Source organism: Rattus norvegicus, chromosome X (assembly GCF_021556685.1).
Source record: "Rattus norvegicus strain SHRSP/BbbUtx chromosome X, alternate assembly SHRSP_T2T, whole genome shotgun sequence".
Classification (NCBI taxonomy): Eukaryota; Metazoa; Chordata; class Mammalia; order Rodentia; family Muridae; genus Rattus; species Rattus norvegicus.
This window is the reverse complement of record NC_141554.1, coordinates 120,839,655-120,983,833: the sequence shown is the minus strand read 5'-3', so window position 1 is coordinate 120,983,833 and position 144,179 is coordinate 120,839,655. Positions and strand designations below refer to the sequence as shown.

General features: G+C 38.1%; 1 protein-coding gene and 1 long non-coding RNA gene across 3 annotated transcripts; one reads left to right on the top strand and one right to left on the bottom strand.

Moving 5' to 3' along the window:
• The first annotated feature begins 62,076 nt into the window (after nt 1-62,076).
• LOC147998338 (uncharacterized) lies at nt 62,077-67,133 on the top strand. The gene is made up of 2 exons (XR_015646702.1): nt 62,077-62,300; nt 66,764-67,133. It is a non-coding gene; the product is annotated as an uncharacterized LOC147998338 (long non-coding RNA).
• A 1,208-nt stretch (nt 67,134-68,341) lies between these two features.
• Slc6a14 (solute carrier family 6 member 14) lies at nt 68,342-128,699 on the bottom strand. Of its 2 annotated transcripts, none has more exons than XM_087599329.1 (14): nt 128,562-128,699; nt 91,570-91,735; nt 89,054-89,185; nt 87,159-87,323; nt 86,167-86,305; nt 83,735-83,867; nt 82,052-82,192; nt 78,243-78,471; nt 75,649-75,774; nt 73,371-73,489; nt 72,698-72,797; nt 72,306-72,415; nt 71,107-71,274; nt 68,342-69,738 (listed from the first exon to the last, which is right to left on the bottom strand). In XM_087599329.1, the coding sequence occupies exons 1-14, from the start codon at nt 128,625-128,627 to the stop codon at nt 69,592-69,594; spliced, it is 1,941 nt and encodes a 646-aa protein (XP_087455455.1). In that variant the 5' UTR covers nt 128,628-128,699; the 3' UTR covers nt 68,342-69,591.
• Between the last annotated feature and the right edge of the window lie 15,480 nt (nt 128,700-144,179).

Genomic DNA, 144,179 nt, shown 5'->3' with positions numbered 1-144,179 from the left:
GCAGAATGTGGGGAGTTTGACTGTGCTTTTCCCACAAAGCTCCAGGTGGATGCTGGTCGGTCTGTAGGGAAGCACCAAGGTACTGCTCTGGGTGTGAATGCAAGGTCTGAGGTGCAGAGCAGAACAACCAGAGCTGATTCCAGCGTCTGCCAGGCTACAATGAGGCCAGGGCTGTCTAGGTCTCAGGCTCTCAGACATCCAGGTGCTGCTGAGAACTGCAGAAGAGCTGAGAACACAGTGAGGACCCACAGGCTGGATCTAGCCAAGGGCGGGCGGGGAAACTCCAGTTGGTCCCATGGTGATTTTCCTTGGCTTTTTGTGGGCTTGGCTTGGCAGTGGTTGTCACTGGGAAAGGTAGAGGCCTTCTCCAGGAGACTAGACAACAAAGGCCTCCATGGCTCCCCAAGGCAGATCCCCATGAGAAGAAACAGTCTGTGGTTCTGAACCATTAACTGCCATGATGGGAAGTGGATATGTAAAACCATAACCCTCTTCTCAGGGTAGACCTAAGACCTTTTGCAGGGAGGAATGTCTGGGAAGAAAAGCTTATTGGCAATGTCCTCCAGACCTCTAGGCACCTCATTAGCATGGAGATCTCTGTCTTGAGCCTATGTAACCACAGGTCATGTCTCTTTTCCTAATGTCTTGGTCTGAGATGTTAGGGATGCCTCATTTACATGTGGAAGGGCTAGGGGCATTGCCTTTATGTTACTGATGGCCACAAATCTACACGGAGCTGCCGCTAGTGACAGGGGCCTGGTGCCCAGTAGCAGGTAAAGCTCCTATGGTCCATTCAGGATCTCTGAGGCTTTAAAGCCTTTAGCTCAACTGAGGACCAGGCTTCCTCTCAAGTTCCACTGCCCCACAGGCCCCCTATACATTTGGAGCAGATGTATACCTTGGTCTTCATGTGGGTCCCCTAAAAACTGGAATGTAACCTGTCTCTGATTCTGTTTCCTGGCATTGGATACCCTTCTCCTAATTGAACTGCCTGATTAGGTCTCAGTGGGAGAGAATGCACTTAGTCCTAATGCATTTGTATATCCCAGGGTAGGGTGGTACCAAGGTGGTGGGGGCTCCCCATCTCTGAGGAGAAGAAGAAGGGATAAGAGGAGAAAGATTTGTAAGGGTGGGACTAGGAGGAGAGGATGAGAACACAGTTGGGTTATAAAGTGAATAAATAAATTAGTTAATAAAATATGACATGGCATATGATATGTAACATGTAGCATGTAACATGCAACATATAACATTATATAGTAATTGTGTAATAATTATGTAATTATATATTAATACATCAAAATATAGAAATATATGATCTATTACAATATATCAATCATATAATAATCATATGAATATATAATCTCAATTGATTATATAATAATATATAACAGGCAATATATGTGATGTATAATATGCAATATATGATACATAACATATGATATAATGTACAATATATAACATATGGTATAACGTGTGTATATTCCAGAACCATGTAAATATACATTCATGAATATATATTCATATGTACTTACATTCATGTGTACATTCACACAAGTACATATTTGTTTCTCAAAAACTCCCGAGACATGTGATTTAAAAGAGACAGTATCAATCCTTTCCCTTAGTCATAACCAATGAAAACTAAATTTTGAAATTATACACCAAAGGAATTACACAGATTGTCATCCCTCCATAGTAGGTTGGCAAAAGACTCTGATTAGGGATTCTTCACCATAGTTTTCTAAGCCCACTTCCTTAGCCCCAGGTTGAAATCACTTAGCACTAACACACTGTTCCCTCTGGGCCATAAGAAACATGTAAATTTTAGAGGCATATCTATGTCCTGAATATCTATACATAATTTCATGGCTAAGCATTAAGTCAGTTTTAGTTATTAAAGTGCATCACACTTCAATTCACTGTTTTATACTTGCTTGTTTATAAAAGTAGGGCTGGAGAGATGGCTCAGTGGTTAAGAGCACTGACTGTTCTTCCAGAGGTCCTGAATTCAATTCCCAGCAAACACATGGAGACTCACAACCATCTGTAATGAGATCTGATGCTCTCTTCTGGTGTGTCTGAGGACAGCTACAGTGTACTCACATATAATAAATAAAAAAAAAATCTTTAAAAAATAAAAAAGTGGAATATAGTACAGTTTTGCTTTAATTTTTGCATCATAATTGCCTATTCTTTTTGTAATGTTGCCCTTAGAAACTATAGGGTTTTTATCCTGCACTGAATATTGCCTTCTGCTACTATCTTCTCAGCCTATTGTTTTCTTGGCCATATGACTTCCTGAAGTCTATTTCTGGTCTCATGTAATATCGGTTCTTCCTAAGTATGCACTTCTTTGCTTCATATGTCTTGATTTGATTGATTCATCTACTCTCACATGTGTAATATCTTTCTGCCACTGTTAAGCATGCACCATACAACAACAGTTATGGGATAAACATGATTGCTGCAATTCTAGAAGTTGCCAACAGGTGGGAGGCTGTAGAAATGCTATGGAGTGAAAGTGGCTCAGATCCCAGGATTTTGTCAAGTGGGAAGTGGAAAAAAAAAATTAGTTCACTTGAACCAGAGTTTAGTGTTTTCAAATACATGATCTGTGTTAACATAAATTTTAGTGTACAATTTTCATTGTCTAATTATCACAATTCACTGAAGGAAGGAAGCTGAGTATAAGTGCTTTATTGGGTTGGAAAACCAGAAGATTAATCTCGAAGTCATAGACTAGACAAAAGTAGAATACATGATTTCTACAATACACTGTATTGTAGAAAAGTGCACCCATACGGAAAGTAATCAATCAAAACCACTGCTTCAAGATTGTAAAATAATGACATTACAATTCCAATATTGATCTGTATAGTTCTTTCATAGAAGTCTGTATTTAAAATGACTGAACAATATGACTATAGAATATAACTTGTAAAGGAGATTGTAGGAGTGACTGAAAGGTTTAAAGTTTTTCGGTAAGTTAGAGTGTTCGTAAAAAGTGTTGAGCCCTAATAGTCCTACGTAAGCAACACAGTATTGCAGTGTGTTGCAGTCTGTTAAAACTGCTGCTGTCTAATGACAATCTTGTTCAGCCCCACATTTTCTTATTCATACTTGCTTTTAGTATTATGTATCCTATTATTTCTTTATAAGAATTCCATTTTAAATAATTAATATTATTTAAAAATGAACATAGATGAAAACAAAGAAATGATAAAGTGTGCCACATCTTCCTGGTATGAGTCCGACACCACACAGACACACAGACACACAGACACACAGACACACACACACACACACACACACACACACACACACATGCACACTATGCATCTCACATATAGTATATGCAGTACATACTTTGGGTCTATTGAGGGTGCCTACATCAATTTATATACTAAACTTTGATAAACTTCGAAAGGCATTGCTTTTTACGCAAAGAAATAATTTTTTTTCTTTAAATGCATTTCACCCAAGTAAATAATCTGGTGTCCATTATTTAAGATGGTGAATTTAGAGCAGAGATTTTTTTTTAACAACCTTGGTTTCAACCTGTGTTCTATTATTCTAACTATATAACGTTAGGGAAGATATAACCTTTCTAGGATGCCATTTTCTTATCTATAATTTGGAGGTAATAACATGCTTATAACTTGATATCAGAGAAATAAATTAGAAAATGCATGTGTGTCTGAAAGGATAGCTCGTCATAGTGTATATGCCTGGCATGTGTTAAGGCATTGGTTTAATCTCAAACACTGAAAAATAGTATAATAGTATAAATATTGTTATTATTAATATTTAAATTAACAATAGTGTGTGCAAGACTATCACATAAATAACAGAGTATTTTTGTCTATTTTTAGGTGACTTATTTTCCTACCACTAACTAGTCTCTCCAAAAATCCAGGGTGAAATTTAAAACTGTTTGAAAATGGAGAAGTGGGGGCTGGACGGATAGATGGCAGCTCACGACTTTCTGTATCTCCAGTAGCTCGGCATGTGTCACCCCCTTCTGGCCTCGGCAGGCACTGCACATCCTGTACATAAAAAAGAGAGTGGGAGGAAAAAAGAAAATAGTGTGTGATAGATTCATCCTCAGAAGCTAGTCAGTTGGGAAGATTCCCTGGGATTCATTCCCAAACTAGCTCTGTGTAAGGAATAAATGAGCTCATAGTGAATAAATTCATTGGTCTTAGAGAGAGTATCTTCTTCACAGTTTGATTTTCTAGCCTATGTACCTCGCTCATTTGAATATTGCCTGCCTGATTTGTACATCTCAGAGAAGTTAATTCGCCCTTCCATACTTAATCTTCTTCTTTATCTATACTTTTTATGCTTCATAGCAAAAAGTTGTTGAAAACAGGATGAGAATCATAAAATTAAGTAAATTTTGCATAGTTTTCTAGAATAATTGATTACTCATCTTTTCTTTGTAAGCTTTTGCATCATACTGTTTCATAGCATGTCATATTAAAGAAACTCATGTTGCCTTTGAAATTTTAGTTTTTAATGATTTGTGCTTATATTGCCTATCCATCCAGTACTTTACCTCATGGATTCTAGCAAGGGTAATGCGCATGGAAGAATCACAAAGCATGGAATTTCCTCATTAAACATTCTTCCAGAAACTGATCACTGACAAAACTTGCTCTCTCATAATTTGATTGAATTTAAGTAAAAGAATGAACAACTTTCTCACATTGTGAATTGGACCGTCAGTTCATGAGTTAGTTCTTTTACCTGGAAATATGACCCTACAAATTAGGGTTGTTTTTTCTCTCTGCCTCATCGCTGCTAACAATGATGTCACCACCAATGCAGCCTTGAGAGTGCTCATCCTCAGCTCCATTTTTTATTAATTGGGTTAGATATGTTCTTATACATTAACAAAACAAAACCTGTTGATTAGTGATATTTTTGTATTAATGGGTTTAAATATTTTACCATCTATGCTAACAGTTCAGGATGGTTGACACTTGTTCATAAGATACTCGTAAACCACAATGTTTTCTCCGGAACCCTAGGATAGAAAATGATTTGTCTGAAAAGAAAACATGACAATTATATTGGAGAGATATGGAACAAATCAATTTGGACCCTCTAGTACTCTAAATTGGTCATTCTTGGTTAGAATGCCATAGTGGTAGGGAGAGGGGAATGCTGGAGATCTTCCATGACAGTTTCTGTAGCTTTGACAAAGGTCCCGTTATAGGCCTCCAATTAAAGCCCTGTCTTTCCTGTACTGTAAATCTAGTTGACTAATGGCTGCTGAGGCCATGGACCCTAGAGGAAAACCTGCCACTTTCCTAAACCAGGATTATATAAAATTGCACTCTTTTTATTTATTTTTTTTAACTTGAGTATTTCTTATATACATTTCAAGTGTTATTCCCTTTCCCGGTTTCCGGGCAAACATCCCCCTCCCCCCTCCCCTTCCTTATGGGTGTACCCCTCCCAACCCTCCCAACATTGCCGCCCTCCCCCCATAGTCTAGTTCACTGGGGGTTCAGTCTTAGCAGGACCCAGGGCTTCCCCTTCCACTGGTGCTCTTACTAGGATATTCATTGCTACCTATGGGGTCAGAGTCCAGGGTCAGTCCATGTATAGTATTTAGGTAGTGGCTTAGTCCCTGGAAGCTCTGGTTGCTTGACATTGTTGTACTTTTGGGGTCTCGAGCCCCTTCAAGCTCTTCCAGTTCTTTCTCTGATTCCTTCAACCGGGGTCCTATTCTCAGTTCAGTGGTTTGCTGCTGGCATTCGCCTCTGTATTTGCTGTATTCTGGCTGTGTCTCTCAGGAGCAATCTACATCCGGCTCCTGTCGGTCTGCAATTTTGCTTCATCCATCTTGTCCAATTGGGTGGCTGTATATGTATGGGCCACCTGTGGGGCAGGCTCTGAATGGGTGTTCCTTCAGTCTCTGTTTTAATCTTTGCCTCTCCCTTCACAGCCAAGGGTATTCTTTTTCCTCATTTAAAGAAGGAGTGAAGCATTCACATTTTGATCATCCGTCTTGAGTTTCGTTTGTTCTAGGGATCTAGGGTAATTCAAGCATTAGGGCTAATAGCCACTTATCAATGAGTGCATACCATGTATGTCTTTCTGTGATTGGGTTAGCTCACTCAGGATGATATTTTCCAGTTCCAACCATTTGCCTACGAATTTCATAAACTCGTTGTTTTTGATAGCTGAGTAATATTCCATTGTGTAGATGTACCACATTTTCTGTATCCATTCCTCTGTTGAAGGGCATCTGGGTTCTTTCCATTTTCTGGCTATTATAAATAAGGCTGCGATGAACATAGTGGAGCACGTGTCTCTTTTATATGTTGAGGCATCTTTTGGGTATATGCCCAAGAGAGGTATAGCTGGATCCTCAGGCAGTTCAATGTCCAGTTTTCTGAGGAACCTCCAGACTGATTTCCAGAATGGTTGTACCAGTCTGCAATCCCACCAACAATGGAGGAGTGTTCCTCTTTCTCCACATCCTCGCCAGCATCTGCTGCCACCTGAGTTTTTGATCTTAGCCATTCTCACTGGTGTGAGGTGAAATCTCAGGGTTGTTTTGATTTGCATTTCCCTTATGACTAAAGATGTTGAACATTTCTTTAGGTGTTTCTCAGCCATTCGGCATTCCTCAGCTGTGAATTCTTTGTTTAGCTCTGAACCCCATTTTTTAATAGGGTTATTTGTTTCTCTGCGGTCTAACTTCTTGAGTTCTTTGTATATTTTGGATATCAGGCCTCTTTCTGTTGTAGGATTGGTAAAGATCTTTTCCCAATCTGTTGGTTGCCGTTTTGTCCTAACCACAGTGTCCTTTGCCTTACAGAAGCTTTGCAGTTTTATGAGATCCCATTTGTCGATTCTTGATCTTAGAGCATAAGCCATTGGTGTTTTGTTCAGGAAATTTTTTCCAGTGCCCATGTGTTCCAGATGCTTCCCTAGTTTTTCTTCTATTAGTTTGAGTGTGTCTGGTTTGATGTGGAGGTCCTTGATCCACTTGGACTTAAGCTTTGTACAGGGTGATAAGCATGGATCGATCTGCATTCTTCTACATGTTGCCCTCCAGTTGAACCAGCACCATTTGCTGAAAATGCTATCTTTTTTCCATTGGATGGTTTTGGCTCCTTTGTCAAAAATCAAGTGACCATAGGTGTGTGGGTTCATTTCTGGGTCTTCAATTCTATTCCATTGGTCTATCTGTCTGTCTCTGTACCAATACCATGCAGTTTATATCACTATTGCTCTGTAATACTGCTTGAGTTCAGGGATAGTGATTCCCCCTGAAGTCCTTTTATTGTTGAGGATAGCTTTAGCTATCCTGGGTTTTTTGTTATTCCAGATGAATTTGCAAATTGTTCTGTCTAACTCTTTGAAGAATTGGATTGGTATTTTGATGGGGATTGCATTGAATCTGTAGATTGCTTTTGGTAAAATGGCCATTTTTACTAAATTAATCCTGCCAATCCATGAGCATGGGAGATCTTTCCATCTTCTGAGGTCTTCGTCAATTTCTTTCCTCAGTGTCTTGAAGTTCTTATTGTACAGATCTTTTACTTGCTTGGTTAAAGTCACACCGAGGTACTTTATATTATTTGGGTCTATTATGAAGGGTGTCGTTTCCCTAATTTCTTTCTCGGCTTGTTTCTCTTTTGTATAGAGGAAGGCAACTGATTTATTTGAGTTAATTTTATACCCAGCCACTTTGCTGAAGTTGTTTATCAGCTTTAGTAGTTCTCTGGTGGAACTTTTGGGATCCCTTAAATATACTATCATGTCATCTGCAAATAGTGATATTTTGACCTCTTCTTTTCCGATCTGTATCCCCTTGATCTCCTTTTGTTGTCTGATTGCTCTGGCTAGAACTTCAAGAACTATATTGAATAAGTAGGGAGAGAGTGGGCAGCCTTGTCTAGTCCCTGATTTTAGTGGGATTGCTTCAAGTTTCTCTCCATTTAGTTTAATGTTAGCAACTGGTTTGCTGTATATGGCTTTTACTATGTTTAGGTATGGGCCTTGAATTCCTATTCTTTCCAGGACTTTTATCATGAAGGGGTGTTGAATTTTGTCAAATGCTTTCTCAGCATCTAATGAAATGATCATGTGGTTCTGTTCTTTCAGTTTGTTTATATAATGGATCACGTTGATGGTTTTCCTTATATTAGACCATCCCTGCATGCCTGGGATGAAGCCTACTTGATCATGGTGGATGATTGTTTTGATGTGCTCTTGAATTCGGTTTACCAGAATTTTATTGAGTATTTTTGCGTCGATATTCATAAGGGAAATTGGTCTGAAGTTCTCTTTTGTGTTGTGTCTTTGTGTGGTTTAGGTATAAGAGTAATTGTGGCTTCGTAGAAGGAATTCGGTAGTGCTCCATCTGTTCCAATTTTGTGGAATAGTTTGGATAATATTGGTATGAGGTCTTCTATGAAGGTTTGATAGAATTCTGCACTAAACCCGTCTGGACCTGGGCTCTTTTTGGTTGGGAGACCTTTAATGACTGCTTCTATTTCCTTAGGAGTTATGGGGTTGTTTAACTGGTTTATCTGTTCCTGATTTAACTTCGATACCTGGTATCTGTCTAGGAAATTGTCCATTTCCTGAAGATTTTCAATTTTTGTTGAATATAGGTTTTTATAGTAAGATCTGATGATTTTTTAAATTTCCTCTGAATCTGTAGTTATGTCTCCCTTTTCATTTCTGATTTTGTTAATTTGGACGCACTCTCTGTGTCCTCTCGTTAGTCTGCCTAAGGGTTTATCTATCTTGTTGATTTTCTCAAAGAACCAACTTTTGGTTCTGTTGATTCTTTCTATGGTCCTTTTTGTTTCTACTTGGTTGATTTCAGCTCTGAGTTTGATTATTTCCTGCCTTCTACTCCTCCTGGGTGTATTTGCTTCTTTTGTGCTAGAGCTTTTAGGTGTGCTGTCAAGCTGCTGACATATGCTCTTTCCTGTTTCTTTCTGCAGGCACTCAGCGCTATGAGTTTTCCTCTTAGCACAGCTTTCATTGTGTCCCATAAGTTTGGGTATGTTGTATCTTCATTTTCATTAAATTCTAAAAAGTTTTTAATTTCTTTCTTTATTTCTTCCTTGACCAGGTTATCATTGAGTAGAGCATTGTTCAATTTCCACGTATATGTGGGCATTCTTCCCTTATTGTTATTGAAGACCAGTTTTAGGCCGTGGTGGTCCGATAGCACGCATGGGATTATTTCTATCTTTCTGTACCTGTTGAGGCCCGTTTTTTGACCAATTATATGGTCAATTTTGGAGAAAGTACCATGAGGAGCTGAGAAGAAGGTATATCCTTTTGCTTTAGGATAGAATGTTCTATAAATATCCGTTAAGTCCATTTGGCTCATGACTTCTCTTAGTCTGTCGTCATCACTGTTTAATTTCTGTTTCCATGATCTGTCCATTGATGAGAGTGGGGTGTTGAAATCTCCCACTATTATTGTGTGAGGTGCAATGTGTGCTTTGATCTTTAGTAAGGTTTCTTTTACGTATGTAGGTGCCCTTGTATTTGGGGCATAGATATTTAGGATTGAGAGTTCATCTTGGTGGATTTTTCCTTTGATGAATATGAAGTGTCCTTCCTTATCTTTTTTGATGACTTTTAGTTGGAAATTGATTTTATTTGATATTAGAATGGCTACTCCAGCTTGCTTCTTCTGACCATTTGCTTGGAAAGTTGTTTTCCAGCCTTTCACTCTGAGGTAGTGTCTGTCTTTGTCTCTGAGGTGTGTTTCCTGTAGGCAGCAGAATGCAGGGTCCTCGTTGCGTATCCAGTTTGTTAATCTATGTCTTTTTATTGGGGAGTTGAGGCCATTGATATTGAGAGATATTAAGGAATAGTGATTATTGCTTCCCGTTATATTCATATTTGGATGTGAGGTTATGTTTGTGTGCTTTCATTCTCTTTGTTTTGTTGCCAAGATGATTAGTTTCTTGCTTCTTCTAGGGTATAGCTTGCCTCCTTATGTTGGGCTTTACCCTTTATTATCCTTTGTAGTGCTGGATTTGTAGAAAGATATTGTGTAAATTTGGTTTTGTCATGGAATATCTTGGTTTCTCCATCAATGTTAATTGAGAGTTTTGCTGGATACAGTAACCTGGGCTGGCATTTGTGTTCTCTTAGGGTCTGTATGACATCAGTCCAGGATCTTCTGGCCTTCATAGTTTCTGGCGAGAAGTCTGGTGTGATTCTGATAGGTCTCCCTTTATATGTTACTTGACCTTTTTCCCTTACTGCTTTTAATATTCTTTCTTTATTTTGTGCGTTTGGTGTTTTGACAATTATGTGACGGGAGGTGTTTCTTTTCTGGTCCAATCTATTTGGAGTTCTGTAGGCTTCTTGTATGTCTATGGGTATCTCTTTTTTTAGGTTAGGGAAGTTTTCTTCTATGATTTTGTTGAAGATATTTACTGGTCCTTTGAGCTGGGAGTCTTCACTCTCTTCTATACCTATTATCCTTAGGTTTGATCTTCTCATTGAGTCCTGGATTTCCTGTATGTTTTGGACCAGTAGCTTTTTCCGCTTTACATTATCTTTGACAGTTGAGTCAATGATTTCTATGGAATCTTCTGCTCCTGAGATTCTCTCTTCCATCTCTTGTATTCTGTTGGTGAAGCTTGTATCTACAGCTCCTTGTCTCTTCTTTTGGTTTTCTATATCCAGAGTTGTCTCCATGTGTTCTTTCTTGATTGCTTCTATTTCCATTTTTAATTCCTTCAACTGTTTGATTGTGTTTTCCTGGAATTCTTTCAGGGATTTTTGTGTCTCCTCTCTATGGGCTTCTACTTGTTTATATATGTTTTCCTGGAATTCTTTCAGGGATTTTTGTGTCTCCTCTCTATGGGCTTCTACTTGTTTATTTATGTTTTCCTGGAATTCTTTCAGGGATTTTTGCGATTCTTTCAGGCATTTTTGCGATTCCTCTCTGTAGGCTTCTACTTGTTCTCTAAGGGAGTTCTTCACGTCTTTCTTGAAGTCCTCCAGCATCATGATCAAAAATGATTTTGGAACTAGATCTTGCTTTTCTGGTGTGTTTGGATATTCCATGTTTGTTTTGATGGGAGAATGGGGCTCCGATGGTGCCATGTAGTCTTGGTTTCTGTTGCTTGGGTTCCTGCGCTTGCCTCTCGCCATCAGATTATCTCTAGTGTTACTTTGTTCTGCTATTTCTGACAGTGGCTAGACTGTCCTATAAGCCTGTGTGTCAGGAGTGCTGTAGACCTGTTTTCCTCTCTTTCAGTCAGTTATGGGGACAGAGTGTTCTGCTTTCGGGCGTGTGGTTTTTCCTCTCTACAGGTCTTCAGCTGTTCCTGTGGGCCTGTGTCTTGAGTTCACCAGGCAGCTTTCTTGCAGCAGAAAATTTGGTCTTACCTGTGGTCCTGAGGCTCAAGTTCGCTCGTGGGGTGCTGCCCAGGGGCTCTCTGCAGCGGCAGCAACCAGGAAGACCTGTGCCGCCCCTTCCGGGAGCTTCAGTGCACCAGGGTTCCAGATGGTCTTTGGCTTTTTCCTCTGGCGTCCGAGATGTGTGTGCAGGGAGCAGTCTCTTCTGGTTTCCCAGGCTTGTCTGCCTCTCTGAAGGTTTAGCTCCCCCTCCCATGGGATTTGGGTGCAGAGAACTGTTTATCCGGTCTGTTTCTTTCAGGTTCCGGTGGTGTCTCAGGCAGGTGTCTTGCCGCTCCTGGGCCCTCCCCCACGGGACCCCAGAGGCCTTATACAGTTTCCTCTTGGGCCAGGGATGTGGGCAGGGGTGAGCAGTGTTGGTGGTCTCTTCCGCTCTGCAGCCTCAGGAGTGCCCACCTGACCAGGCGGTTGGGTCTCTCTCTCACAGGGTCTGGGAGCAGAGAGCTGCTGCGGGCCGGGATCCGCGGGTGTGGGACTTCTGGTAAACACAGTACGTGCCCGGTTCTACAGGAATTCTGCTTCCGTGTTTCCCAAGCTCACCAGGCAGCTTTCTTGCAGCAGAAAAGATGGTCTTACCTGTGGTCCCGGGGCTCAAGTTCGCTCGTGGGGTGCTGCCCACGGGCTCTCTGCAGCGGCAGCAACCAGGAAGACCTGTGTCGCCGTTTTCGGGAGCTTCAGTGCACCAGGGTTCCAGATGGTCTTTGGCTTTTTCCTCTGGCGTCAGAGATGTGTGTGCAGAGAGCAGTCTCTTCTGGTTTCCCAGGCTTGTCTGCCTCTCTGAAGGTTCAGCTCTCCCTCCCACGGGATTTGGGTGCAGAGAACTGTTTATCCGGTCTGTTTCCTTCTGGTTCTGGTGGTGTCTCAGGCACAGGGGTATAAAATTGCACTCTTAAAAACTCATCCACAGATACATTCAGGTTCATCCCTCATCAAAGAAGGTTCTCTTTGCAACAGATGGAGGATATTCCAGGTATGCACAACTAGTTGAACTATAAAGAACAATGGACTGTAGGCTGCCTGTCCTCAGTTAATAAATCTACCAGGCAATTCCTACAACTAAGGCTCAGGAAATATCACAAAAGAAGGAAAGGGAAGGTTGTGAGCCAAAGGAAGAGGAGGTCTACTGTGACATAGTGTCTTCTAGAAAAGCAAACCGATGAAATTTCAACAATATGGTTGCCTAAACCAGATCTGTCAAACGACAACTCCAGTTGACATGCCAAAGTGAATGAGTGAAGTCTCATAGTGCTCCCACCCTAGAGAAAGAGTTACTGAAAATTAATGTCTTCTGAGAGGAAACTCAGTCTTCTCTGGGGGTGCGCTTCCCATTAGATAACCTAAATCCAAGTGATCGGCCCCAAATACATGTGCATATGAGTAACACTAAAGAGGCAGAGAGAGAGAGAGAGATACATACATACATACATACATACATACATACATACATACATACTCATGAATTTAAAAGGTTGTTGGTGGGTAACATGACAGGAATTGAACGAAAGAGAAAGAGGTAAATTTATCTAAACACAATCTCATATATGAAATACTGAAAAATATAAAAATTTTATCCTGCCCCATATAGAGGAGTTTTTATTTCCCTACTCTTTTGCTTTATAATCCTAAAACCAAGGATCCAGGCTGTTTGGCATTGTTTTCTTGCCTTACACATTAACCCATGCCCTTACTTTGAAAATACACTACAAATTCTCATTAATTCAATTACAAAGAAAGACTGGAGCACCTATGCCTTCTCAGATTAAAGTTCACATCGGTAACTATATCCTGATTTCTTCTGAGAAAGCATAAGCATATCTGTCATTGCCATCATGGAGGTGAATATTTAGGGTTGCTTTATCTATAAAAATGGGAGAAAGCCACATTACAGTAAAATGGTTCTAGTTTCTGCCTATTGAACTGTCCAAGCAGTTTGTGTGGACCAGTGGGATAATCTCTTTAAATATCTGGTCCTCTTGCTTTAAAGCCTTGGTCTTGTTCCTTTACTAATGAATTATAACTTGACCAGGACGTGGAATCTGACCTTAATTCCCGGGGCAACAAGCTAAGAAAGTTTTGCTGAGAGCTTTGGTTCTGTGTATAATTTTGATGTTTGAGGTAAAATAGCAAAATAAATTGGTTCCCAAAAGAGCAATATCAAGTGCATGCTAAAAAGAGCCCTCACTGCCTGCCATTCCCATCAAATTCCAATCAAGTCTGCAATAAAAATGACTGATTTGTATTCCCTCGTATCCTCATGCTTTATTCTCCCTTCTCTCTCAGACCATCTGGTAGGTTTCTGCAGACAATGCCCTGCACAGCGACTGTGAAAGGATTATTGCCTTTTGGGAAAGAAAATCAATTATCAGTTCTGTTTTTTCTTTCTGTTACAGTAAAGATGGCTCTGCACCATTAAAGAAAGCTTCTGGTGGAAGGTGTTATACCCTCCATTACATTAAGCATTTTATAAGTCTTAAACTATAATATCCCATCCTCTCCCTGTTCTATTTTTCTCTTTTGTTTCTTCTGTACAATGATGTGCAATATTTCTTTAGCATATTAGATTCTTCCCAGATATCTGTTTGTCAGGAAGCACTAAATTTCAAGTTCACATGTTTAAGATGCTTTTTGAGAGTTTCTTATATTAACACTGTATTTATCTCATTTCTATTCCTCTTCCTCCTCTCTCCAACTGTTCCTGTGCCTTTCCTACTCCATCTCATATTACTAAATCTCCTTTTATTAAATGATAATTACTGGGTATATATTCATATACACAGAACCCCCTGAGTCCATTAATGTTGCTTATACGAACATGTGTTTTAACACTGACTATTTGGGACTGAGTAACCTATGGGAAGTTTGTCCCTGGAGAAAACTAGTCCTCTCTCAACAGCTATTGATTCCCTATAGCATTTCGCCTAAGGGTGGGCCTTGTGGAATTTCCACATTCACATTTGCATTTCAATTGGAGTTGTAATTATGCAGACCTTATTTAAGCACCCATACTGTTAAGGTTTCAGGCTTAAGCTTCTCTGCCATGTCTAGCACACAGTATCTCACAGAAGACTTTGTGGTCCTTGAATCCTGAAATTTTTCAACATTGGTTAATCTCACAAGCTTGGTGCCGCTATTACATTAGTGTATCTTGCATGCAGGTCACCATTGTAGATAGAAGGGTTTGTGGCTTTGGTTGAATTTGACCTTTCTCCTTTGGTAGCATGCAAAGTACATTTTAATACCCTGAACAGTAGTCAATAGGAATAAATGGTCTAGGTAGACAAGCTTGACCTCTCTGTGTTCAGTGAGTAATATGGATGTTATCTTCAGCAATTGGGCCTTCTTGGGAGCGATGCCCTTGGAGCCCTCCATTATTGATGTTATTATTATGGTTAGCGTTAAGTATGACTGGGTTCATGGAAAATCCCCAGCCAGCTGCAGAAGACTAATACAAATCTGGTGGTCAAGATGAATAATCATGTGATAAAGATACCCAATGTGATGGCCTGTAACCTTTCTGAAAAACCAACATCCTGCTGACTAATAGATGTGACAGACCTGTGACTTTTCTGACATCCTGTCAACATCAGCCTATTCCCTGACCTTGTGTCCTTGGCCTGCGTAAATGTTTCACACTTCCCCCCCTCCCTCTGTTACTCTTGTTATGGTATAAATTCAGCCTTGGGAAAAAATAAAATTGTCGCCTTGATCAGACTCTTGTCTTGGCGTCCTTCTTCGTGTCTCTTGTCCCCCATTCTCTTCCAGGTACCTTCTGCACCCTAGCTTACAGGGCCTTGCCATCAGTTTGTGGAGAGAACCCAGTAGCTTTGTCAATGGCTTGTTTGGGGACTACCATTACCAAAAGCAGTCTATCGATTGAATGCATTCCCAATAAAATGTCCAACACAATTCCATTAAAATTTAAAATTTAAAAGGATAAATTTCATCTTCATATGAAAAAACATACACAGAAATAAGATAGCTTATAATAATAATAATAATAATAATAATAATAATAATAATAATAATAGTGAGGTATCACATCTTATATCTCAAATTATACTAAAAAGCTATAGTAATAAAAACAGCATGGTATATGTATCTGCATCTGTCCCAGTCAGCTGCTAGTAAGGCCTCTCAGAAGACAGCTCCTGTTTGTCAGCACAGCATAGCATCAGTATAGTATCAGGCCTTGGTGTCCTACACCCTTTCCATGAGCTGGATACCAATTTGGGCTGGTCACTGGACCACCTTTCCTTTAGTCTCTGCTCCATTGTTTTCCTTGCAGTTCTTTTAGACAGGAACAATTCTGGGTCAGAAATTTTTACTGTGAATTGGTAACCCAGCCCCTCCACTTGATTCCCTGTCTATCTACTGGAGGTGGACTCTTCACATTCCCTCTCCCCATTGTTGGGCATTTTGGCTAAGGTCACACCTGTTGACACATCTCATCCCCTCGCTCCTCTCCCTTTCTAGAGGGTCCCCCCAAATTCCCATGCTCAGATGCTGTGTACTTCTATTTATTCTTCTGGACCTCTGAGCTTCTCTCCTCCCCACCCCAAATATTTAATCCTGTGCCCCCTTTCCCCTCCCCCTCCTGTCTCCAATCCAGGTCCTTCTTCCACTCTCCCTTTGCCTCCTATGATTATTTTGTTCCACATTCTAAGTGGAATTAAAGCATCCTTACTTGAGCCTTCCTGTTTGTTAAACTTCTTACAGTCTGTGAGTTGTATCCTAGGTATTCTGTACTTTTTGGCTAATATCCTCTTACCAATATGTACTAATGTCCTTTTGGGTCAGGATGATATTTTCTTGTTCTGTCCATTTGCCTGAAGAATTCATGTTGTCCTTGTTTTTAGTAGTTGAATAGTATTCTGTTGTGTAAAGGAACAACATTTTCTGAATCCATTATTTGGGTGAGGGACATCTGGGTTTTTTTCAGCTTCTGGCTATTAGAAGTAAGGCTGCTATGAACATAGTGGAGCATGTGTCCTTGTGGTATGGTGGGGCATCTTTTGGCAGTCAGGAGCCCAGCATGGCTGTCCTTTGAGAAGACTTACAAGCAGCTGACTAAGACAGCTATAGATACTTAACACCCTTTGACTGAAGTTGAGGACATGTATGGTTTAATTAGGGGAAGGATTGAAGAAGCTGAAGGAAAGGGTGACCCATAGGAAGAACAGCAATCTCAACTATCCTGGACCCCTTGGAGCTCCCAGAGACTAAGCATCCATCCAGGCAGCATACACTGGATGGATCAAGGCCTCTGGGTCATATACAGTAGAAGACTGCCAGGTGTGGCCTCAGTGGGAGATGTGCCTCATCCTCCAGAGACTTGAGGACCCAGAGAAGGGGATACCCGAGTGGGGAGCACTCTCTCAGTGGCAAGGTGGAGGAGGAATGGAATGATGAAATGTGGGGGTACATGGGAAGGCAAAGGCTGGAATGTAACTAAATAATTTTTTAAGTTCAAAATGTAATAAAATACATCTATTAAACAACATTGTATGGCATAAAATCAGATATGTTGATCATGAAGTTTGAATTTAAGAGTCAGACATAAATCCACACCCCTATAGGCAACAAATCTTCAACAAATGGTGCAGGTCAAACTCACTGGTTGCATGTAGAAGAATGCAAATAGAAACATACCACTCCATACAAAAGTCAATTTGAAATGCACCAAAAACTTTAACATAAGGAAAGATACACTGAGTATGAAAGAAGAGAAAGTAGTTAGCATAGACACTAAAAACAACAATTAATATATAGGACCTCATGAAACCGAAAGGCTTTGGTATGATAAAGGAAACTATCATTCAAGTAAAGTAGTAGGATACAGAATGGGAAAAGATTTTTATGAACCACACATCTGATATAGGACTAATTTCTAAAATATATAAATAACTCAAAAACTGGACTTCAAGAAAATGTCCCAATTAAAAAATGGGATACAGATCTAAACAGTGTATTCTCATTAGAAGAATCTCAAATGGCGAAGAAGTACATTAAGAAATGTTCAACATCTTTAGCCATCAGGGAAATATAAATCAAAACCACTTTGAAATTCCATCTTTCACCTGTAAGAATGGCCAAGGTCAAAAACACAAAGGAAAGTTCATGGTGGCAAAGATATGGAGCAAGGGGAATATTAGCCCATTCCTGATTGGAGTGCAAACTTGGACAGCAACTGTGGAAATCAATGTGGCGATTCCTCAGGAGAGTGAGAATTGATCCTCCCCAGGTTCCAGCTGTACCACTTTTGTGCAGATACCCAAAAGACTCTATATTCCACTTCAGAGACACTTGCTCATTTATGTTCATTGAACATAGAAGACAGAGCCCCATCTGGACATCTCTCACTGCCAAATGAAAACTCCAGTTCTGGGAACAGGTTACATCTAATTGAGTTGTTGATCAAGTACTTTAAATAACTGTGTCCTCAAAGCTAATTTGTTTTTAGGAATATGGCTTTTATGGAAGAATGCATTCTAGATTTATATACTAGAAATGATAAGATGGTTTATGTTTGGTAAAACAATGAACCAACATGTAAATTTGCTCATGGTTATAGTGCCTTTGGGAAGTTTTACTAGCTGAGAAGAGATTGTTTGTTTTTAATGATAATGTCTTAATTAAAAATGAAAAGTAGTTCCCATGCATTGATGCTAAACGGCCCATTCACTCTCTGTCTTAGTTTGCTTTATTTCTTTTGGTAATCAAATCTGTCTGCCATACAGGACATACTTCCTCAGAATTATGAAATGTATTTGATGTCCCTTCTTTTGGCTCTTCTCTTTGTTTATCTGCTCTCATCTCAATGTGTGACACCCTTGAACTGTAGTGATATCATCTGTCCCAACTTGAACCATATTATGATATCCAAAGGAATCTTTGTTCTTCCATGCACACTTAGATGAATGGGTTTTGCAGCTTCATGTACATATGACTCATTTGGCATCTTGACAGGATACATATTCTCACTCAGTAAGGTTATTACATTTCTAGTCAGCTCCCTGAGTATATTCAGTTCTAGTAATTTGAAGGACTGCACTTTAGATAGCAAGTTTTAGGGTACAGAAAAATAAATTCATTCAACTTAAGTTTTACTACATGGTAAAGAATTTCAAAGAATTTATTCTATTTAGAAAGATATGTTTAATAATGCATGTGGCAAAATGACTGGAAAATATTAGGTACTGTAATAATAGCCAGGTAAGAAATAATTGAAGAATGATTAGTATTGAGTTCTTCATACTAGGGAAAAAAAGAAAGCAGGCCTTTGACTTATAAAAAGGGCCAAGTTTAGAGAAAGTAGGAAGTAGATATCAAATCTACTTTGTGAACTAGGAAATTGAATTGTTATGAAATCAAATAACTGATCAGAGGTCACAATTATAATTTAAGCAAAAATTATGTGAATACATGTTTGTAACTAAAACTTAGGTTTTCATACAATATTACTGAATCCATAATAGCTACAGAAATAGATTTGCATTGTATGTATGCAAAAAAAAATCCTCTGGATCTTTTCAAAATCTTTGATGGATTTAATTAGTTAGTTCCTTAGTTAGCTCTCTCTCTCTCTCTCTCTCTCTCTCTCTCTCTCTCTCTCTGTGTGTGTGTGTGTGTGTGTGTGTGTGTGTGTTTTATCTGCATAAATGTATGTACACTACTTTTGTGAGTGGTGCCCTCTCAGGATAGAAGAGGGTGTTGGATTCCTTGGATCTATACTTCTGGATGATCATAAACCACCATGCCGATGCTCGGAATTAAGCCCCAGTCCTTAGGGGAAAAAAAACAAAACAAAACAAAAGCAAACAACAAGCATACAAACACTGAACTGCTAAGCCACGACTTAAAAAAAATTAAGTCTAAACTAAGACAAATGCAACTGGATTCTGAGGGAGAAAATAATCATTTTGTTAATAGGATTTGTTGAAACTTACAATAAGGCATAAAGCCCAGAACCTACCTTGTGTTAAATGAAGAAAAAGTCAAAGCTTTTCTCCTAAAATTAGGAGCAATACAATTATTTGCACTCCTTCTCAATGTAGTACTTGAAGACTTACCTACAACATTAAGACAGATGGAAAAGGCAAGTGAATACAAATAGAAAAGGAAAAAGTCAAAGTATCCCTATTTCAATATGATATGATTCTGTACATAAGAGATCCTAGAGACTGCACTAAAAAAATCCACAGCTGAAAAATATATTCACCAACACTACCTAATTAATAGAAAAATGCAAGTGGTCTTCCTGTATACCAATAATAAATATAGTTGAGAAAGAAATACAACAATAATCCCATTCACTTCAACCTCAACTTCAAAAACAAAGTATCTTGAAATAAATGTAGTCAATGAAATGAAATATTTGTACAATAAAAGCTTTAAGACACTGATGAGAGAAATTTAAGAAGAGACCAGAAGATGAAAAGATCTCTCTGTTATAAGATTGGTAGGGATCATGAAGATGGCTACCCTACCAAAAATAATATACAGATTTATCACAATCTCAGTCAAAATTTTGATACAGTTCTTCATAGAAATTGAAAAGGCAACTTAACAATTCACATAAAAACACAAAAGATCCAGGATAGCCAGAACAATTCTGAACTATAAAACACTAAAAGAATCATCACCATCCCTAATTTCAAGTTATGCTGTAGAGCATTAACAGAAAAAAAGCAAAAACAAAAAACTAAACAAACAAAAAGAGCAGGCAGTGCAATCAATTGAATAGAATTGAAGGTGTAGATAGAACCCATGCACCTAATATACATTGAAGAAAAGATAGCATCTTCAACAATAATGAAGATATTCAGGTTAAGTTGGACAGCTACATGGAGAAGAACTCAAATTCAAATTAATCATGGACTTTGACATAATACCCAATGCCCCAATTTTGTTGGAGGAGAAAGTAGGAGATATGCTTCAAATTACATAGGTATAGGATAGGACTTTCTAAAGAGGAACTCCGTAACACAAGCATTAAGAACAATAACTGAGAGCGGGACCCCCGTTGAAGGAATAAGAGAAAGAACTGGAAGAGCTTGAAGGGGCTCGAGACCCCATATGAACAACAATGCCAAGCAACCAGAGCTTCCAGGGACTAAGCCACTACCTAAAGACTATACATGGACTGACCCTGGACTCTGACCTCATAGGTAGCAATGAATATCCTAGTAAGAGCACCAGTGGAAGGGGAAGCCCTGGGTCCTGCTAAGACTGAACCCCCAGTGAACGTGATTGTTGTGGGGAGGGAGGCAATGGGGGGAGGATGGGGAGGGGAACACCCATAAAGAAGGGAAGGGGGAGGGGTTAGGGGGATGTTTGCCTGGAAACCAGGAAAGGGAATAACACTCGAAATGTAAATAAGAAATACTCAAGATAATAAAAAAAGAACAATAACTGATAAATGGAAATCTATGAAACAAAGTGTCTGAATAGCAAAGGATTCCATTGTTCAAGTGAAATGACAACATACAAAATAGGAGACATATTTTTACCAGATATACATCTGACAGAGTGTTACACATACAAAGAACTCGATAAACAAACACCAAGAAAACAACTCAATTAACAACTTGGGCATGGAACCTTACAGAGAACTAAAAAAAAGTCCATATGTATGAAGTATGTGTTTTTAATTTTCTACTTCCTTGGCCTTCAGGGAAATGTAAATTTAAAATACTTGAGATTTCATATTACTGTAGTCAGAATAGCTAGGATAACAAACAAGTGAAAAAAAATTCTGGCATTGGGGGAGGAAAGGTGAAAATTTATTCGCTACTAGTTGGAGTGAAAACTGTTACAGCTAGAATGGAAGTCAGTGTGAATGATCCTCAAAAGGCTAGAAACAGATCTGCTACTTACCCTAGCTATAGCTATCCAGACCATGTACCCAAAGGACTCTATATTCTACTATAGACATCCTTGTCCATCCATATTCATTGCTGCACTATTTATAAAAGTCAGGAAATGGAATTAACTTAACTGTCCATCAGTTAAGGAATGGATAATAAACATGTGACACATTTACAAAATGGAATATTATTTTTTAAGAAAAATGAAGTTATAAAATGCACAGGTCAATGATGATGCTGGAAATAATCATTTGGAGTGAATTAGACAAGAATAATAAAGAAAATGTCACAGGTATAATTTACATATGGATGTTAGCTTTGAATCTTAAATATATTTGTTTAAATTGTAGTACCTATAAGAAGTTAGGAAAACAGTAAGGCAGGAGGCTTGGAAGGGGGAGGAAATAGAGAGCCAATAGTTTAAAGGAAGACTGAGGAATAGATATGGAGCCTGTCACAAAGGATACATCTACAAAATACTCCCATACGCAAAGATCAGGGAACGTTGTGGAAAGGGGAACAGAAAGATTTAAGAACCAGGGAGTCAGGGGGTTGCTGTGAAATTGTGTCTGCCAGTTCTATCAGAAGCCACACCCATAACGTCTCACCAGTGTGACTACCTACTAACTGAACAAGGACGACACCAATAGACTTGTCAAATTGGACAGGGAAGAGCCCAGGAGACTTCAACCCTACACAAAGAACTACAGGCAACCAAGAAATGCAGAGAACAGAAGAAATAGTCTTCCGCAGGGGAAAAGACACCCATAGTTTATCTAATACCAAATATTCAGCCTTGAATATATATGTGCAAATAACATGAAATAAACAAATTATATTTATGTATTTAGGAATATACATACTAATATGATGTAATTCATAGTACATATAATCAGTTGATGTTAGCATTTTGCCTAAGCTCTGCCCCACAATTACCTGGCAATGGCCAAGTGTGCCTGATTTACTATAAAAGGGGTGCCCATCCCCTCCACTCTCTCTTGCTCTTTGTCTCTTCTTTTCCTGTCCCTGCTCTGTCCTCTGATCTCCCCCACCCCACATGTGCTCATGGCCAGTTTCTCCTTCTCTACTCCTTTTCTCTGCTCTGTCTTCCTGCCTTTCTCTGTCTCTACTACTCTCTCAACTCCCCTCCCCATGCCCTGAATAAACTCTGTTCTATTCTATTCTATACCATCATGTGGCTGGTCCGTCAGGGGGAAGAGATGCCTCAGTGTGGGCCCACAGAGGCTACTGCTTCACACCTTACCACACTCCACCAAACATATTCCCTGTCTCCTCCATATTTTTATAAACACACCAGATGACACAATTATATTATCATCTCAAAACCTAAAAAAATATTTTTGATAAGATAGCAATGAAAATTCAAAATGTGTCTGTGAATTTAAGTAAACAACTTATTTAAAAGATGCTTTTACCACTTTTGGGGAGTTCTCTAGATTGTTGTCCAGCATTAAACTTCTATCAATCTTTTTGGCACTTTGGAAAACTTCTTTATTTGTTTTTTTTTTAATCTAGACTGTTTTATGAATAACCTTTAATGTACACTATATTAACTTATTATAATGTAGGTTAGTGTAAAGTTCAAGAAGCAATAAGAACAGCATGATTACATGTTTAAAATAGTATACACTAATGTTAAAATATAGTTTAGACTAATAGTCACCATTATTGGCTGTAGAACCCAAAAGAGACCAAAAAATAAATGAGTATATAATGTGAAGGAAGCTGGCTACCTCTTACTGTGGTACAGTCATTTTTTAAAGGTAAATAAATACAGTGAAACCTAAAACCTAGCATCTTAAAACATGCAGAATCCAGTAAAAATAATGAGGAAGTTTTTATTGAAGTGACTCCTATTTGAATGAAAGAACTTTTCTTGAAGTAAAAATAGTAGGAAAAATAAATGGCAAAAAATACTCATAGTTTTGTATTGGAAATAGGCAACCACAGAAATAATCAGGTATACTTTTAGCTAAAAGGGGGCTAGACAAAGAAAATATATTGCCTAAATTTGGGGACTGATGCAAAGTAAATCATAGGTTATTTTAGCCAAACAATAGTAACATGCTGTCATTTGTCCATTACAGAGAAGTATACTCAAAAACACCCAAGACCAAGATTATTGGTTCCCTATAAGGGAGAAAGTTCTTTCTACCCTTTAGAATTTTGTAATTCGTCATACATCTGTATATTTATTTGCTTGAGATTGAGTCACAGAGGGCTTTTCCTTCTGTGAAAATACATTTCCAAGGATAATCACCATAAAAGCCCACCAAAAAGCCTATCCACCACACTTTTACACTATTCAAAGTAATTTTTATAATATTTCCATCAACATGACAAATTGGTCCACCACCAAACACCGCTGAAAGGACATAGAAAGGATGAATGAAATGCAACAATTTTAATAATCATGATAAATCTCAAAATCAAAATTCCCCGTCGCCATAATATATGAGAAACTTAAACCCTGAATGTTAAACACATTAGTTTATACTATGGTTATCTAAGGGCATTTATAATTGCTTGTAGGCATTGACAGTAATGGGCTATGCTATCAAACGTCTTTTCAGAGAAGTGTATCATGACCTTGTACCTGTGTAAGGAAGAAAGCTATAAATGGAGCCATAAACATGATAAGCTATATCCTGAGAGAGAGAACTAGAAGAAATACCTCTATTCAGTAGCCCGCAGAAGCTTCAAGAAAACATTTCTGACCTGCTTACTGGGTGAAAAGCAAACAAAAAAAGTCTACAAAAGGAAAGGAAAGCCTCTGTCTCATGATAAATTGCCCTAATAAAGTCTGAATTTGTGTTTTGTATGGGATGAACACATACAAAGTGAAATTAACATTGAAAGCTGCTTCCTGGTGGATTAAATCCCAGCTGCCTCAAGCACAAGTCTATACAAAAATTACTTTGTAGGAACAACCTTACAAAACAGAATACCAGAGACTTCCAAAAGTAAAAAGAGGAGACCAAAACAAATGGAATGGAGAAAACAAACAGCAACTAAACAGTGTATGTATGCTCAAATAATAAATGTAGACTATAGGGCATACACATGTAATCTAAAGGAAAGAGATTCTAGCAATACATAGTAATTATAACTTAAAAGTATTCCACAAATCTTTCAGTAATAAAATAGTCACCAAATAGAAAACAAATTCATGTATATGATTAAGATATAAACGATCATGAAGAGATTCAAAGACGCAATTGTGGATGAGACGAAACTATAACATATATACAGGAATCATTCCTACTGAAGATGAGAAAAAGCAAAGAAGAAATTGTGATAGGTTTGATTTTCCATAATCAAGGAAGGAAGATACAATGTAAGGAAGATACAAGTATTCAGATTGCAAGAGTAAAGATGTAATCAAAATAAGTAAAATTAAGTTCCTACATAAAAACAAGGTAGAAAAACTACCAGGTACCAAATGCAAAAGAAAAACAGAGAGAATAATTTACCATTGATGAAAGGAGAATCATATTCACAATGGATGTTGACTCAGTAATACAGGATAATGGCCAACGAGATGGCTCACTTTGGATGACTAGAACCTGCATGATGGAAGGAAAGAATAGAATCCTACAAACTTGACTTTGACTTCCACATGAACATCTTAGCACATGTGTGCCTACAATATACATACAGAATAAATACAATAAAAGTTAAAAATAATATGGGATAAAAGAAGCCATCCATCTAACCACTAACAACGAAGAGAAAACTGCTCACCTAGGATTCTACAGGACGATGAGTACTCAAATATAAATGTGACTAAAGACATTTTCAGACAAACACTAAAGAAATGATATTTCAAGCATGAAGATATACTATAATAAAATAATGGGCTAAACATTAAGCAAAGAAGTGAATGATATGTGAGTAAGTTTTATTAGGAATATTGTTCAAAATGTATTGGATGTACTGCAAACTGATGTCAGAGTTTCGTACCCAAGAAGAAAGAGTAGATGCATGATGGATTTTCCTATTCCTTCAGCTCTCTGTCAAACATGGCTGAAAACGCTGATTAATCAAACATGCTTTTTTTTTTTAACAGAAACTTATTCCAACTAGCTGAAGGATTATGAAATGAGAATTTGGTAACACAGAAGGTGAACTATGGTTTGACCTGGTGGGCAGCCTGACATCCACTTTTATAAAACCACAGCAAAACTCTCTCACACCTAAAATTGCAGGGTTTCAGAGATAGTCAGGTATACAGCAGGACCTTTCATTTTCATACCCACCACCTTGTAACAAATATTATTCACAGTCAGTGACCATCACATATGAGAATATGAGTTTAGCTCCCTAACAACAACTATTGTGAAGGACTGCCACCATTCTCTCTTGGAGTTGGGTCAGAGAATAATTTCTAATACCTTATCGAGATTCATTAATTTTCATTTTCTTTGAGGGAGTTTCGAATCACCCATTAAAAAACACAGATGCTTTGAAATCTATCAGATATTTCAAACATCTTTATCAACCCAGCTTGTGAGATGGCATTTGTAATCCCTAGTATAAGTAAAGACCACATGGAGGCTAGAGACTAGTAAGTATTAGCAAAGAAAGAATAAAGTGTGGTGAAAGAGAGATAGCTCGGCAGTTTAGCAATTGCTGTCCTTACAAAGAATGCAAGTTCAGTTCCAAGAATCCTCATAAGAGGTCACCACCATTCATCATTCCAGTTCAGAAGAATCCAACACTCTCATCTGATCTTCATGGGCATCAGGCATGCGTGCACATGTTGCTTATGCATAACTAACATCCACACAATACAATAAAATGTATTTAAAAGAATATTTTGAATGGAATGAGATGGACATCTCAGAACTTATAATCACAAAACTAAATTAAAAAGACACGATGGATGGGTTACACAACAGGAGCAGAACAGGAAAGAATCAGTGAATTGAAAGACAAACTAAAAATCATAAAATACGAACCACACAATTAAGAATTTAGGGGCTATTTTATAGTGGAGAAGAAAGACATCAAGGAAACAATGCCTTCTAGATGCAACAAGACTGACACATGTAAAAACTCACAGAGACTGTAAAAACACACACAGGGCCTGCACAAACATAAACCACATGAGGATCCACTGCTGACAGGGAAAGCAGACATGAGGTCCCATTCATAACCCAGGAGTTATCTCCAAAACTTGATTGTCTTCAATGGAGTCTCATTGAGCATACAAACCATAATTCAGGGCAGCTCCCATTCTCAGCGGAAGATGGCCAGTACGAAACAAACTCACGGTCACTATGGAGCATTATCATTTTCCATCTCATAGTGCTGTGTCTGACTTGTTGTTGCTGTTTATAATTTTACAGGTCCTTTGCATGTAGGTTATGGTGTCCAGTTTTGTGGGTTTTTTTTTTTGTGGTATTCCCGTGCGTGTGATCAGTTAGTATTAGTTTTTAGATTTTCAAAAAAATTATTTTTAGTGAAAAAAAAATCAAGAGGCTAGAGAGATGGCTCAGCAGTGCTCTTGCGAAGAACCCAAGCTCAGTTTCCAACACCTGTGACAGGTGGCGCACAACCATCTGGAACTCCAGTTTCAGGGAGTCTGGTGCCCTCTTCTGGACCATATGGGCACTTGCACATGCACAAACAGAATTCAAAAGTAAAATAAATCCTTTTATTTTTTTAATTATGAAAGGAGCTGAGAATTGAGAAGGAGTGAACTGTATGTTGTGTCATTGGGGTTACAGGAGAGAAAATGCTAGGGTGAAAAAGCACCCAAGGAAAGTGAGGTTTCAAATTTCTCAGGACTCCCTCTGAAACATACAGCTACACACTCAAGAAGTCCAGTGAATTTGTGACATCTGAGGTATAGAATAATATTAGGAAAACATTGAAAAGGTTAAGGAGGGGGAGGGGGATCATATATATATATATATATATATATGATAATATATATGATAGAGACTGAATTAATTTGTGTAGCTGCAGATCATCAAGTAAAAGCAACAAATAAGCCAGGCTCCTTGGAAAGGTAAGGGTTGCCCATGTTTCCCCCAGGATGGAATCTAGAGAAAAGACAAAGACACCAATCTATAAGAAAGACAATAGGAAAGAGAAACGACTACAGGGAGGAAGTCGAGGGGTAAGAGAAGATAATAAGGAGGTAAATATAACCAAAGCATAGCCAGGCATATAGGAGATTGTCATAGTTAATTTGCAGGGTTTTTTTTAATTTCAGTGAACCCCAAACAGAATAATCTCAAAAAAATGTACCAGTGTACATCTAAGTTTTGGGGAAAAATTGGAATGACAATTTCTTATCTGTGAAGGACAAAGAGGGGTGCCACAATGTATTTATTTGTCTGGTTGGTTTTGTTTGTCTGTTTTAAATTCTCAACTGTATATGCATCAAAAGTAAGCTTTCGAAGGTGAAGGAAGGAAACAGGCCTCTGCTGAAAGAAAAAACAATTTTTGTCAGAAATGAACTTGAAATAAGGAGCAAAGCAAGTTCTTCAAGCAAACAAGACACTAGGAAACGATCGTGGACAATCAGTAGGCAGAACATTTTCAGCAAGCAGGAAGATGGATAAAAACTTCGGGCCCCTATTTCCTGTGAGGGCTCCTAATTGTGTTTTATGGTTGAAGAAAGAGTCTAAAAATGATTTGTTTCTAAATGTGAAAAGAAATATTTAAGGTAATAATATCTTGAAAGGGGCACATAAAGAAATCCAAACTGGTATATGTCTCTTTTCACTCACATAGTATGACAAAAATAGACTGTGAAACGACCCAAATACCCTTCATTGTCTATATTTAGATAAACTGGCACATCCATGCTATGGAAAACTGCTTGGGACTCTTAAAGCAGCAACTCCCCAAGAATGATGCTTATGTGCAAATTCACAACCCTTCACTAAGTACTTAAATTATTCACCATAGCCTTAATGATTTCCACAACCTAAGGTCAAACATATTAAGAAACTTTTTATCTAGATTAGAACTACCGAGTGACACACTCGATCCCTAAATGATACACATCAATTCCTTATATGATATTCTTGAAATAACAGAAGTTTAGAAATAAACAGATTAAAAAATTGTCAAGAATTTTGTACAGGGTTAACAGATTTGGCTAGCAGGAGAATTCCTTGGAGTGATATAATGGTTAAATATCATGACTGCTATGTAGCAGGGTCATGTAATGGTTGCTAACACTATCCTATGGTTTATCAACATGTTTTTATGAGCAAAGCTAAATTCAGAATGCATTTATCCATAGTATTATTTATTAGAACTGCACACAAACTTGCAATTTTACCAACATCATGTAGTCAAAGAATATCAACAAATACCAGAAATAGTGGTCTACGAGATGAGATCCAGCATCCCTGAGAAGGATAATGATAATAATTTTAATCTTTATATCAAATATTTGAATTTTATTTTGAAAAGACAACACTCAATGAATAGATTGTGGCACTAGATGAATGAAATGTTTATAAAACACTGTAAAACCAGAGAATTATTGTATAATATGAACACTTATGGTGCCATTTTCAACAAATATAAGATTTAACTGGCTGATTAAGGTAACTTTCAGATTAGGAAACCTCAAAGTACTGACATGTTTCTTTAAAAACACAAGGACACTGAATGCTTAGAATCAATTGACTTAATTTGCTTCAGGGTAATCCTAACGTGGTGTAGATGAAGCCATATTGACATAAAACCATCTGTAAAGCAATGGGCACTCCTGGAATTTTAATGAATGATGCATGTACTCTGAAGAGATTGCTTTTTATCAGTCCACTTTATCTAGTTCTCAGCTGCAATATTATGCACTAGCTGTTGATAGATGTCTTCGCCTCAAACAACGTCTTCCTCTGAACCTAATTTCCTGGATATTACACACCAATCATGCTTAGTGGTACATAGAGCAAATGATTCACACAAAATCCAACTCTCATGCCTCAAGGAAAACAATCTGAATATAATCCACTTTCCAATGCTTCATTTTGTTGTGAGGTTGAATGCATATCCGCTGCGTCCTTCTATTCATTTTTGTCACCTCAACTGATCCATCTACTAGACAACTCCAGCCCATTAAGCTCAGAGAACACTGTAACAGAGAAACAGGGGACATTTCAAGAGCCAGGGCTCCAGCAAGGCCGATGTGAGACTGGGTCTTCTACATATAACTAAACAATATGGCTGCCCAAACAAGATCTGAGCAATGACAACAGTAGTTGGCATGCCAACATGGATATGACATCCCAACAAACCTAGGGGAAATTACAGAAGAGCTCCACCCATAAATGAAGAGCTACAGGCAATAAATCACTGCTGAAGGGATAAGTCCCCTATTTGGTTATGTGACATCACATGGTCAGTCATATATATACGTGTGTGTGTGTGTGTGTGTGTGTGTGTGTGTGTGTGTGTGTGTGTATGCAGCAGGGTGCATTTATGTAAATATATAAATGTATGTGAATTTGCAACAATAACAAATAAAAGCAGGCCATGAATATGAGACGGAGCATGAAGTATGGGAAAGAAAGCATGGGAGGGTTTGAGGGAGAAGTGGAAAGGATGTGAATATATGAAATTTTTAAAAATTGATTTAATAAAACATGAAAATAAATAAAATTTTAATAATAAAATAGATAAAAGTGCTAGACTAATACTCATATATTTCCTTTAAATTTTAGAGTATTATGCTTAAATCCCTTTCTATGAAGGTAATAAGTTTGATAAATCAACTATCCTAATCTATGATTTTGATTAGAGTAATCTAAGTGTAGGATATATTAGAATTGTCTTCAATGTTTTTATAATATCTCTGCAAATATATACATTCTAAAATTATAGATTTACTTAAAATTTGTTGCTAAAGAAGTTTCATTTGGTAAAGGGCTAACTCTATTTAAACTAAATTTTGAACACAAAGCAGCAGTGAATCATTATGAAATTATAACAACTGATTTCAGAGGTTATAAAAATGAATTAAAACCATAAATTAAAAAGAAGAGTATAGTATATGAAAGAAAATTTATAAAAGTGAAGCAAAGCAAATGGAAATAAATTTTCATTGGTGACTTAATGGAGATGTTAGGAGGGAAATAATCATACATTTGTAACTGAATAAAAACTTTACCATATAAACATCTTACAGACATCCTTTAAACAGCATAACATTATCCAAAGGAATGATCGGATTAATGAGGCTCAATGGAGTCTACAAATATAATTAAACATGTATTGCAAAGCTGTATACAATGGAAATGACATTAAAATTAATGAATAGAGTCAAAGTTTTCTACTGAATTGAGTTGGAAGAATTGAATATGTATGAAGAAAATAAAATCGAAAATAAAACATGGTAGCAAAAAAATGAACACCAGGAAGATTTAAAAATCTAAGTGAAAGAGCACAAACATTTTCATATAGAAAAGAAAGTATAATAACTTTCTTAAGAGTGTCATTGGCATGGTCATACAAAAATATGAAGCTGGTATTATAAAATAAATGATGAAGATTTTGGCAGTGTAATCATTTAAATTATTTTGTAGATAAATGCAAGTTGAGAGACCCGGATATGATGACATACACCTTCATTGTCAACACTCAGGAGGCCTGTTAATGTTTGTGAGTTCCAGGCCAACATAGTCTACACAGCTCTAGGTAAGCCAAGGCTGCATGGTGATTTCCTGCTTCAAAAGAAACAAACAAGTAAACAACATATATCAAGGCTGGTGAGATGGCTTAACAAGTAGATTTAAGACCTGAGTTCAATATCTAGGTCTCACATAGTAGAATCAGAAAACTTATCCTCATAAATTATTCTCTTATTTCTACTTGTACACATGTACAACACACACATGCATATGTGCACACGTGCGCATATAAACTCAGGGAGACTGAATAAATAATAAAACAGTATAATAAAAGTGTTAAAAACCAAGTTGAAATTAGAAGATAAAACATATATAAGCCAAGTTGGTGATCAAGAATTTATAATGAGCTTATAAATTTGCTTAAAAAACAATTAAAGGTCGGGTAAAGGGTAGAGACAAATTGAAGAAGAATATAAAATGATCAATGGGCACAAAATGATGTCCAAGTTTTCTAATAAAAAAAACACAAATTTAAAGAAAATATATTTCGTATGTCACAAATTATCTGGAATGGGCTTGGATAACTTTTTAGCAAGTGACTTTTAAAGCTGAAACTTAAAGCTGTCTATTCTACAACCCATCAATCCCACTTTTTAGTTCATGCTCTGAAGACTGGCATGTGTACAAAGGAGCATTATGCATAAAGTTATTGTAGCATTATAATATAATATAAAGCAACATGCCTGCTCCTAAGAGTTATCTCTATGATGAAAGTATTGACGTAAGTTCTGAGCAAATTTCAATTGAGTATTTATGGAACAGAGCTTACTACACAAGCAGGAGGCCATGTGTTCATTCCTTAGCACCTACATAAAACTATCAGAATAACGACCTTCACTTGAAATCCCAATGCAAGGAAGGCAGACAGGAACCAATTCTTGGAGCTCACTAGCCAGTGCCAGATCCCAGAGAAAGACCCTGTCTGAAAACCAATGTAGATAGCTTCTGAGGAATCACACAAAACAAAGAGACGGGGGGGGGGGGGGGGAGGAAGGGCAGGAGAGGGGAGGAAGAGACAGAAGAACAGAGAGAAAATCATGCAAATATACCAAAATCTTAACATCTGTAAAGTGGGTGATGGATGCTAGAGTTCTAATTAACATAAATGTCTTCCTGGAAATACATAAATTTACCATTGTGAACCTGAGTAGAATTTTCCAGTTTCTCCTCTTTTCCCATATGTTTTTGGCGCACATGCACTGTGTGTGTTTGTATGTTTTATAAATTTGAGTCCATTAGTTCGTATACTAAATCCCTATGTAATATTTAATGAGCATTTGAGTTCAACAGCATTTCCTTAGTAACAATACATACTCACTTCAGTGCCTGCTAGCTTTATACTGCTTAAATAAACAGGAAATTGTGACTTCTTATGCATACTTTTAGCTTAACTTCTCAGCATTTTCTTAGGATATATTTTCTGATTTAGAATTGCTAGAATGGGAAGATTTCAAAGCTTTTACCATATCTCTTCCTGAACTGATTTTAAGAGCATTTGATAGTGAGATGGCTTAATTCAGGCAACCAGTCCTTCTTAGCTCATCTGCAAAAAAAGCAAAGCAACAGAAGGAGTGAACAGTGTAAGCTGAGGTGAGGGGTCCTGGGAGAACACGGAAATTTCACACAAGGAGAATGGAGATCTCAAAACAACAGACACTACAGCACAGTAAAGGAAATAAAATATTTTTCTCACTTCCAATATAAAGTATTAGTAAATTCAGGACTTTACTGAATTTACTGAATATGAATATGCCAAATCGTAATTATTGAAAAGTTGTGCAACAATTACAAGCTTGTAGCTGGGATAAGTAAACAATTTAAACCATACTCAGAAGCTTAGGAAAAGGAATTCTCCATATCTCTGACCTAACCCTCAGGGGGCTGTAACCAGAAACCTACTTGATAACAGCCCTATCATTTGACTATGAACTATACTACGTGCATATTCCAATCTCCTAGATCCAATAAACATTCCTTTGCACTGGCTCAGTATTGCACTGGCTTCGCTGTTTTGGGGAGATGTGAGTGTAGAGCACTCCTGTTCTCTAAGATGAGGGGCATGGGTAGTCAAGTACAGCTTCACTCCAGGTTCAAGGCAGTTACCCACATAATATCCACCACCCCTTCCTCCCCACCCTCCACTGGTCTCAAGTGCTTGTCACACTATCAAGGAAAGAATTCTTTGTTATTACCTCCTACCCACAGGTATGCTGAGGCTATGTTGAGCAATGCCTCTCCACCTTGCTTGTTGCCCTGCCCCACCCTTGGGGCTGCAGCTAAGAAGGTCAAGAGGAAAACTTTGCCTGTTGTCAGCTACCCTCAGCTCTCTCTACTTTCCTCAAGCACTTCGTCTGGGTGGAATTTTCTCAGTTTAACTGTGACCCATTCCTGTTGATTACTGCTGGGTTTGGGAAGAGAAAAGATGCCGAAAGACACATAGATAGTAGAGGGAGTATGTGACACTGTCCTGGGAAGGCATGGCCATTCTTAATAGCAGAGAGAACATGGCACTTACTGTTGTCACCACACCTAGCCATCCCACAGTTAGTTGCTTCTCCTTTTCGTCAGAGTCCTAATCACACATTGATGGCCAGACTGGGTTTGAATACCAAATAAAGACAACTGTGTTTCCTCCACCACCTTTCACCCTGGAGGAACAAGGTCTTCGCCAGTGTCTAGACAGAGGATAAGTAAGTGTTCAGGTCCCTCACTGTTACTAGAGCATCTGCTACCAAGACTTTTCCAAACATCACAACCAACATCAATATGTGTTAGGAAATTTCCAACATCTGATAGAGGCCACCACTCCCACTGTAGGTGTAGCCGTGTATGCTGCAACTGACATAGTCCATTGTATGCACCATACCAACCACCCACTTCAATGGCTAGTGTCCCCCTCATGTGACCTGCCGAGTCAATAGTTCTTTCCAAAACTAATACTACACGCACTGTTCCCAAATTCAATTATCACAGCCAAGAAACAGAGATGGGGGAGGGGGTGCAGGAAGATGACTTGTAGGGGACACGGGTTTCCTACCAAGTCTGATGACTTTAGTTCAATACCAGGGACCCATATGGTTGAAGGAGAGAAGTGACTTTTGCAGGTTATCTTCTGATAACTCTGTGTTACTGGGATAGGTACACACTCACCCACAGACACACACAGAATAAATACATGTAAAACATGAAAAGACATTGGGAAAATATAGTACAGTGTCTATCTGAAAATAAATTCAACATTGCCTAAAACATTGATGCTATGAAATACATCTTCATTCCACAAAAATTCTAGGGGTATCTATATAGCAGATGCATCTAAAGGTATAAATAGAGGAACACAAGAAATAAGAAAGGACACATCAGTGTGACAGCCACTAAAAAAAAAATAAATTCTAGTAACAAATTACAAATACATCAAAATGGATGAAATGACTAAAGACAAATTCAAGAGAATTAGTTTTAGAAATATCGATGAAATACGCTGAAGAAAATGCACAACACAGGATATTAATAAGAAGTTTAGTGAAGGAATAAATATTTTGAAAAAACTAAATGTGAATCTTAGAAATCAATAGCCCAATAAAAAATTTACTTTAGAATGTCAAGAGAGGACTAGGTAAAATGGAAGAAAGAATGTGGGAGCTTAAAGAGAGATTTTCTGAAACAAAAGCAAGAAAAACTAAAAGAATGAAAGTTGAATATGGTGATACATGTTTATAATTTTAATAATCAGGAGGCTGAGGTAGGGTCATTGCCTTCAGCTGTGGCCAGCCTAGGCTACAGAACAATTACCAAGCTAGTGCTAAATAACAAGATCTAGCTTTTTGTTTGTTTGTTTGTTTGTTTGTTTTTAAATCAAGAAAAAAAGCAGAAAGCCAGAAACAAACAAATGAAGCAAGCTCTGGGACAGGAGACAATGATAAAACATCAATTTTACTGGTCTATCTACAGCAGTTAAAATAATGATTAAGGACACAGTCGATCTATGCTGTGAAACACCAGGAGAAAACATAATCTGAGTGACACCTCGTGCAGGAAAGCAGGCAGGAACCACTGTGAATAGTGGCTGTAGACCCCAAGCTGTCTCTGTAAGCTTCGCAGACACCAGACAAAGCGGCTGCCCTTGTAACTGTGGTGGGAACTGTTATGAAAGTGCTATTTGTCTCACATACCAACACTACAAGAACATAAAAATTTGAAGCAGACTGCAGGGACAAGCCGAGGTCTATAGTAACAACCAGGCATATATCCTACAACCGCCTCTTCCTCATAAGTTAATGCCATAGAACACGGAGACGGAAGCCGGAGCCAAGCACTCCCACTCACAACTTCCTACACACAGCACCAATCTGCCAAGACAAGGCAAGGTGAACTGAGAGAGCACGAAGGAGAGATCTAAGAATGACACTAATTACCTCAGTGCATGTTTGCCAGAAACTTACTCCAAAAGTTATTGAACATTAAGGGACCACTGTTGTTAGCTAACTAATAATGATATTTGCATAATGATTATATCCAGCAGCTGTGGTTTTCCCCAAAAGTAAATATTCTGCTGTGGAAGTAATGTAGAGGTTGCACCAGGCACCCTGAGCTCCTGGACTTTATGTAACCTCTATGCTACCACAACCTAAGCATGCTTGAACTCTAAAACACTTCAACTGAAAGAACACAGCTGTTAAAAACTCCAAAAAATGAAGCAAGCCCAGATGAATACATATCAGCACAGTAATGTAAAACAAAAGTCCAAAACACCACAACTTCTCCAAAAATTGCTAATCCCACAGTAATGGCTTCCATGAGAGTGAATTAGATAAAATCCCAAAGACCTCGAGAGAATGTTTACAAGAATTTTCAAAGAAGAAAACAAATACATGAATGAATTTCAAGAGAACATAAACAACACTAAAAAGATAGAATAGCATAAGGAAGGCAAACCAAGATATTATAAAGGAATTCAGCAAAGAAGTAGAAACAACAAAGAAAAATCAAACTAAAACACCAGAAAGAGTTCCGTGGAAACTCTCATCAATATAATGGACCAAGTAAAAGACAGAATATCTGAGCTTGGGGACAGGATGAACAAATCAGAAAACTGCAACAAAGACAGAAGGAAATTACTAAAGAATGAATGATCTGTTCCAGGAATTATGTATCCTGTAAAAATATAAAATCTAACAATATCTCTGACAGTATAGAAAATATTCTCAACATATTCATAGTAGAAAGTGTCCCAAAATTAGTGAGACAGGAGACATAGAGAGCACCACAGAGACAAGACATAAAAAAACCCACAGAATTTACAGAGTACATTGAAAATAGCAAGGGAGAATTACAAGGTCACATATGATACATGGCCAATCAGAATAGCTCCAGGTTTCTCAACAGAAATGTTAAATGCCAGTGGAGTTTTGAATGATGTATTTCAAGTTCTGAAAGACAACAATTGACATCCCAGGCTACTGAGCAAAGCTATTTGTCATAATAGATAAAACGATTCCCACTAGTTTTAAAGAATAGTTATAGGAATTCATAGCCACTAAGACAGCACAGCTCTACAGAAAGCACTTGAAGGAATCCTTCAGACAGAACACACCTGTGAGGTCATAGGAAAGCATAAGACATGTTTTTCTTTTGTTAAGCAAGAAAGGAATTAGAAAGCACAAGGTATTGCAAAACCTGGAGATGCAAAGGCAGGCAGAACTCTGTGAGTTCAAGACAAGCCTGGTCTGCATAATGATTTCACAGGCAGCTAGGGCTATGTAAAAAGACCCTGTCTCAAGAAACAAAAGCAAAGTTGAAACCAACAACATAAGCCCCCTCTGAGTAAAAATAGTCTCCCAACCAAAAGACACAGAGAAGCAAAATGGATTAAGAGGAGAAATGGATCTATTTCTTGCCTTTGAGAAATGGGTTTCAATCTAAAAGGGCAGACAGTACCTTAGAGTGAAAGAATGAAGTGGTCTTCCACATACATAGACAGAAGCAGCAAGCAGATATCACAGTATCCCACAGAGTAGATTTCAAACCAAAACTAGTTAGAAGAGATAAACTGACTTCTTCCTGATTGAGGAAACAATCCGTTAAGAGAACATTAGAATTCTAAACATATACTCACTGAACAGAAGTGCATTCAATTTCATAAATACTACTAGATATAAAGCTATGGACTAATTTTACAGATTAAAGTTGGAGATTAAATAGAACAATAATATCGAATGTCTTCAATACTCCACACTCACCAATTGATGGGGCATCCAAATAGCAACAAAAAAGAACAAACATATGACTTAAATGAGAATAAATAGACTTAATAAATATTTATAGAGCAACATTCAAACACTACAGAATACATATGCTTCTCAGCAGTCTATGATACTTTATGTAATATAGATTATATATATATGTGTGTGTGTGTGTGTGTGTAGGTATACATATATATATATATATGTGTGAGTGTGTGTGTGTGTGTCTGTGTGTGTTTGAACACAAATCAAGTCTTAACAAATACAGAAAATTGAAGCAATCCTTGTATTCTATCTAAACCACAAAATTACAAATCAATACTAAGGGAAAGTATAGAATATAGACAAACCTATGGAGATTAAACAATGCACAGTGGAATGATAAATTGTCATTGAAGAAACCAAGAAGGAAATGAAAACATTTCTAGATTGGAATGAGCATCAATACTTCTCAGACAAAAGCCTTTGAGATACGACGAAAGCAGCTGTAAGAGGGAGGTCCTTACATTAAGAAAAATAACGGCATCTCAAATAAAGAACTTGTTGATACAGCTTAAGGCCTAAAAAATATAGGTTCAACCTAAAAATCACTGGTCAAAGTGTAATAATTAAGATAAAAGCAAAATTTAATGAAATGGAAATGACAATAAAGAAAATACAAAGAATTAATGAAATAAGGATGAACAGGATTAGTTAATCCTAAGCCAAATAAATCCAATGAAGAAAATTAGAGGTGGGATAGGAACTCATTATAAGAATCACCAATGACGGGGCTGGGGATTTAGCTCAGTGGTAGAGCGCTTGCCTAGGAAGCGCAAGGCCCTGGGTTCGGTCCCCAGCTCCGAAAAAAAGAACCAAAAAAGAAAGAAAAAAAAAAGAATCACCAATGACATTCAGAAATGCATTAAGACATAAATTAAACTATATTTTCCACTAAATTGGAAAATATGAAAAGAAATATTTGAATTTCTAAATATCTATAACCTAACAAATTTAAACAAACAATAGAGGAATGAACAGAGTCACCAAAAACAAAGGCTATGAAGAGAAGACGTGACACTGGAAGGGAACTGTGTCTGGGAAGACATCCGGAAGGAGCTGGTGAGTAGAATAGAGGTTTGATATGATCAAAACACACTGTAAATGCATAGGAAAGTCTCAAAGAGTGGTACATTTTTTAAAAAAATTCTCCCTCGGGGGGGGGGGGCGTCGGAATAGCCCCCTCTGGGGGAGCGGGGTTACTGTCAATTTATTCTAGTCTGTCAAATAATTAACTCGATTGGCAAGTTTATGTCAATCCAAAAATGCAAGGATGGATCACGGCTTTAGAGTTTTAGATTTGTATGTTTAAATTTGAATATCTGTAAAGATCTGGAGGCTAGAAAGGATGCAAGTCTTATTGAATATGGGAATAGTAAAAACCGTGAAATATGAACGTATACTGGGAATACTGAGGGTGGTTAGATCTATCCAACATGGGTGAGGTAAAAAGACAAGGACTACAAGTGGGTGAGAAAAGGGTTAATCAAAACTAAGATATATGACGTAGCCACACAGAAACCTACTGTTTCATAAGCTAATTAAAAACCATAATTTTACAAAGTCAACCAAGGTACCCTGCATAGGTCGGTAATGTTGATTTCAGATTTCAGAGGTTATTAAACAAAATTCTTATTTCTGGAGTCACCACACACTTTTAGGTCACAGATAGCTCAAGCTAATTAATAACCAATTGCAAATGAAAAAAAATTTTCCCCAAGGGAAACTCACTGGGGAAACAAACTACTCTTAAAGGTGGGCTGCACGTGAAACAGCGGATGGTCAATAGAAAACAAACATAATAACAGCTTTGGGGGTTCCTTATCTTATAATGGCATGTCATGGTGTTTCCCTTTTTTTAAAAAAAAATCTTTTTTGGTATTTTTGTTATTTATTTCTCTCTATTTTACCCTACAAGTCCTTAGAGTGTGTATTATGTTTTCCAGTTTTATGTTTTATGGGATTCCTGTGTGTCCAGACAAGTGGGTCTGTGAATTTATATTAGTTTCTTGTGCCTTTTCCTGAGCTCCTTTACTTCTGCTTGCTTCTTTCCCTTCTTATGATGTGTTTATCTTTATTTTATTTTATTATTATGACTTGGAAGCCTATTTTTTCCTAATGAGAGACAGCAAGGGGATAGATCTGGATAAGAGGGAGGGGGGCTGGGAAGAGTAGAGGGAAGGGAATCAATAATAAAGAAAAAAATGTGTTTTCGATAAAGGAAAAAGATTTAAACCATAAGAAAAAAAGAAAAGAAAGGGGGAAAAAGCTGAGCAAGCTATGGGCCTCAAGCCAGAGCCTTCATAGCGTCCCTCTACTGTGGTTCCTGCCTCCAGATTACTCTCTTTAGTTCCTTCACTAAATTCCATGTATGATGAACTACAAGTTGTAAGATACAATCAATCAATCAATCAATAAACTTCCTATCAAGTTGATTTGGGTCATGATGTTTATGTAAGAAATAGAAATCCTGTAAGACGGGGTCTGATGGAGGCTTCACATGATATTTGTTACTTATTCAGGGATTGAAGGTGCGTAACATTTCCCTATAGCCTCCAAATTTCATTGTGGGTACCTCCCCCATGACAGTGTCAACTGCCACTAACTACTTAGTAAAGAATAAGCCCTGTTGAGCACCTCCCCCGTGGAAGCTCCAACTGCCAGTAACTCCTGAGTAAGAGGTAGGCTCTGGAGTGTACCTTCTCATCATAGTGTCAGTTGCCTTAGCAACTCAATGAGGGCTAGGGCTTATAAAGAATTTCATCTATGACAGCATACTGTCAAAGCTCCTCGGGTATAGGGCCTGAAGAACACATTTGATGGAGGTTTCAATTGCTAATAACTCTCCAATAAGGAAGGGGTAGTGCATAGAGGGAACCTTGTCTATGGCAACGTTAACTGGAAAAGTCTCCACATGAACGAATGGGGACTGAAGTGGCTGAAATTTTGTCATTTTGACACAAACTAGAGTCATCTGAGAAGAAAACGCAGTTCAAAAAATACCTCCATTACACTGGTCTGTAGGCAACCCACAGGGCCACTTCTTGATTGAAAATTAATATTGGAAGGTCCAGGTGAAAGTGGAAGGTGAGACTTTGGGCATTTTGTCCTGTGTACAGTAAGAAAGCAAACACAGCAAGCTAATCACAGCAAGCCACAAAGCGCCATTCCTCCATGATTCCTGCCTCAATTTTTGCCTCCAAGTTCTAGCCTTGAATTTCTGTAGTGACTTCACTGCAGAACAGAATACAAGCTGTGAGATAAAATAAACCTTGTTCTCCATTAAGTTGATTTCGGTCTTGCTCTTTATTGAAGAAACTGAAAGTCTAAGATAGGGCATGAAGATTTATCTGCTAGTGGCTCCTCAGTCAGGAATGGAACTTGGAGAGCATTTCCATAACAGATTCTATTAACGCCTCCTCAGTGAGGGATATGACACCTCATCCATGGCATCTTCAGGTGGCACTAAGTCCTCAGTAAGTTATGAGGCCGAGGAACAACTCTCACAAGGCAGCTTCAACTGCCAGCAGCTCCTGCGTAAGCTAGAGGGCCTGGAGAACACCTGAGTAAGGTGGATTAAATTGCCAATATCTCCACACTGAGGAAAAGGACCTGGAGAGCATTTCTCATGACAGCTTCAATTGTGCAAAGCTCCCCAGTAATGGACAGGCCCTGCAGATAGCTTTCTCCCTGGCAGTCTCTACAACAATAATCTCCCAGAAGGTCCCCTGCCCTGTGAGAGCTTCACCTATCAGCAGCTTCTCAGCAAGGGCTATTTCCTGAAGAGCACTTACTCTGTGAAAGCTTCAACTGCCAATAACATAGAAATAAGGGAGAGATCCTAGAGAGGGAGTTTCCACAGTAAATTCTATGGCCGATAAGTACTCAGTAAGGATAGTGTGTTTGAATTTTCTAGAGAAACAGAACTTGATGAGTCCATACCTGTAGAAGTGAAATCATTACAATAAATAAATAAATAGGACTAAGTAAATAAATACGTTTTATTTATTTAAATATTTAATTTACTTAAATAAATAAGATGTATTAGAATAAAGGGCCTTGTATTTATTAGACTATATAAGTCTTACAGACTGTAGTCCAGCTAGTCCCAGAATTGCTATCTTTCACCGGAAGGTCCGTGAATCCAGTAGGTGTTTTAGTCTATTAGGCTGGGTATTTACACTGGTCTTCAGTATACACAAAAATCACAAAAAAGTGTCTATATCTCCAGTGAAGGAATGGACATGTCAGAGAGTGTGAGGGCAAGTAGGCAGAGAGAGCAGTCTTCCTTCTTCCATGTACTCTCTATAGGCTGTCAGCAGAAGGTGTGACCCAGATTAAAGGTGGACCTTCCCACCTCTTGGGAAGAAGTGGATTAGGTTCTCAAGGATTTACTGTATGTCCTTGTGTAGTAGATGCGGATAGCAAGGAAGAAATAAAAATCATGACAAGTGTGAAAACGGAGATACAAATTGAAGCAGGAGACAAAATTGCTCAATTGTTGTCTCATCAAGGGCAAGTCCCCTCCAGTTGAACATACAGGGGTTTTGGGGAACACTGGAAAACATAAGTTCTGGAAAACATGGTCAATGACTAGAGACCCATATTAATGGCACAAATGAATGGTGTGGACATAGAAGGATTGATGGATACAGAAACTGATGTTAGTATAGTTTCTCAAAAGTTTGGAGTCCAGATTAGCCACTTCAGAAGGTTTACTACACACAACTTACAGGAATCAATAAATTATCAGGAATGAGAAAACGTGTCCAACCTGTGTGGGACCAGAAGGGGAAACAAGGAAGTTTAAACCTTATTAAAGTGAGCTGTGTACACTCTCCTCAAAGTCTATAGATTAAAAGTGGGTCTTCTTACTTCAAATTATTTAATTAAGACAAAATCCCTTAGAAGTATGCCCAGCCATTTGTGTTTTAGTTAATTCCAGATACTGTCAAGTTGATAACCAGGAATAATCATCACACAAATTGGAAAACATGTCCTTCATGGTTCTTTTAACTGTCAATAGCTCCTTGATAAGGAACATTTCTGACTTGAACCCCCCCCCCTCATGAAAGCTTCACCTGCCAGTGGCTGCTCAGTAGGAGATCAGGCCTTGAGAGCATATCATGACAGTTTCAGTGGCCTACAGCTCTGCAGTAAGGGACAGGGTTTGTGCTTGCTGTTTTTTGTTTGTTTTGTTTTGGTCAGTTTGACACATGCTAGACATTAGACAGAACGTTTTACACACTCACACACAGATACATGCGATACAATTTTTTAAAGAATAAAAAGTGAAGAATATTTGAAAGAACCTCCAAGACTGAAATGGAACTGGTAAAAATATCAGAGTCCAAAATCAATATACAAAAGCGTTAGCTTTCTAGATACCAATAAGAAATTTGCTAAGAAAGAAATTATGAAAATTTTAAAAATTCAAGAAATAATACCTACACTATAAAAGTTGTAAAACAAGTGAATAAATGTATAAGAGCACTAAAAGTGGAGTAAACTACTTATTTTCATGGAGCATTAATGATAATATTTCCATGCAAGCCAAAATGATCTACGTATTCAATGCAATACCCATTCATATACCAATGACATTGTTCACAGAACTACAAAAACAATTCTATAATGCATATGGATATACAAAAAACTACAAAGAACCAATCTTGAACAGAAGCAAACTGAAGGTAACATAGTACCTGATTATTTTTAATTAAGTTTTTGAGAATTTCATACATACATATTGTATTTATATCATTTCAACCTATCACTCTCCCCTACAAAACTCTCTCAAGTCCCCAAACTGCTTCTTAGATTCATGACCTCTTCCTTAGTTATTGTGATTGATAGATAGATAGATAGATAGATAGATAGATAGATAGATTAAATATATATAATTTGAATGAAATTATGCCACTGGGGTAATAATGTTCCCCTCAAGAGTCATAGACTAACAAAAGCCAGAGTGTCAGGTGTGGGAAACCTTTCTTCAAGTCTTTCCTAAGGATAAAAGAATCTCCTACTATAATGTAGGTTATTGCCATTGCCTCCCAGAGCATGAAGGTAAAACTTCATCCCCAAAGACAATGCTCACTTAAAGCATAGGAATCAGTCTGGATCTGACCTGGAAGCTTTCTCCCTGATGAGTAGCTCTCATAGTATTAAAAGGCAATATGAAACTGCTAATGGAGAAAAGCAACCAATAGTCCTACCTGGCTGTCACCCTAAGAACCACAGCAATGATCAGCATATCATGATGTCCCACAGTATCCAATAGTGCCACTTATATCTTGGAAGCAACTGCAGTTGTTTAATTGGACTTAAGGCCTGCTCAATACAAAGGAAGTATACTTGACATGGTAAAGCTAGCCAAGTGTCCACGGCTAGTAAGGCCATGAACCCTACAAGAGAACCTTCTCCTACTACTTTCCCAAACCAGAGTTTTGTTAATGTTTTGTTTGGTTTAATTTTTCTAGATGGAGTTTCTTTGTGCAGTCCTGAATAGCCTGGGACTCTGCGTGTAGACCAGGCTGACCTCAAACTCAGAGACCTGCCTACTTCTCTATTCTAAGTGCTGGGAATAAAAGCATATGCTACCACACCTGGGTATGAACCTAAATTTCTAACTGCACTTTAAATACTTATCCTATACCCACAATAAGTGTATCTCTTACCTCTCATCAAAGAACCTCCTATTTGCAGGAGGCGGAAACCATTATAGTAATACAGAAGTGAAAATGAAAAGAACAACTGACCATAAACTGTGCAGTCCCAGTCGACTCATCTACACTAATAACTGATTTTAAGACGTAATTTACATCCACAGTAACCCAAACAAAATTATATATCTATAAAAACAGACACATGAACAAAAGTATTAGAATAGAGAGTCCAGGGATATTGCAGGCATCATCTTCAGACATAACTGCCCCGAATGTGTCTGATATCAGAAGCTAAGTAGCATCAGGCCTGTTCTGTACTTGGATGGGAAACCCAAAAGCTCCCCTACATCTATATACTGCTGTTTATACACAATGTTTCCAAAAATGTGCACTAGAAAACAGTTTATTTTACAAACGGTGCCAACAAAACCATATCCTCATATTGACAGTTTTCTTCCCTCCATCTTTCACTTTATACAAAATAAATTTATCATTGACCAAAGACCTAAATATAAAACCTCAAATTCTGAGGCTACTAGAAAAATAGAAGAAATGTTTCAAGATATTAGTGTAAGACATAGTTTTCAGGATAGGTCTCCAAAAGAATAAACCAAAAATAAACATTACACTAAAGTACAAGGGCTCATAGTAAAGGAAATGGCCACCAGAGAAAACAGCAATTATCAGAAGAGAAAATTCTGCAGGCTACTCATTGAACTGATAATTAATACCCTGAATACATTAAGAATAAATAACCTTAATAATCATAACCCAAAAGATCCAACTTAAAATTGGGTAAATGATCTGAACAAATATTCCTCAAAAATAAAATTTCAAATGGTCAATAAATATACAAAAATGCTGAACATCATCTAGACAACGTGAATCAAATTTACATTGAAATACCATTTCATCCTATTTAGAATGGCTATGATTAAAAGAAAAATGAGTTCTCCTGAGAATGTGATTAAAAGTGAATTCTCATATACTGTTAGTGGAAATAAAAGGTAGTATGGAGACAACCCAAAGGAAAGCTAGCTTATGATCTTGGGCATATTAATGAAATGAAGCCAATGTACAAAATATATGCCAACATACCTATGCCTGTTATAATAGTATTCATAATAAGTATGTGTCAGCCTAGGTACCCATCAACAAATAGATGTCTAGAGAAAATATAAGGTATTTATACTATAGGTTAGTATTATTCATTGATGAGTAATGAAATCATGTTACTTACAGCAAAATGAATGAAATTGTAGAACATCACCCTAAGTAAAGTATGCTAATGATGAAAATAAACATCACATATTCTCTTTCAAATGTGAACAAAGTTAATAAAAATTGCTCTGTAAGCAGGATGGAAATACTTGTGACCTGGAAAGACGATAGGGATTGAGGGAGTGCTGGTTTGGTTTCTGTCACTGTAATAAACACCTTGTTCAAAATCAACTTGTTGAAGGAAGTGCTTATTTCAGCCTACAGGTTGTAGTCCATGATAAACAGAAGTCAACTCAGGAACTCAAGGAAGGAACTGAAAGAAAGGACATGGAGGAACGAACTTATGACCTGCTTTACACGGCCTTCTCAGCTAACTTCCTTATGCAAACTAGGATAACAAATCAGAGCAAGAACTACTCACTAGACTAGGCACTCCCACATCAAATAAGCAACCAAGAAACTACCTCACTCACATACACACACACACACACACACACACACACACACACACACACACACACACACCTATGGAGGCAACATTGAGACTCCCTCAATTGAGGCTTATTGTTTGATTTTGTGTATTTTGAAGTCATTGAAATTAGGTTCTTTGTTTCCTCCTACATTTGCCAATTAATGATTATTAATATATGATTTTTATTTTTGCAGCTGCCAGTTTACTAAAAATTTTCTCATTAATTCCAAGAATTTTATGTTTGATCTTTTTATGTCTTCAGTGTGAATATTTTGTACTGTAACATAATTATGTAATGTAATGTAATGTAATGTAATTGTATTCACTGTAATGTTTACAAGGACAAGAGGAAAAAGAAATATGGTGGTCAGATAGTGAGAATTGCATGCAGATATGCAAATATCAGAGAAATGCAAAGTTCAGGTATAGTAGTAAAGATGTGTGTCTATTAAATAATAATAATAGTAAATCAAATATACAAGTTAGGAAAAAATGTAGTGGTTGAATTTCTGCTGACAAACCAATATCAACAACACTACATAGAATTATTATTTCAGGAACCATAAGTGCAAAACATGCTAGTACATAAACTTCCTTTACCTTTGTTGTTATTAATTAGGTTGAATATTGCTATAATATTTTCTCAATGATATTTCTTATTCTGGGTAGTTGATAGTTTTCTAACAGGATATTCATCTTTAGTCTGAGTTTCAGTCTCTTTCCACACCTGCACATTCCTATAACAATACCACAGAATTCTTTTAAAAAAAGAATGTTTCTTTGATCATTTTTCAGAAAGCAAGTAGTATCTTCTCTTTTACTTGTTAAAAAATGTTCTTGGCTTTCTCACTTTTAAAAACTTCCAGATGAATGTTCAAATTCTTTCTCAACTTCGAAAAATCCTGTAGGGATTTCAGTCTGGATCACAATAAACTTACATCTGAGTTTTGGGAACTTTGGCACGTTTATTATGTTTAGTCTTCCCATCCAGGAACATATTATTCTTGTACATAAGTTTACGTAAATGTTATCTCTCTTCCAGCACAGTTTTGTAACTCTCTGTGCAGCATGTTTTATGGTTTGACTCTGAGTATTTTGTATCGCATGTGATCACTGAAAGTAGGTCCTTTGTTTCCTCCTGTATTTGCCAATTAATTATTATCAATATAAAAAATTTTATTCTTTGCACTTGCCACTTTTCTAAAAACTTTCTCGTGAATTCTAAGATTTTTAAATTTGATGTTTTGTGGTTTCTACGTGAATATTTCTTCCTGAATTCACTGTAATATTAGTATTGAACTAATGTACCAATATGTTTTCCACTTTTTGTACCACTTTTTTGATTTCTGATTAGAGTAACTCTAGTGCATCATTGTTAAAGATTACATTGGTTATTATTTTTGTCTGAAAGTCATCATTTTAAGGATATACGCTTCCATACCCAGGAATTTTTAATTTACTTTTTATTGGATATTTTATGTATTTACATTTCAAATGTTATCCCCTTTCCCGATTTCCCCCTCTCTCTCATACCCCCTCCCCCTGCTTCTATGAGAGTGCTCCCCCTACCATCTACCCTTTCCCACCTCAACACCAAGGAATTCCCCTACACTGGAGAAACAAGTCTTCACAGGACGAAGGGCTTGATGTTGGACAATGTCATCCTCTGCTACATATGCAGCTGGAGCCATGGTTCTGTCCATGTGTACTCTGGTTGGTGGTTTAGTCAATGGGAGCTCTGGGAGGTGGGGATCTGGTTGGTTAATATTGTTGTTCTTCCTATGTGTTGCAAACCCCTTCAGCTCCTTCAGTCTTTTCTCTAACTCCTCCACTGGGGTCCCCAGCTTAGTCTCCAGGATTTTTAAAAGTGTGTGTTGGAGCTGAAGAGATGTTGCTGCACTTAAGAGTATCTGTTTTTCTTATACAGGACTCAACTTTTGCTACCAGCACCCACATGGTGGCTCACAACCACCTCTTAACCATCCAGTGAATCCAATGCTTTCTGGCCTCCATGTGCACCAAGTCCTTACGCTTTGTACATTCACAGAAATAAAACACTGATGCATATAAAAATCAATACTAATATTAAATTTGTCTTTTTGTTTGTTTGGGTGTTCTGTTGTTGTATTTGTTGTTGTTTTAGCTTTGTCTGTTCTGAAACTCACTCTGTAGGCCAAGCTGGCTTCAAACTCAAAAAGATCTGCCTGCCTCTGCCTCAAGAGTGCTGGGAGTATAAAACGTGTGCCACCAATGTCTGACAAATTTGTTAATTTTTTAAAAAAGCATGTGCTTTGCATTGTTAATTAAAAATATCTGTTGAAATTCATCGTATTCCTATTCTGAAAATGGTGTTCTCTTACAATGCGAATTTTAGTTAGTCATATCTTCATTTTAATATTGCCTTTTATGTGATTTGTCTTGGTATTTTATTTTGGAATGCTAGTCTCATTTTAAACATACTCATTTCTAACTTTCTTCTGCGGTATATGGCCAAGATTTTACGGTAGGGATTTTTAATGTTAAAAACATATTATGACAATTTTTTTATTAAATGTAATCTGATATTTCTTGAAATTACTTGATACATATAAATTTATCATGAACATAAGACACCATAAATCATGTCAGTTTTGGAATTTGCATTTTTTCTTTCGAACTCTACTAGTGGGATGATTTTTTGTGTCTTTTATTCAGAGCCATAAATTCATCATCTCACATAGTACTCCAAGAAAAGAGATATTTAGTAAATGCCAATTGAGAAAAAGTGGAATAATGACTACACAGATCATTTTTGGAGTGTGTTTGTACATGTTTTTCAATTTATGTCACATCTAGCTCTATAATGTTCTTTTAGGGCAACACACAAACAAGTAAAAGTGATTTTTTTTAGTTGAGAAAGAACATGTCTCTTATTCTTTTAGTAAAGGCAGTAAATTCTTTCTCTCGTGCCTTAATATGATCCAGACCAAAAGGTCACTAACAGTGAACTTTAAATGTCACTCAAAATAGGCATCTTATTTAGGTTATATAAACTATTTTCTTTAATCACGCAGTAAACTGTTTTACAACTTAAGAGCAAGATGCAGGTAGAGACTCAAAATTTTTCTGTTGTGTTCGACTTTTTCACAGCATACATATTCTTTATTCATTTTAAAAGAAATAAAATACATGATATAATAATTTTTACTCTATATGATTAATGTAATTTTAAAAACTGTTTTATTTAAGTGCATGCCTGTGTGAGTTATTCGTAACAGAAGCATGCAAGTGCGGTGAAGTCCAGAAAAGGACACTCAAAACCCTGTAACTGGAGGTAAAGGTAGTTTTAAGTTGCATGACTGTGAGGGTTGGGTCTCACTTGTAGCACAGGACTGATTTGAGGTATCTTCAGCACACAATGCTATAGTAATTTATTTTCAGTGATCTCTGATTATGGTCTTGTAGATCAGCAACACTCTACTTATTTACTTTATTGAATAATATGGTGCAACTCCAACTATTAAAGATTATATAGTTAAAATGTTAGAGCAACACAAATGGTTGTAGAAATGAACTTCTTCTACAATGCCTTCTGTTGACCAAATGTGTGATAAGATAATGTGTAATCAGAAAAGATTCTTTGTTCATTTTTATTTTGATTGAGATCTGATGTAAAATAAAAAGAAGGTCTCAGTTTCAGTGTAGTTTGTCAGAATTTAGTATTATACAATATACCTGGCATGCCCTGCTTTTCTTTCAGTCAGCATAACGCTACGGCAGTTAATAGAAACATGTCAAAATGTAAACAGTCAATGTGGTGCATCCTAGTGCATGGCCATGAGCAACCATGATTAAGCTGGGTTCTCGGAGAATAAAATAGGGAAAGAAAATCTAGTTTTTAACAATTTTTACTAAGTCACAGTTGAAGAGATCCATTGGTGCTATACTGAAATGGTTAATGCAACAGTGCTCCTTTTCCTTAATTCTCAAATGCCTATAGAATGCTTCACCAATGGGTCACCTCATTTGTGGTCAATTCTCACAAGATTATGGGGTTTCTAAGAGAAAATGTACATCTTATCCTTAGAAGGTCTAACAGTTGAATGCATAGTCTAGTGATAATTATTTTCCTCCTATCTTTAGTAGAATAATCATAAATTTTTATCTAGATGTACTGCTCACTCATTTCCTAACTTCATTTGCTTCAGCTTCATACATACATTCTGATTACTGAAACAAACGTGGCACCATACACTATTTGGTGAGGTAACTGTTCTGGGTTCGACATACACTTTTAAGGCTCTCCTTCTTGTGCCAGATTTCCTACCTCATAGCCAACTGCCATTTATTGAAATCACTGTATTTTATGTTTTGTTATATAACTCAATAGAGTATTTGCGTAGCATGCATGAAAACTTGGCCTCAATTCCCAGTACAACATAAGCCAGGCATGGTGGCCCATATCCATAATTTTAGCACTCAAGAGATGAAGCCTGGAGGATCAAAAGTTCAAGATTGTCCACTGCTTTGTAACAAGTTTTAGGCCAACCTAAGATACTTGTGCCCTTGTCTCTGGATTTCTACTACAGCTTAAACTAAAACTAAATGAAAGCAAAAGAACCATTTTCAAAGAAACCATGGTTCGGTTATACTTGAAAACTTAGCATATGAGGACCAATTAAAGCATCAAACCATAATTTTTTTATGTTTTATCTATTTTGATACCTGTAAATCTCTTAAATACACAAAAAGAAAACAACTATAATACCATAGATTTTTCTTCAGGTATTTTCTGAAATAGTCGCATGTGCATTAAATACCCCTTAGAATAATTGACTACAACTTCTTGATTGTGGGGAGAATGGATGTTGTAGATTAAAAAGAAAATATCTTACGTTATATTTAACTCTCTTAATAGCCATTGCCAAATCTATTTTGTGCCTAATACCTTTGTGTCTAGTAAGTCTTCTGAAATATGGTTAGACAATATACCACTTCTAAAAAAAAATCCTAAAAAAAATTGCAAAAATACAAAAAAGGTAACATCTGAAATGCGTTAAAATATTCTGCTGTTCTGCTGTAGTCTACCTACCAGCTGCCTCACTGATGTATGTATGAAATTTTTGGTTTACACTTTTGTCTTCTTTTGTGGCATTAAGAATTCATGAAACCTCTTCCAGTATATACAATGGCAGAATATTTTCAGTTGGTTAAGATGCCTATTTGCCTCACACAGTATAATAATTCTATCTTTAGGTCATGCTTTGACTGTCCTAGTTTGCCTTGAAGGTTAATCTCCCATTATATGTCATATGTAAATATTATATCAGACACAGAGTAAGAAAAATGCAGTCTTGAAGTTTGATGGCTAACAGCACTGTTCTGGTCCAGATTGAAGGATATCTCTCCTAATGACTTTAAATACTATTTCCTCTCAAAAGACTGCTTTCCTGAAAACTTAGTCTCATCCTTATGAAATCTGAAGAATGACCCTTCCATAGGCACTGTGCATCATTTGGTCTCCACAAATAAAAAATGGGACACTTAAAGCTGGAGAGATGGCTCAGTGATTTAGAGCACTTGTTGCTCACTCAGAGGACCTGGGTTCAGTTCCCAGTATCCACATGATGATTTACAACCATTCTATAGCTACAGTTCAAATCAAATACTGTCTTCTAACCTCTATGGCAACACACACACACACACACACAGAGAGAGAGAGAGAGAGAGAGAGAGAGAGAGAGAGAGAGAGAGAGAGAGAGTTCATATACTTAAAATTAGTAAATATTTTTACTTATTTTGGGGTACTTGTCCAAAAAAATGAATCGTGTACTGAGTTTCTGTAAATAAGCCATGCTTGTGATTAAAATTCTACATATTTATTTGTTAACAAGGACATTGTAATTGTGGAGAGTGGGAGTGTTGCAAATCAAAAGAAATATTATGTAGAACTATCTTTACTCTCTTTGATAGTCAATTACTACTAACCTCCATGTCTGACCCAATATTCTTATTACTAAGTAAAACTTCTAAAATGTTCTATAAAACACAGGATATCTCTGTCTTCCCCTAATTCTAAAGTGAAGAATTTTATAACTTATTGTGACTAGTTAGTTGTGAGTCTCAAGTTGATAAAATCTAGACTCAACTAGGATACAAAATACACACCTGTAACAGACCTTTTTAGCCTTTGGGGATTTGTGTAAGCAATCACAGTGAACAGTTTGAGGACTCACTCTAAAATTGGACTGCACCAGTCCCTGAGCTGGGATCCTGTGCGGCATAAAAAGGAGAAGGCACCAGCATCCATCCCCTTCTCTTTCCAGATTCTAATGCATCATGACCAACTGCTTTCAAGCTCCTGCTGCCTTAGTTCCTTTACCACAAGGAACTGTACCTCGAACATTGAACCAAAATAAAACATAAGTTGTTCTTAAGAACCGAAAAGTAACTAAGATACATATGAAAGCCATAAAAGATGTTTGTCCATTCTACAGCAAGGGAGCTACCTAATAACCTGCAATGTATCTGGTAAATGCATTGATTTATGACTTTTCCCTTTTTCTGTGGCAAAAAAAAGTTTTCCACAGTGAAACATGATTCTGTTGTTGGGCCACGATCACTCATAGGTGGCTCAGAATAAACCATGTTTTATTATCTCTGGAGTAAATCCTATGTTTTTGCATTGAGAGCTTTGGAGCCAACTCTATGGCTTGTATAATTCCTAAAGTATTTCTTTTGAGTTCTAAGCTAGAAGTCCTGGGAAATAAACCAGAAGATGATTAATAGGAAGTATATTAAAAAGTAGTTGAAATTGTAGAGCATCTGAAATATAGAATTGTTAACGTACCACAAATTAGAGTTTTGAAGACTAACAAAGTTTTGTAAAGATGTGAAAAAATGACAGAAAACCAATGTTAAAAATTTAGAGGTTGCATCAAAGCTAAAGATAAATACTAATTTTTCTCCATCCCTGTTCCTGTTTATTCTCTGTACTTGTTTCTCCACAAAGACAATCTGAGTTTCCTCCTCCAAAACTGTCTTCTCCCCTCTTCTCTCTAGAATTCACCAAAGGGAAAGTTTATCATAAAAGGGAAAGGTTGTTGTAAACTTATTTAAGATAAAACATAATAGTACAAGAGATCCTTATTCTAGCTATGTTCTTGAAACACAACATTAACTAGAAACTTTGCTTATGTGGTTTTCCAACCTATACAGAATCCTCTTTGGTTAAAACTGTTCTTAATCAGAACGCCATTCTGACTTACAAGCAGTGGTTTGCTGACGTATAAATTACTAGAGTTATTGGCTTCAGAAAACAATGCCTAGGAGTAGCTCCACTTAGGAAACTGGAGAAAGACACTAAAAACTTTAACAAAATAATAATTAAGAGCAAAACTGCCTACACACATTATGATGAGATACTCTGAACTCAAAAATATTTCAGGAAGCTATGCACAAGACTAGAAAGACGGGGTAAGGTAAAGCCAAGAGAAACCGGAACTGATTTCTAGATGCCTATTGATTATTTTATGTGCATTGGCATTTTGCCTAAATGTATATCTGTGCATTGTGCACATACCTGGAACTGGCAAAGGTCATAAGGTCAAAAATGGACTTCTGACACTCTGGGATTAGAGTTAGAGATAATAGAGAGCCACCATATGCATGCTGGGAATTTAGCCTTGATCCTCTACAAGAGCAGCCAGTGTTCCTAACAGCTGAGCCATCTTGCCATCCCCTTAGTTCAGACATTAAAAATATTGAAAATATGTAAAAGTGCGTGCTACCAAGCAAAATAACCTGACCTCAACTTCTGGAAATCAGATAGTGGATAGAGCTAATCAACTGGCATAGTCAAATGCATGCCCGTAATAGATAAAATAATAAATAATAAAATATTCAAACACCCAAGAATTCTTCCTGAGAATTTTGAAGTTAGAAGTGATGCTTTTATTTATCTCTGCGTTTACAGAAGAGCTGGAAGAGGTGTTGGTTATTTTGGTTAAAGAAAACAGCACATTAGTTACACTTGTCTCAAATAATCTCATTAGCTTAGCAGACAAATTTTTAAGAACGACTATATTTTTAAAGCAGTCAAAACACCTAAGCTCTCAGGCAAAGGGACCTACTGATGCCTTCTATCCTGAGAGTTATTTATTTAGTTATTATAAAATGCCTGACCCTTTCAAGAAAGACTTAAGAAACTTAAAAAGGTGCTGTTCCTAAGTGAACAATGGACTTGTGACAAAAACTCTAAGTGAAAGTAAAGAACAAACATGTGGCTACTTGGAAGTAATTCATGAGTTGTTTTCCTCTCTTTCTTAATAAGATATTAGGAGAGATAATAATTAACCAAGAAGAAGCGATGTTTCTAATAGATACATGGGCAATATTTTGCATCCCACCAAATAGCTGGAGATGTGGTTAAGCACAGCCTCACCTGATCAAGGTTCTATGTTCAATGCCCAGCACTGAAAAAAAAAGAAAGAAAAAGAAAAAAGAACCAATCATAAGTATAAGCCTTACCTTCCAGGCGGGCCTTGACTTCACTGTGACAATGTCTCTTAAAGTAGCAAAAATAAATCTTCCCATGCTTAAAAAAGTATCCAAGTAAAAGATAAATTCAAATAATGGGAAGTTCTATTCAACTACAGATAACTTTATAAGAATTCACATAACATTGCAATTTTGTGGAACTGAAATTTCGTACTTCTTTAATTGTATACCCTATAGCTATCGGAGAGTGACATTTTGGAAGGCTGCTTAATGTTTTTCTTTCAAAATACATAAATAGGTACTGGAATGATGCTCAGTGACTAAGAACACTAGATGTTCTTCTAGAGGAACAAAATTCAATCACAAGCACCCACATAACTCTAGTTCCAGGGGATCAGACACTCTCCTGGCGCCCATGGGCACCACATACACATGAGGTGCACATACATATTCAGGCAAAACACAAAATACATAGAAAAAAATTAAAAAGAAGATAGAAATGGTCTTAAGCACAGGAGATACTCAATATCGACAACCAGAAATATATTTCATTGCCTTCTATAAAGGAGTTAAAATGATGCCATAGCAAAATATCAAGAGTTTTCTTTCACCAGTATGGGAAATATGAGTGAAACATGTTGATCCCTAAGTGTGTTGTTATGCTCTTCTGCCATTCTGCTTTAATCAGGAAACTTTTATATTATAGGTTGAAATTTGTAAGTGAGTCTTTCTGCTTTCCTCCAGTCTCAAGATTACTATGAACACCCAGGCACTTCTCTGACTTCATATGAATTTTAGGGTTGTTTTTCACTTTTCTATGGAAAAAAATCTTCTTGGAACCTATTTACTCTATGGCTTGCTTTGTCGAGTATCAGTATTTTAACATTACAAAGTCTTCTACTCCATGAACATAGAATATCTCCCAATTGTGTGTGTGTGTGTGTGTGTGTGTGTGTGTGTAAATGGTACTGATCCATCCCTTCTGCATTTTCTCTAACTTGTTCTCTTCTCACATCTACAATACATATAACATTTATAATACATCAGACATAAGATATTTTTAACTTATGTGTATGAGTATTTGCATGCGTGGATTATGTGCACAAATTGGGTACCTGTTGCCCATGGAGGCCACAAGATAGTGTGATATTCTCAGGAATTAGAAATTAAAGGTTGTGAGCCACCATGTGGCCATTGGGAACTGAACCTGGGTCTCAGACAAAGAGTACTCAGTGCTCCTTACCACTTAGCCATCTCTCCAGCTCGTGGGAACTTCATGCATACATACATGATATGTGATCTAACTCAAATTTCCCCCTCCACCTCCCCAGGTTCCTCCAATCCCCTCTGGATTTCAAGCCCTCTCTTTATAATCCTTTAATTACAATTAATGCTGCTCATATGTGTATGGATGGGTTGCCACTCACTTGAGCATGGGAAAACTATCAGAGACCATAGTTTTATTTCTTTATTTATCCATTAAGAATGATTCACTCAACGGTTAACTGCCAACAGCTCCTCAGTAAAAGATAGGGACTGGAAAACCCCTCACCTATAACAGCTTCAACTGTCAACAGCTCCTCCCTTATAGCAGTTTGAACTGCCAAAAGTTGTCCAGTACAGAATAGGGTTCAGAGAACTCCTCCCCACGGCAGTTTGAACTGCCAACAGCTCCTCCTTCATATTAGATCGAAGTAAGGAACAGGGTCCAGGGAACTCCCGTGCCCGATCCCCGACACACACCCAATGCAGTTTCAACTGCCAACAGCCACCTGATAAAGAATAGGGCCCAGAGGGCTTCTCCCCCATCTTTGATGAAATTTTGAATAGACCAATTTTGTGCATAGCACTTTAGAGTTCATGAGTTGAACACCGATGTCATGTCCAGCAATTTATACTTGCTAGCACTTCTTCCCCTCTTCCACCGTGCTCCCTAAGCTGAATACGTATGTATTTCAGCACTGACCACTGCCAACTCCCAAAAGATTGTTTAATATTATTATGTTTATTGATGTTTTGCCTGTTTCTATGTCTATGTAGTACTTGCATGTTCACAGAGGCTAGAAGAGGCTATAAAATTCCATGGAACTTGAGTTACAGATGGTTATGTACAAATAGACCAACAAAGAGTTATGTACACTAACATATTATAATAAAAGTTTTGAAACAAAGTACAGAGAATTGTAAAAGTATCAAACATTATATGCAAATACCTCAGTATGTTTATGAATGGATTTCTCAGGTGATACCTCAAAGACTAGAAAATGCTGGAATAATATATTTAAATTGGCAAAAGACATAGTCCATTGAAAACTATGTATTCAGAAAAAGTATTATTTAAATACTTAGTATTTAAAAGACACGGTGCAAATTATATTTATGTTAGATATATAATATACAAGCATTTATTTATGGCATTAACAAAGTAAATGAGGTTAAAGAGGTCCTAAATTAATCAAGTAATTACTTGACTGCTCGTCTAAGGGACAAGAGTTCACTTTCCCACAACAAGATTGGGCAGTTTACTACTACCTAGAACTTTGTGTGTGTGTGTGTGTGTGTGTGTGTGTGTGTGTGTGTGTGTGTGTCTATGTGTGTGTGGTGTGTGGTGTATATAAAATATATAGAATGTTTTGACCCAGGAAATTTTTTTAAAATTTTTGATACTAGGAATATATATATATATATATTAAAATATTTAAATATTTTTAAAGAAAACTAAAAATGCAATGGAAGGATACCATATTTTCTTCTACTGGTAAATGGATAGTAAAATGTCCTAAATATACACAATGAAATTTTATTCATCTGTAATGAAAAAATGAAATTAAGAAATGAAAAAAAAAACCAATATGCTGTGTAAGGTAATCCTTGCCCAATGACAAATTTTGTGTGTTCTCTCTTGTATGCTGATCCTAGCTTTGACTCTTTGGCTCAGTACTACAGCTTCCCCCTTTCACTCTTCCCACTCCCCTATTTCCCCTCTTCCCTAGTTCCACTGCTCCTCCATTTCCCTTCAGGAAAGAGCCTATCAAAGGCCAACCCCCTTCTACAATTTTTAAGAGGATAGAAAATCACTCAATGTGATCTATGTACATATCATTAATTTGATATCAAATTCAGAAATAGTGATATAAAAAGCATGCACTCATGTTTTCAAAAGGTGTGTATCATTTACAACATGTATGTAAGAAGCATCAACCAAATGTTAGGAAATTAAAACTATTCAAGGTTTTGACCTCTACTTTGGCATATAAAGAAGATTGGAAGTTACCATTCCACATTTAAATGGCTTTAAAAAGCACTGAAAACAATAGCAGATCTGTAAGAGAATGAAGGCCATAAAACAAATGATCACCCATTATATTTCAGAAGCAATATGCAAATACAGAAAAATCACAACATAACAATGAAGAAGTCCATAGACAACAACCTACATTGGAACTATTTTCAGTGTAGGAAAATCTGAACTAGCTGAGAAATGACTGGAGATCACCAAACTATGGGCTATGGAGACAGTCCTATGGAGAGCTCAAAACTTTGGTGAGTTGCTATCCCTGGAATCTCATCATGCTTTGATAGTGGATGCTGCAGATAATTGCTCACAAAACACAGATAAATGAGATAATAGAATGGGAATGAGACCTCTGAACTCAATCTTTTTAAATGTGGCCAATAATTTTTAGGACATATGTGAAGGCCATGGCTGCAGGACCTGTTTTCTTTTCAAGGAATACCGTTGAGAAAATTGTATTGCCTCATGCAACAGGTGAAAGAACTCACCTTTTACCATATATAAAAATTAAATCAAAATAGGGTAAACTTATAAAACTCTTAGAAGAAAACTTATGGGAAAATGTGGTGACTTTGAGTTTGGCACCAATCCTTGAGATTGGACACCAAAAGTAAGCTCACAAAAGATAAAAGAGTTAAGCTGAATTTCACCTTTTCTTTAGGGCCTAAAGTTTAGGTACTATGCCACTGGGACAACCTGAATCATATGTGGCTGATAATAAATAGTCTCTCTGGGTTGAGAGTTTTGTTCTACGTGTACACTTTCCCTTTTGGTTTAGTCTGCAGTCTATTGGTTTATTATGAATTGGTTGCTGACGATCTCATTGATTATAGGGCTTCTGTCAGAGCACAGAAATCAGAATATGTATTAATTCAGGCATATTGTGGTTTGCCCTGGAGCTATCTGTATTTTGATGTTAATTCCACCTCCCCAAGGACAGCTGCCCTGTCACTACTCAGGAATCAGGTGACTTCACCAGAACCTTTTCCCCATTGAATTTGTAAAGTACTGGTGAGGGGCAGGTACAGGATAAAAGGAAGCCTGTCATTGGAGGAGAAGGAAGGATGGGCGGGAGAGAAGTTTGAAGGAAGAGAAGAGACAGGAGAGAGAGAGGAGCAGAGAAGCCGTGGCAGGACAAGATGGCAGGTGATGTTAAGATTCTGCTCTGTGCTTGCTGACAGGAGCCTGATACAGCTGTCTCCTGAGAGGCTATGCCAGTGCCTGACAAATACAGAGGTGGATCCTCGCAGCCAATCAATGAACTGAGAACAGGTCCCTAATGGAGGGGTTAGAGAAAAGAGTGGAGGAGCTAAATGGATTTGCAACCGCATAAGAACAACAATATTAATCAACCGGACACCCAGAGCTCCCAGGGACTAAACTACCTTCCCAAGAATACACAGGGATGGACCTATGGCTCCAGCTGCATAGGTATCAGAGGATGGACTTGTTGGCCATCAATGGCAGGAGAGGCCCTTGGTCCCATAAAGGCTTGATGCCCCAGTGCAGGGAAATGTCAGGGTGGGGAGGTGGGAGTGAATGGGTGGGTTTGTGAGGGAGCACCCTCAAGGAAGTGGGGAAAAAAAAAGATTCTGCTCTGTGTATTTACAGGTTGTTATTAATGTTCTCAAGGGATGGATAGTACCGGGCTTTGTATGTTTAAGTGGGCAATTATATCTTACCAATTGGGTCAAAGATTATTGTGTTTTGTGTTCTTTTATGAGAGGGTTTGAGTGTAGGAAAGTGCGGCTGGGATGTGTTTCCGCCAAGATATCTAGCAGATATCTTGGGCACCACTGTGTGGACCCAGCCGGGTAAAAGACCAACATTACTATTTTTTATTTTTATATTTTTACAACAACACAGGTGTTTTTGTTTTTTCCTTGTTTTGTGTTTGCTTGCTTGTTTTGTCAACTTGATATGCTAAAGTCATTAGGAAAGGGGAAATCTCAATTGAGAAAATGTCTCCTTTAGATAGGATTCTAGGCAAGTCTATGGCAGATTTTCTTCATTAGTATATGTTAACTGTAGCGTGCACATTAATGGCATAATACCACTGTGGGTGGTGCCCAGGACTGGGAAAATGGTCCTTGGAGCTATAAGAAAGACAGCTGATTGTGAATCCGAGGAGCAAGCCAGTAAACAGCATTCCTCTATGACTTTTGTTTCAGTTACTACCTCCAGGACCTGTCTTCAACTCTTACCCTTACTTCTCTCAATGATGAATCAACTCATGGAAATGTAAGGAAACCCGTTCATCACCAACTTGCTTTTGATTATAGTATTCATCAAAGCAATAGAAAGCAAACTAAGGCATGGCATATGTATGAACCATTTGTAAAAGCTTTCTTGCCTGTGCACACTACAGTTATCATGAAGAAATTTTATCCAAATCTCAATTTCAGGTAATGTTCATAGCCAGATGCCTAACAATTTTGTGTCTTCATTGTCTACCTGCAATTAATTACTTTGTATCTTAGTGTAATTAATTATTTTGTATCCTAGCATGCTTGATATTCAACATATCAAAGACTTATTAATGTCAAATCACACACGTGCTCAATTCTCCTTACACAATTTAAGTAAACCGCAAAGCCAGTATCTTCACCCTCCTTTGCCTTCCATATATCACCAGCATCTGGGAAGACACCAAGCACTCTGTTTTTATTTGCTTCGGCACTTTTAAATCCACTTCTATAAATATTTTATAAATATCTGTCCCACATTGAAGAAAGCCCACAGCAGGAAGAGTTAATTCCTGCACATACTTCATGAACAACAGAGCTGTGAGTACACCCGTGTTTCACAAACAGGTATTGAATAATATTGAAAGCCTTGCAGTCATCTTTAGGAAACTGTAAGATACAAAAGAAGTTAAAGGAATAACTTCTCTTTACATATTTATGTGCCCAAGAGTTGAGTGGTTTCTCAAGGAAATTGGGGATCACCCACTGATATGCACTCGCAATTTCTCCGGCTTGTCTTCAGTTGGGGGTCTTGAGTTTAGCATCACCATTCACATTTCACTGAGTTTCTTCAACATCTCTAACTTGTCTAGCGCAATGATTCATCTATCTATTGGCTCCTTTTAGTATGAAGCCAATGCACTGCAATTCTTTGGTTGGAAAATATAAAGACTTGGTGTTCATGAACCAGAGTAGAGGTGGAGATGAAGGGGTGTGGATGAGGGTGAGGGAATGGAAGCCTGTAACTTAGAGCTACAGTTCCTGTTTAATACAATTTCCTGTGTATTAGACATCTGAATTTATTTCCATACTTAGAAAAGACACCCATAAATCAGCATTCTTAGTGGACAAATTTGTAGTGAAGGTTCTAGGAAGAAACATTGCTGAAATTACTTTTTCAACTCAAAAATGATATGAATGAATATACATAGCATATCTAGGGGGAGGGGCTAAAGTTGGAGAATATGCTAAAGAACTTATGGAACGTGAAGAAATGCTGATCAGAACTCTGATTCTGCAGTGCTGCTCAACATTTGGTTTCCCTCTACCTTTCACAGTGTTTCTGATTTTGTTTGTTTTTGTTTGTTCTTTTCAATTCACATTCCTTCTGTGCTTCCTTTTTCATTTTCCTTTTACTGGAAATAGATCCTTTATCCATACAATATGCTCGGATTCTAGTTTCCCTTCCTCTACCCCTCACAACAACTCCCAGCTCTGCTTCTACCTGGATCTATTCCCTTTATGTCTAGAAAGGAAGGGGCTCCTAAGAGATAACAACCAAACATGGCAAAACAAAATATAATAAGATGAAGCAAAAACTAGCTTGTTGAAGTTGGGCACAGCAACCCAACAGGAAAAACAGTTCCAAAAGCAGGGTCAAGAATCGAAGATTCACTTGTTCTCCCAGTCAGCAGTTCCATAAAATACTGAGCTAATAGCTATGATATATAAAGGACCCGGTATAGACCCTTGTATGCCCTGGCTTGCTGCTTCAGTCTCTGCGAGCTCAGATGTGCCTTAGTTGACTCAGAGGCCCTTGTTCCCTTGATGTCCTCCATCTCCTCTGGCTTTTACATTGTTTCTGCCTCCTCTTACGTGGAATGTATGAAGGAGAGCCTATGAGGACTCCTAGTAATAGGGACACACAGTCTCGACTGGTTATTTTATCACCAGAAACGGATTCTAGTGGTAGGTCTAGTTTATATTCAGTTGAGTTGTTGGCCGAGAGAGTCCCATGAAAACCCCCCAAACAACCCAGACTACTGCTAAGACAATGGTGTGCCCTCTGCAAACCTAGAGTGGGACCCCATTACGGAAGATAACACCACACAACTCAATGAACCTTGAGTGTTTCTCTTCTTTGTTTTTAAACATTCTTCAAGTGAGTGATGGAGGTTGTAAAGAAGACATGTATCTTTGAGGGACAAAGGAGGGGCAAATGCTTTTTACATCACACATTGGATGGATCTATTTATAGTCTTTTTACATCACACATTGGATGGATCTAGTTATAGTCTATATTTTTCGCAGAATCTTTCTGATGGAATCCCACCACCATTATTCTTCTCCATGCTAATGACCTGGTCCTACATCCAGTCAGGCAGGGACCAGGGCACACCTGCCTTCCTGCTATCCAGGATGGTCCCGCCAGAGAGAGGACCCTAATTATGAGGTTGCGCATGTGTAGACAATGAGGAGCCGTGATGTCACCTGCAGTATATAAGGCAGGACACCAGGCAGCTCAAGCCAGTTATCACCAGTTGCTGAAGGGCAGTACTTCTCGTGAAACCAGACTCCGGTCAGCCGGCTTACTAGATCTAGCTGCTGCTGCTTCCTCTTACTCCTGCTAAGCAGATACCATGATAAACATTAACATCATACTCTTCCTAGTGGGTGGTTCTCTACTTGTTATAATTATATCGTTATTAAAGCTACTGCATCAGGTAAGCTGCCTAAGATTAGACTGACCTAAGATTGAACTAGCTGAATAAGGTTATGGGCTTCTCTTTATAAGAAAGGAGAGATGGGAAAGGAACCCAGAGAGAGGAAAGGAATCAAGGGAAGAGCATCAAATGCCGCTGCCGCCTTTCACAGAATCTGAGCATTTGATGTCTTTTCCATACGGTCTCCCCAGACTTTCACCAGTGTATACCAGAGCTTCCAGGGACTAAGCCACTACCTAAAGACTATATATGGACTGACCCTGGACTCTGACCCCATAGGTAGCAATGAATAGCCTAGTAAGAGCACCAGTGGAAGGGGAAGCCCTGGGTCCTGCTAAGACTGAACCCCCAGTGAACTAGACTATGGGGGGAGGGCGGCAATGGGGGGAGGATGGGGAGGGGAACACCCATAAGGAAGGGGAGGGGGGAGAAGGATGTTTGCCCGGAAACCGGGAAAGGGAATAACACTAGAAATGTATATAAGAAATACTCAAGTTAATAAAAAAAAAAAGTTGTGGTCAGTTAGAAGATATACATAGGTCACTAATGATTTGATTAACTATCCAGCGAACCTCTTACCCACAACAGGAAAGCCAAGGAGCTGAAAGCTGCTGTTCCAGACCATCATGTTAAAAATAGGCCTCTTTTCATTTCCCTCCACTCCACTCCACTCCTCTCCCCCCCTCCCCTCCACTCCCGGCTCCCCTCTCCCCTCTTTCCCTCCTCCCCGCTCCTCCCCACCCCCCTCCTCCCAGCTCCTCCCAGATGATCCTCCTGGCTCTGCTCCTCCCCTCTCCTCCCTGCTCTGCCCCGCCCAGCTCCGCTCCCCTCCCCTTCACTCCCCTTCACTCTGCTCTTCTCCTACCCTACCCTCCCCTCTACTCTCCTCTCCTCTCCTCTCCCCTCTCCTGTCTTCTTTTCTAGTCTCTTCATCAGCTTCACTTCTATTTTCTCTTCTCTTTTTTGCACCTCTTCACATCTCTTCACTTCGCCTTGCCTCACCTCTCCTCTCCTCCTCTCCCCTCCCCTCCTCTCCTCTCTTGGCTGCTCTGTTTTACTATTCTCTTCTTCCTGCCCCCCCTCTCCCCACTTCATTCCCTCCCCTTGACCTTCCCCTCTTCCTTCTCACCCTTTCCCTTTCCTTCTACTCCCCTCCCTTCTCCTTCCCTCACCTCTTTCCTCTCCTCTCTTCTCCCCTCTCCTCTTTTACCCCTACTTCCCACTCCTCCCTCCACTCCCCTTGCCCCTCCACACTATCCCTGCCCCTTCCCTCCCTTTCCCTTCCACTTTCCCTCCCCAATTCCATCCCCTCCCCCTCGCCTCCATCCACTCTTTCCCCCTACCTTACCTCTCCCTCTACTCCCCTGCCCTTCGCCTCTCCTGTTCTACCCCTCCCTCCCCTTCCCCTTCTCTCACCCCATCCCTTTCCCTTCCATCCCCTCTCCTGCCCTACCCGATCCTCTTCCTTCATCCCTCTCCTCGCCTCCCCTCCCCTCCCCTCCCCTCCCCTCCCCTCCTCTCCTCCCCTCTCCTCTCCTCTCTCCTCTCCTCTCCTCTCATTCTACCCCATCCCACCATCGCCCTTCACTTCCCTTGCCCCTCCCTCTATTATCTTCTCACCCTCCCTTCCTCTCTTCTCCTCTATGACCTCACACCCCTCCCCCTCCTCCCCTCCCCTTCCCTCCCCTCCCCTTCCCCTCCCCTCCCCTCCCCTCCTCTTCCCTCCCCTTTCCTCCCCTCCCACCCCCTCCCCTCCCCTACCCCCTGTTATATCCTCCCCTTTACTCCCCCTCCCCTCCCACCCCTCCCCTCCCCCTCCCCTCCCCTCCCCCTCCCCTCCCCACCCCTCCCCTCCCCCTCCCCTCCCACCCCCTCCCCTCCCCCACCCCCTGTTATACCCTCCCCTTTACTCCCCCTCCCCTCCCACCCCCTCCCCTCCCCACCCCTCCCCTCCCCCTCCCCTCCCACCCCCTCCCCTCCCCCACCCCCTGTTATACCCTCCCCTTTACTCCCCCTCCCCTCCCACCCCCTCCCCTCCCCACCCCTCCCCTCCCCTCCCCTCCCACCCCCTCCCCTCCCCCACCCCCTGTTATATCCTCCCCTTTACTCCCCCTCCCCTCCCACCCCCTCCCCTCCCACCCCCTCCCCTCCCCACCCCTCCCCTCCCCCTCCCCTCCCACCTCCTCCCCTCCCCCACCCCCTGTTATACCCTCCCCTTTACTCCCCCTCCCCTCCCACCCCCTCCCCTCCCCCACCCCCTGTTATACCCTCCCCTTTACTCCCCCCTCCCCTCCCCACCCCTCCCCTCCCCCTCCCCTCCCACCCCCTCCCCTCCCCCACCCCCTGTTATACCCTCCCCTTTACTCCCCCCTCCCCTCCCACCCCCTCCCCTCCCCACCCCTCCCCTCCCCCTCCCCTCCCACCCCTCCCCTCCCCACCCCCTGTTATACCCTCCCCTTTACTCCCCCTCCCCTCCCACCCCCTCCCCTTCCCCACCCCCTGTTATACCCTCCCCTTTACTCCCCCTCCCCTCCCCACCCCTCCCCTCCCCTCTCCCACCCCCTGTTATATCCTCCCCTTTACTCCCCCTCCCCTCCCACCCCCTCCCCTCCCACCTCCTCCCCTCCCCCACCCCCTGTTATACCCTCCCCTTTACTCCCCCCTCCCCTCCCACCCCCTCCCCTTCCCCACCCCCTGTTATACCCTCCCCTTTACTCCCCCTCCCCTCCCCACCCCTCCCCTCCCCCTCCCCTCCCACCCCCTCCCCTCCCCCACCCCCTGTTATACCCTCCCCTTTACTCCCCCTCCCACCCCCTCCCCTCCCCACCCCTCCCCTCCCCTCCCCTCCCACCCCCTCCCCTCCCCCACCCCCTGTTATACCCTCCCCTTTACTCCCCCTCCCCTCCTCTTCCCTCCCCTTTCCTCCCCTCCCACCCCCTCCCCTCCCCTTCCCCCTCCCCTCCCCACCCCTCCCCTCCCCCCTCCCCTCCCACCCCCTCCCCACCCCCTCCCCCTGTTATACCCTCCCCTTTACTCCCCCCTCCCCTCCCACCCCCTCCCCTCCCCACCCCTCCCCTCCCCCTCCCCTCCCACCCCCTCCCCCCCACCCCCTGTTATACCCTCCCCTTTACTCCCCCTCCCCTCCTCTTCCCTCCCCTTTCCTCCCCTCCCACCCCCTCCCCTCCCCTTCCCCTCTCCCCTCTCCTCCCCTTTACTCCCCCTCCCCTCCCACCCCCTCCCCTCCCCCACCCCCTGTTATATCCTCCCCTTTACTCCCCCCTCCCCTCCCACCCCCTCCCCTCCCACCCCCTCCCCTCCCCACCCCTCCCCTCCCCCCTCCCCTCCCACCTCCTCCCCTCCCCCACCCCCTGTTATACCCTCCCCTTTACTCCCCCCTCCCCTCCCACCCCCTCCCCTCCCCCACCCCCTGTTATACCCTCCCCTTTACTCCCCCTCCCCTCCCACCCCCTCCCCTCCCCACCCCTCCCCTCCCCCCTCCCCTCCCCCTCCCCTCCCACCCCCTCCCCTCCCCCACCCCCTGTTATACCCTCCCCTTTACTCCCCCCTCCCACCCCCTCCCCTCCCCCACCCCCTGTTATACCCTCCCCTTTACTCCCCCTCCCCTCCCCCTCCCCTCCCCCACCCCTCCCTCTTTGACATATATCTGGTGAAGCTCCTTTCCCATTCTGCAAGCTGTTTGTTCCACTGATAATATACTTCCTGTGCAAAAACGTTTTATTTTCATGTTCTCTTTGTTCATACTTGGATCTCTTCCCTGTGTTATACTACTCTCATTTCAGAAGATCCTACCTATACCTATATATTGAAGTAAATTCCTTACCTTTTAACATGTACAAAAAATCAATTCAAAGTAAACCATAAATCCAAACTTAAAACCACACTTTCATTTTAAAAATTAATCCCTCTTCTCTCATTTTTCCTTTTGCACTCTGAACCACCCCATTGCTATGTCAAGTTACTATCAACCCTGGTCTCTTTTTTCTAACGCCAGGACTCCTTCAACTATATATGTGTTATGGGCAACTGCATGAATGGCCACCATGATTCCATTTATTTTATTTTATTAATTTTATTAGCTTGCAAAGTAGGAACTTTATATATATATATGTATATATATTCAGTTATTTCATGTCTAAATGTGGTGTTTAAAGTATCAGTGATATGTTTTTATATAAAAATCAAGGGCATTGGTTAAAGCTACTACTGGACTTCCTGGAAAATTTATGTAGGATAACAAGGCAACTTCTTTGAGCTTTCCCCCAACACACACACACACACACACACACACACACACGGAAAACACTCTTGTGAATTGGTGTCACCCTTCAAAACATTTCTAATCTCGTTCTTAAGGTAAATCAATTGGATTTTATAATTAAATTGACATGAGGTGGGATCCAGTTGCCAGGCTCTGATAAATCACGATATAATTCTATTTACAGGTAATCATGGAAAAAAGACCTTCCAAGCCATTGTACCCTGGAGGGAAAAGAGTCACTATGTCAATGCGAAATCATATTCCATTCGTACCACTTAGCATCAACCGAAAACTTCTGGCCAGTGGTGGTGGTATTCGACCTGTTCCTGGCAAACAGCAAGCATCGGTCAAAATGAATTCATTTGACAGCAAGGTTGACAGACTAGAGCAGTTCATGTTGATGAAAGGCTTGTACGATTGTGTGAAAGTCATCAAGAAACCCACTAGAAAGCCTGTCAAGGATTCTGACAGCGATAGCAACAATTAAAACACTGATGTTCAGTTGCTTGTGGCCACTAAAAAAAATGAGGCATTAAAAGAAAGTGGGTGTCAGATCCAAATTCCAGACATTTATTGCTTCGCTGGCATTTTGTTTTACGATTCAATTACAGGAATTGGTTAATATATTATTAATTAGATAAATTATAATTAATTATATAATATAGAATTAATAGTTTATATACACTTAATTATATATTATAGCAAAGGATGTAGAAGCATATAGTTAAAAAGGGAAGTCAGTTCAAAAATGTAGAGCTTACAAAATAACAAGAATTATTTCATTTAAATTTGAAACTTTTCATCTAAAGGAGAGCAGCCTAATACTGCATTTGTCTACAAGTATCATCAAAGGGAGAGCAGTGACATGGAAAGGTTTTCTATTATGCTGGTGACTGACTGCCTACTCTTATTATAAAATCTTTGTAGTAAAAAGAATTGTCATCTGCCAGACTGCAATATATATTTGCCATAAATTAAAATGGTGATTAAGATCTATTTTTTCACACTCGAAGGTAGTGATACAAGTCTTTAACTCAAACCAACTTTTGAAAAACAATTATTTCAATTTTATCCTCTCCCAGCCCAAATTTTCCACACAGATTTACCTCTAAAAAGTGCATGCATATATTTACTTGGTGAAAAATTGAACCCTGAAATAGCACTAAAAATATACCAGGAGCAAGTTTTAATATGATTTGATTTACAGTGAAGAGTATGTTTCCTAAGCTTTAGTGTGTCATCTATCTCACATAATATTCTATAAAATGACGTCTAACTAGGATTTAATCTCACAGCATTGAATATATCCACAAGGAAAGCCTTCAATGTATCAACAAAAGTTCATCTTATATTTGAATCATTGAGATGAATTACTCATAGGCCTATTGTTTTACCTTCGTGCCACCTCTTTTCAGGATTGATTACTTGTACGAATTAAAGAGACACATTAATCTCTTTGCTCCATGAGAATTTATTCCTTCTTGGTAATCACTTGCCAAGTATAAAATAGCTAGCAGTGTATGGTTCTTAAAAGTTCAATTTTTTTATTGTTCAGTCATAGGTTCCTTTGATAATTTTATGAAAACAATGGGACTCGTTCTCCCCTTGAATGCAAGTCCACATCCACAGAAAATGATACCTAAAATTTCAGTATTTTAATCTCCTAAAGCTCACCGTTACTCTTGAAAAGCTTACTATATATTTAAGCTGTGATATTTAAACCATAGATAAAAAATACATAATAAAGCACAAAGTATATAATCATTTGTGAGGAAAACAGGGTATAAAACTTTTATTGGTGACAATTGACAATTAGCATCAATTCATATGTGAATACTTTATTATTCTTAGGCAAAATCAAATCTATAAAAGGCAAGTTTATTGCCCCCGATCTGTTAGACATATATCATTATCAAAAATGCCCTACTTAAAGTCACATTGTTAGTAACAATTTCATACAAATTCTATTTGCAGTTGAATCTACAATTCGGAGAATTTAATGAACTACTTGTTTTCTGAAACACAATAAAAATTAAATGTGTCATGGTTTTATTCCAAATACAACTTAATGAATAAAGATATTCTGAAGGGTAATAAGTATTCAGAATTTCAATATTTCATTTCCTAGGCTTATCACTTTCTGGCTCCCTGTTCCTTGTATCATTTCACTCTAAAGAAAGAGTATAACTGCAAAGTTTAAATAGAAAACATGATACATAATAAATTGATAACATGTTTAGACATATTTGGATCATATATTAAACATCAATCCTCGTATCACATACAGTACTTTTCCTGCATATGTGTGACACTTCTTTGGATAAAGACATTTATTCATTTTTATTTTATGTGTGTGGGTGTTTTGCCTGTTTGTATATGCACCATGCATGTGAGTGTCATAGAGGTCAGAAGAGGACATTGGGTCTCCTGAAACTAGAGTTATAGATGGTATTAGTCACCTTCATGTTGAGAATTGAACCTACGTATTCTGCAAGAGCCATTACTCCTGTCACTGAGCAATCTCCCCGGGCCCTATTCGTGACATTTATAAGTAAGGACTTTACCTGTGTAACACTTGCTTTTAAATATGCTGACATTATTTCCTCCATTCTATGAAAGAGAAAGGTCCATATTAAGACACAGAAACAATGGGTTTAAAATCACAAAGTACAAAGTATGACTACTTCCTAAGTAAGCATCTCACAGGAGACCTTCAGTACACTAAAACCAAACTAAAACAAAAACAAAAAAACATTACAGTAATATTTACAAAATGTTATTGCAAAACAGAACTGGGTATATGAACTAACAAATAGTTAATCCTAATACTAAAGACTGATAAATTCACATTTTAACATTTCATTCTTGATTAAGTGGTAAAAGTACTTACAATCCTGTACTGAACATGGCAAGTACATCCCCCTAGTTGATTAACATACAAATAAATTAAAAATTCCCCCTACTCTACAAAATCACATTATAGAACAATTCGATATTTTCAAAAGTGACATCTCATTCTGGTTTTCTAGTGCCACTAATAGTAGGTATTTCGTGGTCAGTCTCCTTTGCAGGTTCAGCCATGTCTTTATATCTCTCTCCACGATGTTTTTCCAGGTATGGACCCCAGTTTGAAGCTGGTCTACAGCATTTTATGATACGCTGAAGGGCAAGGACAACAAAAAATCTTGTTTTAGAATTTAAGTGCAATCATCCGTTTTCAAAAAGCAAATATTAAACTACACTTTTATTGTAAATGCCTTTGTTAACAAGAAATCACAGAAAAGCAGTGAGCTTTGGAGTCTTAAGAAAGAGTTTGGTGGGGGAAGGATTGAGAGGGGAGGAACAAGGACACAAGAAGACCTACAGAGTCAACTAAGAGGGGCAATGGTAAATCACTGATACTGGGCCATCAACCAGGGAGCATGCCTGGGATTTGGACCTGGCCCCCTACACATTTGTAGCAGATGTACAGCTTTGTGTTCATGTGGGTCCTCTAACAATTGGAACAGGGCTGTTTTGGTCTCTGTTGCCTGCCTTTGGATCCCTTTCCACTACTTGAACTGCCTCATCTTGCCTCAGTGGGAGAGGATGTGCCTACTAGTCCTTTGGTGACTTGATGTGCCAGAATCGGTTATTATTCAAGAGAGTCTTCCTTTTCTCTGATGAGAAAGCGAAGGAGTAATGGTGGGGAGTTTCAGAAGGGCAGAACAGGAGGGTAGTGACTGTGATTATAATGTAAAGAAAATTAATTAATGAAAAAAGAGAAGTGGTGATAGCTTAAACAGTATCTAACAATTGTAACCATATAAGTTACTATTAACTATTAATAGAATTATCCTAACTGCTAAACCAAAAATAATGAATGATTTCACAAAAAAGACATATGACTGCAATGGAATAATATTGTCCCTAAAGGCAGCTTTCTTGTATTCATTTCAGTCCTTGTCACAGAAAATCTGATGGAAGCTAAAATATTGTGCACTGGGACATGTTTCAAAAATCAAGAAAAGAGAGTTCCAAATACCTAACCACTTATTTACATCTGTTCTTAGATGAGAACAGGAATTTACTAAAATTAAGTTTTCAAAGCCTATCTTGTCAGTGTAGACTTGATCAACTCTATCACCGTAGGCCTCTGTGGAAGAAAATGAATCAAGAGCTATAAAGGATGCAAGACAATTTCCAAGGCTAATTCAATTAAATACAACTTAAATACACTATTGGAATCTGTATTGCAGACATATGAAGATTAAAAAGTAGATATTACATATAGAAGAAGCAAATGAGTCATTTCCTTGTTGATATCTATAAGAATAACTGTACAAATAAATTCAGAGATCGTAATTGTTATGTCCCAAAGAGTGCAATAGGGCTTGAGGATACGGGAACAAACTTCTACAAGGAACTTACAGTAAAATACAAGTAGATGCCAAATATAATACTTGGCATATGGTAATTGTATATGTATACAATTAATCTGTATTTTCTTGCAAGTACTTATATAAAATAAAATTTAAATGTGCTTACCTGAAGGATGTTTCCTTCAGCCCGAACTATTTTTATGATCGCCATAATTGGTATCCAAATAATGCAGAAAATAATCATACACCATCCGAGAGCGACTCCCCAGTCAGGATATGGAATATCAGCATAATTAGGTCTGTGAAATTTCACCAGTGACCAGACTAGAATTGCCTAAGAAAGGAAAGAATTAAAAAGACCAAAAGATTGGACTTTGTGTTGCAAATGAGTCATAATTTGATATCTATCAAACAAAATATGAAGTTATCATTAAGGAAATAAGACATGGGTAACAATAGAATGCATTATAGAGTTTTCTCAAAGGTAAATAAACATTTACACTCAACAATCCTCTTTTACGTACATATACAAGGACATTAAACGTTTAGCTTGGTTTCATTTTATGCCACAAGCTAGCCAGCATTTATATGAAAAATCCAGTGAGATGCACAAGTATACTTTTCTTTCCCTCTTTAACAGCTGTTATTTGTTATTTGTTGTACAAGATACAACTTTCGCCCACTCCAATTCCCCACACCATAACTCAAATTTAAACATGTAGTACCAGCACATTTACCAAAACACAATTCTCTCCTAGGCTCTTCTTGAGCAAGAAAAGAAGTTTGATATTAGTACAAGAAGTGTTGCAAAAATCTGAGATTCACCTGAAATCTAAGTATTCAAGGGATAGAGGCAAGATGAGTTAAAGATAATGCTCAGCTATATACTGATTTCAGGGCCAGCCTGAGGTACAAAAGAGCCTCCCTCCAAAAAAAAAAAAAGTAATAAAATTCCTTTCAATCAGCAATTCTCAACCCATGGGTTCCGACCCCTTTGAGGGTCAAACAACCGTTTGACAGTGGTTGCCCAAACATTGGACAACACAATTATTTACATTATACTTCATAACATTGGCAAAATTTTAGTTATGAAGTAGCAATGAAATTTTCTCATTGGGGATCAACCACAATATGAGGTATATTGAAGGGCCGCAGCGTTAAGGTTCTGGGACTTAATTTGTGACTTATAAAGGTATATTTTACTGCTAAACTGATACACATTCACACGCATGCATGTGTAACCCATGCGAAAAGAAGAGAACCAGTCAGAGTTGGCAGAGGAATTGCTTAGGACAAAGTATAATTATACATTTAAAGGTATGAGGTAGACTATAGATACCAAGTTCATTGTATACTGTTACTTACAGACAACAGTATAGGAGTGATGACAAACCAACAAGCTCTCCACCAAAGCCAGAATAGCCATCTTTTTGCTCCAATCATCATTTCTATATCTTCAATGAACCTATTTCCTCCTGAAGAGAAGAATATCAGATGATGAGCCCTTTCTTACAGCTTCCATTAGGATTGTCATACAAATTATTTGTCTTCATTTAAACACCGTACTAAACTGCAACAGTGAAGCATATACCTGGATCCCATTTCATATTGTACTTCATCAATAATATCCTTGACTCAATAGCTTGCATTTTACAACTCTATATGCAGTTATAAATAGGATGATTATATAATCTTAATGAAAATGAATCAAATGATACTGGGTAAGACATATAAACAAATCGGCAGTCACCACTTACCATAAATCCAGATGATTCCTGCAATTTCCAAGATGGCAGCAATTAAGATCCCCCATCCAGCACAGAAGTGATCAATCAAATGAACCCAGTAAATTCCAGCCTACAAGGAAACAAAACAAAAACAACACAACACGATTTACAATTACATTGTAACTACAATTTTGGTGACATATCCAAATAAAAAAAATTTTTAAACAATATATGATAAGTATGTTTCAAGTATAAATTCAAATATGGTTTTAATTGTCTAAAAATCAAAAGATTTTTTAATAATATAAGACTGGCAAAATGTTATCATTTAGAACAGTTGATATAAATGGCATATAGTATCTATGAGCTCTGTAATAGCTAACAAGAAAATACTCTTTATAATCAATTTGTTACTTGGAAAATTGTCATTATTGGGCTTCCTTCTCTGAAAACTATGAATTAACAAAATTACAAAGGAGAAAATGACTGAAATTTGGAAAACATCCATCCAAATAGAAATTGGACCTGTCCAAAGTGTACGCACTTGAACCTTAGTATTTTTGTTTAAACTTAAAAGTATATTCCGATTAGTATTTGTCTACAGAAGTTAAAAGCTATACTGTACCTGAGTATTTGTCTACAGAAGTTAAAAGCTATACTGTACCTGAGTATTTGTCTACAGAAGTTAAAAGCTATACTGTACCTGAGTCACACAGACGAGACCAAGGAGAAACAAAATCAAGCAGCATCCCAAAGTTATAGGAACCCTCATGCGTTTCATTGCTTTGGGAAACAAATCTTGAATTGTTGTTGTGATTGTTTCTAGAAGAGGGGGAAATTACATTTTAGCTTAGTAAGACTATCAGAGAATTCAATTTCTATTAACTGAATTTACACAAATCAGCTGAGAGTACACTTTTGGCATTGTTCTTTTTTAACAGTCAGTAAAGTCTTCTCATAGTTACCAGGTTTACTTCCCAGCAGAGAGAGAGGAAGAGAGAACAAATAAACAGAAGGGCTTAGAAGGAGAGAGGGGGAAGAAAAAAGAGGGAGAGAAAGAGGAAAGAAGGGAAGATTAGAATGTCCACAAAACATATTTTTATAAAATTAATATATATATAAACAGAAAGGTCTATAATATATTTGACATTTTTGAAGGCTTTGGAAACCAACCAGAGGGACCTTAATTTGTCTTACAACAGAATAAAGTAATAAAATGGGTTATATTATACAATGATATAAAAATTATTTCAAATGTTCCAGGTGCCTCTTTTAGGGAAATTTCTTTTGTGTACATAGAATCATATCTGTGGGGAGTTATTTCACCTGTGTGGGTATCAGCCACAAATGGGACATCTATGTCACAAAGCTACACACACACCAAAGCTTAGGGACCATCACAGAAGACAAGGCAGAAAGATGGTAAGAGCCAGAGGTCAATGCAGACCTGGGAGCAAAAGGGTGTCTTCTAGTCACGACAGAAATACTGCACTCATGAACTCACAGCAGCTCTAGTGGCCTATGCAAAAACAAGCCAGTCAACATTCCAGCACCATGTATTCTCACATTTAACTGAAAAGTTAATGACAGTTGATGACCTCTAGAGGAGAGTAACAGTTTTCTGTGAAGGTGTGGCAGTTGGTCTATGGTCCAGTAGATGACCCCACACCCACTATGTATATGGGTAGGACAAATTGGAGTCAGCAGCTTATTGAAGAAAAAGAATATGGAGGTGATGGGAGAGGAGTCTGGTTGAATATGATCTAAATATGTTATACAAAATTCTCAAAAAATTACTAAAAGTGTATTTTCAACCTTTTTTTCAAATTTTCTTGTTGTGTACCTTTAGGAAATTTCATTTATATACACAGAACCAACCATACATAAAAAAGAATTCATTGCATGAAATTTACATTTTTATGTGTGAGTATATGAAAATACATGTGTGGGGTGTGTGTGCACATGTGTGCTGCATGTAAGTGGGCAGAGGGCAGTCTTCTCATGTAATGTGTGAGTGTATGAAAATACATGTGTGGGTGTGTGGGTTGTGTGTGCATATGTGTGCTGCATGTAAGTGGGCAGAGGGAAGTCTTAAGTGCTTTTCACCTTGTTTTCCTGAGATGGGATTTCTTACTGAACCTGGAGTTCACAAATAGACTCTACTAATGAACCAGTGAGGCCCCAAAGAATACTACAGTCTCCACCTCTCCAGCCTTGGGATTACAAGACTGTGCCACCTTGCCCAGACTTTATAAAGATATTGGAGATCAAAGGTAAGGTCATGTAAAGAGCATGCAATGTGCAGAATTTTTAAAAGATGAACAAAATTCTAGTAAATGGGATCATATATTGTATAATAGAACAGATCCATGATAAAATAGCATATATATCATGAAACTTCAAATTTATATAAAATATTTAAAATTACCATTTATATATATGTATATATGTATATATATATATATATAATGCCTGTATGTATAACTCTTTCACACATGTGGATGCATACACTCATGAAACAAATAGAACACTAACAATTATGGTGGTTGCCTCTACAAAAAAAATGATGAGAAATATATTAGTGTTTTGTTAAAGCTCTCTCAAGCAAGAATCAAGTTTTCAGGGAGAAATGAGGTTGTCCAGGTACAGAGGGCAGAGAAGAGAAAATGGTCATTTTTACATTGCTTAGTGTGCACTAAATTAAGAAACAAATACAAAACTCTGAATAAGGGCACTGGAAATGACCCCCTCCAAAATATCTATCTGAACCAAATAGAACAAAGCATTTCTGCGTCAAGTAAAGAAGTATATTATACTTTTGTGTATTCAATTTTTAAATTAAGGTAATTTGTAAATTTCATTCTGTTAATAGTCGCTTAACAGATATGGTATGGTATTGAAAGATATTGAAACAGGATGGTTTCAAGTACAGGAAACAGGAATAAAATATCAGTTCTTCAACACTAAAAGTTATTACTTACCAATAGAAGCAAATTGAGAATCCAGACCCAATGTTAAAAGCATGAAGAAAAATAATATGGACCAGAATGGACCACCTGGGAGTTGAGCTAGTGCTTCCGGATAAGCAATGAATGCCAAGTCAAATCCTAAGAAAAATGTGGGAGATTTTAAATTAATTGCCAGGAAAATTTACACATTTGAACATTTTCAAAGGAATATACTGCTAAAACCTCATCATGATTTGACAATGCAATTCATGACATATCCTCTTTGTCTTTACCTATTGACTTATTAAAAGGTTTTACTGGAGGCCAGAGACATGGTTCACTGGGAGAGCGCTTGCCACTCAAGCATGATGATCTGAGATCAATCCCCAGAGCCGGTGGTGGAAGGAGAGAATAGATTCCTGAATGTTGTCCTTTGACATCCACACAAACACTGCGGTGTGCATATACCTGTACTCACTCTATCCTTCCTCTCATACAGTAATAATAAATAAATATTGAATTGTCACACTAACAGGAGTGGGTGACATAAATTAAGCTGCTAATACAAATTCTTTTCATGAAAGTTGTTTGAGAATTTTAAACCTTTCATTATTTTAATGTTATTTCAATTTGTGTGTGAGTGTGTGTGTGTGTGTGTGTTCATTCATGCATGAGTTCAAGAATTCAAGGGCTATACCATACTGTGCACACTGAGGTCTGAGTACAGCCTTGAATGTTGGCCTTTGCTTTAAATCTTGTTGAGATATGGTTTTTTGCTTGTTTTCTCTATTGTTTATTCCTGGATAGTTGGCCCATAAATGAGGATTTTCTTATCTTTGCCTCTTGTCTCTCCATGTTCTGGCATTTCCACACTAAGCATAGGCTCTTGCAGAAATTTGGGAAATTTGAACTCACGCCCTTGTGCTTACATAGTAAGCGCTTTTACCCAGTTAGCCACATATCCAGACTGTAGTCAACTGATTAACATGAGGTGTGGTAGCACACACCTGTTATCCCAGCACTTGTGATGTGGGAAATAGGAAGATCAGGAGTTCAAAATCATCCTCCACTTCATACTGAGTTTGAGTTTCCCAGCCTGGGATTCGTGAGACCCTCTCTCAAACAACAGTAACCAAAAGATTGGTGACAAAGAAGAACATATTTCTTAAATGACAAAAACGTACATTAGTTCACCTCATTCTAAAATTTGTAGAAAATAAAAGGAAATAAAATTGAAATATGTACAAAACTAAACGTATAAAATGTTTGTGGTTGTTGTTGCTTTTGGAGATAGGGTCTTTCTACATAGCTTGGCTGTTTTGGAACTTGCCATCTCAGACTGACCTCAAACTCAGAGAAATCTGCCAACCTTTGCCTTTCTAGGACTGGGACCATATCATGCCTAGCTGGAATGAATTTAGTCTTTCACCATCTTGCCAAATTTTTACCCAGAATAAGTATGAGTAATACTATTTTAGTTTATAGATAACCTGCAATATTGTATATACAATAAAGTCCTAGATAGAATCGCATTTTCGGCTAGATGTTACCCTTAAAAGCACTTTGTAGTTTGTTCCAATTTTTCTATGTGACCCTCAGTTTTAAGTCCTTTCAGTTTCTGTACCATCCCAGAGTACTGACAGAGAGTCCATAGCATTAGCTTTTAAACTAGCTCTATCACTTTCTAAATACTTACATGTGTGCAAGACAAAATGTTTCTGTGATTGAGTGCACTATGAAGAAATGGACACTAAATGATCTCCAAAATCCCTTCTCATACAGGGATTCTGCTATCATTCTCCAACATTTTATATAATATACTATACTAAATATAGAATAAAATATATTATACTTAATATGTAATAAAAGTTTCAAAGGGGTTCCTACTTAAGGAATCCTAGAATTGTTTTTCTATTGGTCTTATAGCTGGACAATAAGCATCCCTGAACTATTGTCCTTAAGGTTAGAACAGCTTTTAATCAGATTCCTCGAAAGCTGGACACAATTTTGCTCTGGATCACTTGACTCTTCCTATTATATGTTTAAAAGTTCAGATCCAATACTGTTAATTGCATATGGGAATATTTGGTCATAATAATTTCCCTCATATAGCATAGGATATCCTTACAATAATACCTGAACCTTGTAATTGTGGGTTGAGTGATTTGTTTTAAGAATTAAATAAAATACAGAAAAATAACTTCTTTTCTCATTCCTTTAGAGAAGGTACCATGCAGTCTCAGCTGGCCTCAGTTTCTCTCGGTAAATGGGGCTACTCTTGAATTTCTAATCCTCCTATCTCTACTTCCCAAGTGCTGAGATTACATGCATATAATAGCATATCTGGTTTATGACAATCTAAAAATAAAACTAAGGGCATTGTGCATGCTTGGCAAGCACTGTACCAACTGGAATGTGTTCCCAACATCATGTCTTCACAATAACTGTTCCATAAAATACTCCTGCCTATCCAGATCTTTTAGGAGCTATTATATTAAAATAATGTCAAATGAACTGAGAAAATACAATAACTCTAATCATAGGTAGAGACATCTATAATTATACTAGAGCTTTAAAAGTGAGTTGTATTTAATTAATCTCACTTGGTATCATCCAGAATTATATACCTGATTTTACAACTTGAGAGACTTCCTTTCCGGATATATGAGCCATGTGTCCCAGAATAGAAAAAATGGCGAATCCAGCAAACACACTAGTGAGGCAGTTGGTCAAGCAAACTATAATGGCATCAGAGTAACAGTTGTTGTTGAACTTGTTGTAAGATGACAGAGCCACTAGGCCACCCCAAGCCACAGAAAGGGAATAAAATATCTGAGTGGCAGCATCCTTCCAAACCTGTAAGAGATAAAAGTTTATAAGTTTAAAACATACACACTTAAATTTAATTCATATAAAAGAATTCATGAGTTAATACTAATGTGTTTTATAACATATGGAAATGAATGCTTAAATGTCAACCGTCTATGTGAAAAAAGCAATAGCAGGAGTCTTTTAATGTCTTCAATGTGTTTCTTTCATGTTCCAGTAGTAACTGACTCTGACTTTGGTATCTATGCTTTCCTCATGTATTACATGTGGGTTTTTTTTCCAAGACAGGGTCCTGCTGTGTTCTCTGGCTATCCTGGAACTCGCTCTGTAGGTGAGGCTGACTTCAGACTCAGAGATCCACCTGCCTCTGCCTCCTAGTGCTGGGATTAAAGGTGTGTATCATCACTTCCTAGCTACTCGTCTTTAGTTTTAGTTTTGAATGTTTAGGGTTCATAGAGGAATTATCTTGCTGCATATAAATTAATACAATTGGCCTCCATAGTTTGGCATTTTGATATTTAACCATTATCGAAAAGACCCATATAGAATTTCAATTTGATATAATTTTTATCTCTGTAATTTAAAAATTAGAGACTGGGGACAAGTTCAAGTGGTTTAATCAAAAATATGTCTTTCTGAATAGACATGCATATATGAGATTTCTGAAAGGGAAATGGGTGGACAAGGATGTTTGGGAGATAAGCAGTAAGAGTGGTTGTCAGCATGCATACACATGTACATATGCAAAACTATAAAATATAATACACTTTAAAAATTAAACATATGTCATTTTAATCATTTTCAACTTCTCTATGCCCCACTGTAAGTATTATAACTTATCCTTTCTCCTGTTAACTGATACTAGCTTACTTAATAATGTAACTTTGAACACTCTTGTATATATCTCCTGCTTATGTAGGTGAGGATGCGGAATATCAAAGGTAATATGCACCCTCTCCTTTATTGAATATTGCCAGGTCATTCTCTAGAATATCCACTAGTTGTCCCTCTCACTAGCTGAAGATGAGAGAGGTCCCATTCCTAATCTGTTCAAAGATTTGAATCTTTGCCTTTGGATACAATATCACTCAAAAGAGAAAACTTTGTGTATGTAGATTTCAGATAACAGAGCTGATTTATATTTGACCAAAAAATACCCTTTCAGTCCTCTTAACAACATATTGGTCAGTGGAAGGCAGGTTGAATAGCATGATTGTATGTGAATAACAATTCTGGTTTTAGAATTAAAAAGAATAAATTTACATCCCAACCATTCATTCATTGTTTCTTCAATTTAGCCTCTTTAACTCATTGGTAAGTATGAATAATAACAGTAACATTTAGAAAACTGTGTCATAGTAGCTATAATGTAATTATGAGAAATGAACATATAGTTATTTAGCTTATTATATGTTTTAAAAACAATTATTTTTATTTGACAATTATTTCAATAGAAGCAAATATCCTAGGGGGTAAATATTACTGATCTTCAAAATGCACATTTTACGATAGATTATAGCTTGTCTATATGAAGGGAGATGAATATGTGGGTGGATACAAAGATATGTACATACAGAGAGACATGCATAGACCAAGATAATTTCATTTATATATAACACAGTCATGTATAAAAAATACCCATATTTTGTTTGTTGTAGTCCATCTTAGAATAAAGATCATGTTTATGTTGGTTTCTGAGCCTCTGTACTTGATATGTTATGCAAGAATATGTGATTTAAGAGGAGCTGAGGTGAATGAGTCATATCAGTGTTGGGAAAGAATACTAATCTGAGAAAAACTATTGTCATCACCAGTAAACCCCCAAAACATGGAATGTGGTCATTTGCTATGGGGAGTGGAGAAGTAAGAAAGCTAAATTGCATGGTTCACAAGGAGCTTTAAATGCAGGTCTGATTCCTTTTTAATAATAGAGACACAGAAACAGAGGCAAATATAAAATGCATATGAAAACTTCAAAATAGTTTCAAAGTAGTATAAAACCCAGGTGTTTGAGGCTTATAAAAAGCCACTTAAACATATCAAAAGGGCTTTTCATCTGGGATTCAAGGAAAATGGAAGGTGTACTTCTTAGAGAAAATGAACTATTTTATGATGTACCATCAATAGTTAAAATAATTGTACACCAGCCCACATTTACATGAGTTTTCTATTTGTTCAGTATATTATTTTATAATGTTTAATAATGTAACAGGAAAAATGGTCTTCTAGTTGGGAATGGATTAGTAAAAAAGGTTAAAGAGATACAGACTAAGACTAATTAAGAAATGCATTAAGATGCCCTGAGGATACATCAAATTTTATTAATCTCCAGGAGTTTAAAATTAAATATCATAGTTCTAAAGTAATTAGAACTGTTGAGTTAATGATGGAGTGAAAATTATCAGCACTTAAAAGTAACCAAACTCAAATTTACATTTCAATTTTTCAAAATATAATAATAGATTTCCACGAGGCAGAAACTGATCAACTTGAGGTTGGTTACCAGAAACCAATGAGAAACAATGATTGGATAAATATTTGATTTATAAATATTTAAAAAAGAAAACTTCAATGTCTGGATGTCAGCATAGTTTTTATGTAAAAGACAATAGAAATCTAAAACTATCCATTTTGGATAGCACCGCTAGTGTGACAGGTAATATTAGCACAGTTATTTTCTCTCTTTCTAAATTTTGATATAAGATTGAGATTAATCTCAATATGTGCCAAGAATGTGATGTAAATACTCATTGGCTTTATCACCAGAAGCATAGTATCTGTGTGCGCTTACTGTTAATACCCATCACAATTAAAGCTGTAAAACATTTTATGTGCCCATGATACACAGCCACTGTCTGGAAATAGACTAAATTTAGAAGAGAGTTATTCAGGACCAGAAAGACACCTCTGGCAACAGAAGCACTTGCTGCTAAGTCTGATGATCCGTGGCCCATGGAGACAACATAATGGAGAGGGACTGACTCCCAAAAATTGCCCCCTGACTTCCATATGTGCACCATGTTATGTGTATGCCCCCAACATACAAAATAAATAAATTATTTACAGGAAAAGTTTTTCAAACTTATATTTGAGACATGTGTTTCTGTTTCTAATAGAAGCAACAGTTTTATTTCTTGATTATGTAATACATGTAAAGTTTGTCTTCTGACTCTATAATCCACTGAGCAAAAGTTGCTTTTACTGCTAATATATTAACTTTTTAAGGCAACCAAATATATACTAGACCATCAAACTTTCTCTGATATTTTTAACACTACTAAAAATTTGTCCAATAATTCCCATAATTCTAGCTGTCAATTTATAGGTTTTAGTGTATGAAACATTCTTTTATTTAAAATACTAAACCCCCAAACTCTTGGCCAAATAGAATAAGTTCCATTAATACAATGAGTTTTAAGATTATTGCTAAACATGATTTTACTTCCAATGAAGAGTAGTGGTCATTATATACATTAATTAGAAGTCCTAGTGGGTAGAAACTCTAATCATTTAACTGATGAATATATATATATATATATTCAAACTTCTTATATTTGGCTTTAAGTTTTAACTTTTTAGGTAATTTTAAATCCAAATTAAGTCTTACCTCAGCTTCTCTGAGTTTTGTAAAATTTGACTGTGCTCCAATGTAATATGAAATGCCTTTTGATGCACCCTCCAAAGTTGCACCTCGTATTAGTAGAATGAGAAGGACCACATACGGGAAAAGAGCTGTAAAATATACCACCTACAGAACAGAACAATTCAAAGTTAACGCCTCTTTAACATCATGGTATATAATTTTCTATGAGCAAAATTAGTAGCCAGTGAAATAATTTACTCCAGATTTCAAAACATAGGTAAGTCCAATGATATCAAAACAACTTAGCCTAATTTCCTTTCTCTGCTCTTACCACTCCAAAAAAAAAATGGATCCACTTTTTAATCGCTATGATGCAGAGAGCACTAATTCTAAGGTTCATGCTGTAAACAATCAATATATAAGCAATGATCACTTGGGATCAAGGTGGAATGCTAAGAGGATCCTTAAAAATGTCTGAGGGGACTAAATGTTTCCTCTCAGTAAACGTTTGTGCTGGGACAGGAAATGTAAAACTAGTAATATTATTATATTCAGCGCCCCAAGTTAAAGTAAAATATCTTCCAATACATGTCCAGATCTCATGACAGCTTTACTAAGCGAATACAGAGAATGCGGAACACTTAGTATGTAAAACTAGCATTAAGAGAGGTTATTACACACACATAGCACAGTGCTCCCATCTTAGATAGCACAGGCTTCCAAATGAACAGACTGCTCTTGAGAATTGCTATACAATAATATATAATATCCTATGTTTGATAACATGCCCAAAGAGATGATTTAAATAAGTCACCCACGAAACCAATAAATATCAATTGCCTGATTAATTCTCTTTTAATAGACTTTTGTAAGAAAACTTATTGCATCATAAAAGGAACCAAGGGTTTCAAAGCTGTACAAATGGAGTATATAGTAAAGGTCCCATGGGCTTTGAAATATGCGGAGTCCTTTTTCAAGAAAAGCACACATGTCAATGCATTCACATTCTTCAGCATGCAGGAGGACAGCAATACGTGTTTATAATTATTGCTGCCCTTCAACTTTTAGGCAACATTATTCAGGTCAATTAAAAACATCTAAAATTACAACATTTCTGGGTAGTATGCAATTCTTCCCAGGAAAATATTTTTTTTTCAAACTGGTATAAGTTGCAGCTGGCTCTCTAACTTTTTCAAAACATGAGGAGGAAAAGATTTTTTTTTCTTCAGAACAGGACCCTTCAACGACAGAGAATATTCTTACTCCATTGGGAAAGACTAGTTCAAAGAGGTAGCTACATATTTTCTATGTCTTCCCATGAAGCTATTATCCTAGGAAATATTCTACACAAAAGATCACATCATTCAAGCTGCTTATTGCCCAATCATACTCTCAAACCCCAGAATGCCATCTAAACTAATAGGCTCTGAGTTTTAAGCAATTGTCCAGTGCCTACATTAATTTTTGTTTTGTTTTTAGCAATACCAATGAATATATATATATATTCACATTATTCAACATGCATATATATATATATATATATATGCTTAAAACTACAATGTCTTATGCAGAAAGGCTTTCAAAGATTTGAATGTTCCTTTTTAGGAAGTTGAATGTCCATATTATACGAAAATCCATTTATAATATTTGATGGAACTACAATGAAATTGGATAGTGACTGCATCACTAAGGTGACTTCCCACTTACCTTGCCAGAGGATTTGATTCCTTTAAATAGTGCTGCTCCAACTATGATCCAAGCTAGAAGAAGGCAAAGTGCTAAGTACCACACAATTACGCCAGTTTCATCCATTCCACTTGACCTCCGAAGCGTCACTTTACTGAAATATATAAAAGCTTTTATAAGCACAGAATCAATTATCGTTGCTTTTTAAAATGGGCTTTGTAATGTGTTGTATCCAAAGGGAACCTCAAAGTGTTGTATATTAGTCTTGTAAACCTTTTATTGATAGACAATGTTGTATGAAGAGATCAATATTATTCCTTCAAAAGTCAAGTTTTGAACTTCAAAGTTACCCAAAGGCAGTCCAGATTTCAAATAACTGAAATAAAGCTTTAGTCATGTTTCCTGCCAACATTTTAATCTCCTCTATGCAAAAAAATTAAACTTTATCTGGTAGCTTCCTATGACTCAATATGAGATTTTGTCAAAATAAATCCATTAATAAGACTTTTAACATTGTACTATGTATGTACTTATTCAAAACTTATACATATGATCACATTTAAATGACATGATTCTTGATATCATCAATGATTTTCTGTAAAATTCAACTATTTCCCACAGTAACGTGTGGATCTATAATATTAGGCCTGAAGCTAGAGAGATGGTCCAAAGAGCGTATTCTACTCTTCCAGAGGTCTTGAACTTGGTTCTTAGCGTTCATATCAGGTGTCTCACAACCACCTATAACTCTCGCTCCAGGAAAAACAGATTCCTTTGACCTTTGTAGGTACCTATACTCCTGTTCTCTCTCTCTCTCTCTCTCTCTGTGTGTGTGTGTGTGTGTGTGTGTGTGTGTGTGTGTGTGTGTGTGTGTGTTTTGTGTCTCAAGTTTTTAGCATGGTATTTAGAAACATTTAACAATTCAAAATGTTAAAGCATCATGTTAGAGAAAACACTACTGAGCTTCCTCAAAATAGCTATAATATTTAAGTAGCCATCATATCCTTTAGCAAACCCCACTGGTTTGTTTGTGTTCAATAGAAATGGTATCAGGATGTCTAAGAGACAATTACACTGCCAAGTTTATCACAGCACTATTCATAAAAGTAAGTACAAATAAACTTAAGTGTCCATCAAATGATGAATGGATAAATAAAATATATGACACACACACACACACACACACACACACACACACACACACACACAAACACCACAATACTATTACTCCTTATCTATAACCCCCTCAGTCTGTATAAAGCTACCTGTATGCATGTTTTCAGGACTGAGTATTTAGCATTGGACAAGCAGTTGCCATGCTTGGTATGTTCTTTCCTGAGGAAGATGGCTTCTTCTGCTCCCAGCATTCTTCACTTTCCTATCATATTTTGTGTACAGTTGAGGTCATATGAGCTTTTCTTCCTCCACTTTGGTATGTCAATTGGTGTCCTCCTTGTTCAGCTCATGTTTGAGTGGTCATGTCATTGGCGCTTTCTATGTGTAGCTTTGGACTTTACTACAAGACATAATCTCATAGCAAACTGCCTGATCCTTTTGCTTTTACAATCCTTCAACCCCTTTCCGCTCCTGAAATGTTTCCTGAGCCTTGAATGTGGAAGTGGTGATTGACATTTTAAAGATTTGTTTATTTTATTTTATGTGCATAAGTATTTTGCCTCTCTATGTATATATAAGCCATATGCATGCCTAGTTCCAGTGAATACTAAAATAGGGCATTGGATTCCCGGGCACTGGAGTTACAGGGAGTTGTGAATTACAATGTGGGTGCTGAGAACCTTGATCTGGTCCTCTGCAAAAAGAATGAATGTTCTTAATCTCTGAGTCATCTTTCCAGACATTAATTGCTTATAATTAGAATTTGCTTATTATATTAAAATTTTCTATTGTGCGTGGATGTGTGTGGATGCATATTCCAGTGCACATGGGTGGAAATGAGAGGACAACTTTCAGGACTCAGTTCCCTCCTACAACCATTGTGGGTTCCAGGTATCGAAATGACAACATTTGGCTTGGCAGCAGGCACCTTTATGTGCTGAGCATTCTCATAAGCTTTATAATTCCCTAACAATAACATTTAACTGGTAATTATTAATAAGCCATTACTTACATAGTGTTTCATGAACTGGATAACCAACTTGTAAAAGGTACATTGTCAATACTGAGCTAACTTTTGAGGTCATTTCAAACTCACCAGGGAGAGGTAACCATTTGAATCATGTGAAGTATTTATTTGTTATAGTTCTCCTGTCTTTATGTGAGCTAAAATGGGGGGTAGGGGGAGGTATATTGGTAAACAGACACATGGTCAATTCACAATATATACTTGTATTAAAACTATAGAATAAAATGGAGGGAAAGAACTGACAAATATTTCATTACGTTTCATAAAATCTTTCAATAACACATGTATTAAGAAGTCAATCAGTACTTACTCCCAATACTGTTCACTGGGAAGTTGTCCTGGCCGAAAAACTTCACTACCATTCAAGCAGGTGAAGTTGTTGCTATTTACCCAGCTTATATTCATAAACATGTCTCCTCCTGTGTCTGTGCTCACACGACAGCCAGTTACTAAAAAGACAGATATATAAATAAATAAAAGATATAAATAGATAGATAGATAGATAGATAGATAGATAGATAGATAGATAGATAGATAGGAGTGTGTGCTTAATTGTACAATTTTTTCTGTGGAGAAAAAGATTTTAATAGAAAATACTTAAGTTTGTATTTAAATCATTACTTGGTAAAGGTAGTATAAACAAATTACAAACAAAATAAAGCATGTCCCACTCAATACATCAAATCTTCTCTACGACCAAGCTGGTAATATCAGCTACCCATTTAAACTGTGATCATACTTACAGTAATAACTGCTGTAGAATAACATTTATTTCAGTTAAGATTTAGTACTTAACAGAAACTTTAGAAAGGACACAGAGCTAACCTTTATACATGTTCTGACCTCTTTAAACCCTTCAAAAGCATTAACGCTTCTTAAGTTAAGTTACCTCTGATTGGTATGGATAATCCCAAGAGTAATATCCTCCAATATTAATATTACTTTATCTCATATTGACAGCACCCACATTTTACTGTTACAATTTATTGCTATTAAAGATAGCACTTTAAAAGAAAACCTACTCTCCAATTTCTTGCTATATCCTGCTTAGAATTTAGGTTTAGAAGAGGTTCTTCTAGTTGTGATCTTGCCTTTCATAAAAATCATACTGAAATGTTAGAAAACAATTTAATCATTTAAACTTTTTTTGCATATAGCAGAATGAGAAATATCCAATTTTAAAAATTGTAATAAATAAATAAATAAATAAATAAGAAATGTAAATAAAATTACCCAATACAAAATAATATAGCAGAATTAAAAGGTTAGCAATATTTTAAAAGTTAAGCCAATGAAATTTACCTATTGGTTGTCTGCTACAGTTATCGTCTGCCCAAGAAGAAGAACAATTAGCCCATGGCAGTACACTTTGAAAAGAAGCAAATAAGTAGTAAAGACTATAGGCAATGATGACATTATAATAAATTGTCACAAAAATGGATATCAGGACCATCGTGATTCCCACACCTGGAAAAAAGAACAATTAAAAAAAGTGAAGTTTATTTTTTGCTGATCCATGGAAAGAGTTGAGCACAATTTCCACAAAATATCCACAAAAGCTATAATAAATAAAAAGGCTTTTTCACATAACTCTATCTTGTAACTCAGAAACAGTATATCTGGGATGGAGGCATGTTACCCTCCTATACCTTTCTTCAAAACTTGAAAAGAATTTATTTTCATTATTTTTAATTGTATTTGTGTGCATGCACACCTGTGAGTATGCGCATGCAAAAGCAGGTGCCCAAAGAGTGCAGACACACTGGATCCCCGGGAGGGGAGTTAAAGGAAGAGCCTGCAACATCCAACATTGGTGCTGGTAACCAAACTTGGGTCCTCTGGAAGAGCAGCAAGTGCTCCTAACTGCTGAGCCATCTCGCAACTTCTTCCCAAAGGTAAAATAATTTTGATGCTTGGCTCTTGGCAAATGCTTTTCAGATTGTGAGAAAGGTTACTACAGCTATGCCTTGGGATTGGAGCGATAGCTCACTGATTAAGAACGCTTGCTGCTCTTCTAAAGTGTTTGCTGAAGCTATAGAGGAGTATGAGGTGATTGCCAGCACCTCTGTTTTTTCTTCTTTTAAAAGCATGTTGCAATAGAGTACACCTAACATCCTACCACCAAGGAGGTAGAGACAAGATCTGTGTCCAGTGGTTCCTGCCCATCCCTTCCAGCAAAACAATGAGCTCCAAGTTCAATGAAAGACCATTTCAAAGTAATTAAAGAAGATATATAACCTTGACCTTCGCCCTCTACATGCATGCACATACACATCCACATCCACACAAATATGTGCATGTGTATGCATAAAATACATACAAAAAAGCAATGCCGTCTTTGACTTACCATGTCAATTTTGTATTTTTTTAATAAAAAGAGAAAACTATGTGGTGTTTTCTATGTACTATGTGGTGTTTGAATTGCACATGTATTGTGGAATCAATTAATCTTCAAATGAGCAAGGACGTTACTTCGAGTAATTATCATTTTAGTGGTCAGAATACTTACTATCCAGTGTGTGAGCTTATGAGGTTATAATATATGAATATAATATATTGTTATCAACTAAAATCACCATGCTGTGATTCTTTAATTTTTTGATTCTCCAATTTATAGATATATATGTTAGCTCTCTCAAATTTTTTTTCTTTATTTCCTACACAGTGTTTCTTTGTGTAGCTCTGCCTGTCCTGGCAGTTGTAGATCAGACTGGCCTCAAACTCAGAGATATGCCAGCCTTTGCCTACTGAGTTCTGGGATTAATGGCACAAGCCATTATTCTCTGGAAAATGTATTTCTCTTAACTATAACCATATAGCTTATGCTTTTTGACCAATAGAGCTTCCTCCTTCTTATCAACTTCTGCATCTGAGCATTCTGTGTTCAGCTTCTAAAAGATAAATATATCATAATTTTAAACTCTCTTTCCTTCTGCAAATTGTAAACTGTAATATGTGCATCTAGACCGGAACGTCTCAACCTTCCTAATGCTGTGACCCTTCAATACAGTTCCTCATGTTGTGGGGACTTCAAACTATAAACTTATTTGTGTTGCTACTTTATAACTGTAGTTTTGCTACTTTAGTAATTGCAATGTAAAACAATTTGATATGCAGATGATCTTAGGTAGCCCCACAGATAAGGAACTACTGATGCACACCAACAAGCATGATGATAAAAAGTCTTAAATACGAACCTTGAAACAGTGGCAAAATCCTCCAAACTGAAACTGGACCTAAGCTAGCAAATTGTCCCAGTGAACATTCAAGGAAGAACAAAGGCAAGCCAGCCAATGCTAGCATAATTGCATAGGGTATCAAGAAAGCACCTGAAAAGCAAAAACATAAATATACTATTACATTTGAAGGTCTAGGGGGGCACTTTGACAAGGAGCATAACATTTTAAAGTGTCCTGATACCGTAGAATTGAAGGGATCTGGTTTGAGGTATAAAATATATTATTTTTAGTGAGAAAATCCTGAATTGTATTAACTGTTTCTCATTAATCAAATTGGAATGGAAATGTTACCTCATAAGGTTACTATGATTACTAAAAACAAAAGTGTATAAAAAGTCAGCCAGTGTTGCTGAGAGATCAGATGTTGTAGAGCCAGATAAATATATATTAAATTGCTGGCTCTATCATTTATTATTTATTTGACCTAAGGAAATTTTGCTAACCTATGAACATTTCATTCTTATAAACTGAAAAGTAATACCAACTCATCAGTTTCTGTTAAGAGTTCCAATGCTGGGCCTTTGGCAGTTGCTAATCAAATTTAATAATTTATTGATCAAACAGTGGCAACACCGCAAGCACGTACAATGTTTTCAGTGTACGTTCTCCATCCCTTTCTTTCTTCTCTTTCTTTCTTTCTTTCTTTCTTTCTTTCTTTCTTTCTTTCTTTCTTTCTTTCTTTCTCTCATCCTTCCTTCCTTCTTTCCTTCCTTTACTTCTTTCTTCATTTCTTTCTTTCTATCTTTCTTAACAATACACGGATTACTTTTTAAACATAGAGTGTAAATCATAAGGGTTAAAATTGCAAATTACAACAATTAACTTCATAATTTCCTTAATTGTCACAAGTCTCTTCAGTCACTGTTAGTAAGAAATGTATTGGTTTTTTTTTTTTTAGAAGACTCTGACCTTTTTGAGACTTATCCAGTTAACTTAAAATACCACAACAGCCAATCTTCCACATAAGAACATCCAACCCTGCTCCCCTATTAAACCTTTTGTTTTAACTTTCCTACCATATTTGGGGTATGATGTTGCCCATTAGAATGTTTACCAGACTAAACTAAAGCAGAGACATAATGTTAAATGTCCTAACCAAACTATCTAGAATTCTTGGTAGCAGTTATTAAAAGCAAGATGGAGCTCAATGAATGGAGACAGGCCTTTAGGTTATGTACACTTCATTTGCTGTTACAGATTTTCCAAATTATTTCCTTGCTATTCATAAATTTTTAAAGCATTTAGAGAATGTAGATTATGTATTACCAAATGATGTGATCTTCAATGTGCCACATTAACTTTTAGAGGAATTAGGAGAAAGAAGGCAATAGCATATGAAAAATAAAATGATTTCATTTGCATTATATGTTAAAATGCTCGATTAATTAATTAATTTCCTAGAAAGTTGTGGTGATTGTTGTGTGAATGTATTATGTCAAGTCACAGGGCATATCTTATTGTAAACACAATTATAAGAAGCTCAAAGGAGCCTTAGGACATAGACACCAAAATGATTGTGATTATTGACTCATTTTCCAGCTAATACTTACATCAAAACCACTACTGGATGACCTAAGTCCTAGATGAGAGAATTTAAGCTACCCACACTTAAAGTGTTTAATAAACAGAGCTCCTTTCTTGAGCCTCTGAGGGCCAGTGTGACTGTTTTAATACACTCAATTAGCAAGAAATGTGGTTGAAACATCACCGCACAAAATCCTATTGTGCCAAGAGAAAAATAATTATACTGGCAAAATTTCAAAGGTATCTAATTATGAAATACAGGCACATGTCACCTCAATACTTCTAACAGAGCCTATAAACACAAGTAAGTTAAAATGGTGTAACTGAAAAGTTGTTTCCACATTACTACAATATTGTGCAATTCATTTTCTTTCAATCTGTGTGTCGCCTTGGTTATTTTCGTGTTCTTATTGAGCCTAGCTTAACAATCTACAAGGCATAAAAAGTATTCTTTTGCAAGAAAAATCACAATCTATGTGGGCAATGGAATTTGAAATACATGTAACTGAATGTTGCAACTTAAATATCTTAGTTTAAACCATAATCTGTTCATACTTAAATTATTAAAATGGCTTGCTCCAGCTAGGCAAACAATTTACTTGAGCTTTTAAAATCCTAGTTGAAGATTATATGGTATCTCAAATTATCACAGAAGTACTGCATGTAATACTTTTATCAAGTTTATATCTGAAAGTTTTCTGAAGCAATTTCTAAGCTTGAGCTAGTAGTTCACAGTTAACTAATATGTGTTTTGCCTATTTCTCATCCTCTGTCCTAACTCAGAGTGTCGTATACCTCTCTTTAACTCATCATATTACATTATATATGTCTGATATTTTAATATGTTATATATGTTATATTACATAAAATATAACCTGTTATGCTATATTATATATAAAGAAGTTGTATAACATAGCGCTAGAATGAAAAGAACAGAAGGAAAGGCCTACCTCCACCATTGGTGTAGGTCAGGTAAGGGAATCGCCACACGTTGCCCAATCCCACTGCATAGCCAACCATGGAAAGAAGATAATCTGATTTTTTGGACCAGTTACCACGCTCCTGATTTTCATCATTTTCACCAACATGGAAGTTCTCAGATGAAGCTGTCACTTTCTAAACAAGGAAAATATCATCAACATCTTCCCCTTCTGGTACACACTGCACAGACACATAATTGCAAAAGTCCAGAGAGTTATAAAAAGAGAGGGTGAAAAACTCATGGGGAATTCTTTTCAAAATCAAGAGAGTCCCCATATCTAAGTACAAACAAACCCTGCTTAACCTCTAAGATAAGATTGAGAGCATTCTGAGACAACTCTAAGACAATTTCTGCTGGTAGGTAATTTTACATAGACTTTCCTTCTTCGGATTAAAAAAAAAAATTGTAAGTAGATATTTTCATTCTCCCTTCAGTTAAGATCATCCCAAGTTTAATGTTACAAACATGAAGGCAAACAAAAATAGACAAGTGTCCAATACGAAAGGTTTGAGTATAAATTAGGAAGAGTCAACATTCCTGAGATTATAGCAGGTCACTAAGAAATATCAGATCTAGCTTCTAATTAAATAAAAATCAGTTCATACAGTTTTTAGAGCACACAATCAGTGTGACAAGTAACAGAAAAATAGCAGAGACAAATTTTCCTGTCCCACCAGGTGGAGCAACTCTCTCTCTCTCTCTCTCTCTCTCTCTCTCTCTCTCTCTCTCTCTCTCTCTCTCTCTCTCTCTCCCCTCTCTCCTCTCTCCTCTCTCCTCTCTCCTCTCCTCCTCCTTGGACAGGGATTCTTTCCCAACCTAATGGCTGCTTGGGTATGGAATGCTCCCAGGGTCAGATAAGGACAGTACATTTTTGCATTCCCCTGCAGCATATGAACACAGACAAAGAGCAGCATTCTCTGGGTGTTCTCAAGGTACAGATTAAGGTCCTCCGAAGTTTCCTCACTACCAGCAAGAAAGTTGTTTTTCACTTCGACTTTGTGGGAACATACAAACATACTTGAAAAGAGTTGAAGAGAAAGAAATGTGCAAAATAAGGAATAGCCACAGAAAGCAAAACAAACAGAGGCTCACTCTTCCTCCTTACTTTCCCTTTCTGACCCCCCTATACCACCAGAAACTTCCAGACCCCTACCTCCTTCTGTCTGCACTTGAAGAAGCTCGGGCACTTCAATCTGTCCATGGTTCACTCGCTCCCTTGGCGTGCCTTCGCCTCGCCTCTTCTCACAGTCTGGCTGAGCTTGACGTTGGCAGGTGCACACTCCCCCGTTGCTACCTCCCAAAGTGAGCCACCTTGCCCAGGGGTGGGACCATTTATGGAGGGAAGCTCTCTCCTCCCCCTCCCTGACGCCCAGTCCTTTCAATTACCGGAAGGGACCAAAGCGAGCCTCTGGTTTTTCCCCCAGGTAATCCTGCATGTAGCAATTCCTTGCCCCAGCCCTAGGAAAGGGCAGGGCTGTGAGCAATTGAGCTGCGCAGCCAGAGCCAAAGAAGACTGACAACTTTTGACTCAGAGCTGTGCAGGTGCCTTAGCAATCTTGCCTCCTTTCCTGGATTCCTGGCTTCTTCTAAACCAAGCTTCTCAGTCAGGTCTCTGTCCTGGGCCCAAGTGCTGATCTCCCCTGGTGCTGTAGGTAGGAAAGATCCAATCCCCTGGGTTCATTTTATTTGCTATGATTTTTGTGAACAGACTAGACGACTCAGGGCCCTCACATTTCCAAAAGATTTGCCCCTCACTAGAAAGCTCTTCATCACCTGGAGCGAATGCTGCTGATCCCACAGGGTAAAGCCCCTGAATTGGGCTCCTTGAAATGTAGCCAGTTAAGATAAGATTACCCAGCTGCCTCTACCTGAAAAGAGCAACTTTGAATCTATGTCCCGAGTTCCTTTCTCAGACTTCGGAATAGTTTTGCCTTTTACAAGGATTGCTTTGTGTAGTATTTCAAAGAAGCCAAACACAAACAAATTATTGAGCAGGTTTATGGGAAATCCGAACCTTAACAAAGGACTTCACTCTGAGAGAAAGGCGAGGCCTAGAAAATAAACTATAAGGAAACAAGCCAGATTAGTCATAGAGGAAAGACTGTAAATCTGATCACTAGTGTAGCACCTCTTCATCAAAAATTCAAAGAATCTACACTCAATCTGTCCATGTAAGAGATGGTGGCAGTTCTACCAAATCGTTTAAATTCATGCAAACAAAGGAACCTACAGAGAGCCAACTTTTCATCTATGCATAGATCCTTTGTTCCCCACTGGCTGAAAGGATTTTCCATTTGCAATAGAAGCATGCCCTCAGGAGTTCAGGTGGATAGAGCAAAGTACACAGGGATGCCGAGAGGTTGTGGCTCAAAAGTATCGATACTTTGCCTGGACCTTGTGATGAATATCTCCCAGGCTTGATTGAGATTTTTATATGCACACACACTTTACACCACACATACATATAAGTGTATGTGGAGAGGAGGAGAGAGAGGTGGGGGGAGAACACTCAAATATCTCCTTAATACTATTCTAGAGTATGGGTATGACCTAACAGCTTAGATGAAGGAATCATTAGCCTATTTGATCCATAGAAGAAAACGTAGTATAAAAGGATTTATAAAAGAGCTGAGAAGCAAACCAAACAGTATTCAGCAAACTATTAAAGTCTCATGTGATTAAAAGTAACCCACCATTAGCCACGGTAAACAGCAGGAAAATAAAGAAATAGAAGGAGAAAAAATTATCCTAGTGGCAGGCTAATTGTGGGCAACACAATATGTATGGAAGAGACAACATTACACAGTAGAAAGTTTTCAGTCAATATTGAGGTTAGAGCAACTGAGATAACTTTATGATAAAGGATATTTTAGTGAATACACATTCTGTGGTTTATTGGAAGGAAACATTCATCCGATTACTAGGCATAGTACTTCATCATCTGACTGTCTACCTACTTGTATGACATCATTTCTTGCCATTCTTTGTCACTAACTCTTCAGCTTGTGTGTCCTAGTCTGTACATAGTGTTTCTCACCTATGCACCTTTACTCATGTCATTATTTCTTCTGGAAATTCCCATATCTTCCTTATTTGGTTAACTACTACTCACTCATCCTTTAAACCCGTGCTTAGCTGTCATCTTCTCTGGATCTTTCCACAGAGCTCCTTCTGTATTACGACAGACCTGATTTAGATGCTTCTCTATTCCTATGCTACCTTACATTCTTTGGAAATTGTGTGAAATGATTTTCCCACAGTCCTATAAACTATTAAACCCTTTGAGTGCACGAAGACTACCTGAAGCCTCCTTGTACTCTAATCACTAGAGCCCAGTACAGTCCAGCAAATGTGTACCATTTGACTCAGAGCTGTGTGAGGTAGTGCAGTCCTTTAATCCTAGGCCTTGAGTGATCAAAGCAGGAGGAGCAGGAGTTTAATGTCACCCTTGGCTTCATAATGAGTCCAAGATCTGTCTGGCTTATGGGACACTCTATTTCAAAACAAATAAAAATGTGACTCAGGTAACCTATTTAATGATTTTACTATCAAAGCAAAGGGAAAAAAAACTAGTGTTAAGAATTCGCTTTTCAGGACTAGAAAGATGGCTCAGCGGTTATTCATGCAGGTAGCCCAGGTTTGGTTCTCAGCACTCACATTAGACAGCTCACACAACTACAGGTAACGCCAACTCCAGAAGCTCCAATGCCTCATTCTCACCTCCCACAGCACCTGCACATACAAGTTGTACATCCATACAAGTAGATGCTTTTGCATACATAAAGTTTTTTTAAGAAAAATAATTTACTTTTGAGACATCAACTAATGTTAGGGGAATATTTTGTCTTCTTTCTGTCTAGCATATCAATTGATGAACAAATCACATTTGCGAATTGTGTATTTGGAAATTAGAAGGAAAATAGAAATGACAGTGGTGAAATGGCTTCGAGGGCGAAGGCGATTGTCTTCCAATTCCATACATGAGTAATCTCTCTCTCTCTCTCTCTCTCTCTCTCTCTCTCTCTCTCTCTCTTTCTCTCTCTCTCTCTCATATACACACACACACAAAGAGAGAGACAGACAGAGAGACAGACAGAGAGAGACAGAGACTAAGTATAGTGCTAAGTATAGAAAATGAGTGAATAAACAAGCCAGAGAAGCATAAAAATTCCTTCATAGGTTCCCAGCTATATGAATGAGCAGGTGTAGGAACTCTTAAGGATAATATGCTGAGAGCTAGAGTGATGAGAAATAAGGTTGGGGAAAGTATGAGTGGACATGGGCTGTGCAGTGAAACCCTAAGCTTATGCTCCAACAGCAAATACTAAAGTGATAGGTACCTTGGGAATGACAAGATCTGCTTTTGCTGTAAAAAGAGGTCTAAATGAAAAGTGGAGACCGTCATCCCATTTACTGGGTTGTAGAGTGATCAACTTTGAACGAAGGGGCATCTTGTCATTGACTTATACATACCACAAACCAGAATATGATTATCTTTTTTAAAAGCACTATTGTCAGGAATGGGAAGATTCATTTAGAAGTAAGTTATCAGCAAGGAAAGATGCATTTCTATTTGTATTTTTCCAGGAAACTGAGTTAAAATTTTTAACTTCCTAATCAGAGAGTATTTGGGAAGAAACAAGATTTTATTCAAAAAAGGGTTAGAATATTTGTATAGCATGTGAAAGGTCCTGAATTAAACTAAATTCCCAGAATCAGTGGGTAGAGTGGGGAGAACGGAGGGAAGGAAGGAGGTAGAGAGAGAGGGATGAAAGGAGAAAGGGAGGAAGAAAAGGAGAAGGGGAAGGAAGGGGAGGGGGAGAGGAAGAGAAGAAAGAGGAGGAAGAGGAAGAGGAAGAAGGAGAAGGAGAAGGAGGAGAAGGAGGAGAAGGAGAAGGAGAAGGAGGAGAAGGAGAAGGAGAAGGAGAAGGAGAAGGAGAAGGAGAAGGAGAAGGAGAAGGAGAAGGAGAAGGAGAAGGAGAAGGAGAAGGAGAAGGAGAAGGAGAAGGAGAGCTCTGTTGCCTAGATCTTACTGTCAGAGGAGAGAGGCTAATGACACATTAGTCTAAACCAATGAGTAAATGGGCAGATAATTCCTATAGAACATAAATCCTAGCAAGCTGAGCTTAACAAAACACTAGCTCATGACATCAATTCCATACTGGATTTTTCTTAATTCAGACGGTAAAAGTCATGAATTTTATTTTTACATTGGCATACCATAATGCTTTCTTAAAGTTTGGACAAACCTTATATTGAAGTGAACATACATAGGGAAAGTGCATGTTATGGTTGTACAGCATGATGACTTTTTACAAATCTCATGCTCCTGTCCAACTGGAAGCATTTAGAAAACTCCACATTACCCTTGCAAGTTTAACAACTATCTTGAATTTTCACACTATATATTACTTTCGACAATTTGTGAGCCTTAATAAATAGAAAATAGTAACATATTGACATGGGAGATTTATCCTTTATTTTTAATTGTATCGATTATATTTTAATTATGCAGAGAGGTATGTGCATGGAAGTGCAGGTACCTATGGTGTTTATAGACATCTGGTCCCTCTGGAGCTGGAGTTTCAAATCAGTTACTATGTTGTGTTCTAATTCAATAAGAAACTAAGAGAAACAATATCTTAGAAGATTTTCTGGGCATCCCTGAGGCATAGAGTTTGCTACTCTATTAGTGTTAATGATGCCATGAAATAATCATCACTTGATTTTCCATACCAAATAGAATATTATGCATGAATGAAATTCTCTTTAGCTTCTTTCTCAATGAGACTTAAGATACTTCTCTGAAGAGAGTCTTTGAAGAAGGTGTAGCTTGGTCCACACCTGCACTTTCCACCTTGTGTGTCTCACATTGTGAATGTGCAGGAGCCAATTATGAGAAGGTTGGATTCAGCTGAGGTATATAAAGGCAGTAAGTGCTGAGTGCTTCAGGATAGAGAGCTTTCAGCAGCTATAGCCTAGACTCTAGTACCTTTTTCCCTAAAGTATTACAGACACACAGAGATTGGTACCTAAGGAATATGAAAATGTGTAGATAACCATAAGACACAATGCAATTTTTTTATGAATGGCTTTAACCAAATGTATTTGAATTAACATAACAATGGAGATGAGTCAACTTTGGGGGGATTATTAATAGATCAACTAAGAAGTTTTTTCTCATGGGATAGAAAAGTCCTTTTTTAGTACAATATTCATTCTTTCATTCACACTGAAATTGAATGGTAGTTGTCACTAGACTCACTTGTTAAGTTGGTAGTACCAGTGAATATTTTACCTTGACCTGGTTATTTGAGACTATTGTAATGGGGCATTAAAACAGGAACAGAGCCTACACCTTAGAAAAACAGGTATTTCTCCTTTTAAAAGTGTTGCTGTAAGGAATACTTGTTGCTAGTTTGCATACACAACAGTACATTTTGTCAGAAATATATGTAGTGTCCTTTAAAGTCCATATCCTTAAGAAAATAGGAAGCTGAAATTTTGCTTTCCCACCAGGGGAAATCATTCATGTGATCCGTAGAGTGTACTGCTCTTGTGATCTACTTGAGAAAGAGACATGAAAATGTCACTGTGGAGCCTCCTCATAATCTATGTACTACTAGATTAATATGAAGAGATGAAGGCAAATCAGTGAATATGAGTTGCTAATCCTGTGATCATGTACACTTGTTTTCAGTCTCTTTCTCTCTGATGATTAGGGTTAAAGCAGATCACTGCATATTCTAAAGCACTGCAGAAGGAAGTGCTACGAACCTAACCAACCATGTAAAAAAGTATAGCTTTAAATTTTCTCGCTTGGCTGAAGCTCTTTCATGTGAAAGCGACATGCAGTAGAATGTCAATATGTGAGTAGGATAATGGGATTTTATTTCTTGTTTGCCATGACCCCAACATCCAGACCTCTTTTTGCTAAAATTGACACACACACACACCCCAAGGCGATCTGAGGCATTCTTTGTTAATGTGCATTCTGTTCTTAAGGAAGCTTATGGCAATTGAATTGTTCTGGCTTTATCATAGTTAGACATTGCTCCTAACAGTAACAATGCGACCATCTGTAACAATAATAACAAGAACCACCACCTTAATATGAGTCTTTCTTTTCAACACTTACCACATATTGTACCCTACGTAAGTGGTATTTTTCAATCATGAGAACAGCTCACCCCCATAAAAACTACTAGCATTACTCCTATTTTTACAGATGAACAAAACAGTCACAGGGATGTGAAAGAACTGTCTAAAATAATAAACTTTGGAAAATATTGAACATTTAGTTCTGGCAACAAACCTGCCCTGTTCCCAAATCATTATACTTGGTGTGTGAATGTAACTCCTTCTCATTTCAGCATTTTCTGATTATTCTATGACTTCTTTCCTGTCTCTTAACAATCACCTCTTATTTACTTCTTCTCCTTCTTCTAGTGAGTCTTGCCTCACCCAGTCCTTGTTCTGGACTATTTTCCCCTTCTGGGTAGGCTTCCCTCTTCTACTCTTCTCTTCCCTTAAAACACAAAGGGCAGTCAGTATGCAGCCACCACACCAAACAGATAACCCCTTAATACCTGCTGTTATCTCACTGCTAAAGTCAGGACATCCTTCTTGGGAGACTGCTGAAGGCTGCTAGGCTGATGCTGTGTATAAGCCATTTCCTAGGTTTTGCTGCCTGCACTCAACCCTGCTATGAACATAGCACCAATATCTGAGAGGAGTTATGAATAGAGTGAAGTTCAGCTCTGTAACTGGTATTCTTACAGTTCTTAGTATTGATGAGGTACACCAATCATTTACTAGTGCTCTTGGGTGCCCATGACCCTGTGGTACTGGGATTTTGTTGTTTTCAGGTTTAGGAGCTGTGATACACCTGTCCTGTAATTACACAATACCAGCTAATGCCTCGGTTTGGGTTACCGCCTGACTCACTTGTTTAGAACTTTTGTGTCTAGAAATGAAGGAAGCTGTGTGATTGAAACTTACAGGAAAATATTACTTAAAATACAGAACATTACAAGGCAGTCTCTTTAATATTTTGTTAAATCCTTTGACCAACTGGAGTGGCTCATTCCAATGATGTGCACTGGATGCAATAGGTACCATGGGTACTAGGTCTATGTTTCCAAAAAAAAAAAAAAAAAAAGCATATTGCCTTCATGTGACTTCTTTATGAAAAAGGAAGCTAGGGATCTACAAAATGCAAATTTTCTGAAAGATTGCTTACTTTAACTAGAAAGCCTCTAGGAAATAGGGAAAATCCTAGATTGATAACCACTTCATTAAACAGTGGTAGGAACAGATAACATTCTTTTCCCAAGTACTTCCTTAGCCAGGGTACATTCGATTTCCATTTTTTCTTGAATCAGTGCTTCATGTAGGCCAACTTACCAGGCAAGGATGACCATGAATTTCTGATCCTCTTGTCTCCACTCTCAAAGTGCAAGGACTACAGTTTTCATGCTTTGTTTGTTCAGAGATAAAGTTTTCTGAAAGCTAAGCAAGCACTCTATAAACTGAGCTGCATCCCCTGATGGTCCCATGTCTAACATTTGAAAACACTTGCTTATCTTGTCACCTTTAAAAAAAGGCTAACCTAAACTCTCCGTCCTTTTTTTCTCCACTCCATCCTGCTCATGTCAGGCCCTGCTGGCCGCTACCCTACTCTGCTTTATAAGATTACTAGTTCTGACTTTCCACAACAGAAAAAGGAAACTACTGTCCATAATATGTATGCCTAGAATGTGTACAGTTTCTTGAATTTACAAGGTTTGAAGACAGGCAGAGGCTTCCACACACAGAAAATGCACTGCCAAGCTAAACCCTCAAATCTTCTCATTAATTTGTTTTGAGGCAAGATTGCACAAAATTGCCCAAAATAGTCTCAAATTTGCTATGGAACCCGAAGTAGGCTTGTCCTTGTAATCTTCCCATTTTCCTTAGTAGGTAAAATTGTACAAATCACCACTAAGCCCAGATAACAATCAAACTAACAAGAAGAATATGAAGTTTCCAATGCTTAGACATCATTAACAGTGGAAGAAAAGGAAGTACTCGGGGTTGGGGATTTAGCTCAGTGGTAGAGCGCTTGCCTAGGAAGCGCAAGGCCCTGGGTTCGGTCCCCAGCTCCAAAAAAAAAAAGAACCAAAAAAAAAAAAAAAAAAGAAAAGGAAGTACTCATTATATTACTTTGGTCATTATATTATTATATTGAATTATCACTGTGCATCTCATAAACATGGGAAATTATCTTTGTATTTTAATCATAGAGCATTTTATTTTTATTATTAATTAATTATTTTATTTATTTACATCATAAATGTTGCTCTCCCTCCCTGGTCCATTCTCACAGAGTTCTTCCTCCCTCCTATTCACCTTTGAAGGGGAGCCTCCCTCCTGACCTGTGGCATCCCCCTTCCATGGCTCATCAAGTCTCCACAGGATTAGGCACAACCTCTCCCACTGAGGCCAGATAAGACAGTTCTCTGATACTTATGTGCCATGAACCAGCCTGAAACATGGTAAATTATTATAAATCAAATAGCCAGGCATGGTGTTGCATACCTTTAATCCAAGCACTTGGGAAAGGAAAGTAGGATGATCTCTATGAATTTGAGGTTGCATAATAAAACCCCATGTCAACAAAAACAAAGGTTTAAGTATAAAAAAAGTGGTGGTGGTGGTGGGGACCAAAAGTTCAGCCTAGTATTACATTATTTAGAAATATACATTCAGACCAGCAAGACGACACATAAGATAGAGGGACCAAGTTTGAGGGGAGTCAAGACCTTTGGTGGAAGGAGAGAATTGACTCCCAGAGAATTGACTCTTCTGACCTACACACTAATATTACACACACACACACACACACACACTCAATGATGATGAGATATTAATTTTAAAAAGGAAAATAGTCAAGTAAAAACTAACATTATAATTGAATGAAGCTTATTTTTTGTCCTTTTGCCCCACTATACTGCCACACGTCATGTCAAGGAGCTAGCCAAAGTCAAGGAATACAAATCATTCTTCCATTTGTTATCCATCTTTTCAGAGTCCCTTTCTCCTATGCCTGGTCAGAGGTGAGAAGAGTTATTCGTACAACCTGCACTCAGCTGTCACCAAGTCATTGGCTATGAATGGCTAGTCATTGATGCTGACTACATGACAAATATCCGAATCATTGGTGCATGGGAAGTTTGGCAGATTTATATGAGCATGTAGCTTCTGCTGTATTGTTCTAGAACATCAAGTTTCAACTTCTTGGACTAGGGATATAGCTCAAAACAAACTTATGTTGTAAAATATTGTGAATTCTTTGAAGTTTCTCTCCGATTCCTCCTCTTATAGAACCTCTGGCTGCCGAGAACACCTTTATCAATCGGTAATCCCTCTTACTCATGTAAATGGAATTTGCATGAAGATTTTTCTGAATCTCCGTGGTAATGTCTCTTTGGACAGTGTTTATTCAAAACAGAAAAAAAAGGCTTCACACACAATTTTGTCATTGCAACCAATGTGAGGTTCTGACATATTCATTATACTTAGAACAATGTCTATAAGGAACTTGCAGTCTTTTAGGAGCAGAATTAAGGTATCAAACAAGACAATGTTTAATAAAGTAGTGAAATCTAATGCACATTGCAGTATTCAAATGATTAAAATACTTAGAGAATATTAAGAGACAACATCATGGTAATGAGGCAAGAATTTTTATAAAATAGCATATTGCCAGTCAAAAGAGACCTAAAATTTTTGGAGTAAAGCTAAAGGTACTGCCATGGAGTTAGTTTGGCAAGGAACCTTGTTTTGTTTGTTGATATACCCCAACTGCCATGAAAAAGATCTCAGTAAACACTTGTGTTTTGTTGACATTGAGAAGCGATATTTAAATTCATACTTTACTCCATGGCTAAAAAATGTATCTTTAAAAGAAAGAGTATTCTGAGAATTTTCTAAGGTATACATATTAGCTCATTTTCCTCAGTGAAAACAGAATGTCCCAAACTACAGCAAGTGTAGCCCATACTATTTTAACGTGTGAGTTTTAGTGACTGAGAAGTTCAGATGCTCGGCATTAGAATTTGCTGCATCCTAAAATGGCTGAAAGGCAAGAAAGCCTGTATAAGACAGAGAGGAAATCAGGCAGAACTAATCTTTTTAATCAGGACAGACTCCCAATAATAACTGCATTAATGTATTCATGAGAGCAGAACTCTCCCAGAACTAATTACCCACCTCCCAGTACCATTACAATGACAAGGAAATTTTAACAGAAAATTTGAAGAGGATATCTCAACCTTAACCCTAACCATGTAGAATTGTTGCAAATTCCATTTGTATGAGGATGCTTGTTCTATACCTCACTTGAAAGTCTCAAAGTAAAGAGTAACTGTGTGTGTGGGGGGTGGGGGGTGGTGGATCAGCAGTTAAGCACTGGCTACTCTGCTGGAAGACCTGAAACAACCTGCAGAAACAACCAGCATATGGGAGTCAACTATTTTCCAAAATGTCAACCTCAGACAAAGGCGCACAGACCTTCTTATAGGGAGCCAAAAAAACAAAAAACAAAAAAAAAAACCCAAAAAACAAACAAACAACAAACCTCTCTAAAAGGACTGGGTAATCTAAAATTTCATTGGTATGTACCAGAGGGGTCACAGGTGGTCAGTGGTCTGCATTGCTATGTCATGAATGTTTACAGGATGAGATAGGACTGCCCAGCACAGTTGACCCATCCTAGGATAAGATATTTCCCCATTCTTGTGACTATCCCAGGCTGTATTTTGGGAGGGGATTTTATGATCTTGCTGTGGATTTTATCTTCTGTTCCTGGAGCTCGTGCCTTAAAGCCTTCTATTCAAAATAAGGCCTGGTCCTTAAATGGAGACAAATGGGTTTTATGTTGTCCTTTCATATGAACACATGTGATTATATGTCAGAAATGACATCAAATAAAGGGAAAAAATTAGGAGCATATACACAGATATATTACCAAAAAGCCTAGATGCAATTATATCAAAATAGCAAAATGTGAGTTTTGTCTAGGTAATTTGATTATTAGTTGTGTTTCTTACGTACAACTAAATTGGATAGCTTAATTTTAAACCCGTGTTTGACCCTACATTCATGTTTATTCTGGAAAGGCAAAACATGAAAAGGAAGGTGGAAAGAAATGGTAGTGGAGGGGACATAATGGTAAAGGGAGGACTTACAAGTTGGTACTTAAATGCTAGGCACAGGTACCCCAAGCAAGCCTAATCCTGGGATAATCTTGTCATTCTTTACATACTTAATGTTCTTCCCCTGTAGAGCTATCCATGCCAGTAACCACAGCAAACAAAAGGCAACAAATAGAAACGAAAGTTCAAATTACCTCAATCCACTTTCTGATACTCTTAGAAAGAATGAGAGGGATGTGCTCAACTCTAAGAATGGGAATCCCCTACAATCTACCTGCTCTATTTTTCTGTTTCCTTACCATAATATTGTTTGGAAATTTATTATTGTTTTATCAAAATTTAATTTCATGTCACATTTTTGATCCTATTGTTTCCCCTACTACAACTTTTTCCAGATCCTTCTCACCTGCCTACCCACCCAACTTCATGCTCTTTGCCTCTCTCGAAAACACCCCAAACTAAAAGAAGCAAAAAAAAAGGCCCAATAATGTTAAGAAATACTTTTAAGTGCACAGGCACACCCACAAAAGACCCAAACAATGGAGTCCATTTTGGTTTAGCCAACTACTCCTGGGCATGGGGCCTGTCCTAGAGTGTTCACGATATACCTCATGCCATTCCATTGAAGAAAACTGATTTTCCCTTTCACAGCATATACCAATTGTAAATAGCTCATTGGATAGACATGAGACTTTATGGGCACTTTCTTTTGCCAGTGCTGAGATTTTGTTTTGTTTTGTTTTGTTTTTAACCTGTGTGGGTCTGGTGGTGCAGACCTTCACAGTCTGTGTCAGTTCATAAGTAAATCAGCCCTGTTGTCTCTTAAAGACCTTTCCCATGCAATCAACAACCACCTCTGCCTGTTTTTTCTGGTTCCTCTTCATTGCATATTTTCTGATCCGTGACATGAAGGACTTATTGCTCCAAAATCTCTTACTCTCTATTATTTGTCCAGCTGAAGTTCTACAGTCAAGAAAATGTTGGAATTTCTAACAAAGTTGGAATATCTAAAATATTCTAGTAATGTTGAGTATTCACTGTAGTTCTTTTCAACGTCTTAGAGATTGGGACTATTGGGAAATAGCAGTGCCATCCTCAAGGAGCACTTCTTTGCTGGCTTTCGGTGGATGTCATCCAAGATGGGAAGCTGAAGGGAATGTGCTATTTTGTGAACTTAGTGCCCTGTGGCCCATACTCTTGCTTGCTTCCTTCCTCTGCACTGTCAATTGCTCACACATAGTCTCAGCTAGTTGGAATATGAAACTACCACAGGGTGGCAATATGAGGAGATAAACTGTATGCTGATTAGATAAATTGATAGTGTGCAGACATTATTTACTGAGGCACAGCTTGCTTGTTAATTAGTCCTTTCAAGAAGCTGTTGCTTTAGATTTTTTTCCAAGACTACATACCTGCCCTCTTCTTTCCTAATGACCAAAAGACTTACCCCTCAGTGCTAAGGGAAAATTTAGTTTTATTAAATACTCCAAGACAGACATGCCAAGAATACTAGATGGGTATAAAAATTGCTCTGAGTTTGAGAGCATTGTTGGCCAACCTAGGCTAAAGACTGAGATGCTGTTCTCAAAAGAAAGCAGTACAAAACTACATAGCATATAGTATATACATTACATACAACTACCAAAAGTCATCTTTTTGTTTACATTTTTAATAAAGTAAAACTTCAGAGTACAACAAAGCATTCCATAACTTGTCTACACATGCATATCCGCTAGCATTTGGTATATACACACATAATTATGCAAAATTTATATTGTAAAATTGTCATAGAATTTATTTTTGTACTTAGTATCATTCTTTGATCATTTTTGTAGTTGTAAGGATGAATATACAATCCTATATATGCTATATGCCAAGAATTCCTTTTAACCTTTTCTTTTGAAAAAAAAAAAAGATGTCTCTAACTTGTCCAGGCTGACTTTGAACTTGTTATCTTTTTGCCTCAGCCTTTCAAGTAATTTACATGAGGGATCTAGACCCAGAGGCCTGGTTTGAATTTTTGTTATGTTAATTTATTTAAAGTTCTTTTAAAACATCCAATTGAATGAGTATAGCATAATTTGACTTATTTTTGCTAATCTAGAATTCTTTCAAGTTCTCATTGACATAATATTTAGATCCAGATCTTTTCTATAAACTGCTATTGATTATCTTCTCAATACAAATTCTTAGGAATGTGATTAACTATCAAAATACATGATTATTTTGAGGTTTCAAATGAGAAGGTCAATTACCATCACAAGTTGTAGAAACTCCTGCTGCCAAGAAAGCATGTCAGGGTACATTGACTATTTGTCACATATGGAAAGTATGGAGCAATATTTTCAATAGAGTTTGGAGAAATCTTGACCATATCTCCAATGTATAAGTATTATACCACTTTGTTTGCATCCCATACTTAATGCAATTTACTACCTAAAACCACAAAGATTCTCTCTCTCTCTCTCTCTCTCTCTCTCTCTCTCTCTCTCTCTTTCTCTCTCTCCCCTCTTCTCTCTCTCCTCTCTCTCCTCTCTCTCTCTCTCTCTATATATATATACATATATATATGTATATATATATATGTATATATACATGGAAAATAAGCCCTTGCTGTGGCCATGAACTCGGTTAAATTTGTTATGTAATGTCTCTTAGATACAATAGTGTACAGCTCTAGCCACACCCTAAATTTTATTAAAATATAATAACAATTACAATCCAAATTTTTCTCTAAAAAAATCTTTACAAATAGCTATTGTGATCCCAGAATGAAAAGCAGACAAAAAGATGTAAAAGATAATGGCCTAATATTCTGTGCATTAGTTGTAGTAAATTCAGTGACTTTTCTTGAGTGGTAACAAATAAAAGGGAATAGTGCTTATCAATTTATATGCATATTCCCATTTAATTTTCTCAAGTAAGCAAGCTGGAATTCTCACTATACTGTTGATGGGGGAACTAACTCTTAGAGAGGCTAAGTAACTCTAGTCGAATACAAACTGCATAGCCCCTGGTAGAAACTCTACAACACAAATACTTTTGGCTTCAATACAAAAAGGCTGAGTTCAAACAGAAAGAACTGCATTGTGACAGACTTTAATCTAGCACAGAGGGGGCAGAAGCACGTTGATCTCTGTGAGTACAAGGCAAGCCTGGCCTATATTATGAGTTCCAGGATAGTCATATTCATACAATGGGACCCATTAAAATAAAAAAGATAAAACAGATATTATTTCCTATGATTAAAGGTTTACACTTCTCTTTTAACATCTCATGTCTTGTTTTATATTCAGTCAAAACCTTTCTGCCATGAACCAATAATACACATTGGCACTCTAGTCACCTATTGATCGAGTCTACCTATCCAAAATACATTCAAACTGCCCTGGAGAGAGTGAAAGACAAATACCCAGTGGCTCCAATTTTCTCACTTCATATTAGGTCTATATTTAGATATGTACTTTCTTATTTTACAACATTAAGAATTTTTCTCCTCAGATACCTTTGCTACAACTCATCGATGTCTAAAGAGTTCTCATAAATATCTGGAGGAAGAATTTGTCTATCTGTACGTCAGGGCATGGTAGAGTAAAGATGAGGTCATAATTAATGCAATGTCTTAATCATCTTATTACAAGTATCTTCCTTCTCCTCCTCCCTTGTAAGGAGTGGCTTGCTCTTCATTTGTTTGTATCTTGTTTATTTGAATGAATTATTAGTATCTGCTCGAGAATCCTATAAATGTTTGTGAAACAGTCTATGAGACAGCTCTTTCTGTTCACAGGAGCCATCTCACGTGTGTTAAAGCTGTTGGAATTTACAAGACAGTGGCCTCATTATAGAACTGGTATTGTTCCAGAGAAGTTTTTATAATAGCACTCTCATGCAATGATTATCCCTCTATATCATATTATCTCAATGCTGGTGTTACTATGTTTGGGCTAATTGTTTTTTTTATTTGACTAACAATAAATTTCAATGATATTGAGGTATGATGAGAAAAGGCATACATATCTGAAGTGTACAACACTGTAAAGGAATTACTATACAAATTATTCAACAACATCAGCACTTTGCAGAATGCTCTTGTTCAACATGTCCTTCGAAATCCATGCTTTGGAAATAATAGCCACAGTATCAGTGTGGAGAAGTTGGACCTCAAAGGGGTGATTAAATCTAGAGAACTACTCTAGGAAACTTGTCTTAGGACATTTCCCCCATGAATTGACCTTTGGACATGAATTGCCAGTAACAGAGCTCCAGAGGTAGAGTGTCACGGTAGAATGCAATTGTTTTACTGTGGCTCTGAAAGTTTACATGTAGGAAACATAATCACCAAGACATTGGATCAGAAAGTCTCAGCCTAAAGGGAAACAAAAATATTTATAGGAGGAGATATGGAGGCAAAGTTTGGAGCAGAGACTGAAGGAATGGCCATTCAGAGCCTGCCCCACCTGGGGATCCAGCCCATATATATACAGTCACCAAACCAAGACAATATTGCTGATGGCTAAAAGGATTGAAGGAGCTTAAGGGGCTCACAACTCCATAAGAAGAACATTATCAACCAACCAGAGCTCTCAGGGACTAAACACCATCCAGATATTATACATGGACAAACCCATGGCTCCAGCTGAATATGTAGCAGAAGATGGTCTTGTTGGGTACCAGGGGGAGGAGAAGTCCTTGGTTCTGCCAAGGCTAGACCACCCCTGGTGTAGAGGAATGTCAGGGTAGAGAGGCAGGAAGGGGTGGGTGGATGGGTGGGGGAACACCCTCATAGAAGGGGGAGAGGGGATGGAATTGGGGGTTTATGGATGGGAAACTGGGAAGGGGGATAACATTTGAAATGTAAATAAATAAAGAGATCCAATGAAAAAGAAAACTTAATTAATGACATTCTTTAGCTTCATGTCCTCTTCTCCTTCCACCATGTCTGAACCATCCATAAGACTCTCACCAGATTTTTACTCCCCCAACCTTGAACTTCACAACCTCCAAATATGTGAATTAATAAATTAAAAATGTATGTTCATTATAAAATACCTAATCTAAATAATTATAATAAAAGTAAAATAAAGCAAAGTTACTTTATCTGTAGTATTTCATTATATTACAGAATAACTAAGACATACAGTCTTCTCTCCCTCCTTCCCTCCCTCCCTCCCTCCCTCACTCCTTCCCTTCCACTTGTGTGTGTGTGTGTGTGTGTGTATTTAGTAAGAATAGTTCAAATTCACTTTCTTCAAAGTTCTAGTATACAATATACAACTATACTAACAGTGTTATAGCTTAGTCTCTCAGAGTATTTTTTACTTTATAACTGATCAATATTTTATTTTATTTCCCCCATCTCTGGCCTCTGTGAAAGGGAATTTTATGTGTATGTGTGCATAGGACATTCACCACATTTCTAGCTTTTTCTCAATAGATACTAGTAACACTACACTACCATCAAGTTGTGACCATTGAACTTGTTCTATGCACTTGCAAGCATGTCAGAAAGAAGGAGACAATGGACTTTAAATCTGCTCTCATTGTTAGAGAACTAATGATCTTTGTTAAGAGACTTCAACATGTTTGTGATGGGTGTTTCCTTGGATATTCATATGACATTTCCTTGAGATTAGGTATAAGGACAAAAATAACTGCAATGAAGAAAATTCATGACTTGAGCAAAAAGGAAAAAAAGATTAAGAGGTTAGGATGAGGAACTTCTGATCTCCATTTAAAATTTGAGATTGAGGGTAAAGAAGCAAGAAAGGATCCTGTCATAATAGCACACACCTTTAATCCCAGCATTCAGGAGGCAAGACAGTCAGATTTCTGTGAATTCACGGCTAGCCTGGTCTACTTAGTGAGTTTCAGAATAGTCAGAGTTACATAATGAGACCCTGTCGGAAGAAGCAGAAGCAGAAGCAGAAGCAGAAGAAGCAGAAGCAGAAGCAGAAGCAGAAGCAGAAGAAGCAGAAGCAGAAGCAGAAGCAGCAGAAGCAGAAGCAGAAGCAGAAGCAGAAGCAGAAGAAGCCGAAGAAGCAGAAGAAGAAGCAGAAGAAGAAGCAGAAGAAGCAGAAGAAGAAGCAGAAGAAGCAGAAGAAGAAGCAGAAGAAGAAGCAGAAGAAGAAGCAGAAGAAGAAGCAGAAGAAGCAGAAGAAGCAGAAGCAGAAGCAGAAGCAGAAGCAGAAGCAGAAGCAGAAGCAGAAGCAGAAGCAGAAGCAGAAGCAGAAGCAGAAGCAGAAGCAGAAGCAGAAGAAGCAGAAGAAGAAGAAGAAGAAGAAGAAGAAGAAGAAGAAGAAGAAGAAGAAGAAGAAGAAGAAGAAGAAGAAGAAGAAGAAGAAGAAGAAGAAGAAGAAGAAGAAGGTGACAGAGAATGATATCCATAATTTAGGCAGAAAGGGTGTTTAGATTATAGAAGGGTTGTATCTTACAAACTGAAATGAGATATTTGACCTTAGTGCTCACTAATATGGCTAAGTGACCTTCAAGGCTCCTGTCTCTATTCATCACTTAAAGCAATGCAATTGACATGAGTTTGAGGCTAGCCTGAACTACATAGTAAATTCCGGGCCAGACAGAACTATATAAACTATCCCTGTTTCAACCCCACCTCCCAAATGGAAGTTCCTTGTACTATATCAAGAAATGGATTATTTTCTGTTTTCTTTGCCCATGGTAATATTCAAGGAGTATTCAAGTTGACGAAATATTCTAGTTCTCAATTTATTCTTCTGTAAATAGCTATGAAGTCTCTTTCTAACAGATTCATTTTGTCTGTCCATGGTTAAACATGCTTATAATTCCAGACCCCAGGAGGCTGAAGTAGGAAGGTCAGAAGTTCAGGGGAAGATTGGGCCATATAGAAAGAACTTATCTCAGGAAAACATATACACATACATACATACATACGTACATACATACGTACATACACACATAGTGTGTCTACATTACTAAAGAATAAATATCTGAAATATACTAGAATACTAATGAATTCAGTATAAATCTTCATGTGAACTTCAGCTCTCCAAATTATTGTTGACCAATTACTTAAGTAAATTGCTTCTCAGTTTTCTCATATGTAAAATGAGAACAAGGACATGGTACTTGCTTTACCAGATTGCTGTGAGAATTCTGTACAGACTGTTCATAAAATCCCAATCAGGTCAAGTAACTCCAGTCATGTCAACAACAAAGAATATGTCTGTTGAACTATTTTTTTCCACCTTGATGTTTTGATTTGAAAATACAAAAAAGAAAAACATGACACTAAGTCTATTTTTACGAGATAAGTCACAGAAACAAAAGCTTTCCTGAGTATACTTTCTAATAGTCACCCCTGTTCAAATGGAATTAAACGTTCATATTTGTATCAAGAAAATGATTTTCTGAATTCTTAATTCACACAGCATCAACTGAGGTTAAGACAGTGGCATAAGTCACTGATATAGCACCGAGAACCACTGCTTCATAGAACCAGCACTTCGTAAGCACCGGTGTACCGGGAAGTGGAAAGCCCCAGCCAGTCTGGAACCACTACAAGGATTAGTCAAATCTCATGAGGTAAAAGACAGTGTAGCTGAGTCTAGCTGGCCTCTGGCCAGCAAAATCATGTTAGACCTGTTTGATTCATGTGTGGTTGAATTGGCTTGGGACACAACATACAATTATGAGGCCAAAATGTTGACCTTTTCGGGACCACTGAGAAAAATCCAAATACATTTAAACCTCAGAGTGGAATCTTATGCTCCTATGCTTTAAATCACAATGTATTTACTATCCAAGGTTCTACCACAAAACAGGCAGTTACAAGTTTGAAGGAGGAAAAAGAGACTAAGGGAAGCATCGGTTTTAATATACACAGATTTGGCACTGGCACATCTTGTCATAAATATCCACTATATCATTCCACCCTCCCCTTTTCATTCTCTGGTATAATGTCACTACATCTAAGAATGCTTTGGAATGCTAAGAATAATGCGAGGATGTTCTGTTCCTGACTCAGCTTTCTTAACGTTTCCTTGATTCTTTGCAGTGTCGGTAATAATGAAGAACTGGAAGAACACATACTGAACTTTGACAGTAGGCTCCTGGACACATCAAAAACATGCAGAAATTTCGAATGATGCATAAATAATTACAACCTAAGGAGAACCTATTTCTTCCCCATTAGCCTATCTTGATGGCCTCATTTAAATCAGTCCAGGTTCCGGGCTCACAGCAGCAGTCCAAACTCAGTTCACACTTTTCAAGCATTTTACATTCCTCTCACACTCAGCAAGTGAAAGCAGAAAAATAAAAAAAATTAATCAAGAATCTCACCCCCAAAATATAATGACATCTTATATGAATAATTTATGAGTGTTTTGTGTAGGTACACATTTTAAATAAACAGAAAGTATCTTTCTGAATATCTGTCTGGGGCCATCAGGTCATGTCTGCGGCCAAGCCAGATGACTGGAGTTCGAGGTCTGCCACCCACACAATGGAAGGAAAGAACCAACTCCCACAAGTTGTACTCTGACATCTATACTCATACCATCACACACACTTACACACACACACACACACACACACACACACACACACACACACACATTTATTTAATACATTAAATGTAACAAAATAGTTTAAATCCTAAATGCTAATACAAAAATATTCTATGCTTGGAGCAGTGGCTCATGACTCTAACACATAAGAGGCTGAGGCAAGGCACAAGTTTGAAGCCAGCCTAAACTACATAGTAAGTTTCAGGCCATCCAGAACAACATAAAACATCTCTGTTTCAACTCCACCTACCAACCAATATTTCATATCTATACCTATATATGTGTGCATTATTGATATTTTCTTTATGTTATATATAAATATGTTTTAACTCAGGATATTTGTGAGGAAGCACAGATTGTAAGTATACAGTTCGTTGTATTTTCTCAAGGCAAACATCTTATGTATTTATATTGAGATGAAGAAATAAAATACCATGACATCTTATATGTTTATATATCTCCCCCTGCCTCTCTATCCACTAAGCAAAACAATACCATTGCTCCTTTCACTGCTCTTCTATTACCAAACGCTGTGTAAATGAAGCTGTGAAGCATGCATTTGTTTTCTCTATCCAGTCTCCTTTAGGTCTCATTACATTTATAAGAATCAACCAAGTGATTGCGGAGAAGTCCATTGTATGAATGTACAAATTGTTTATTCATTGGAAACTTGATGAGTATTGGCTTGCTTCCAATTCTTGGCCATCAGGAGTAATGTTAGGAGCAATCCTTTATGTATGTTTGGTACATTTATGTTCATATCTTCTCTTGCATCTAATTAAAAGAGGAGTTAGTGGATAGCTAAGTGACATTGGGTTAAAATAGAGTTCAACAGTTTGCTGAAGTGATTGTATACAGGTACCCCTGTACCCCTAGCAGTTCCTGCAAAGCCCAGATGCTTTTGTCTCCTAATGAATACTAGTTGTTACCTGCCTCTTCAGAATAGCTTTCTGGGTAAATGTCCTTAATTATGTGCTTGTGAGTACAGGTGGTCACACAGTCCAGAAGAGGGCATTAGATGGCCTAGAACTGAAGTTCCAATCAGTTGTAAGCCAACTGGTATGCATGCTGGGAGCCCAACTCTGGTCTGCTGCAAGAACAGCGAGTGCTCTTAACCACTGAGCCCTCTCTCTAGCTTCTCTAGGTGCCTTAACTTACAATTCTCTGCCAATTGGTGATGTGCAGAAGGGTTTCATGAGCATTTGTCTTCATCATTTGAAAGTGTTCAAGCCCTTGCATGTGCAAGGCTCCCGGTGCAATTCTCAGCACCCCTAAACTAAATGTGGAATTCTACTGAAAAATGTTAATCTTTGTATGAGGGCTTCTGACTTAGCCAGCTGTGGTGACTCACACCAGCGATCCCAGAATGAAAGGGACTGAAACAAGAGGATGGCCATAAGTTTGAGAGTATCCTGGGCTGCATCACAACAACTTGTCTCAAAAGGTATCACATGGTCAAGTAGGTTAGTCATTTGTCTATCATATGTCTTCTTGCTGACTTGTGGCTCTTTTAGCTAGTCTACGCACCTCAACGTTTTGACTGTACTTTTTATAAGCATACCCCACCTGAAGCTTATTAGTTTATTCTCTATGATGTTTTGATTAAATCAAACTCTTAATATTCCATTCTATATAATCATTTTTATTAATGACTTTGTTGGCCAGTGAAATGTTTCTGTGGATAAAGGTGCCTTTGCCTCCATGCCTGATGGCCTGAGTTTAATCCCTAGAAGCCATGTGGTACAAGGCAAGAACTGATCCCTTAAATATGGCCTCTGATCTCTACATGTGTACTATAGCAAAATATAAAATAAACAAATCATTTAAAATAATGATTTTGTGTTCTATTTCTAAAAAGAAAATTCTCCAAGTCAGCACACAAGTTTTTAATTTTTTTTTACTTACACATTTAGATATTTGCTCCATTTGTAATGAAACTTTATATATTAAGGTCTAGAAGTGAGATTCCTTTTTTCCTGTTTCTAACAATATGCTACAAATTTTGCAACATTTATTGAAAAGGCCACCTGTGCCTCATGAACCAAAGTGTCACTATTTTCCCTAAGTCAAGTATCTAGATGTGCCCATCTGCTTTGGGATTCTCTGTTCTTCCTCATTGGGCTTTTTAGCTAATTATGCATATTGATGTTTCTTATTTCATTTGATTTTCCCTAGGTATTTGATTTTTATGGCATTATAAATGCCAGGTGGTTTGCTATTGGAGAAAGAATCCCACTATGCAAACCTGGGTAGACCTGTGACTTTCTATGCAGTCCAGTTTGAGCTTTAATTCACAAGTGCTGGGATTAAACATGTAGATCAGACTAGGGAAAAGGCTCAGCAGTTAAGAACAGCTGTTATTCTTACAGTGGACCCAGGTTTGATTCTCAGTGCTCACATATCAAGTCACAGCCATCTATAACAACTCCATTTCCACGGGATCTACCACCCTCTTCTGACTACACAGGAACATGTACACAGACATACAGGAAAGCAAAGCAATCATATACACAAATTAAATAAATCTAAGAAGAAGTTGTGCATTCTCACTCCCAAACCTCTATAACTATTTCTGGCACACATAAATTAAATTATATAACTTATGAAATCTTAAAAGATACACTGTTCTACTTCAATAGCCTGTTGATTCTGTTAGATTTCCTCCATACACAATCTCATCTGCAAGTGAGAGTTTTCTTTCTTTACAACCTCATACATTTCTTTTCCTGCTTTGTTGCGGTATCTAGGATTTCTGGTATAGTGATCAAAGACAAACCTTATCTCTTCCTCTATTGTGGTGTATGAAGAAGGAAGGTTCTTTATACAGTCATCATCAAACATTTTCTGTGTACTTTTTGATTAAACAATCAGATTGCCATGATCACTTCCTAGTCTGTGGAATGTTTTACTTTTTTTGAATATGAATCAGATCTCCTCAGATGTGTTTCAGCATCTAGTGATACTAATATGTCCTTCATGCTATTAATTAGATCCATTGATTTAAAAAATGCTAAATGGCACTTGTATTCCTGAAATAAACCTTTCATAACCTTTATGGCACATATTATCCTTTGTAATATAACCTCATACGAGCTTATTTGATGATATGTTAAGATTTCCTATTAGACATCCCTTTGAAAAGTTTTAAAATTTAATACGTGAAAATCGAACTGTGGCAATAAATCATGGGTCTGCATTATCTATTTTAGTGGTTGAAATATTCTCCATAATGTTGTGTCATAATCTAAACTCATCATTAAATATGTAAGATCCTTTCAGAAGTCTGATGTCATAAACTCTCCTGTGCATAATTATCTGATCCTAATCTGTATCTATTTGGCAGAGTACTCATCACCATTGACATGACACGTCATTTCAACTCAATTGTAATTTAAATATCAATTGACAAGACATAGAAACTCGGATTTCCTGATTGTTTTCTGTAAATTTTAGTGTCATGAAAGTTCTTTAATAAGGTTAAGCTTACTCGTATGGTTATGACTGAAGAGTTTTACCTATTAAAAAATAATATCAAATGTGAGAAATGCTGTGTGCACGCGCACACACATTAAACTAGAAAATAATGTGAGAAAATACGTTCTGAAATAAATAAATTAATGTGGTCTCAGGAAAATTCAAATGACAAGAAGGCAAGTGAAATTATAAACACTAGATTTCAAAATCAGCCACTGTTTCAAATGTAAGGCTGTAACCCTGTCACCAATAAAAACAGGGGGAACACATGTGGCCCATACATATACAGCCACCAAACTAGATAAGATGGATGAAGCAAAGAAGTGCAGGCTGACAGGAACCAGATGTAGATCTCTCCTGAGAGACATACCCAGAATACAGCAAATACAGAGGCGAAAGCCAACAGCAAACCATTGAACTGAGAATAGGACCCCTGTTGAAGGAATCAGAGAAAGGACTGGAAGAGCTTGAAGGAGCTCGAGACCCCATATGAACAACAATGCCAAGCAACTAGAGCTTCCAGGGACTAAGCCACTACCTAAAGACTATACATGCACTGACCCTGGACTCGAACCTCATAGGTAGCAATGAATATCCTAGTAAGAGCACCAGTGGAAGGGGAAGCCCTGGGTCCTGCTAAGACTGAACCCCCAGTGAACTAGATTGTTGGGGGGAGGGCGGCAAGGGGGGAGGAGGGGGAGGGAAGGCCCATATAGAAGGGGAGGGGGAGTGGTTAGGGAGATGTTTGCCCGGAAACCGGGAAAGGGAATAACAATCGAAATCGAAATGTAAATAAGAAATACTCAAGTTAATAAAGATAAAAAACAGGGGGAACATAAAATAATATAATAGAAATATATTACTATTACATGGCTTATCAGAAGAACAGGCTGAATAGTTCCTGCTAGTATGTCCTTTCCAGATCTGGCTAATAAATGAACATTTTCTTTCATTTCTCTCTGGGTGTATCTGACAGAAATAAGGAGAGGGGAAAAAAGAGGGAAAGGAGAGGAGAGGAGAGGAGAGGAGAGGAGAGGAGAGGAGAGGAGAGGAGAGGAGAGGAGGGGAGAGCAGGGTGGAGGGGTGGAGAAAGGATGTGCTATCCCTTTAACTGAAGAAGCTAAGTGATTGCTTTCCTCTATCAAGGTCCTTCCTGGTACTATTTCTCTAGTACATAGAAACAAATACACTTCCTACGCTGAAAACTGCTGGTTTGGTAGGATATATAATATTAAGGAGACATACCTTTTACATTATCACCAGAAGGTCTATTCAAATATGTTCTTTGTGTGGCTTTCCCACTTGTCATACAAACCATGTCGAACTTAGTTACACAAGTTAGAGGTGATTAATTAGGATCCGAGTGGGTGTCTCTTAGTTTGGCAATAAATGAGTCACATGATCAAGCTGCAACTTTTAATCTGAGAGTGATAACAGGAAATAAGCAGAAAGCACTTTGGAAATAGTGCATTGGCTAGTGGTTTAAAGATACTAGCTGTTAGTTCAGCAATGTTATATGCTTCATGGCAATTGTGAGTCTGTAGGGCAAAATCAAATGTGCCCATCTCTGTGGCCTGTATGCCTAGTTCTAGTCCTATTAGTCCTATCATTTGAGGCTACAATACTTGTTATAACACTTTATGTGACAACCCTTCAACTATTGAAAATGAGTGCTCCTGGAAAAAATTTCCTGAACAAAACACCAATGCCTTATGCTCTAAGATCAAGAATCGACAAATGGGATCTCATAAAACTGCAAAGCTTCTGTAAGGCAAAGGACACTGTGGTTAGGACAAAACGGCAACCAACAGATTGGGAAAAGATCTTTACCAGTCCTACAACAGATAGAGGCCTTATATCCAAAATATACAAAGAACTCAAGAAGTTAGACCGCAGGGTGACAAATAAACCTATTAAAAAATGGGGTTCAGAGCTAAACAAAGAATTCACAGCTGAGGAATGCCGAATGGCTGAGAAACACCTAAAGAAATGTTCAACATCTTTAGTCATAAGGGAAATGCAAATCAAAACAACCCTGAGATTTCACCTCACACCAGTGAGAATGGCTAAGATCAAAAACTCAGGTGACAACAAATGCTGGCGAGGATGCAGAGAAAGAGGAACACTCCTCCATTGTTGGTGGGATTGCAGACTGGTACAACCATTCTGGAAATCAGTCTGGAGGTTCCTCAGAAAACTGGACATTGAACTGCCTGAGGATCCAGCTATACCTCTCTTGGGCATATACCCAAAAGATGCCCCAACATATAAAAAAGACACGTGCTCCACTATGTTCATAGCAGCCTTATTTATAATAGCCAGAAGCTGAAAAGAACCCAGATGCCCTTCAACAGAGGAATGGATACAGAAAATGTGGTACATCTACACAATGGAATATTACTCAGCGATCAAAAACAATGACTTTATGAAATTCGTAGGCAAATGGTTGGAACTGGAAAATATCATCCTGAGTGAGGTAACCCAATCACAGAAAAACACACATGGTATGCATTCATTGATAAGTGGCTATTAGCCCAAATGCTTGAATTACCCTAGATGCAGAGAACACATGAAACTCAAGACGGATGATCAAAATGTGAATGCTTCACTTCTTCTTTAAAAGGGGAACAAGAATACCCTTGGCAGGGAATAGAGAGGAAAAGATTAAAACAGACACAGAAGGAACACCCATGGGGTTGGGGATTTGGCTCAGTGGTAGAGCGCTCGCCTAGGAAGCGAAAGGCCCTGGGTTCGGTCCCCAGCTCCGAAAAAAAGAAATTAAAAAAAAAAAAAAAAAAAAGAAGGAACACCCATTCAGAGCCTGCCCCACATGTGGCCCATACATATAAAGCCATCCAATTAGACAAGATGGATGAAGCAAAGAAGAGCAGGCTGACAGGAACCGGATGTAGATCTCTCCTGAGAGACACAGCCAGAATACAGCAAATACAGAGGCGAATGCCAGCAGCAAACCAGTGAACTGAGAATAGGACCCCATTGAAGGAATCAGAGAAAGAACTGGAAGAGCTTGAAGGGGCTTGAGACCCCATATGAACAACAATGCCAACCAACCAGAGCTTCCAGGGACTAAGCCACTACCCAAAGACTATACATGGACTGACCCTGGACTCTGACCTCATAGGTAGCAATGAACAGCCTAGTAAAAGCACCAGTGGAAGGGGAAGCCCTTGGTTCTGCTAAGATTGAATCCCCAGTGAATGTGATTGTTGGGGGGAGGGCGGCAATGGGGGGAGGATGGGGAGGGGAACACCCATAAAGAAGGGGAGGGGGAGGGATTAGGGGGATGTTTGCCCGGAAACCGGGAAAGGGAATAACACTCGAAATGTAAATAAGAAATACTCAAGTTAAAAAAAAAAAAAAAGAATGACACAAATGTGAAAAAAAATAAAAAAAGCTAAATGATAAAAAAAGAAAAAAGAAAATGAGTGCTCATATCTAAGTATGTAATTTTAATAAAGATTAATATACAAATCCAGTCTGCCAAAGAACAATGAGTTTATAAAAGTTCAGACTTAACATATTTTCCAGAAGTAACCAATGACATTTTCTCCTAACCTATAAAGATATTCAAATGCTCATCAAAAAAAATCCAAGGTAATATTATGGAGCAAATGGCTATATATAGATATAGATATAGATGTAGATATAGATATATGTATGTGTGTGTGTGTGTGTGTGTGTGTGTGTGTGTGTGTGTGTGTTGTTTGTTGCCCTGGCTGGCCTGTATCTCATCATGCATCACAGGCTGACTTTAAACTCATAGTAATCCTCCTGCCTCAGTTTGACCAATGTTGAGATTAGAGGCACAAGCCATGACATCCTGCTTAATTTTAAAAATGGATAGACTTGGTTATTTATTAATGACTTTTGGTATAGTATTAGCATTGGGATAGTAATACAATTTCTAGACGTTTTAATAAATATTTGATTCATTAAAATGTTGAACTAACAACTCAGGAAGAGGAAAAAATCATGAATTTTTCTTCTCCTTGAAGATTTCTGTGTTTTTTTAAAAAAAATCTTTCCTATAAAGAAGAGAATAGTTTGGGACTATATGAAATTTGTAAAAAGCTGATGGGATTGGAATAGAGATCTCTGTAGGCTCATGAATAATATCTGTGGGTCAAAGACAGTGAAAGCATGTGTATAAAATATATGCAGAATTTAATTTTTGTCATCATTTCCCAAACAATTGATTGCAACAACTACTTAAAAATTTAGATCTAAAGATGATCTAACATATATAGGAAGGTATGCATAGGTTTCTGAAAGATTTTATCATCTCAAGCAGTAATTAATATAATACTTATAATTTAAGAGAGAGACCTGGAAATACAATTCAGTAGCAGTATTCGCTTAGCATGTGTCTTACTCTTAGGTCCAACAAGGGAGAAAAACCAGGTCCTATAGTACAGACCTGTAATCCAAGAACTTTGAAACTAGAAGCAGGAGGATCAGTTGACCTCAAGATTTTATTTGTCGGCGTACTAAACCAAACTGGGCTAGACAAAGTCCTGTCTTGGTGGGAAAAAAGCCAGCTATTTAGTGTCTCAATCGTGCAGTATTTATCAAATTGTGGGTCATATATCAGATATCTTGTAGATTGGGTATTTACATTATATTCATAATAGTAGTAAAATTACGGTAATGAAGTAGCAAAGAAGTGATTTTACGGTTAAGGTAACCACAACATGAGGAACTATATTAAAGGGTCATAGAATTAGGAAGGTTGAGAACCACTGCAGAGGAATACAGCAGCTTCATGTGGTTTACAGGACAGGGCTTTAGGTGGAAAGTAAATAGTAGACATGCTTCCTAGGAAACGTAATCTCTACCACTCTCACCATCAAAAGCCCTCGACTTCATTTCCTACCAGGAAGTATATGCTTTATGAATTCCCAAATTGACAAACCAGGCTGTAAGGTTAACTGATACATATTTACTTTTATGAGGTTTCCTAGAATATGAAAAAAATAACTTCCCAAGAGTGAAATTACAAATATGTTGTTTATCCTCTGGCATTTCCTTTTCAAATCCATTAGACTCCCTTCTCTGCTCCAGGGGAGAGCACCAACAGTGGGGATGTTCTACGAGAGTACACTTTCCCCAGAGAGTCCTTGTTCCTTTCCAGAAAAGCAGATATCCCAAACCTAAGTGTCAGGTGTCCTATGGTTGCTAGTTCCTGCTTATCTCACTGTGCCTTCTTGGTTCTCTGAACTTTGCCCATAATTGTATAAATAGTTCTTTCAGTAAATTTTATCCCCAAATCCAAGGTATGTATTCCATTTCTTAATAGAATTGTGACTGACACAAACCTCACTATGTTTTTCCCCATGCAATACCTTAGGTAGAGTTGAAGCTTGTGTTATGTTTCTTAGAATATTAAGATAGGTGTACTGGGCTCTACACATAGTTAGCCTATTAAGGCTTTGGAATTCATCAGTTATCACAGTCCGCATACCTGTATCTCAAGTGTACTGTGGTTGATGAAAATAAACATGAAATATTTGTTTTACAGAAGCAGAAAGATGACTCTGCAGGTACTGGTGCTTGCTGCCATTCCTAATGACCTAAAGTTTCATTCCCACACCTCACATGGTAGAAGGAGAGGACCAACCTCCACAAGTTAGCTTCTCACCTCTACATAAGGTCATGGGAATAAATGCACACACACACACACACACACACACACACACACACACGAACACACAAATAAATAAACAAAAAATAGAGGTAGGTATATGGATCAATAAGTGTAAGAAAGAAATAGAAGTAAGAAGTATTCTAAAATAGCTAGCATTATTTCAAAAATAGGCATATGTTTTGTAATATTAAAAATAGAGAAAATCCTGTGTATAATTATTATTTTTATGAAAAAAGAACCCGAGATCATTTCTTTTGTCTTAAAAATGAGGTACATGATCATTATCTATAATCACTATACTGAGCAATCAGACACCACATGAATATATTTTTTAAAATATGCTCCATTTGCACGATAGAATGCTATCAAGATTTTACAAAAAGGCAGGGAGGAGCTAAGGCTGTAGTCTAGTAGTAGAATGCTTGCCTTGCATGTTCAATGCCCTACATTCAGAACTGGCAAAGAGGAAAGAAAGAAGAGGGGGGAAAAGCACCTTGCCAGTTGTGGCAAGTGTTGAGGAAGATATCTATAATTTTTTAAGTTTATCTCCCAATTACATAGTTCTTGCTCAAGAAGAAAAGTCTCCTTCTCTCTCCCACTCAGGTCCCTCTCCTCCTCCCTCTGTCTAACATGATTATGTTTGTGCCCCCTTCTAACTGGGATTTAAGCATCCTTGCTTGAGCCTTCCTTCTTCTTTAACTTCTTAGGATTTGTGGGATGCGTCATGGGTATTCTGTACTTTTTGGCTAATATCCACTTATCAGTGAGTACATGCTATACATGTCCTTTTGGGTCTGAGTTAACTCACTCAGGATGATATTTTCTAGTTCTAGCCATTTGCCTACACTGTTCATGTTGTCCTTATTTTTAATAGCTAAATAGTATTCCACTGAGTAAATGAACCACATTTTCTATATCCATTCTTCTGTTGAGGGACATATGGGTTGCTTCCAGTTTCTGGCTATTATGAATAAGACTGCTATGAACATAACCGAGTATGTGTCCTTGAGATATGGTAGAGCAACTTTTGGGTATATGCTCAGAAGCGTTATGGTTGGGTCTTTAGGTAGAATAGAAGTATTTCCAATTTTCTGAGTAACTACCAGAATGATTTGCAGAGTTGTACAAGTTTGCAATCCCACCAGCAAAGGAGGAGTGTTCCCCTTTCTCCACGTCCTTGCCACCATGTGCTGTCACTTGAGGGTTTTTGTTTGTTTGTTTGTTTGTTTGTTTGTTTGTTTTGATTTTGGTTTTGGTTTTGGTTTTGGTTTGGTTTGGTTTTGGTTTTTTGTTTTTTGCTTTTTTGTTTTTTGTTTTTTGTTTTTTGTTTTTTGTTTTTTGTTTTTAGCCATTTTGATTGGTGTAAGGTAGAATTTCAGGGTCATTTTGATTTGCATTTCCCTGATGACTAATGAGGAGATAAGGGAACAGGATCTGGTATTGGGGGAGGAGACAAGAGAGATAGCCAGAGGGCCAGGAGAATTAATGGATATATGCAGCTGCTAGGGGTGGGGGAACCCTCTAGAAAAATCAGAGACCTTGGATAGGGGAGCCTCCCAGGACTCAATGTGGGTGACTTTAGTTAAAACGCTCAATGCTGGGTCTAAGGAACCTGAAGAGACAGACCAGCTACAGTAGTTACACAGGACCCCCATTGGAGAAATGGTGATGTCAACCCACCTACAAAATTTATCCCATCTAAAGAAATGCAGGGACAAAAATATAGACCAAAGGCTGAAGGAATGATCCACCAGCAACAGGGCCAAGTTGGCATACATTCCATGGGTGGGCACCAAAATGCTGACACCATTACTGATTCTATGTTGTGCTTACAGACCGGAGCCAAGCATGGCTGTTCTCTGATAGGCTCTACCCAGTAGCTGACTTGAGATAGATTCAGATACCCATAGCCAAGCACTGGATAGAGGTTGGGGACCTGTATGGAAGACTTAGAGAAAGGACTGAAGGATAAGGGGATGGCAACCCCATGGGAAGATCAACAATGTCAACTACTTTGGACACCAACAAATCCTCAGATGCTGAGCCACCTTCCAAAAAGCATACTAGGCTGGTCTGAGAACCCCTGCACTTAAGCAGCAGAAGGCTGCCTTGTCTGGCCTCAGTGGGAGAGGGTGTGCTTATTCCTTTAGAGACTTGATGTTCAAGGTCAGGGGATACCTGGAGGGCACCCTCTCTTAGGTGAAGAGTAGGGGGAGAGGGGAAGAACTCTGTGAGGGGGGATGAAGGCAACATTTGCCATGTAAATAAATGAAATAATTAATAAAAGAGAAGAAAAGTCTCCTTAACACCTTGAGAAAAGAAAAGAAAAGAAAAACAATATACTCAAAATCTACCCATATATACTAATATATAACATGGTTAACCAATATGTCAAATTCAATTTAGTTTCAAGGCTAAAAGAGAGAGAAACTTCATGTCAAACTGAGAATAACTATTAGGGCTTCAGACAGTAACTGTATCAAAACTGCCAAACGCCCATATATCAAGGAGTTAATAAACAAATTGTGCTACCTGGTAAATCTAACCTATGTAAATCTAACACATAAGAGACTGAGTCAGTAGCCTCACAGAGAGATTTGAAGTGCCAGGGTAGGGGGATACCCAGGTGGTCTACACCCACTCAGAGAAGAAGGGGGAATAGGGGAAAGATTGTGGGAAAGGATGACTGAGAGGGGGGCAATGATGGAGAAATAAAGTTAATAAATAAAACAAATACATAAATACATAAATAAATGAATGAATAAATAAATAAATAAATAAATAAATAAATAAATAAATAAAGAAAGATTGAGTTAAGAGAATCAGGAATTCAAGATTAGCCCCAACAAAGAGGGTGGGCTATAGAAAATCCTGCTTAAAAAATACAAACACAGAGCTGGAAGGTCATTCAGTCTGTAAATGTTCTTGTTGCCAAACATGAGTTTACTTGCTGTGATTCACATGATGGAAATAGAAAATCAGTTCCTGCGATTTCTCCTCTTACCTCCACATAAGGTCAGTGACATACATGTACACATACATACACTAAATCGATCAATCAGTAAATATACCTTGAACCACAAATACAAAAATTAAAATATGATAAACAGAATATTTCTCATGAATAAAAGAACTAACTACTGCACCTAGATTTATATCGATAAAATTCCATAGGTATTCTATTAAGAAAAATAGAGAAAACAAAATATACCATTCACATACAATGCTTTGCTATCTAAGAGCAAGCAAAACTAATCTACATTGAGTCCATAGTGATTTCTAGAAATAAATTAAATTAGATGTGAAAAATGTATGTTTCTGGGTGATAAAATTACCCTTATTTGAGGTGGCAGATATAAGAATGTATACAATTTTTAAATACTTAACATGTCTATATTAGCTCCCCAAATAATAAATGCTAATGGAAAGCATCTGCCAAGGCAAAAATATAAGCAAGAGCAAAGAATGAAGATACAGTTTAGAAAACAAAAGTAATGTGCTCTGGTTCAGAGACATTCTCAATATGCCTTGCTGCACATTCCAGTCACCTGGGGGAGCTTTTACAACAGATCCCAGTGGCACCCAAGAGATCTCAATGTTTAATTTGTGGTGAACACTAAGCATCAGTAACTTATGCATCCCAGACTACTCTTCTATGAAGGCACATTAGAAGATCTGGAGTGAGGGGTAAGAAAAAGATTAAGATAGACAAATGGTGAATGAAAGTCTAGTTTGCAGGGGTAGAGACCCAGATACACTGAATATTTTTAAATAACACAATGAAAATAAGCAGAACTGTGAGAATAGAAAGATTCGTCATCTCACACCTGTGTTCTCTGGCAAACAGACATGGAGACAAAGCAGAAATAGCAGGGTGGCCAAAAGACTTAGGCAAGGGGTAATGTGATACAGATCTAATGCTATAGCCATGGGAATTGAAGATGATACTAATATATTTTACAGCCTGCAATTGTATAAAGTACATGGATGAGTGGACTGATACATTCAAATATTCTGTTTTTGTTCATCAAAGATTAGTTTGTCAGAGTCTAGGAACAAAATGATAAAAAGTTCCAAATCTAAGAATAGCAGGACAAAGAAGAAGAGGAGAAGGAGGAGGAGGAGGAGAAGGAGGAGGAGAAGGAGGAGGAGGAGGAGGAGGAGGAGGAGGAGGAGGAGGAGGAGGAAGAAAGGAGGAGGAGGAGGAGGAGGAGTTCACTGCACTCAAACCCCGTGAAGAAGAGAGCAGACCACCCAGGAATGCAGACATCCTGAGACCTCAGGACAGACTGCCACTTCTGCACACTTCGGCCCACATCCATGGTCCAAGAAGAAATTGCACAGTGCCTCTGGACACAGGGATATAGGAACTTCAGCAAAGTGTTGGGGTTTTAAATTAACTCAAACAAATCAGTAGCCTTTCTCTACTCAAAGGATAAACAGGCTGAGAAAGAAATTAAGAAAATTACACCCTTCACAATAGTACCAAATAACATAAAATATCTTGGTGTGACTTTAGCCAAGCAAGTGAAAGATTTTTATGACAAGAACTTCAAGTCTCTGAAGAAAGAAATTGAGGAAGGTCTCAGAATATGGAAAGAATAATGTTCAAAATGCAAGTAAAGAAATATATCTAACAAAAAATTTTAAAAAATAAAAATAAGTAGTTTATTTTTCCATGAGTCTTCCTTGGAAAAAGACTAAGTTTTCTTTTGTAAGAAAGATAGCTTCTGGGTTAGAGATTTACTAAGGACAAATTACTTTTAAGGGTAGGCTGCATGCCTAGTAGCAAATGGTCAATAGAACATGGACTCAATATCTTTGTAGGTTCCTTGTCCCATAATGCTGTGTCAGCATTTTTGCTCTTTGTTTGTTTGTTAACTTTATCTTAATGTTTATTTTATATTATTTATATTTTTTTTCTTTTTGGTCCTATAGGTCGTTTGTGAATATATAATAGCTTCTAGTTTGGTGTATTTATGGAATTCCTAAGTGTCTTAACAAGTGAGTCTCTGTGTCTCCGTTTCTTGTGACTTTTCTTGGACTATTTTCCCTGTGTTTGCTTTGTCCTATTCCCATGTATTAGTTTTTGCTTAATCTTATTAAATTATATTTGATTTTATTATTATCCATTAGAAGCCTGTTTATTTTCTGGTGACAGACAGAAGAGGAGTGAATAGGGATTGGAGAGAGCAATAAGGAGGTACTGAGAAGATTAGAGGGAGGAATGATCATAATCAGCATATATTATGTAAGAAAAATTGTATTTTCAATTAAAAGAAAGGAAGGAAGGAAGGAAGGAAGAAAGGAAGAAAGAAAGAAAGAAAGAAAGAAAGAAAGAAAGAAAGAAAGAAGGAAGGAAGGAAAGAAAGGCCCTTATACTCCAAAGGATTGCATTATCAAAAAAGGCAGTAATATAATGGGCATTTGGGGAAAAACTTAAAGAGTACAGTTTTTTTGTTTACTTGTTTATATTTGAGGTATGTCTCATAGGTTAGAATGTAGACTGTATAATGGGAAACCTACCAGACAAAGGAACTAGAGCACATGGAAAAGTTTGCAACAGATTAGTCGTTAGAATCCTACAGATCAATGATATCGGATAACTTTGAAAGAATACAAAAGGGTAGCTATGATGGTTCATGCCTATAATCACAGCATTGAGGTAATGATTTCCATGAGAGTTCAAGTCTAGTCTGGGATATATAATGCACAGCAACAAGCCTAGGCTAGATAGAGAACTTACAAAAACAAAGAGAGTAGGGGTTGTGATTGTGAGGTAATGAAGAAGGGTGGCAAAGGAAACAAACTGTCTCAAGTCAAAGTCTTAGTGGGGGGCTTGCAAGATACTTACTTGGTGAGCATGCACCCTACCCACCCACACATACACACATATGCACACTTTCGGGTCTTCAAATATGCTAGTGTCCTAAAACCACTGAATGTTTTGTACTGTCTACCCTTCAGGGATATTCTCTCTCTCTCTCTCTCTCTCTCTCTCTCTCTCTCTCTCTCTCTCTCTCTCTCTCTCTCTCTCTCCTCCCTCCCTCCCTCCCTCCCTCCCTCCCTCTCTCTCTCTCTCTCTCTCTCTCTCTCTCTCTCTCTCTCTTTCTCTCTGTTACAACTGAGTTTTGGCAGCAGCTATTGTAACTTACAGGAATCCTAACTACAGAAAGGTGATTAAATTTGCAATAACAATATGCATGAAGCAGACCCATGTTTGTTTTTTAATTATGGAACTTTTTTTTTGTTTGTCTGTGCTGGGCATTGAACCTAGAGCTATAGTTCCAGCCCTGAGACAAATTCTTATGTGGTGGTTTCATCTGTTTCTGAAGGTTATTACCTAAGCAGTTATATACATAATTCAGCATTCCTGTGAGAATGTCCAGGTCCTGATATGCTTTCTTAGAAATATATCATAATTCTTGTTAAATGTCTGACACGATAGACGTGTCAGTTTCTTAGACTCGGTAATTATATATTGTGTACATAATGAGAAATTTAAATATGTGTCAAAAAACATGTCTGCTCTACTTACCAGCTTTCTTTTGATCCTGGGATCTAAATGAATAGAACATGAGCATAGTATCCATGGTAATTAGGGAGATAGTCGTTCCTGTATCCTCATCATCACTGCCAGGATTCCTGAGCCCTGCATTCTTCAAGTCACCCTAGCCAAGTGATGATGATCTTTAACAACAGCCACAAAGCCTCAGCCTACTTAGAAAAATATTCAATACCCTTTAGACATTTTCCAGAACTTGGATTCAACCTGAGGTATTTCTAGTTTGCTTCCATGACTTTCCTACAGCACACACAATCTCCCTCTCTCTCTCTCTCTCTACACACACACACACACACACACACACACACACACACACACACACAACACACACACACAAACACACACAAACACAGAGAGAGAGAGAGAGAGAGAGAGAGAGAGAGAGAGAGAGAGAGAGCGCTAACACTCCTTCTTACTTCAGCTTTCCTCAACCAGGTGCCCTGTTCCCAACAATGTTAAAAAGTCACAAAGTATGTGGCTACGTTTTAGCAAAAGAATCAATGGTATCCATACCTGACAGAAACGGTGCCTCCAGCTCCAACAGCTCCAGATATACTCAGTAAGCCTGCCCCTATCCATCTTGGAAGGAGCTTATGTACACCGCCAGGATACAGGCTTCTGTGACTCCTGAGACCAGCAAGAGCAACTGCTGACGTAGTATATTCTTATCTATCTAAGAGATTGGCTCAAAGTAGCCCTTTTAGCTTTTGCTCTTGCCATGATGCCCTCAGGGTAAGACTCAGGCAGGATTCCACAAAGGCCAATTCTTTTTTTTTTTTTTTTTTTTTTTTTTTTTTTTTTTTTTTTTTTTTTTTTTTTTTTTTATTAACTTGAGTATTTCTTATATACATTTCGAGTGTTATTCCCTTTCCCGGTTTCCGGGCAAACATCCCCCTCCCCCCTCCCCTTCCTTATGGGTGTTCCCCTCCCAACCCTCCTACCATTGCCGCCCTCCCCCCATAGACTAGTTCACTGGGGGTTCAGTCTTAGCAGGACCCAGGGCTTCCCCTTCCACTGGTGCTCTTACTAGGATATTCATTGCTACCTATGAGGTCAGAGTCCAGGGTCAGTCCATGTGTAGTCTTTAGGTAGTGGCTTAGTCCCTGGAAGCTCTGGTTGCTTGGCATTGTTGTTCATAAGGGGTCTCAAGCCCCTTCAAGCTCTTCCAGTTCTTTCTCTGATTCCTTCAACGGGGGTCCTATTCTCAGTTCAGTGGTTTGCTGCTGGCATTCGCCTCTGTGTTTGCTGTATTCTGGCTGTGTCTCTCAGGAGCGATCTACATCCGGCTCCTGTCGGTCTGCACTTCTTTGCTTCATCCATCTTGTCTAATTGGGTGGCTGTATATGTATGGGCCAAATGTGGGACAGGCTCTGAATGAATGTTCCTTCAGTCTCTGCCTCTCCCTTCCCTGCCAAGGGTATTCTTTTTCCTCATTTAAAGAAGGAGTGAAGCATTCACATTTTGATCATCTGTCTTGAGTTTCGTTTGTTCTACGGATCTAGGGTAATTCAAGCATTTGGGCTAATAGCCACTTATCAATGAGTGCATACCATGTATGTCTTTCTGTGATTGGGTTAGCTCACTCAGGATGATATTTTCCAGTTCCAACCATTTGCCTACGAATTTCATAAACTCGTTGTTTTTGATAGCTGAGTAATATTCCATTGTGTAGATGTACCACATTTTCTGTATCCATTCCTCTGTTGAAGGGCATCTGGGTTCTTTCCAGCTTCTGGCTATTATAAATAAGGCTGCGATGAACATAGTGGAGCACGTGTCTCTTTTGTATGTTGAGGCATCTTTTGGGTATATGCCCAAGAGAGGTATAGCTGGATCCTCAGGCAGTTCAATGTCCAATTTTCTGAGGAACCTCCAGACTGATTTCCAGAATGGTTTTACCAGTCTGCAATCCCACCAACAATGGAGGAGTGTTCCTCTTTCTCCACATCCTCGCCAGCATCTGCTGTCACCTGAGTTTTTGATCTTAGCCAATCGCACTGGTGTGAGGTGAAATCTCAGGGTTGTTTTGATTTGCATTTCCCTTATGACTAAAGATGTTGAACATTTCTTTAGGTGTTTCTCAGCCATTCGGCATTCCTCAGCTGTGAATTCTTTGTTTAGCTCTGAACCCCATTTTTTAATAGGGTTATTTGTTTCCCTGCGGTCTAACTTCTTGAGTTCTTTGTATATTTTGGATATAAGGCCTCTATCTGTTGTAGGATTGGTAAAGATCTTTTCCCAATCTGTTGGTTGCCGTTTTGTCCTAACCACCGTGTCCTTTGCCTTACAGAAGCTTTGCAGTTTTATGAGATCCCATTTGTCGATTCTTGATCTTAGAGCATAAGCCATTGGTGTTTTGTTCAGGAAATTTTTTCCAGTGCCCATGTGTTCCAGATGCTTCCCTAGTTTTTCTTCTATTAGTTTGAGTGTGTCTGGTTTGATGTGGAGGTCCTTGATCCACTTGGACTTAAGCTTTGTACAGGGTGATAAGCATGGATCGATCTGCATTCTTCTACATGTTGCCCTCCAGTTGAACCAGCACCATTTGCTGAAAATGCTATCTTTTTTCCATTGGATGGTTTTGGCTCCTTTGTCAAAAATCAAGTGACCATAGGTGTGTGGGTTCATTTCTGGGTCTTCAATTCTATTCCATTGGTCTATCTGTCTGTCTCTGTACCAATACCATGCAGTTTTTACCACTATTGCTCTGTAATACTGCTTGAGGTCAGGGATAGTGATTCCCCCTGAAGTCCTTTTATTGTTGAGGATAGCTTTAGCTATCCTGGGTTTTTTGTTATTCCAGATGAATTTGCAAATTGTTCTGTCTAACTCTTTGAAGAATTGGATTGGTATTTTGATGGGGATTGCATTGAATCTGTAGATTGCTTTTGGTAAAATGGCCATTTTTACTATATTAATCCTGCCAATCCATGAGCATGGGAGATCTTTCCATCTTCTGAGGTCTTCTTCAATTTCTTTCCTCAGTGTCTTGAAGTTCTTATTGTACAGATCTTTTACTTGCTTGGTTAAAGTCACACCGAGGTACTTTATATTATTTGGGTCTATTATGAAGGGTGTCGTTTCCCTAATTTCTTTCTCGGCTTGTTTCTCTTTTGTATAGAGGAAGGCAACTGATTTATTTGAGTTAATTTTATACCCAGCCACTTTGCTGAAGTTGTTTATCAGCTTTAGTAGTTCTCTGGTGGAACTTTTGGGATCACTTAAATATACTATCATGTCATCTGCAAATAGTGATATTTTGACCTCTTCTTTTCCGATCTGTATCCCTTTGATCTCCTTTTGTTGTCTGATTGCTCTGGCTAGAACTTCAAGAACTATATTGAATAAGTAGGGAGAGAGTGGGCAGCCTTGTCTAGTCCCTGATTTTAGTGGGATTGCTTCAAGTTTCTCTCCATTTAGTTTAATGTTAGCAACTGGTTTGCTGTATATGGCTTTTACTATGTTTAGGTATGGGCCTTGAATTCCTATTCTTTCCAGGACTTTTATCATGAAGGGGTGTTGAATTTTGTCAAATGCTTTCTCAGCATCTAATGAAATGATCATGTGGTTCTGTTCTTTCAGTTTGTTTATATAATGGATCACGTTGATGGTTTTCCGTATATTAAACCATCCCTGCATGCCTGGGATGAAGCCTACTTGATCATGGTGGATGATTGTTTTGATGTGCTCTTGAATTCGGTTTGCCAGAATTTTATTGAGTATTTTTGCGTCGATATTCATAAGGGAAATTGGTCTGAAGTTCTCTTTCTTTGTTGTGTCTTTGTGTGGTTTAGGTATAAGAGTAATTGTAGCTTCGTAGAAGGAATTCGGTAGGGCTCCATCTGTTTCAATTTTGTGGAAGAGTTTGGATAATATTGGTATGAGGTCTTCTATGAAGGTTTGATAGAATTCTGCACTAAACCCATCTGGACCTGGGCTCTTTTTGGTTGGGAGACCTTTAATGACTGCTTCTATTTCCTTAGGAGTTATGGGGTTGTTTAACTGGTTTATCTGTTCCTGATTTAACTTTGATACCTGGTATCTGTCTAGGAAATTGTCCATTTCCTGAAGATTTTCAAATTTTGTTGAATATAGGTTTTTATAATAAGATCTGATGATTTTTTGAATTTCCTCTGAATCTGTAGTTATGTCTCCCTTTTCATTTCTGATTTTGTTAATTTGGACGCACTCTCTGTGTCCTCTCGTTAGTCTGGCTAAGGGTTTATCTATCTTGTTGATTTTCTCAAAGAACCAACTTTTGGTCCTGTTGATTCTTTCTATGGTCCTTTTTGTTTCTACTTGGTTGATTTCAGCTCTGAGTTTGATTATTTCCTGCCTTCTACTCCTCCTGGGTGTATTTGCTTCTTTTTGTTCTAGAGCTTTTAGGTGTGCTGTCAAGCTGCTGACATATGCTCTTTCCTGTTTCTTTCTGCAGGCACTCAGCGCTATGAGTTTTCCTCTTAGCACAGCTTTCATTGTGTCCCATAAGTTTGAGTATGTTGTATCTTCATTTTCATTAAATTCTAAAAAGTTTTTAATTTCTTTCTTTATTTCTTCCTTGACCAGGTTATCATTGAGTAGAGCATTGTTCAATTTCCACGTATATGTGGGCATTCTTCCCTTATTGTTATTGAAGACCAGTTTTAGGCCGTGGTGGTCCGATAGCACGCATGGGATTATTTCTATCTTTTTGTACCTGTTGAGGCCCGTTTTTTGACCAATTATATGGTCAATTTTGGAGAAAGTACCATGAGGAGCTGAGAAGAAGGTATATCCTTTTGCTTTAGGATAGAATGTTCTATAAATATCCGTTAAGTCCATTTGGCTCATGACTTCTCTTAGTCTGTCGACATCACTGTTTAATTTCTGTTTCCATGATCTGTCCATTGATGAGAGTGGGGTGTTAAAATCTCCCACTATTATTGTGTGAGGTGCAATGTGTGTTTTGAGCTTTAGTAAGGTTTCTTTTACGTATGTAGGTGCCCTTGTATTTGGGGCATAGATATTTAGGATTGAGAGTTCATCTTGGTGGATTTTTCCTTTGATGAATATGAAGTGTCCTTCCTTATCTTTTTTGATGACTTTTAGTTGGAAATTGATTTTATTTGATATTAGAATGGCTACTCCAGCTTGCTTCTTCTGACCATTTGCTTGGAAAGTTGTTTTCCAGCCTTTCACTCTGAGGTAGTGTCTGTCTTTGTCTCTGAGGTGTGTTTCCTGTAGGCAGCAGAATGCAGGGTCCTCGTTGCGCATCCAGTTTGTTAATCTATGTCTTTTTATTGGGGAGTTGAGGCCATTGATATTGAGAGATATTAAGGAATAGTGATTATTGTTTCCCTTTATATTCATATTTGGATGTGAGGTTATGTTTGTGTGCTTTCATTCTCTTTGTTTTGTTGCCAAGACGATTAGTTTCTTGCTTCTTCTAGGGTATAGCTTGCCTCCTTATGTTGGGCTTTACCATTTATTATCCTTTGTAGTGCTGGATTTGTAGAAAGATATTGTGTAAATTTGGTTTTGTCATGGAATATCTTGGTTTCTCCATCAATGTTAATTGAGAGTTTTGCTGGATACAGTAACCTGGGCTGGCATTTGTGTTCTCTTAGTGTCTGTATGACATCAGTCCAGGATCTTCTGGCCTTCATAGTTTCTGGCGAGAAGTCTGGTGTGATTCTGATAGGTCTCCCTTTATATGTTACTTGACCTTTTTCCCTTACTGCTTTTAATATTCTTTCTTTATTTTGTGCGTTTGGTGTTTTGACAATTATGTGACGGGAGGTGTTTCTTTTCTGGTCCAATCTATTTGGAGTTCTGTAGGCTTCTTGTATGCCTATGGGTATCTCTTTTTTTAGGTTAGGGAAGTTTTCTTCTATGATTTTGTTGAAGATATTTACTGGTTTTAGCTGGGAGTCTTCACTCTCTTCTATACCTATTATCCTTAGGTTTGATCTTCTCATTGAGTCCTGGATTTCCTGTATGTTTTGGACCAGTAGCTTTTTCCGCTTTACATTATCTTTGACAGTTGAGTCAATGATTTCTATGGAATCTTCTGCTCCTGAGATTCTCTCTTCCATCTCTTGTATTCTGTTGGTGAAGCTTGTATCTACAGCTCCTTGTCTCTTCTTTTGGTTTTCTATATCCAGGATTGTTTCCATGTGTTCTTTCTTGATTGCTTCTATTTCCATTTTTAATTCCTTCAACTGTTTGATTGTGTTTTCCTGGAATTCTTTCAGGGATTTTTGTGTCTCCTCTCTATGGGTTTCTACTTGTTTATTTATGTTTTCCTGGAATTCTTTCAGGCATTTTTGCGATTCCTCTCTGTAGGCTTCTACTTGTTCTCTAAGGGAGTTCTTCACGTCTTTCTTGAAGTCCTCCAGCATCATGATCAAATATGATTTTGAAACTAGATCTTGGTTTTCTGGTGTGTTTGGATATTCCATGTTTGTTTTGGTGGGAGAATTGGGCTCCGATGATGGCATGCAGTCTTGGTTTCTGTTGCTTGGGTTCCTGCGCTTGCCTCTCGCCATCAGATTATCTCTAGTGTTACTTTGTTCTGCTATTTCTGACAGTGGCTAGACTGTCCTATAAGCCTGTGTGTCAGGAGTGCTGTAGACCTGTTTTCCTCTCTTTCAGTCAGTTATGGGGACAGTGTGTTCTGCTTTCGGGCGTGTAGTTTTTCCTCTCTACAGGTCTTCAGCTGTTCCTGTGGGCCTGTGTCTTGAGTTCACCAGGCAGCTTTCTTGCAGCAGAAAAATTGGTCTTACCTGTGGTCCTGAGGCTCAGGTTCGCTCGTGGGGTGCTGCCCAGGGGCTCTCTGCAGCGGCAGCAACCAGGAAGACCTGTGCCGCCCCTTCCGGGAGCTTCAGTGCACCAGGGTTCCAGATGGTCTTTGGCTTTTTCCTCTGGTGTCCGAGATGTGTGTGCAGGGAGCAGTCTCTTCTGGTTTCCCAGGCTTGTCTGCCTCTCTGAAGGTTTAGCTCTCCCTCCCACGGGATTTGGGTGCAGAGAACTGTTTATCCGGTCTGTTTCTTTCAGGTCCCGGCGGTGTCTCAGGCGCAGAAGTCCTGCCGCTCCTGGGCCCTCCCCCACGGGAGCCCAGAGGCCTTATACAGTTTCCTCTTGGGCCAGGGATGTGGGCAGGGGTGAGCAGTGTTGGTGGTCTCTTCCGCTCTGCAGCCTCAGGAGTGCCCACCTGACCAGGCGGTTGGGTCTCTCTCTCACCGGGTCTGGGAGCAGAGAGCTGCTGCGGGCCGGGATCCGCGGGTGTGGGACTTCCGGTAAACACAGAACGTGCCCGGTCCTAGGGAAATTCTGCTTCCTTGTGTCCCAAGCTCACCAGGCAGCTTTCTTGCAGCAGAAAATTTGGTCTTACCTGTGGTCCCGAGGCTCAGGTTCGCTCGTGGGGTGCTGTCCAGGGGCTCTCTGCAGCGGCAGCAACCAGGAAGACCTGTGCCGCCCCTTCCGGGAGCTTCAGTGCACCAGGGTTCCAGATGGTCTTTGGCTTTTTCCTCTGGTGTCCGAGATGTGTGTGCAGGGAGCAGTCTCTTCTGGTTTCCCAGGCTTGTCTGCCTCTCTGAAGGTTTAGCTCTCCCTCCCACGGGATTTGGGTGCAGAGAACTGTTTATCCGGTCTGTTTCTTTCAGGTCCCGGCGGTGTCTACAAAGGCCAATTCTAATGACAAGGTGACCAATACCTCAGAAAACCTACTTTCTCAAAGTGGCCAGCCATTCCTTTAACCAAGGGAGTATGTCTCTCACCTCTTTACAATGAAAAGAATCATTCTACTACAGAGTCCCTTTCAAATCAGCCTATGAGCACTTCCCTGAAGCCTGCTGGTCTCTCACATATGTATCAGTTTCTCAGGGAAAATAATGTAGGTCTCAGTAAATATTTTAGTAGGACATCGTGGCTCTTCGGTAATCTCCCACTGCTGAGGCTGAAACAAGATTGTTTATGTGAGCACAAAGCTAACCCGAGCTACAAAACTTTTCCTATCTCAAAAATATAAAGAAGTCACTGTTCCTTCTATATCTCTAGACATAGAAATTGCAGGAGCAAAAGCACAGGCAATTTTAGTTACTTGCAATGAAGTACACACAATCTCACCATTTAAAAAAGCCAGTTTTAAGGGAAATGTGTTAATATAAACAACCCAGCTAAGCATTATTATATTCTGGGACCCAATTATTTATAAGTGATAAAGTTGAAGCAAAAATAATCAGGGGGGGTTAAAGAGATTTGTCATCAAGACTTTGATTCCCCACGCCCATATGGACAGATGTCAACTCCAACTTCAGGGGATTAAACATTTTGGACTCTTAAGGCAACTGCACTTCTACAGTCACATCCCTCAAATACACACACACACACACACACACACACACACACACACACACACACACACACACACACAAACACACTTTCTTTTAAATCTTAAAAATGCACTTTTTATTTTTATTGGATATTTTATGTATTTATATTTCAAACTTTATACAAACCCACAAAGCACTCACTCTTAGCTTTAATCTAGCAATATTTATTGTAGGAGATGGATGAAGAAGATTTGAGTACAAGACCATCCTTAGATCCTGGAGACTGACAAAAAACAGAGATAAAGAGGGAGAGAGGAGGAGAATGAAAGTAATGTACAAGGTTCATCATATTAAATAACCCTTCTGAGTACAATCATTACAAGCTGTACCTACGGTTTCTAGGATTAGCACTCATAGCTAATATACACCCAATTTAATTTACTTGCCTAGCACTGTTACATGTTTTAGTCACAAGCCTCCTGGATGTGTTCTATGATTGGCCTTATATTATAGATAAGGAAATACAACCTGGAAAAAAAAAATGAAGGGGCATTCTTGGTGATGCAAAAACTTTTAAACAAAAATATTAAGAATTAAAGTCAACTATGATCACATCTGAGTCTATACTTGCAACAGACTCCTCTTACCATTGCTGGTTACCATAAAATCCTGAGGTGATGGTGATGAACTCTTACTCTGATAAATAGGACTGGTGTTGCTCACACTTCCCCTGGGCTACTATTGTGGACTATTAAGTCATAGACTGATGCTTCTATTGAGAGCTAGAAGGGGTATGGGGTAGCTGCCAAAAATATAAAAACTGGAACTTTGGGCCAAGGCTTCTGCAAAAGGAAATACAGAAATGTGAACTAACTTGTATACACAGTTTTCTCCATAAGGACATTTGCCTGCTCTATACCTATGATGAAAGTAGACTTGGTTCTTTTTTTTTTTTTTTTCCGGAGCTGGGGACCGAACCAGGGCCTTGCGCTTCCTAGGTAAGCGCTCTACCACTGAGCTAAATCCCCAACCCCGAAAGTAGACTTGGAAGCAAGACAGAGCAAGGCTCTGGTTTGCAACCCCATAGGAAAAACCACATTATCAGTGAACGAGACCTCCCAGAGCTCCCAGGGACTAAACCACCAACCAAAAATTACACAGGGACTGGCCCATGGCTCCAGCTGCTTATCTAGCAGAGGATGGCCTTATCTAGCTAGCATCAATGGGAGGAGAGGCCCTTGGTCCTGTGAAAGCTTGTTTACCCAGTGTGGGGGAATGTCAGGGTGGGGATGTGGGAGGGAGTGGATGGGTGGGTGGGGGAATAACCTTATAGAAGAAGCAGGGGGAAAGGGGATGGGATAGTGGGTTTCTGGAGGGGAAAACGGAAAGGGGGATAATATTTGAAATATAAGTAAATAAAATAACCAATTAAATAAATAAATAAATAAATAAATTTAAAAAGGAACCAAGGAAATTTTCTGCCAATTCACAAAACTAAAGGTGAAAAGATACCACTTGGGTTTGCTAAAAGAAATAGAATGCTGAAGACCAACATCCCAAAGAGAACGAGCTGAAAAGGAAAGTGCCCCTGACACTTTCCACCTTCTAGATGTGCACAATTAATTTTTCCTGGAGGTCAACAGGCTAAGAAGTTGAAGAGAGCTGATGAAATGTGAAGCCAAGTTTTCAAGTAGTTTCTCAGTCCTGCATTCCCATAAAATATGAGAGGCTCTAGTAAACACAGCTGCTCTCCACTAAGATCCCTAGAGTCTCTGCCCAGGACAAATTATAGACACTCAAAAATGTGTCCCACGATCCACTCTAGATTCTTCTAAGCCCCTGATTACATCAATTTGATCTTATTTCTCGTTAAATGAAATCATAAAGACTTTTTTATTTTATGTTTGTGAAGGTTTTACCTGCAGGTTGTTTGTTCCTGGTTCCTGTGTATGTCAGAAGAAAATATGAACATCAGATCCTCTGGAACTCAAATTATGAATGGTTGTGAGCCACTGTATGGGTACTGGTATTTGAACAGGTATTCTACAAAAATAAGCATTTTTAACTACTTAACAATCTCTCCAGTCTTCTGATAGCTCCTTAAACAGACTTCCAAAGAAAGAAAGAATAAGGTGCACCTACCCTAGATAAAGATATCATAGATAAGTTCTATAACTTTCATGTAAACCATCCATCTATTTTTCATAATGTCCAGAAAATTCTCTCGGTCTCTGTGTCTCTGTGTCTCTGCCTGTCTCTGCCTGTCTCTGTCTGTCTCTGTCTCTCTCTCTCTGTCTCTCTCTCTGTCTCTCTCTCTCTCTCTCTCTCTGTCTCTCTCTCTCTCTCTGTGTGTGTGTGTGTGTGTGTGTGTGTGTGTGTGTGTGTGTGTATGTGTGTGTGTGTGTGTAAGTGAATAGAAAAATCTCTTGGGGCTCAGACTAGCTTCAAATTCACAATAGAATGGAGGATGACCTTGAAATTGAGATCCTGAGGTCAAGTGCTGGGGTTACACGTGTGTTCTACTACACCCATCTTTTTCTCAGGGCTGAGACCCAGCCCAAGGATCAAGGATCAGGATCCTTGATACTAAGCAAGCCCTCTACCAACTGAGTCACAACTCAGGCCTGGGTCAGCAATTTTTCAAACCTACTATCCAAAATACTATCTGGTAGCATAGAAATTAAGCCTGTCTAAAACATCAATGTTTAAGACAAGTAAGAGAATGATGGAATCTGTTACTATTTTGGTAACTCTAAATCAATAAGGACTGTGATAGTTTATACTTGCATTCAGGAGATTGAAGCAAGAGAATGCCTAGACTGATAATGTAAAAACTGTTCTTAAGAAATGTAACTACAGGGGCTGGGGATTTAGCTCAGTGGTAGAGCGCTTACCTAGGAAGCTCAAGACCCTGGGTTCGGTCCCCAGCTCCGAAAAAAAAAGAACCAAAAAAAAAAAAAAAAAAAAAAGAAAAGAAATGTAACTACAGCTTTTTTTCCCACTAGTTTATTTCTTTATTTCAATCTTATGGTGTACTCATGGATGTCAGAGATAACTTGTGTAAGTCAGTTCTCCCCTCCCACCATGTGAATTCGGGGAACAAACTCAGATGGTTTGCCTTTTATCCATAGAGCCACTGAGCCTTCCCGCAAAACCTTAATAAGGTCTTGTATTGTTAAAAGCAGAACGACATCTAAAATTCATACACAAAAGACTGAAGGAAAGAAGCTTAAATTAATATATTTAATTAGCTTAAACTAATGTAAAGTAATTGTTATCAAGCATGGCAGAAAATACTCATTTATAGTAAACTCTTCATGCAGTTAGGCCCCTTGCCCCTGTCCTGTTATGCCAGGACTCAAGACAAAAGCTGGGGGACAGGAATAGCAGGCTAACCTAAACTACATAGACAGATCTTGTCACCATAGTACACTATTAAAGTTTTTAAATGAAATAAAGTAATACAATCAGGAAAAAAATGTGCGTGAGTCAAGAGTGCTTGTTGTAATCCCTAGGGGTCTCAAGACTCTCCACTCGAAAATTTCTTCAGAACTTGTGTTTTGTACATTATAACTATTGATAGGTATCACATAAGAAATTCAAGCTGAGAAACTAAAAAGAATTGAACTCATTTTATCCCATTTATGTATTAACACTACTAATACATTTCCGTGAGAAACAACTGCAGGATGAAGTGGGCGGGGCCAGACGGGAGATGGGAGCAAGTGGGGGTAGCCTGAGTTCTTTCCTGAGGGCTCTCACAGTGCTTCTGAGGAGCCCTGCTGGCTCCAGGCTGGCGGCTTTCAGCCAGCCCCGCCCAGTAGGCTGCACTCTTCCTTGCCTCCTGTGCTTTTGGTATACCAGCCTGGGCCTCTCTTAGGAACCCAGCCCCAGGCAAGGGTGTACATTCCTTGTGTTGTCTTTCCCCGTACTGCTCAGGTTTTCAAACAAATTCCTTGAGCCACACATAGAACCCTCTGATTTTCTGCTTTGTTGGTTAGGGAGGACCTGGAAAAGCTGCACAAAAATCTCTTGGTAAAAATAAGCACTGAGTACACTGCATGGGTGCAGACACTCAAGCATTACCAACAAAAGGGCCGACAGAAATGTGTCTTTGATAGACAATCATGAGTGTGGTTTTCTTGCTTCTCAATTATTTTCTAAGTGCATCCAGTAGTGTGAAGCAGCGTCTTTGGTTTTTACCTCTGAAAACAGAATCCTGGATAGACAGTTTAGACCTTTACCTGATGCTAGCCAGCAAATAGAGGGCATCTGTATTTAAGGGATACGTAATTACTTTAGTGACATCATCTAAAGCGCGGGTGAGTACAAGGTTTTTATCGGTGCGCACTCACAACTTAGAATCCTTGGGTCTTAAGCCTCAGTTCAGATAACATGGACTCCTGCTTACTATGTGGGAGTATCTCAGTTGGAATAGAATAAATTTCACCGTGAAAGCAACAGTAGACGATGATGTGTTGCATACAAATATAAGTACAGTCCGACACAATGCAGAAGGCAATTTATTCCTAAGAATACAAATTCCTAGTTACTGCTTTGAGGAAGATGGAAAAATAAAAAATGGGGTTTGGAGGGGTTCTTGGAAAAAAATGAAATGTGTTGGATTAGTTTTTTTCTTAGCTTCACATACAAACTAGGTAAGTGTTCAATAGCTCTTTATTTTTATATTGACAGAGTGTCTTAACAGATAGTCTTTGAAAATTGATGAGGAAGGCCTTGAACTCTGGCTTGCCTGCCTCCACTTTCCCAGTTTGAAGATCATAAGCATTCACCATTGTTCTCAGAATAAAAAAATGTCATTTTAAAATTATAAATTGTCAATTTAAAACTATCTTAATCTATACAGCAAGGTCATGTCTCAAAATGAGAGAAAATATAAAACTGTTCAAACTACAAATGAATTATGATTAGAATCAGAAGTTACTTAACTTTGAGTTAAAGTATTTTTGAGATAGTATCATGTAGTCCAAAGTGGCCTCAAACTCTATTTAATCAGAGATAATCTCTAACTTTTGATAACTCCTACCTATACCTTCCAAGTATTAGGATTATAGATATGGCATACTCGGTTTTGTGGGGTGCTAAGGATTGAATCCAGGGCTTATTGCACATTAGACAAGGACTCTACCAACTGAAATACCTTCCAGTCTAGTTTAATCTTACTACTGGGGACTGGGAATCACCATACAAACTATTCAGATGCCAATCTCAGTTAAACAAGGATGGCTTATTGAATGTCACACCTCAAGCAAGACTGATTGATTAGGGCCACAGGTCAGACTAAAAAGCTGACTGTGACCTTAAGTCTATAGGGCTTTTTAATACTGAGATCTATAAACATCTGTGACAAATTGTTTCACTAATCAGGATTTATGGATAGAAGGATTGCTTTAGGACCATGTCTTTGTAGTAGATTTATCCTGTTTTCATTGGTTGGGTTATTCAATTGTGTCAGGAGACTTGCCTTGTCTAACATTCATGCTTTAATATGTCAACCAGAATGTTAGTTACCCACATACATGTATATGTCTATTTCTGCCAAGTAGGATGTCAGTTCCAAGGAAGGACTTGGGAACTTAAACTTTATTAAAGCACTACTCAAAAATAGAAGTCTTAGTCCAAAGAGTTTCTTATATTGATACAGGTGTCTCTCGTGTTGGGGTTTCATTGGAGGGACAGCTTTTAAAGGCAAATACCATAAAAGCTTATACATAGGTGCAGGAAGTGCTGCTGGGTAGTTGGTTTGTGTCCAAGCTTGTTGTGGGTAACTATACAAAACCTTTCTACTGACTTCTATGGTGATTGGTTTCCAAGGGAACAGAACATAACAGAATTAGGCGCTTTAGAAAGTTTCCTAGTAACAGCAGAAACAACATATAAGAAAGTTTACTTATAATATTAGTAATAGCACAAAACAGCACACTATCCAGGTAACTGCTACCTAGGCCTTAACATTTTACCTAGGCATTAACACATACTGGCATTTCTCTATGATATTAAATATGAACACCAATTAAACAATTTTAGAGTTTCGATGTTAATTTTATTTTAATAATCACTTATAATAATACCAACACAATATTCATTACTTGAATGCATATGAAATTCTACTAACTTATAAATTCTCATTTTTTGAGAAATTCATACTTATATACAATGCAATATAATACTTATACCTCATTTGTTCCCATCAAACCCCATCTCAATTTCACGTCTTCTTTTTTAATAATCCACTAAATCCAGATAGTACCTGTGAATGAATATGGGACCAACTACTGGTGCATGGAAAAATCTACCAGTAGCCATATCCTTAATGAAGAATAAATTTTCCCTTCACAGAGATTATCCACTGTCAATACTTTCTCCAAGCACCTTTTAAGGATTTTCTTTTGTACACACACAGAGAGAAAGGGAATGTGCAAATCAGAGCATAACTTATTGGAGTCAGTTCTGTGTAAAGGAATTTTAATTCAGAACATGGCTGCTCTGGGAAGAGATCATATCCAAAACCTTCTAGATCTGTTTGATCGAGCAGACATGCTTTTAATCTTTAGAGACAAAGTCAAGCAGATCTTTGAGTTCAAGGCAAGCCTAATATAAGTCCTGTTTCAGACAAAAAAAACCTGAGATCCAGGTGTGGTGGTACACACCTTTAATCCCAGTACTCAGCATACAGAGACAAGCACATCTCTGAGTTCTAGTCAGATCTGTTCAGGCAGTCTGGTTGAGTTGGTGAGTTGAGAGGTAGTGCAATGCAGGTGAGATCATGGCAGTTCAGTTCATGAAATTCAGAGGCAGTTTACTAAGAGTTTTACAGAGACAGGTTGAAGAGAGAAAAAGTCAGACACTAATAAAGATAGCCAGAGAAAAGCAGCCAGAAGATTAGAACAGATTAGTAGAGGTAGTTGGAGACCAAGCACAGCAATTTAGTCAGAAGCTGAGAGAAGCCAGATTGAAATCAGTCAGCTTGGAGAAGATTTTGAGTCAGAACAACTGAGTTGTACCAACTAGAAAGAACTAGAAAGACTTACTCAGCCATAAATCTCAGAGGCTGAAAACAATCTAAGTCTAGATTAGATTGGATGGAGGCTGGAAACTTTCAGTACTAGGCCTAGGTTAGCAGATGAAGGCAGTTAGCCTCCACAGATGACAATTATATCTAGTGAATAAATGTTAGTTTTACAGGTCTATTCTTCTACCATATTGGCTCAGTGGATTGAATGCAGAGCTTCAAAACTCAACCTTGGCAGAAGATACCTTTACTTTCTAAGGCATCTGATCAACCCAATATTTTGTTTTTTAAACAAGGCCTCACTATGAAGATATGCCTGGCCATACTGCTACATATACCAGGATGGCCTGCCTCAGTCTTCTGAGTGTTGGGATAAGCACTGACCCTCACCATTCCTGACTCAGGATATAATTTTTGAGTTTGTTTGTTTTTGTTTTTGTTTTTGTTTTGTTTTTTGGTGGGGGACTAAGATGTGATCTTACTATGTAGCTCTGATTGTTCTGGAACTCACTATTTAGATCAGGCTGGCTTCTAACTCACATAGATCTATCTGGCCCACCTTCCATATACTGGTAATAAAGATGTGCATAGCCAGCCAGGTATTTTTTAAAAGTGGCATAGTTGCTATTTATCTTTCTAAAATTATATCTTCAAAAAATATAACCATGCTTAGTAATTCTTATGCTAACCAAAAGGATTTAACCATTCTACAATATATACATACATATTTCAAAAAATGTTTTAGACATGACAAATATATACGATTTTTGAGTCTTTAATGGTAAT

Excerpts from the sequence above, each read along its gene's own strand:
- Slc6a14 (XM_087599329.1), bottom strand. The coding sequence starts at position 128,627 with ATGGATAGGGGCAGGCTTACTGAGTATATCTGGAGCTGTTGGAGCTGG. Across the intron at positions 87,324-89,053 it reads GATTTTGCCACTGTTTCAAG|GTGTGGGAATCACGATGGTC; the intron begins GTTCGTATTTAA and ends TCTTTTTTCCAG. Across the intron at positions 73,490-75,648 it reads TTCTCAATTTGCTTCTATTG|AAACAATCACAACAACAATT; the intron begins GTAAGTAATAAC and ends CCCCTCTTCTAG.